Below are 144,179 nucleotides of genomic sequence, written 5' to 3'. Positions count from 1 at the left end.
AATAATTTTACAAACACTCAAATAATGTAACTTTAAATTGGAGGTTGAAGTTGAGTTAAACTTAATTAAAGTAATTTTTAAAAAAATGATCTTTTTTAGGAAAGGGCGTAATGGTCTTTTACTTTATAAAATAAATAATACGAGTACTTTCAAACTTAATTATAAAACAATGGGTTTTAATATATGTGTTATGAAAAATCAAGTAATGATGGATGATCATTGTGCACTAGAAAAATATATGCCAAAAGGGCAATTTGGTATTTTTCATGGTTGTTACCATAAGTGATAATTTGGTGATTCTATTCACCTTGCAATTTGAAAGTTTTTTTTATATCTTAAAGAGAAACACTAATGCTCATACATGTTATGTGAGTGTGGATAATCATTTCACCAAAGTATATTGTTGTAAACAACATACGCATTTTGATGTTCAACCTTTTAAGACATGATAAAAGGCCTAGAAATGGTTATTAAACTGCATAACTTGTCAACAAATTAATGGTTAAAAAAAATACTTCAATTACATCCATTTTTATATTCCCAAAGCAAAATCAATTTTTACCAATGAACTTTTACACATTTTTTTTTATCAAATATAACATTCTTATTCTTTTACAATAAAAAATTAAAGAAATGAACAATATTTTATCATTTTCACCAAAGTAAATTTCTATTTTTGTCATTTCCACCAAAGTACATTGCCATAAACTAAACATATTTTATTTTTTTCGATTATATGTTTGATTTACATCAGGTAATTTAAGAGTAAGACCATTTATAAAATATACATGATGATTTATGACCAATATGATATATTTTTCTTTCAATAGCATTTTATACATTTGAGTAATGGTGAATGCTTACTACCATGGAGAATGATGCACAAGAGAGACCCCTAGGCTCACATATGCCATAATCACCAATCGGGTTGCCTTCATCCATGCATATTACAGGAATCGTTTGATTATGGATGTTTTGAAGTGTTTTATTATTTTTGATTGTTTTGCCCCTGTGATGGTGGTTGCATTCATAGTTTTCTGATTGAAACATGATTGAAACTTACCTATTTAATTTGGAAGGTATATCAAATATAATAAATCTCTTATTTATTTATATTAATCACATTAACAGCTTATATAAAATTTAGGCTGATATATAGCATTTCCAAATTTCAAAATTTACACATGAGAAAACTACAATAAAGTCCTTACATATTGATCTTATAATCGATTTAGTCTCTATACTTTTTTTATCTAACTAAGTCTCAAAAACTGGTAATCGTATACAATTTAACTATTTTACCTGGTCAACAGGTCATCCAACTTTCAAAAATTACATTTTTGGTCCATATTTCAAAATTTATTACAAATTTGGTCCAAAATTTACACATTTGGCCGGTAATTTATTATTTTTTTTTTACAAATTTGATCCAAAATATACCTTTTTGGCCCAAAATTTAGAATTTTGTTATCAGTTCATCCTAACTTTAGTTTTTTTACAAATTTTTTCATCAAAAAAAAATCGAACGTTTTTTCTTTATAAAATCATATTTATACAAAAAAAACATATTTTCACATAAAAAAAATCTTATACATACTATATAAAAACTTTTTTATTTTTTTATATACAAAATACCAATTTATAAAATTAGGTATTTTGTAAGTACATAAATATATGTAATTATGCTTTTATGATATATATATATATATATATATATATATATATATATATATATATATATATATATATATATATATATATATATATATATATATATATATATATAATAAGTATTTTACAAAAAATAAAGTATACAAACACCTATTTTGATAGTAAACATATACATTTCTTTGGTAAAAATATATTTATGTGACTCAAATAAGTGTATTCTTTTGTGTGTGTATATATATATATATATATATATATATATATATATATATATATATATATATATATATATATATATGTATGTATATTATAAATACCTATTTCATAATAAATAAACTTGTATTGTATATATTTTTTTTTATAAAAATGGATTTATATATATATTTATGTACTTAATAAATACCTAATTTTATAAATAGGTATTTTGTATATAAAAATTAAAAAAAAGGTTTTATATTGTAAATATGAGATTTTTTATTTGAAAATATGTTTTTTTTTTTTTATAAAAATATGATTTTATAAAGAAAAAACATTTGAATATATATATATATATATATATATATATATATATATATATATATATATATATATATATATATTATAAACACCAATTTTATAATAAATGTATTTGTATTGTATACATTTTTTTATAAAAACGGATTATATATATATATATATATATATATATATATATATATATATATATATATATATATATATATATATATGTACTTAATAAATGCCTAATTTAATAAATAGGTATTTAGTATATAAAAAAATTAAAAAAAGATTTTATATAGTGAATATAATATTTTTTATGTGAAAATATGTTTTTTTTGTATAAATATGATTTTATGAAGAAAAAATATTCAAATTTTTTTTTTGAAGAAATTTTTTTTTTTTGTAGAAAAAGCTAAAGTTAAGAGTAATTCATAACAAAATTCTAAAATTTGGGCCAAAAGGGTAGATTTTGTAGGTGTAGCAAAATTGTACCATGTAAAACCAGCCAACATGTTACTAACTGAACCATGAAACTTGGTAACCAATATATTTGGTAGCCAACATGTTTCTTTGGTAGTGTTGTACCAATTTATCATGGTTGGTACGGTAATGGTACAAAAATTGAAATACTATGGTAATACCGTACCAACCAATTCATTATATATATATATATATATATATATATATATATATATATATATATATATATATATCAACTGTTAATTGTATTTGTTGTTTACAGTTTTAATAATATTATATTAGTCATTTGGTCGTATTAGTGAATAGTTATTTGTAAGGTCGAACCTTATAATATGATGATGTATGAGACTGATCACTCAGCGTCAGCGTCAGCGTATTAATTACTCAGTGTATAGTTTCATATTCAGAATTTTGTAACAGATTTGGTACTTATCTAGTTTCCATAGTTTTCGTCTATTAGTTAGTTGGTATATCCCTCATTTGTAGGGATTGCCTAGATTAGTTCTATATAGTCTTCTGTACAAGTTTGTAACACAACATCTTTCACAAACCCTAATAGCCGCTTTGTGCATTCGATAATCTCTTTGTGAGATTATCATTCTTAGTGAAAGTTTATCTTTGTGAATCCTCGTTGTTCTTGTTTATAGTCATTGTTTGATAATTTCTTTGATCTTAGGAACTATCAATTGGTATCAGAGCAATGTTCTCTTATCAAACGAATGGCTTCATCATCTTCTTCTTTATATTCATCAAATCATTCTTCTGCTAAAATTCCTCCATTTGATGAAACCAATTTTGCTATGCGGAAAATCAAAGCTCTCTATGCATTGGAATCTGTAGATGAAGACATGTTGGACATCGTCAATGATGGTCCATATGTTCCGATGTATCAGCCGTTGAAAAAAGTGCTCCTGAGGGTGACATGAAGAAGACACCTAGGGAGAAATGGACAACATATGATAAAAGAAAGAATGGTCTAGATGTACATGCTCGGGCTGCAATCAGCTTTGCTTTGCCATATAATGTCTTTCGGCTGGTTCAGAACTACATCTCAGCAAAACAAATGACGGACACGCTGACTGTGTCTTTTGAAGGCACTGAGGAAGTCAAGGTCACTCAGATAAATGATCTAAACAGAAGGTATGAACATTTCTTTGCAAAGAAAGGTGAAACTCTGAATCAAACCTTCAACAGGTTTAATACTCTTGTTAATGATCTGCGGAGACTAGATCAGTTGAAGCATCAAACTATTCTAGTGCATAAGTTTTTGGATTCTCTGGGTGCAGGTTGGGAGAATCATGTGGATGTGCTGAAAAATAGTGAGAAGATCAGCACAATGGATTTACAAAGTCTCTATGGAAACCTTCGATACTATGAGGAATCCAAGCTCCAGAGAAAGGAGCTGATGAAGGATGCTCAACGTGAGTCATCAGTGGCATTATTTTCAAACAAAAAGCAAGTGTTAGAGTCAGACACTGAAAACTATTCAGACACTGATTCTTCTAAAAGTGAGACTGATGATATGGAAAAGGTAGTTGCTAGTGCTGCTTTCATTGTGAAGACTTTTGATAAATCAGGCCGTAATTTCTCAAAGTTTCAGAAGAGGATGGATGGGAAATCTTCTAAAAGGTTAGATGCCATCAAGAAACATGTTATCGAAAAGAAAGTCAAAGCTCAGTGCTCTAACTGTGGTAGCACTAATCATTTTGCAAAAGAATGCAAGCAAAGAAGAACCCAAAGCTCGGAGGAATATTGGAAGCAGAAGTACAATAAGTTGGTTGAGAAGCTGAAAGCAGAGAACTTGGAACATAAAGTTCTTGTCGCTGAAGAAGAAAAATGGAAGACTGATGAGGAGTCATCAGATGATGAAGTTAAATGTCTGATGGCTAAGATAGAAGATACTGATGAATGTGAAGTCAGCAACAATTCGTTTGATGCTGATATGTCTGATGTAGTTGAAAACTCCAGGAAGCACAACACTGATTCCCCTTCAATGTATCAGGTTCAAAATTTTGTTTCCTATTCAATGAATAAAAAAATCAAAATGTTTGAGTATTTGGGTGTTCTTAATTCTAAGAAGAATCAAATCATAAGAGATATGCAGAATCAAATTGATCTTCTTAAAACTGAACTATCCTTGAAAAATAACATTATTGACACTACTCAGGAAAATCTAAGAGTTACTAGTTTATCAAATTCCTCGCTATCTGCTGAAATTGATAAAGTTAAAGACCTCTTGAACAAAGAACAAACTATGCTAAAACTTTGGGCTAAATCTCACAAAAATGCTAATTATGCATTTCTACTCAAATACATCATTCATGTGAGAAAATCCTTGGGGGAAATTTTGCTGAAGCTGAAAAAGTTTTTAAATCTTAAGAAAAAGAATCTGAATTTTATTCCATGAATGAATTGAAAGATAGTTTCAAAAACAAATTTATCAGCAACACTTTTGTTAATCAGAGTCTCATTGATGAATACTGTGTTACTGATTTTAATGGTGTTACTGAGTGTAATATTGAAATTACCGGAATTGATCCTACTTCTTACCCTGCACATCTTGAGAGACCAACTCCTCTCACTGAAAATATTATCGCATTTCCTACCTCAAACGGAGTGTTTCATGCTGTTCATGAACAACTTAAACATTATCCTGATTGTAGTGTGTCAGTGCATAAGTCTAAATCTGATACTGATGTCAGCTCCTTATCCATCACTGATCATAGTTCTTCTGACACTGAATTCAGTTGTAATTCAATGTCAAACAAAAGGTCTCAAAGTTCACGTGGTGAATCTTTCAAATCCAAATGTGTTAAATCTAGAAATCTGCTCACCAAGAAAAACTTTGGTACTAGAGTTTGTTACAGATGTGGTGACACCTCTCACAAGATCAGTGAATGCAAGTTTGATAAAACATCATTAAGAGCTGAAAACATCAAAGTTAGAAATGAAAGATGGACTCTTAAATCAAATTCTTTGAACTGTCTTCCTAAATAGTGCTATAATATATTGTCAAATAACTTTGTGAATGACCCATCTTACAATGGGTCAGTGTGTTCTAACTAGTTTCTCAGCACTGCAGGGACAAGAGCATCTTTGGTACTTAGACAACGGTTTTGTCAAGACATATGACAGGATCCAAGTCTCTCCTGGAAGACTATGTCAAGAAAACTGGTTCTGCAGTAACATACTGAGATAATGGAAAGGGGTTTACTAAAGGATATGGGAACATCAAGTGCAATAATGTGGTGTTTCAGAATGTTTCATATGTAAAGGGTCTCAAACACAATCTTACCTCAATCAGCCAATTGTGTGATGCTGATTATGAAGTTCATTTTACAAAGAAGGAAGGAAGAGTCATCAACACTGACAAGAACATTGTACTCTCAGTAAGTAGAAAAGATGATATATATGTTCTTAACATGTTCTCAAGTGACAAGGCACTGATGCAATGTTTCTTTACCAAATCTCAAACCAATCTCAGCTGGATTTGGCACAAAAGGTTCTCACACTTGAACTTTAAGAATCTATCTAAAATATCCAATCAAGATCTAGTTAGAGGTCTCCCAAAATTCAGCTTTGTCAAAGACAAGATGTGCTCAGCGTGTGAACAAGGAAAGCAAACCAAGTCATCATTCAAACCCAAGTCATGTTCAAGCATATATGTTCCTCATTATTTACTACATATGGACTTGTTTGGACCTATTCCTGTTCGTTCCCAAGGAGGAAATAAGTATACACTGGTGGTTGTGGATGAGTTTACCCGATTTACGTGGGTGGCTTTCTTGAAGAAGAAAGGTCAAGCTGCACAGGAAATTATCTCACTGATTCGACAAAACAAGATGCTGACTGGTCTCAAAGTTAAGCAGCTAAGGAGTGATCATGGCACTGAGTTCCGGAATTCGACTCTTGAAGACTTTTGTGATTTTAAAGGTATTAGGCAGAACTTTTCAGCTCCTCGCACACCTCAACAAAATGGAGTTGCTGAACGAAGAAATCGAACATTGATTGAGGCAGGAAGGACCTTAATGATTCATGCTGGTCTTCCTATGTCGCTTTGGGCTGAAGCTGTTAATACAGCATGTTATACTCAAAATCGCTCTCTAATTCACAAGGTTCACTAGAAGACACCATATGAGATGCTGAAAGGTCGAAAGCCGGATATATCCTTCTTTCACGTGTTTGGATGCATTTGTTATATTCTTAATCACCGTGACCCTAGATCAAAATTTGATCCTAAGGCTGACAAAGGTATTTTTGTTGGATATTCATCTATTTCAAAGGCTTTTCGTGTTTTTCATGTGAACAGGCAATGCATTGAGGAATCCATTCATGTAAAGTTTGATGAAGAATCCTACACTGATGAAAAAGTAGCTCATTCCCCTTCTATTTTTCAAGAGCTTCTCTCCTGTCCATCTGAGGAAGTCTCACATACTGAAGAAGAAGCTATCATTCCTGATCCCATCGTTCCAGACCCAAGTCCTGTCAATCAAGGCACTGCAGTCAGCACGACAACTTTTTTGTCAGATGCTGATGAAACCCTTGAATTTGAAGACTCTCCTGTAACTGATGTTCCTTTCATTGATAACTCTTTAGCGTCAAACTCATTTGAATCAGCTCCAGAACATCGAGATCACCCTGTTGATCAAATTATTGGAAAACTTCATGATGGTGTCCAAACCAGATCTCGCATATCTAATAATTTTTTCATCTACGTTAACTTTGTTTCAATGATCTTACCTGACAAGATACACTCAACACTTCAACACGCTGACTAGATTAAAGCCATGCAAGACGAGCTGAATGAGTTCAAAAGGCGCAAGGTTTGGACTCTTGTTCCCAAACCATCAGGAAAGACCATCACAGGAACACGCTGGGTCTATCGAAACAAGATTGATAAAGATGGTGTTATTACTCGCAACAAAGCAAGACTTGTTGCTCAGGGGTTCACTCAAATTGAATCTATTGATTACGGGGAGACTTTTACTCTAGTTGCCCACATTGAAGCAATCAGACTGTTCCTTGCATATACTTCATACATGAACTTCATTATCTACCAGATGGATGTCAAAACAGCATTTCTTCATGGTGTGTTAGAAGAAGAAGTATTTCTCAAACAGCCCCCAGGCTTTGAAGACAAAGAGCACCCTGACTATGTGTACAGACTGGATAAAGCTGTATATGGAGTGAAGCAAGCTCCCAGGGCCTGGTATGAGACACTGACATCATATCTTCTTGAAAATGGCTACAGAAGAGGAGCAATTGATAATACACTCTTCATACAAAACAAAGGCTCAGACATGATTCTTGTTCAAATCTATATCGATGATATCATCTTTGGCTCTCCAAATGAGAAGCTGAGCAAGGAATTTGCTGAGATCATGTCTCAGAGGTTCGAGATGAGCATGATGGGGAAGATAACCTTCTTTTTAGGTCTTGAGGTTCAGCAACAAAAATCAGGTATCTCAATTTGTCAAAGTAAATATATTGCTGACATGCTTGTTAAGTACTCTCTCAGCGACTGCAAACCGATCTCTACTCTGGTGTCCAAGACTGATAAGCTACACGTTGATCCCACCGGCACTGATGTTAATCACTCTCTTTATCGAGGAATGATTGGATCTCTTCTCTACCTCACTGCAAGTTGCCCTGATATCATGTTTGGAACCATTCTATGTGCTAGATTTCAAGCTAATCCCAAGGAGTCTCATCTCATTGTAGTTAAACGATTTTTTCAATACTTAAAGGGCACTCAAAACATGGCATTGTGGTACCCTCATGACTCAGCACTTGAACTTTTTGGATATACTGATTCTGACTATGCAACATGCAACTTAGACAAGAAGAGCACGTCAGGTGGATGTCATTTCCTTGGAAATCGACTAATCAGCTGGTCTAGCAAGAAGCAAACCTCAGTAGCTATCTCCACTGCAGAAGCTGATTATGTTGCAGCTGGGAGATGTTGTGCTCAGCTCTTATGGATTCAAAATCAGCTTTTAGACTATGGGCTTAAATTCACAAAGACTCCTATATACTGTGATAACACCAGTGCCATTCAGATCACACAGAATCTTGTTCAGCAATCAAAGACAAACCATATCGAGATCAGGCATCACTTCATCAGAGACAATGTTGAGAAGGGCAAGGTTGTTCTAGAACATGTCAAGACTTCAAATCAACTAGCTGATATTTTCTCCAAGGCCCTGGATACCCAACTACTGCTCACATTATTGGAGAACTTGGAATGATCACTTTGGATTAATGTTTTACTAATGTTTGCTATTGTCTTATAAACTGATGTATTTTTTTTTTACTGATGATGTTTTCCATCCTGAGTACCTTGTATGATCTCTTATATCTATCTCTTCTACAAATCTTCTAAACTAAAGTTGAATGACTCACTGTATTAAACCATACACTGATAACATCTTGAAACTCTTTGCCGATGGTTAGACAAAACACCAAGATCTATCACACGCAACTATCCCTTCTTACCAATCTCACACTGATTCTGTGATTCAGTGTGACAAAACACATGCTGATGAGAGTCTAACAGTCTTTGCCGATAGTTAGACCAAAACACCAAGGTCTATCACACGCAACAATCCTCTCTTCACCTTTTTCTCACTCAGTGTCTAATGATTCAGTAAGTAGTACCACTCACTGATAAAGACTCAACACTCTGTACCGATGGTTAGATAATTAAACCAGTATCTAGCACACACACCAACTACCTTGCTAACCCTAAACAAGAAAGTTGTACCTTGAATTGATGACAGATTATCTTTCAGCATGTAACTTTTAGTGTAACTAATCTCAGTGCTTACGCAAACACTGATTGTCGTTTCCTCTGCATTACAACGACTTATTTTCAACGGCTATTTTTTCGGATTTGACAGTTTGTTAAGATACACAATTATTTTCGAAAAAGATAATCATTACCTTTAAAAAAAACCGTTTAATCCCATATTTAAACCTCATTCCCCACCACTCTCCCAAACTTTCCTCCCACAATTCAATTTTCCTTCTCTTTTCTTCAAAACCCTAGAATCCAAACTCTCTTCAATGGCGGCATCACTGTTTACTTTCTCCTCCACCTCAAGAAGAGTCATCCCAGCTCCAAACTCTCCTCCTCTTCCCATATACATCAAAGCCACAAATGTCATCTTCAACCCTGATATACCAGATGTTCATCGCGGTCTTTGAATTGATGATTTTGTCAATTTTATAGTATCTTGCAGAATTCAATATGCTATCAGTGAGGTTCCATCAGAGTTCTTTCCCGAACAAGTATGTGAGTTCTACTGCACCGCGATAGTCAATAATGAAAACAACATCATTTCCAGCACTATTGGGCGTGGCCATCGCTCAGTTTTCATCAACACTGATCTCATCCGTACTGCGCTCAGGTTACCAATTTTTGAACCATTCTCTGAGCTTCCAACTATTGATCGTTGTCGACGCCTCTTTGACCAACTTGGCTATGATCACTCCAAGGCTGGTGCTCCACCAGCTCTCATTCTACGTCAATGTATGACTCCTGGATGGAAGTTCTTCATCGGGGCACTTTGTAAGTGTGTAGGTCACAAATCTCGCAGTGGTGATCAACTGAGTGCTTTTGAGAAACAAGTGGTATGTTCACTTCTCCTTAACAAACGTTTTGATTATGAGGCTTTCTTCTTCGATCATCTTGTCCAACTTCTTCGAGCCAATGTAAGAGTTGATCATGTTCCGTTTCCACGCTGGATTGTTCTTGTCCTGGATAAATTTCATGCTGAAGTCTATTTCTCACACGCTGGAAACCCCATCCAATGCCCACGCATGTCAGTACAAATGTATCAGGATGACCCACTGGCCAATAACATCGGCATCTCTGATCGGATGCGAGAATGGATCGTGGATCAGTATACGGTTCCTTCACTAAACGCTGACACTGACGAAGGAGCTGATGATAACAACGAAATTCATGCTGAAATACAAGACGGTGGTTATATCTCCCCTAAACTTTCTCATCATACTATTTCTGTCACTGAAAGGGTTCACTCAGCTCAAGGGGAGCAACAATCTCAGGGGGAGCAACCATCTTAGGGGGAGCAACCTTCTCAGGGGGAGCATCATCGATCATAATAAATTCCAAGTACTCAGCTCATTCAAATTCCGGCCTTAGCGTTTAATGAGCTTCTTACACTGACTTGAGATATGAGTCAGCATCTTCTATGTATTGAGGCTGATGTCAACCAACTGAAGGGAGTTATTCTGTCAACTCCTTCCCCTGGCCCAAATGACGATGATGGTCAAAAACGGGGAGAAACTGATTTTGTTGATAGAACCGAGCCACCACAGCTTGAGCACGAGTCTGATAGACCAGCAGAAACTGAAAAGCCTACTGAAGAATGTTTACATGATGATGAAGATGAACATGACGATGAGTGTCAGATGCTGGACAGGAACTTCATAGATCCCACTGTGCCAGTTCAAGGTGAAAACTCAGATGTAGTTAGTGAGGATCTTGTTCCTTGATCTCGAAAGCGAAAGGCAGTAGATACTGAATCATCTGATTCACATGTTGATACTTCTCCTCCTAGCAAGAAACATAAGTCCATTGTTAGCATATCAAATATGGCAGCTGAATGGAATATGACCCCTGATCAAGTTAAGCAAATCCTTGATGAAGCCAATAAAGCTCAGCTTCTAAAGAATATTGCTCAAGCTGATGAATATCTCATTCAGCATAAACTTCAGGCAATGGGATCCTTTGAAGCTCAAATGCAAAGGTTTCTAGAATATCAGTCCAAAACTAAATCTTCACAACCTCCTTCCAGTAGCAGTAAGTCAAGGACTGATAGTGTTCGTGCCAGGATCGATCGCAAAAGGTTTCAAGATGTTTTCAAATGAAGAATAAGCAATGACAAGATCATCAAAGTTAAAACCTCAAAACCTCTTGACAAGAAAATCCTTACTTTGCTGATCACTCGTCAAGGTCCTCAACATCCGTACACTGAAGTTATAAAGAGAGATGAGATGATTAGATATGGATACTCTGAAGGGATGGAATTGCTCGAGTTGGCATCCAAGCAAACTTCAGCTCTTTCTTCAGAACTGACCTGTGCTCTTCACTTACTTATCAAGAAAGTTCAGCGTCTTGATCTTGTTCCTACAAAGCGTCCTCAGCAGCAAGGCCCAAGTTCCTCAGTTCCAAGAATTAGAATAACTAGATTTCAAGTTGATGGTGAAGATGTATTGGTTCTAAATTTTGGTGCTGAAGGAATAAACAACTCTCTTCCTATTGGTGTTGAGCCGGTTCAACATAAGTTCATATCTGTTCCTGAACATGGAATGTTTTATCTGGATAAGAACAGGAAAATGTGTTTTCATCGTACTACAGAAATTCCAAGGGCTCCAACAGAACATCTTGTTGGTTTAAGACAAATGTGCATGAGTCATCAAGATGTCTCTGGAGAGTTTCATATACTGATTGCTATGGAGTTACTGAATAGAAGACAGGAGCTGCTAGATAGTCCTTACTGGCCAGTGAAAGTAGAAGCTGAAGCTGAGTGTGAAGAATTTTAGTCTAGCTGGTTTTGAACATCATCGTATTGGGGGATATTGTAAGGTCGAACCTTATAATATGATGATGTTTGAGACTGATCACTCAGCGTCAGCATATGACTCAGTGTCAGCGTCAGCGTATTAATCACTCAGTGTATAGTTTCATATTTAGAATTTTGTAACAGATTTGGTACTTATCTAGTTTCCATAGTTTTCGTCTATTAGTTAGTTGGTATATCCATGATTTGTAGGGATTGCCTAGATTAGTTCTATATAGTCTTTTGTACAAGTTTGTAACAGGGCATCTTTCACAAACCCTAATAGTCGCTTTGTGCATTCGATAATCTCTTTGTGAGATTATCATTCTTAGTGAAAGTTTATCTTTGTGAATCCTCATTGTTCTTGTTTATAGTTATTGTTTGATAATTTGTTTGATATTAGGAACTATCATTATTACCACGTTAAAGCATAATATTAAAATGTTATTTTAGCATTACAGTAGAATTCTTTTGCAAAACTAAAAGAACTACATAACTAATTTCTATATTACACATCAAAATCCCGATGTCTTTGCTTATTTTTAAATATTACAATGGAAAATTAAAAGAAGTTGGTATATACCATTACCAATTTGTACCACCCAAACTTGTTGGTAGCCAAATAAATTAGTACCAAGTATACTTGGTACGGTACCAGTAACAATTATTTTGTAGCAATAATAATTGGTACGATATACAGTTTAAAGAAAAATGAATTGGTACCATACCAATTCCACCTTTAATATTTTGGACCAAATTTGTAAATATATATATATATATATATATATATATATATATATATATATATATATAAGATCCTGGCCAAAAGTGTAAAATTTGGACCAAATTTGTAATATTTGAAATTTGTGTCAAAAATGTAAATTTTGAAAGTTGGATGACCTGTTGAACGGGTAAAAGGGTTAAACTGAATACAATTACCGGTTTTATGGACTTAATTTAGTCAAAAAAGTATAGGGACTAAATCAATTATGAAGCCAATATGTAAGAACTTTATTGCGATATTCCCTCTAAACATATACTCACACAAATATTGCAAACGTATCCAATTCTTTCTTCCACTCTTAAAGTATTTTAGGATTTTTTTCAATCTCTTTTGATTTGCCTATCATCTTCAAAGACAACATCCCTTCAAATAAAATAGGTAACGTTACAATCATCTACCTTTTTATGTTGTGTTGAAATAAAGAATAATCAACAAAAATTGATGGTGTTTTACCTTCAGTCGTGCTGTTGTGATATCCCAATACTCCTTTGCTTCACTCGAAATATGTTATCAACAATCAACATCATCTTATAATCCATGTAATTTTGTCTTCAATCAAGATTGCTTCGGTGGATGTGTTTTCTTCTTTTGTTTCATCGAAAGATATGTACATGATTATTTCAGGGAGAAATATAGACAGAGAAAAGGTGGCTGATGGTGACGCAAATTTGTATATTGTCGAAAATTATACAACTTGAATGTTGTTACTAGTTGCAACACCCCCGAACCAGACAACGGAAACGTACGGGGTCAAGTGACTTCATCTTGTACTATCATCATAGTGTTTATAAATGAATCAAAGACAATATCATCGTCATACATTAAATATAACAATCAAAGTGTTGTTTCACAAACTACATCCCAAATGTTAAATGTATGATGAAAACAAAAATACTAAAAAAGTCCACATTTCCTTGACGACCAACCTGATTAACGATTCCCTGAGAATAAAAGTTATTTGGAAAATGTAAGCAAATATAATGTTGGTGAGTTCATAAGCTTGTTTGTATGAAAAGTTTTGTATCATTTTGTAAACACCAGAAATCCGATATTTCCGTAAAAATGGTTTGAAAGTTTTGTTTCAAATATTGTATTAAAGCATGCGTGTTCTTACTTGGTAGTGTAAAAAGAGTGTTTCCCATAAAATCCGATATTTTCTGTATAATGTAAAATGTAATGTATAGAGTATGTTCCCAAGAAAATTCGATATTTTCTTTTTGTAAAAGTGATGTGGTCTTAAAACCCTAAGACCCGAGTAATGTAGTAAATGTATAGTTTGTATAATGTATCAAGAGTATAGTATGTGTAAACTATTGTGTTTATTAATCTCTATGTGAGTCATTACAACCATACTTGATAAGACTAATATGTCTGCCATGACGTTCTTCAGGCGTCAGATAAGGTAAGACATTTGTCACCCTAGACTGGCCCTGTCTAGTTGTAGCGAACAGCTCAAGTGTGGGTGTCAACCTCGTATAGATCTATACACAAATTCTCGCTCTCCTTCCAGGAGACTTTGGTTATAACTATAGGACTTATGGTGTACACTAGGAAGGTACGAGTGAAGGAGTGTCTCACAAGAGCCTTAACTAAATTTATGCGAATGGTGTATCACATTATCTAACGCTTTAAATAATGTTTCGAGTGTGTATTTTGGATAAAATGCATCAGTGATAAAAATATATTTGTTTTTATCAAAATGTCAATTATTTATTGGTATCGACCTGATTAACATAGTATGTGTTGTAAAGGCCCAATTAGGAAGTAAATGGTCATATAAGGCCTAATTAGGAATAAATTACCAAACATGGCCCAATTGGTGTAAGTTCGGTTTAGAAGAGAAGAATGAAGGTGTTTTTGCCCTAGCTTGCTCCTTTAGGAAGCGCTTTCAAATTTAGGGAGTTCTAGGAAGCTTGAACACGAAATGGAGTGTTTATGAGTGAAAACCTCAGCATAAAATGGAGAGTAATAATTTGTGTATGATGACAACTTACCAATCTTTATGATTTTTGAAGTAGAAGCCTTGAACTCACTCAAACACCACACACTTTTTGGAGAAAATGGAAAAGAGTTCTTTGTGTTTTAGAGAGAAATGTAAGTTAAATATGAGATGAAATGAGGATGGTGGTAGGTCTTCAACCGAGTTTAATGAGCTAAGAGAGAGGAATGGCTAAGTGGTTAATACATGGTGGGTTAGATTCCTAATCCTAGAAGTTTGGTGGTTAACTTGCATGGATTACCACCATGCAAAAATGAGGTGTCATGTAGTTAAATCATTTCAGTTTTTTTTTTATCAAAACCGAGAATAGTGAGAGGGAAAAGAGGAAATTAGATATTGGGCTTGAATTTGTATAACAACCTAGTAAACCTTAGCCCAATAAGAAAATTTTAGGCCCGTTGGGCCCATATAAGAGCTTACGGCCTAAAATGGTAAAAGAAATGGGTTTTCGGCCCATAGAAACAAAGTGAGTGGTTTTCGTCCCAATAAGGTCCATGAAGAGTCTTATAGACCAAAATACTATTGTAACACTCCTAATCCATCAGACCAATAAAAGGAAAGGAGAACCTGAAACCAGTGAGCCAACTCGTCGAGTCCGAGGAATAACTCGATGAGTCGGAGCAAGTTCCGTGTCGCAGATTAAGTGGCCGACTCGGCGAGTCAGGGGAACTGACTCAGCGAGTCAAGTCTTCATTGGGAAACCCTAATTTCGGGACTTGGTACCCTATTTAAGCATTATATTCTCCTCTTTAGAGTCTCAATTACAGCCTCCATAGTCCAAGACCGAAACCCTAGCCACCCAACTTCATTTCTTGAGTTTTGTGAAGATCAAGGTGTTGGGTTTTGAGCAATCTAACACTTCCTAAGTGTGCATGCAACCCTAATAAACCTTGGATCTATGTTTGTCTAAATACATGCAAAATAATAATTTTCCAAGGTTTATAACCTATCTAACATGGCATGGGGAACATTTCAACATAAAAGAGTTAGAAGAGATTACATACCTTTTGGTGAGTTTGGTTCTAAGGAGTTTGAGGGCCAAGCACCAATAGTGTGAATGCCTCAAATGGAATCACAAACACCACAAACTCTTAGAAAACTTTGAGAGAGTATACACCTTGTATAAAATCGGCCACACACATGCACACACACACTAGTTCACTAGTTTTCTCTTTTAGGCTCCATTTCATGCTCCATAAGCATGCTTATATAGTGTGCATGGTTAGGGTGAAACCCTAATAACCCATGTCTTTTCCTTTTCCAAGGATCCATGGGTTAAAAGCTCCATGGATCATCCATGGACTTCCACATAAGCCTAGCCCATTAACAAATGAGTATTAGCCCACACTATATAAAACAAATAGCCCATAATTTAATTAGTATTCCTTTTAATCTCTAAATTAATTCATAATTAATTTAAGACTAAAACTAATTAAATAACGTAACTTCATATTAATATACTATAACTCATAATATATTAATAAACATATGTGTATAACTCTCATAAAATTATCCATAATAGTTTGGATGAGATGCAACCCAAATGGACCATGCCGGTCGGGTCAAGTATATACCAAATAAGTTATGGACTTAGACACCTTATCCAACAGACTCCCACTTGGATAAGTCTAATAACTATATTTGCCTATAACTTCAGGAACCAACCAACAATCGTAGCTCTCGAAAACTCCCTCGAACAATGAAGACTCTGTCGAACTATGAAGCGCCATTTTAGATAAGTGATCACATAATCCTCTGTTCTCATAATATCAGCCGGACAAACACATGGAACTATGTCTTGCTTATTGTCTAGTAGTTGTTTCTCGATTTTCCGATTTGTTTGATGAAGAACTTCACTAAACACATCGGTTTAGTTCTGACCAGGCCTGGTACATGGGTCAACACAAAATCATCGAGGGGCCCAGATATCGCTTCTATTTCTAGAAGGAACAGATAAACTTCGACTGATATGCTTGTTCTACTACTTATTGAATTGTACACAAAGGCACGTTTTATAACATCAAGTTACTGATGTGTTTACGTGCAATCAATGCACAACCAACTCATAGGTAACAACTCATATCTCTAGGTTTAAAGATTTATATGATGTTATCGTCTCACGATCACTCGAGATAAATTCCATGAAGTGATACAAGTGAGCGTGAGTTTATACTGATACTCATAACTTATGAGTACTCATGAATGTTGCAGCAACCATTGCCATGTCTAAACACCTTTAAGGCATCTACAAACCCAATTCATGACAATCTTGATTCATACCTACTTCCGACGTATGATCGATTGTGGAGGTTTGAATAAATTAATTATTCTGGAAGTCAAAACATGCAAAACTGAAACAATAGTAAATAATTGACAATGATAGTAATACTTTACTCATAAATAAATCACAAATTTTATTCATCATCAAACGTCGATTACATTTTACAAGTTTCAGGAAAACTATCTAATCTGTAAAACTAATATCGTCCCTCAGCCCGATGTGTCTCGCATGCTGAAAATGCTTAACCCTCGTCAGTCCCTTCGTAAGGGGATCTACAGGATTCTCATCCGACGATATCCTCCTTGTCACAAGGAGTCCTTCTTCAATCTTGTGTCTTATGAAGTGATATTTTCTGTCAATGTGTCGGGATCTGCCATGATCTCTTGGTTCCTTGGCTAAGGTAACCGCACTATTGTTGTCACAGAAAATCTCTATAGGTTCCTTAATAGCTGGTACAACTCCAAGGTCTCCGATGAAGTTCTTTAGCCATATCGCCTCCTTCGCTGCTTCACTCGCTGCTATATACTCTGATTCACAAGTCGAATCAGCCACTGTCTCCTGCTTGGAACTCTTCCAAGAAATTGCCCCTCCATTTAAGGTAAAGATCCAGCCCGACTGAGAGCTGAAATTATCCCTATCAGTCTGAAAACCAGCATCACTATACCCTAATATTCTCAAGTCATCACTGCCACCAAGGGTAAGGATCCAATCCTTAGTCCTCCGCAAGTACTTGAGAATGCTCTTTACCGCGGTCCAATGAGCCTTGCCAGGGTTCCCCTGATACCTGCTGACCATGCTCAAAGAAAATGCCACATCAGGACGGGTACAAGTCATAGCATAGATGATCGAGCCAACTACGGAAGCATATGGTAATTGGCTCATCTCAGCTATCTCTGCCTCTGTACTCGGACTCTGAGTCTTACTCAGTTTGGTATTGCTTTGGATCGGTAAATCTCCTTTCTTGGAATTCTCCATGTTGAACCTTTTCAACACCTTATCCAAGTAGATACTCTGACTAAGTCTAATTAGTCTTCTACTCCTTTCTGTTAATATCCTTATCCCTAGGATATAGGTAGCCTCCCCTAGGTCCTTCATAGCAAAGCACTTCCCAAGCCAGGACTTAACCTCCTGCAAGGTTGGGATGTCATTTCCTATGAGTAGTATGTCATCCACATACAGTACCAAGAAGCTAACTATACTCCCACTAGCTCTGACATACACGCAAGACTCATCTTCGCTTCTCAAGAAGCCAAACTCTTTTACCTTCTCATCAAAACAAAGATTCCAGCTACGAGATGCTTGTTTTAATCCATAAATGGATTTCTCAAGCTTGCATACTCTATTAGGGTACTCTGCATTGACAAAACCCTCTGGATGATTCATGTACACATCGTCAGCCAACTTTCCATTAAGGAAAGCGGTTTTGACATCCATTTGCCATATTTCATAATCATGAAATGCTGCAATGGCTAACATAACCCTAATAGACTTAATCTTTGCTACCGGCGAAAAGGTTTCATCATAATCAACACCTTGAGTTTGAGTAAAACCCTTCGCAACCAGTCCAGCCTTATAAGTATGCACTTTTCCTTCCATGTTTGTCTTCTTTTTGAAGATCCATTTGCACCCGACTATTTTACGGCCTGGTACATTGTCAACCATGTTCCAAACTTGATTGTCATACATGGACTGTATCTCGCTGTCCATAGCCTCCTTCCATTTAGCAGACTCCGTGCCTGCCATGGCTTCCTTAACACTGCTAGGTTCATCCAAATTTACTAGTGTACTATCACTAATAAACGTATCACCTTCCGTAGTAATATGAAAACCATAATAAAACGAAGGTGTGTTCCTAACCCGTGTGGAACGCCTCGGAGGTACAGACTCGTCAGCTGGATCAACAGGAGTTTCCTCCTCAGGTTGATTGCTAGTGTCTGAGGTTCCTTCACCAAATGATTCTTGAATTTCTTCAAGATCAATCTGCCTCCCACTGTCTCCTTGGCTTATAAATTCTTTCTCGCGAAAGATCCCTCTTCGTGCTACAAAGACCACATTCTCACTGGGTCTGTAGAAGAGGTAACCGAAGGATTTCTGTGGGTAGCCGATGAAAATACACCTTTCACTTCGGGGTTCAAGCTTATCATGAGTTTCGCGCCTCACGAAGACTTCGCAACCCCAAATTTTGATGTGGTCCAAATTGGGAACCTTCCCAGTCCACATCTCATGAGGTGTTTCGGTAACCTTCTTTGTAGGGACTAGATTAAGGATATGGGCGGCAGTCTCTAAGGCATACCCCCAAAAAGAGATTGGTAACGAAACTCGACTCATCATAGAGCGAACCATGTCCAAAAAGGTTCGATTACGCCTCTCAGCTACACCATTCAGCTGTGGTGTCCTGGGAGGAGTCAATTGTGAGACAATCCCACACTCCTTAAGGTAGTCAAGGAACTCGGTACTAAGATACTCACCACCTCGATCGGATCGAAGCATCTTAATGTTCCTGCCCAATTGATTTTCTACTTCCTGCTTGAATTCCTTAAACCTTTCAAAGGTTTCGGACTTATTTTTGATTAAGTAGACATACCCATATCTACTAAAATCATCAATAAAAGTCACATAATACCGATTAGCATCCCTTGTGGCGGTTTTGAATGGCCCACATACATAAGTATGTATTAGGTCCAACAAACCTTCACCCCTCTCACGAGTTCTAGTGAAGGGTGATTTTGTCATTTTTCCAAGTAGACAAGATTCACAACTATCATCTGATTTGAGGTCAAATGATTCCAAGACTCCACTCTTTTGGAGTTAGCCTATGCGTTTCTTGTTTACATGTCCAAGACGACAATGCCACAATGATGCTTTATCTAGGCTAGTAGAAGAATCAATATACAACACATTATTTCCTAAGTTGTCCACAATCGACACAGTTTCATACATACCATCACAAGGTAATGCTTTAAAATAAAACACATTATTAAAGAAAGCATTAATACCACCACATTCATTATCAAACGAAAAGGTAAAACCTTGTTTGTACAAAGCATGAAAAGAAATAATATTCCTCGCCATTTCAGACGAGTACACACATTTATTCAAATCTAATTTTAACCCATTATTAAGCAACAAAGTATAAACTCCAATCTTGGAAATAGGTGAAGCCTTCCTATTCCCCATGATTAAGTTTATCTTCCCGTGCTCCACATCCTCACTTCTTCTTAGGCCCTGCAAATCAGAACATATGTGAATACCACATCCTGTATCAAGCACCCAAGAGTTAGAATATGTTGAGTAATTAGACAATATAGTGTAAATACCTGCATAGGTGGGTTTCACTTTCCCATCCTTTAGAGCCTGCAAGTACTTAGGGCAGTTTTGCTTCCAGTGTGCCTTTTCATGGCAATAAAAGCATTCAGCATCCTTGGGAATGGCAGAAGGAGTGACAGAACCGTTCTTAGTCTTTGATGAGGAGCCTTCAAGAGACTTTCCCTTGGTACCCTTCGAAGGGTGCTTCCTCTTTTTCCCTTTGCCTTGCCCAATAGCTAAAACAGGGGTAGAAGTTGGAGTAGGAGTAGTAGAGGTAACAACCGCTTTACCCTTAAGACCGGTTTCAGCGGTCTTCAAGAGTCCTTGAAGCTTGCTGAGGGTAACTTCCTCCTTGTTCATATGATATGTCATTCGAAAATGATCATAACAAGAAGGCAAGGAGTGCAAAATGATGTCAATTGCCAACTCCTCGGGGATGTTAACATTCAGCTTCAGTAAACGGTCCACATACCTTTGCATCTTTTTCATGTGGCCCGTGACGGATTCACCATCCTTCATGCAGGTAGTTATTATGGAGGAGATTATTTCATACTGCTCCTGACGAGCACTCTGATGGTACCTTTCCATCAGGTCTTGGTGCATCTCAAAAGGGTAGAAATCTTCATACGACTTTTGGAGCTCGACTGTCATCGTGGCCATCATGATACATGCCACCTTAGTAGCATCTCTCTCATGAGTCCTGAATTCAGCGATCTCCTCAGGAGTAGCAGTAGACTCATCAAGTTCTTTTAACTCCTTATCGAGGACATATTCCTTGTCCTCGTAACGAGTAACCATCCTGATGTTCCTAATCCAATCCATGAAGTTGGAACCATCAAAGATGACCCTCCCACAAAGATTCATGAGAGAGAAAGAACCAGTTGGGTTAGAGCCTGAAGCATTAGTGTTGGAAGACATCTGAAAGAAGAAAGTAATTTTAGATTAGATATTTAGGATCCTTAATAAGACACCCAAATGTAATATTAAGGCTAGGATCCAATCACAATATATTACACTTAGAAGAGGGATGCCGTAATCTAAGTAATAATATATTTGAAAGGTAGGTGAATGACGATTCACCAATTTCCACCATGAAAACGAGATGATTTATTAGGTTTAATTGGATTTGAAATTCCTAGATTCTTTTGAGATTCATTGAACTTTTCAATGGCATGTTTCAATCTCGATTGTGCCCTTCAAGTTTTGTGACTGGGATGCCGAGGATCACAAAACAAGGTGTGAATAACCATGCTAATTCACTTGGTACTCTTAATATTATCACCTAATCAATGTACCGGTTAACCACACACGCTCCATTGATCTATGACAAACATTAAGTCACCCTTCGTGATCCTTACTAGTCCTAGTTAGTGTGCCGGTTAACCACACACGCTCCACCAACGACTTGGTAAGGTACAAAGTGTGAATTCCATGGACTAGCACCATGTTCACATTTTCCTAAAATAACTAAGATTTGGGAATTAAAAGAGTTTAGTTATTTTATAATATTCATTATACTTTTAATGAGGATTTAAAGTCATTGTTCTACCCGTTCGGCTAACGACCCTCCACCGATCAAGCAAGCGGTGGGTGAGAGTGTACACCCATTAAGTCGCCATTTTATAGGCAACAACCTTATACCCACCTTATAGACCGGCTTCGTGAATGAGGCCTACTAACGGTAAAACGACTTATTCTTATACATATATATAATAATTAACCATTAATGTTATAAATAGTATAAGGGTTGAATTTTAACTATTAAAACTCTAAGGTTTGGAATTAAAGTTTATTAAAGTGTGTGAAACTTTACAAATTCCAAAACTTGATGGCAAGTTTTGTAACTTTGCAAAACTCTTCATTTCATAACTTATGAATTAAAGGTTCATAAAAATGAAGACTCTTCATTTTCATGTAACTTATGTGTTTTAAGTGTGTGTTAAATGAAAGTGACCTTTGGTAATCCATAACTTGAGGACAAATTATGGACTCCATTAAAACACATAAATGATAAAGAATTAATCCTAAACAATTCAGCAAATAATTCCTATCATTTTCTAAATTCATAAGAACATGAACATGATCATCAAAAATTCAAGAATTATATGAACACATAAAATCATGGAATTTTGATATATGCTATTGCAAATGGATTAGAACAACCATTACACCAACTAAAATAAGTTTTATAACACCAAAACAGTTTAGGGTAATGTTTCTAGTCCATTTCCAGCAGCAAAAGTCGAGAATCTGCACTCTTTCGATCCTACTCGTCGAGTGCATGAACTTACTCGCCGAGTAGGTTGAAGTTTGCCTTGGACTCGTCGATTCCCCCCAATGGACTCGGCGAGTCGACCATGCTGACAGCAACGATTTTGACTTTTTTTTCACTATTTTGCATCAAGTATCAAACAAGCAAGCCTAGGCTCTGATACCACTGTTGGGTTTTGTGCAATCTAACACTTCCTAAGTGTGCATGCAACCCTAATAAACCTTGGATCTATGTTTGTCTAAATAGATGCAAAATAATAATTTTCCAAGGTTTATAACCTATCTAACATGGCATGGGGAACATTTCAACATAAAAGAGTTAGAAGAGATTACATACCTTTTGGTGAGTTTGGTTCTAAGGAGTTTGAGGGCCAAGCACCAATAGTGTGAATGCCTCAAATGGAATCACAAAAACCACAAACTCTTGGAAAACTTTGAGAGAGTATACACCTTGTATAAAATCGGCCACACACATGCACACACACACTAGTTCACTAGTTTTCTCTTTTAGGCTCCATTTCATGCTCCATAAGCATGCTTATATAGTGTGCATGGTTAGGGTGAAACCCTAATAACCCATGTCTTTTCCTTTTCCAAGGATCCATGGGTTAAAAGCTCCATGGATCATCCATGGACTTCCACATAAGTCTAGCCCATTAACAAATGAGTATTAGCCCACACTATATAAAACAAATAGCCCATAATTTAATTAGTATTCCTTTTAATCTCTAAATTAATTCATAATTAATTTAAGACTAAAACTAATTAAATAACATAACTTCATATTAATATATTATAACTCATAATATATTAATAAACATATGTGTATAACTCTCATAAAATTATCCATAATAGTTTGGATGAGATGCAACCCAAATGGACCATGCCGGTCGGGTCAAGTATATACCAAATAAGTTATGGACTTAGACACCTTATCCAACATAATAGAGAAAACACAGATCCAAGATATCTAGGGTTGCATGTACACCATAGGAGTGTTAGAATGCTCAAAACCCCTCAATAGAAAATCATCACCTGTTATCAAGATTGGTGTTTATAACTTAGTTCTTAGTAGTGGGTTATGTTTAGATTTGAATAATTGTTGCTACTCATCAGAGATGACATGAAACGTCATTTCATTTCATGCTTTATATAGACAAGGTTTTAGAGATTCTTTTGACAACGAGAATGGATCTATTTATGCTTATAAAGATGGTGTATTTTATTTTGAAGCTTTAACTTGAGATGGTGTGTATGAAACTATGATGGTTGTAGACAATTTAGGTAATAGTGTTCTTCAAATTGATTTGTCTAATGGTTTAGACAAATCATGTTTGTGACATTATCGTCTTAGATGCGTCAACAAGAAACGCATTGCCCATCACCAAAAGGAAGGAGTGTTGGAATCATTCAACTTAAGGTCGGATGATATATGTGAGTCTTGTTTACTTGGAAAGATGACTAAATCACCTTTAATTGGTTCTTGTGAAAGAGGTGAAGGATTGTTGGATCTTATACACACATATGTGTGTGTGGGCCCTTTATCCACCACAAGGGATGCAAATCGATTCTATATGACTTTTACTAATGATTATAGTAGATATGGTTATATCTACTTGATAAAGCATAAGTCAAAAACCTTTGAAAAATTTAAAGAGTTCAAATAAGAAGTTGAGAATCAATTGGGCAGGAAGATAAACATGCTTAGGCCCGACAGAGGCAGTGAGTATCTTAGTATCGAGTTTCATGAATACCTCAAGGAATGTGGAATAGTTTCACAATTAACACATCCTAGGACACCACAACTTAATGGTGTGGCTGAGAGGCATAATGGAACCTTGTTGGATATGGTTCGTTCCATGATGAGTTGAGCTTCACTTCCAATCTCTTTCTGGGGGTATGCCTTAGAAATTTCCGCCCACATTCTTAATCTTGTCCCAATAAAGAAGGTTGCCAAAACACCCGACGAGATGTGGATAGGGAAGGTTCCCTCGTTAGCACATATCAAGGTTTGGGGTTGTGAAGATTTTGTTAGACAAGAGACTCATGACAAGCTCGAACCTCGAAGTGAGAGATGTATTTTCATCGGCTACCCACAAAATTTCTTTGGATATTTGTTCTACATGCCTAGTGATAACGTGGTCTTCATAGCGTGAAGGGGAGTCTTTCATGAGAGATAACTTGTATGCTAAGAGGACAAGGGTAGTACTATTAATTCTGAAGAAATTCATAAGTGAAATGATGAAGAAACATCTAATACTAGCGCTCAACCCGAGGAAGAAATTCCAGTTAAACCAATTGATGATTCGTTACCTCTTAGGCGTTCCAATAGAGTTAGAATGCCAATTGAGTTTTATGGGTTCCATATTACTATAGATGGTTATACGTTTATCATTGATAGTACACTGGTAAACTTGGATGACCCTTCTAACAACAAGGAAGCTATGGCGGGCCCTAAATTTGCCAATTAGAAAGAGGCAATGGATAGCCAGATCAAGTCCATGTATGAGAACCAAGTTTGGAATTTGGTTGACAATGTGTTAGGTCGTAAGACAGTTGGGTGCAAATAGATCTTCAAGAAGAAGACCGACATTGATGGAAAGGTACACACTTTCAAAGATCGACTGGTTACGAAGGGCTTTACTCAAACCCTAGGGGTTGACTATGATGAGACCTTCTCACCAGTAGCTAATATTAAATCTATTAGGGTAATGCTAGCCATAGCTACGTTTCATGAATATGAAATTTGGCAGATGGATGTCAAAACCACTTTCCTTAATGGGAAGTAGGCTGAGGATGTTCACATGAGTCAGCTAGAGGGTTTTGTGGATGCAAAGTATCCCAATAGAGTGTGTAAGCTTGAGAAATCAATCTATGGATTAAAGCAAGCTTCTTGCAGATGGAATATTTGCTTTGACAAGAAGGTCAAAGAGTTTGGCTTCTAAAGAAGTGAAGATGATTCTTGTATATATGTCAAAGTTAGTGGGAGTATAGTCACCTATCTAGTATTGTATGTTGATGAGATACTTCTTATAGGAAATGAAATTTTAACTTTGCAAGAGATTAAGTCTTGGCTTGGAAAGTGTTTCGATATGAAGGATCTGGGAGAGGCTGACTATGTTCTGGGGATAAGGATTTTGAGAGACTTGAGTAAAAGCGTAATTGGACTTATTCAAAGTACTTACATGGAGAAGGTGCTAAAGTGTTTTAGTATGGAGAATTCCAAGAAATGAGAGTTGCCTATCCAGAGTAATACAAAACTGAATAAGACTCAGAGTCTAAGTACTATCGCAGGTATATCATAAATGAGTCGAGTTTCAAATGCTTCTGCCAATGAATCGATCATGTATGATATGAAATGTACTCGCCTTGATGTGGCTTTTGCTTTGAGCATGGTTAGTCGATTTCAGAGAAATCCGGGTAGAGCTCATTAGATATTGGTTAAGAACATTGTTAAGTATCTACGAAGAACTAAGGACTGGGTCCTTGTGCTTGGTAGCAGTGATAACTTGAGAGTTACTGGGTATAGTGACACCAGCTTTCAGATAGATAGAGACACGTTTTGTTCTCAATCTAGTTGGGCATTTACCCTTAATGGAGGAGCGGTAACTTGGAAAAGTTCCAAGCAGGAAATGGTGGCTGATTCTACCTGTGAATCATAGTACATTATATCAAGCGAAGCATCAAAGGAGGCTATATGGTTGAAGAACTTCATTAGAGGCCTTGGCGTTGTGCCAGCCATAAAGGAGTCAATGAAGATTTTATGTGATAATGAAGGAGCGGTTTCCTTGACAAAGGAACCAACAGATCATGGTAGATGACGTACAGTAGAATAAGGACACCTCATCATGAAGAGAGTATCATTAGAAGAGAATCCTGCAGATCCCCTCACCAAGGGTCTGATTATGGTTAAGCACGTTCAGCATGCAAGGAGCATTGGTTTGAAGGATGATACTAGTTTTAGCGTTTAAATAGATATTTAGAAACTTGTAAAAAAGTAAATGTAATTGACATTTGATGATTAAGTAATGGATAATTATTTATGAGTATTGTTTACTATCTTTAGTCAATTGTTTATTATTGTTTTTCATTTTTGATGTTTTACTTCTGGAATAATTGGATTATTCAAACATCCACAGTCGGTCATACTTTTGGAAGTAAGTAGTGAATTAAGACTGTCATGGACCAGACTATAGATTGTCTAAGGTTAGACATTGAAATAGTATGTTGCATTGTTCATGAGTACTTTTGAAATGGAAAATTTAAGTATGGGATTAACCCATGCTCAAATAATTACTTCATGGAATTCATCATGAGTAATTTTGAGACGATAATATCTTATAATCTTTAAACAAAGATATATGAGTTGTTGTTTACGAGTTGGTTGTGCATTGATTATACATAAACACATCAGTAACTTGATGTTATAAAACGTATTGTTGTGCATAATTTGATGAGTAAATAGTGCAAGCATATGAGCCAAATTTATATGTTCCTTTTGCCCTAATGGGAAAAGCGATATGTTAGGCCCCTCAATAATTTGGTGTTGACTTATAGTGTTGGGTGCGGTCATGACTAAATTGATGTGTTCGACTAGTAGTTCTTTGTCATTACAAATCAGAAATCGGGAAACAAGTTGTTGGACAATGAGAATGATTATGTTCCATATCATTTTTCCATATAATATCTTGCAGAATAGAGGATTATATGATCACTTATCTTAGGACATATAACTAACTAGGTCAGAGTTTGACAATGGCTTTGAGAGCTAAAATTTGCTAATTAGTTTTTGAAGTTATACCGGAAATTATAGTTGTTAAACTTATCCAAGTGGGAGACTGTTGGATTAGGTGTTTCAACCCATAATTATAATTGGTATATACTTGAATTGACGGTAACACAGTCCTTTTGGGTTGCCCTCATACTAGCAATTGCACATGATGACTTTTGGAGAAAGATGTTGAATTTATTGTTTGAATAATAAGTTGAGATAATTGATTTATTAATGTATTATAAAAATAATATATTAATTAGAAACCATGGTATTTAATTAATAGTTAATCATAAATTAATTAAAATTAATTGGATTAATTGTATTAATTAGAAGTATTGGGGTTGTTTGACAATTTATTGATAATTGAGGAATTAGGCTCTTGGACCTCCCTAGAAGGGTTGGACGAAAAATTCTAGGAAGGCCCTAGAATTTTCGTTCAAAGGCCTTGGATGGGAAGTTCATGGGTTGCTTATTCCTTAAGCTAAGGAATTAAGGTTTCCTCCCTAAAACCCTAGCTTTGGCTCTAAGCTATCTCAACTATATAAAGGGTTGTACCCCTTCATGATTTTGGCCACTCTTAACGCTAGAAGAATAGCCGATTTTCTCAGGACTTGTCCTCATCTCTCCTCTCTCATCCTCTTGCTTAGTTTGGTTGTGAACCATTGGAGGTGTTACACTTGTGACACTTGCTCTCAAGCTTTAAGAACTCTTGGATTCACATTGTTATTACTACATAACAATTAAAGGTATGTTTACAATCTTTTGTTATAGATTTCAAAAAAATTATTTTCCTTTTGATGTTCAATACTTGTATGTTCAATTAGAGAATAAATAGATCCAAGAATATTAGAGTTGCATGTACACATAAGGATTGTTTGTTATGCTCAAAACCCATCAAGTGCTTCTTATTTATTGTTTCCACTTAGTTATTTAGTTTCATTTGATTAACAGAGCATTAAAACTAGCTTAAATTAATTTACACACAAAACCCCATCTTTACTTTAATAGTTATTAATTTAATTAACATTTGAACCATTTGATCTAAACCATCACGTTCCCTGTGTTTGACACCCTTTCTTACTATAAATATATTACTTCATGACTAGGTACACTGCATATTTGTGTTTAAGACTACTTGAGATTAGACCGGATTTTATAAATAAAAAACTAGTGCAAATAAAAAACATCAAAGTTTTTGGTGCCGTTGTCAGAGAACGGTTGCGTTTAGTTTAGATTTTTTTATCCGTAGAGTAAATTTTGCTTATAGTTCAGTTTTTAGTTTTTAATTTTTAGTTTTTATGGATACAATTGATGCTATTATTAAGCATGAGTTTCAGGAACTTGATGATCTATTCGATCCATAAAAGGTTTGGAGGAGCTGGAGAGGTTACTAACAGAAGACTCAGACGAAGAACAAGAACAATTTGACTTCCAAGAACCACGTTGTGGTGTGATCAATACAACAATGTGGAGCCCTGTTATTCCGGTTTGTGTTTGGAAGCATGGAGTGATAATTCCAACTTTGGAGAAAATTCTGATGTGCGATCAATTTCTAATGAGTGTCCAACCAGTTCCAATCCTTGTCAACATTCTTGGATTTTATGGATTCAAGCTCGAAAGGTATATTTTCGAAACAAAACGTCAAATATTATGAATCGGTCCAAAAGGAGTATTAAGTGAAACGGATGGATTAACATCGATTTTATTAGAAGTTTATTAAGTTGAGTGTCCAGCTCAAGACTCACACAAAAAGAAGCGTTTATCGATAGGAAACTCGACTTTTAAATTAGTTTGCATTTTATTTTCGTTTTAATTTTTATTTTTAATTTTCAGTTTTAGTTTTATTTTTGAATAAAAGTGCTTTTGATGATTCTTATTTTTGTTGTAAGTAATTTTCAACTAAGAAATTGATGATGGACAAAAATGCAAGTGTGGGGTAGAGTATTACGAGAAGAAAGCAAGAGGCATGACACACAAATAAGTGTAGGGGTATATATTTGACATGGAGCAAAGTAAGGAGTCTATTGAGATTTTAATGCTACATATGGGAAGAAGCTGATACGAGAGACCGGTCGAGAAATTAGCTACTTCCATATTGGTCGATTTTTTTACGATGAAGAACTAAGAGTTTTCACAAAGACGTGACATGAGCCTAGCTATCTCAATATGTGACTTTTTATTACAACGCGACTACTTTCCTGAAATTTAAAGACAACGACGCGCCAATTATCACTGCGCACTGTGACGAAGGCTTTGTTGTGAGTTCCAGATTTTACAGGGATCACGCCACGACCAATAACTTGCCACAATGTGGCAACTCCCCAGTCAGATTTTCGAGCTATAAAGTTTAGTTGTTCGCCTCATATTTATTTTCCAAAAGTCCACAAGTTTCAGCAGGGAGTGTGTTCATTTTCTCCCTCTTTTATTTTAATTATATACCTTAATTATTTTTATACAATGAGGACATTGTATAATTTAAGTGTGGGGTATGGAATTGAAAAAGGAAAAGACATGGGTTATTAGGGTTTCACCCTAACCATGCAGCGGGGAAAGCGCGAGATATTCCGGAGTTCCTTCCGATGCAGGGGTGAGGCCCTAGTTAGTCCGGACTCCGGTCCGATGCAGCAGGCAAGTCCCTAGTTATTCTGGACTTCAGTATGATGCAGTGGACAGTGCCCTAGTTAGTCCGGACTTCGGTCCGATGCTGTAACATCCAAAAAAAAAACCACAGTCTGAAAATTTCGTTCAATTTAATAATAAAAACCATAGTCGATAAACCTCATATAAAAATCATAAGCATTGTATCTCAAAATATTATAACAACTGCCAAGTATATCAGAGTATAAATATCCCAGGCTGAACAAATGGTGTGTGCACTGCAATCTTCCCGAGCTCCTCATTTGAAAACTAAGTACCTGAAACCAAAACTGAAACAGTAAGCACGAAGCTTAGTGAGCTCCCCTAAAATACCACATACCATACAATATCATATAAGAACATATTGGGCCTTGCCCACTGCATCAGACCGAAGTCCGGAAACTGCAACGGACCGAAGTCCGGAACTGACTGGGACCTTGTCCCCTGCATCAAACCGAAGTCCGGAACTAACTGCATCGTACCAAAGTCCGGAACTGACTGGGACCTTGTCCCCTGCATCAGATCGAATTCCGGAAGTAACTGCATCGGACCAAAGTCCGGAAACTAACTGAGCATAGCATAGCATAACATAAACATATCAACTAGCATGAACACATAAACTGCACACTGCATCGATTCGTAGCCCGGAACACATAACAAATAAACACTATCTGAGCCACGAAGGCATCAAACATTCTAACTACTACATCGGACCGAGGTCCGGAAACTACTACTAATTAAACGGGCCGGCATTGTGGCCTTAGACCCATTCCTACTGGAAGGAAACTCACCTCACACTGCTGAAGTCCTGCAGTCTCAATCCCACCCTGCTGATGTCCCGCAGACTCGACCCCAGCTGCTAGATGATAGATTCCCGATATACGCACACACACAGCCACACCGTGGTGGCCAGCGGTGGCTCGTGACGGTAGCCACCAGTTACGAGTGCTAGCGGAGGATGTTCCAAAGACAGCCTTCCGAACTCGTTACGGACACTACGAGTTCGTGGTGATGCCATTCGGATTGACCAATGCGCCAGCAGTCTTCATGGATCTTATGAATAGAGTATGCCGACCGTATTTGGATCAGTTCATCATCGTTTTCATTGACGACATCCTGATCTACTCCCAAAGTAAGAAAGAGCATGGCGATTACCTGCGACAAGTTCTAGAGACATTACGAAAAGAGAAGCTTTATGCGAAGTTCTCGAAATGTGAATTTTGGATCCGGAGAGTCGAATTCTTAGGACACGTGGTAAGAAAAGAGGGAATCCACGTGGACCCATCCAAAATTAAAGCCATTGAGAACTGGTCAGCACCTAAGACGCCTACAGAAATTCGCCAATTTCTAGGTCTCGCTGGCTACTACCGCAGATTCATTCAGAACTTCTCTCGAATAGCGAAACCTCTTACGACCCTAACCCAGAAAGGCGTGGCCTTTGACTGGGAAGAGAAACAAGAAAGAGCGTTCCAAACGCTCAAACGAGCCTTGTGCACCGCACCAATACTATCCCTTCCCGAAGGAATAGAAGACTTCGTAGTCTATTGCGATGCATCGAATCAAGGGCTCGAATGTGTCCTAATGCAATGAGGTAAGGTCATCGCCTACGCCTCGAGGCAGTTGAAGACACACGAGGTTAACTACACGACCCACGATCTTGAACTAGGAGCAGTGGTGTTTGCTCTGAAGATCTAGAGACATTACTTGTATGGAACGAAGAGCACTATCTTTACCGACCACAAGAGTTTACAACACATTTTCGATCAAAAGGAGCTCAACATGAGACAACGACGGTGGGTCGAGCTACTCAGTGATTACGAATGTGATATTCATTATCATCCGGGTAAAGCCAACGTAGTAGCAGACGCCCTAAGTCGGAAGGAATATTCTGGTCGAAAAATCAAGTCATTGTCAATAACCATCCATTCACACTTGTCTAATCAAATTCAGAAGGCCCAACTTGAAGCCATGAAACCTGAAAATGTGACGAGTGAATCCCTCAGAGGAATGGACAAGAATTTAGAAGGCAAGGGTGACGGAGCCTTATATTTCATGGATCGGATCTGGACACCGAAACACGGTGGTTTCCGAGACTTGGTCATGACCGAGGCGCACAACACTCGGTATTCCATCCACCCAGGTTCAGATAAGATGTATCTGGATCTTAAAAAGCTCTACTGGTGGCCTAATATGAAAGCAGAGATTGCTACCTTCGTGAGTAAATGCCTTACTTGCGCAAAGGTTAAGGTCGTGTACCAGAAGCCCTCTGGTTTATTGCAACAATCAGAGATCCCAGAATGGAAGTGGGAGCGGATCACTATGGATTTCATAACCAAGTTGCCCAAGACAACGGGTGGACTTGATACCATATGGGTCATCGTCGATAGATTGACCAAGTCTGCACACTTCCTACCTATCAAAGAAACCGACAAGATGGAGAAACTTACGAGAACATACATTAGGGAAATCGTACGGCTACATGTTGTACCTATGTCCATTATCTCCGATAGAGATAGTAGGTTTACCTCAAGATTTTGGCAATCACTACAACCTTCCCTAGGAACAAGGCTAGACATGAGCACTGCCTACCATCCTCAGACCGACGAACAGAGTGAGAGGACCATCCAAACACTGGAAGATATGTTGCAAGCCTGCGTGATTGACTTTGGGAAGGCATGGGATACTCATTTACCCCTGGTCGAGTTTTCCTATAATAACAGTTATCACACGAGCATCAAGGCGGCTCCATTTGAAGCCCTCTACGGCCGAAAGTGCAGATCCCCTTTGTGCTGGGCTGAGGTGGGTGATACCCAACTAGCAAGGGGGCAAGCTTCCGACATTACTCTTACCGGTCCGGAAATCATCCGGGAAACGACAGAGAAGATCGTTCAGATCCGTGAACGATTGAAAGCCTCTAGAGACCGACAGAAGAGCTACGCAGATAAACGAAGGAAACCTTTGGAATTTCAGGTGGGAGACCGAGTCCTTCTCAAAGTCTCACCCTGGAAGGGCTTGATACGCTTCGGCAAGCGTGGGAAGCTTAATCCGAGGTACATAGGGCCTTTCGAAATTCTTGCAAGAGTCGGCCCCGTAGCTTACAAACTCGATCTACCAGGCGCACTTCGTAACGTACATTCTACATTCCACGTATCTAACTTGAAAAAGTGTCTATCCGACGAGAGTCTCGTAATCCCACTCGACGAGATCGAGATCAACGAGAGCCTCAATTTTTGTGGAAGAACCAGTAGAAATCACGGACCGAGAGGTCAAGCAAACAAAACAAAGTCGCATACCCATCGTGAAGGTTCGCTGGAACGCTAAGCGGGGACCTGAATTCACATGGGAACGCGAAGATCAGATGCAACACAAGTACCCACGTCTATTTCCCTAATCCATGAGTGTTCTCTTACTTTGAATTTCGGGACGAAATTCCCTCTAACGGGGGGATGATGTGACAACCCGATATTTCAACTCTTTGTAATGGCCTAATAGGTCAAGTATTGTAAACATTTTTGAGTTAATAAAATTAACTTTGATAATAAAATGTCCAAAAAGTTTCTATTTAAATTCTTCTATGTTTAAATCTCATTAAACCATGATCGTACGTAAAAAGAACGCCCAAATCCGACTTCGTATATTGAAGTTATGATTTTTCCAAGTTCAGCCTAGCAACAGACAGCTAAAAACTCGAAACGGAGATCGAGCGACATTTGGCCGGAATGACCTAAACGAGAATCGAAGGTCTCGACAATGGTATTTCAACGGTAAAAAGTCTGGCAAAAACCGACGTCAGATAAAGAAGTTATGAATTTTTAAAGAGATTCCTTAATCACGTCATTTTAATAAATAAATAATAAAAATAATTTCGGAATTTGCCAACGGAATCTAAACGAAAGTTGTAGATCGTAGTCTCACCTTCGCGGGGATATAAAGAACGTCGAAAACGGAGTTCGTATGAAGGAGATATGAATTTTTGAAGTTTGATAAATAATTTATATATAATTTTTATTAAAAATTCGGTATTATCCGAAGAGGAGTCAGCCTAGGGCCGAGGTACGCACCGCGTACCCTCGTACGCCCCGCGTACTCGAGGGCACGGCCTCGGATCGTCCACGTCGCCCTATGCGAAGCTACCCGACCCGCCGTCCCATCCGACCCGCTCCATCCGAAATACGTAAGCGATGACGTACGGGTACGCGCTGCGTACGCCCGTACGCCCCGCGTTCGGAGGCGGTTCAGCACCCCTATAAAAGGGATGCGAGCCTTTCCGAAAAATTTGTTCATTTTCTCTCTTTCTCTCACGATCTTGCCTCGATTTCCGTGCCCGTTCAAACCCGAAGCTCTGGTCTTTTTGGTCAAGTCCCGAGAGTCGATTTGACTCCCGAGATTCCCGAGAATCCCGAGAAAAATCCGTTTCCCGAGACGAAACTCTGCCCGGTTTTTGATCTCGCTATCTTCAAACTTCCAAGTGAGTTCATACCCCTTTATTCAACCTTTGAAATGCTTTTAAATGTTTAAATACTTTATGGGGGGGAATACACGTTAAACACTTATAATTATTGCTTCGATCACATGTGATTGCATTAATCACATGTGATTAATAACTAGGAAACCAATGATTTTATCACTGTTCAAACTGTTTTACTTCAAAATGTTTTACAAACTCTTTTACTTATCAAATGCTTTATTGTAAACTTTGTTTTACTACCTTTAAATTTGCATGCCCATATATGTATAGCTGTATAAATAATGTTTAAAGGGCTTAGGAAAGCCACCTGTTCTATTTCCTTTTCCTCGATTTGGATGTGGTCTGGTGTAATTTCGGGTGACCATCCGAGGGTCTTTTCAATATTAGTTATATATCCTATATACATGTATTGACATAAATGTACTTCCATATTCATACTTATCAGCACATCATTAGTAAGTTACCATCGGGGTAACACAGGATCATACTACTACAATTTCTAGATCAACGAGTCAGTTCATTCAGGAGTCAATACTTATTACTAAGAGAACATATACAACGATACTAGAACAAGTAACATTATATTGCATATACACGAATACGTTAACAATTGTGATCCACTGTATGGGAGCATGTCTTAATTGACATGACCCGAGTTGTAGCCAGAGTCTCTTGGAGGGAGAGCGTGAGTTTGCGTATAGATCTATACTGGATTGACTATCCTACACCTCGCTGCTAGCTACAGTGGGACCGACAGGTCTGCGGGTGCCAAACGTCATACCTTATTTTTCGACTATACGTTGTCGATGTTACCAGTCGATAGTATGGTGCAATTTATCACACGATACCTTAATATAAACCCGATTTAAGGTAGTTAGTACAACAGTAGTTCATATAAAACAAAACTACCATACTACAATAATTTACCCATTACATTTTGGTGATAACCTCACTTAAACTTTAATGTACAAACTATATTTTGTTAAATGATAGTTACACTTGGGAAATTACACACTTTTACATCAAACGAGCATACAAAACAGTTAAGCCTTGGTAGAGGACTACTTTAACAGAAAATATAGGTTTTTCTGAGAGAATTCAAACTTTTACAAACACTTACATACATTTACAACTCATACTTGCGACAGGTTCAAACGTTTTGATAATAAACCTCGACACTAAAATACTTATGAATTCACCAGCTTAATGCTGATAAACTCTTTCAAAATAACTTGTATTCTCAGGTCATCAGTAGACAGGTACCGATGCTAGCTTTTGAGAAGATGGAGCGCATTCAAGACTCATCATACTATTTTGATTTACATTATATTTTTGGTGTCTAAAACTGTACGGAACACGCTTGTATTAAAATTTTATATTTAATGCAATGGATGATGTTGTTTGCTTATTTACATTTACTGTGTTGTGATACTTTACATGACGTCCTCCGCCCCGGAACATTTCCGCCATTCTTGGTTTTGGGGTGTGACACATATACTTAGTACTACACCCGAACTAGTGGGTACTGCTATTCTTTATGCGCCCTAACAACACAATCACGCTATCTACCAACCTAGTGAATGCTACAGCTACACCCGTAGACTTACAAAACTTTATCACTATCTATTGCTAGTGAATGCTACGGCTACTCCCGCAGACTTACAACACTCTAACACTATCTGGCTGCTAGTGAATGCTATGGCTACACCCACAGACTTACAACACTCTAACACTATATGGCTACTAGTGAATGCTACAACTACACCTCCAGACTTACAACACTCTAACACTATCTGGCTGCTAGTGAATGCTACAGCTACACCCGCAGACTTACAACACTCTAACACTATCTATACTAGATCGAACACACACTTGACCCGCACTCTGCTGAACTCATGTCCTGACTGGAATCCCCAACCGGATTCCCTAAGGCTTGCTAGCAACATTCCGAGACCGCGATCTCATCATTGGCAAGTTTTTCTGAACTTCCATCTCACATTACCCTCAAATCATACAGCCGCTTGGGCTTTCTTCCTTCCTGACAAGGATGTGAAACTAATCCCATCTTCATAACCACTCTTGCTTCAGAATCCTTGGGTCATTCTCCCCCACTTTGATTCAGCTAATGCTCTACAACACCCAAAACTGGAAGAATTCTCAATTCTTCCTACCTTCCCATGACCAATCCGCTAGAACTCACGCTTATCCTTGCTAGGGTTTCAACACCAGCTAATCCAGAAGATCAAACAACTTCTAAAAAATCCAAATAAATCTCTGGTAATAACCCGCTAGACCTAGGAAGCTCCAAATCTCAATTGGAGACCTCGGAATCTCCCACTGCATCACGGCCTCTATCTTGGCTTGATTGACTAGAATACCCTTCTGATTGACAAGGTGCCCAAGAAATTGCACCCGGTGCAAACAGAACTCACAATTGGAGAACCTTGCGAAAATTATCTCCCTCCTCAAAGTCTCTAGCACCTCCCTCAGGTGCTCCTCGTGCTGCTCCTCAATCTTGGAATAAATCAAGATGACATTGTACTCTCCCAATCCCGCAATCTGGGGAATTGGTCTATCACTATTTGCTAATGCTTCTCGTTATGCAATTGGCATATGACATCTCTTAAAAATACAATTCAGACACAAAACTGAGGGTAACTCAGGGTTACACTTACTCAAACCTCGGGAGCGAAAGGTTCCCTTGTGCAGTTTCCCGCAAGTGTTGCACCGAATCTGGTCCTGCTGCTCTTCCGAAAGCTAATCTAAAATCTTTGGTCTCCTTCTGAGATCCCTCACTATAAGCAACTGATTTGGTTCCCTCTTACTAATGTGCTCTAAGTCCATATCCCACTCTCGAGCTCTAGAAGTCATATCATTCAGGGTCTTGCACCCCGAGATACTCACAATCTCCTTTCTATCATTCTACAGTACGTTATGATAACTTACCTTCTTCATTTCCTCATCTGCTGCATACTTTGGTACCATATAAGCTCTTTCCCGAGACTTGGCAGTGATCTCTGCCACAGTCTCAGTCTTCTAGTGGATATCTAACAACTCTTGCGCCAACTACTGCGCCTCAATCGCCTAGGCACACTCTGCCCAGAATTTGGTCTGGAAGTCATCCCATGACATAGCATCAACCACGTCATCACTCTACTCACTACCAATCTCTTCCTATCAATCTCGTGCTCTATCCCTCAAGAGATAGGAAGTAAGTAAGATCCTGTCTCCTTTCGAGACAATGTCTTGTACGTAAAGCATTGGTGACACCCGCCAACCATCTACTGTTAACAATGGGGTCCCTAACCCCCATGACAATCTGAAGCCTCACAAATTGTGAGTTCTCGAAACATCAACGCACGGGTCTATCATGACTGTTATCTCAGTGCAGAATGCACTCGTCCTCTCATCACAAATCTCTATAATGCCTTCCTTGATCACACTGAGGATCACGGGAGTCTTGTCAATGATACTGCACGAAATTCTCAGATGAAATGAACTCCCTCATTTTATCATCAATCTGCCCGGCTCCAGAGTTCGAGTCTGATCCCCTGTCGACACCAGAACTACCATCTGGTCTACCACGTAGCGTCACTATACTCGGCAACATGCCATCACTAACGTCACAATACTCATCCAAAATCGAGGGATCTCAAACACTACAAGTTCCCTGGATTCATCTCAGCCTTCCTTGATTCGAGTACGGATCCTCTGCTTCTAGTAGTACGGGCCCATACTACTTTCCACATCTATCCGTACTTTCTTCAAGTACTGCCTCGTCTCCACCAAGTCACTTCTACTACTGCTGATCTTTGCTACTCTCATCCGAGGCTTTCCCTAGGGAAATCTCTGACTCCACCGACTCTCTCCCCACCATCAGCTGCATAAGAAGTTTCTGCTTTCTTCTCCTAACTAGCTCGCGAATAGTATCACATATTACTCAGACTAGATAATTCTTCGAATGAGAGAGCCTACCCTATAATTGTTGGACTCAGACAAGAACTACGAAATAGTGTTAGACCTAAGCTTCTGAAATTATTTAGTCCTTGCAATATGTAACTTATCATATTCGTTTACAAGTTAGTGAAAGACAACTAGAACTCTTAGGAGCACAAAGCAAGCAGCATTCGGGGGTTGAGTACACATACTAAAGCATATACTACCGTGACTATCATACTGACTACTTTTTACTATCATGCATCTCTCCATAAGCTGGTACACATATAACATGCACATAAGGCATCCTCCCTAGATCCTTAGCCCTAGCTAGCATGTAATTCTCATAAAGCTGATACACATATAATAGGCACATAAGGCATCCTTCCTAGATCCTTAGCCCTATTCTAGCATGTTGTTCTACTGAAACAGAAACTGATATTCATAACATAAACTTGTATGGGTAATTAGGGAGTACTTACTTGAGCTCGGTTGATTGCACGCACCACACCCCCTTTTCTCTTTTCAAAGTTCTTTTCTTTCTAAAAATTCTTTTTGCTTTTCTAAAACTCTTTTCTTTTTAAAAACTTTTTACCACTTCCTTAGTTTGAGTTTAGACACACTCGGGAGTGCGCCCGAATCCCTCAAACCAAGGCTCTGATACCAACTTGTAACATCCCAAAAAAAAACACAGTCTGAAAATTTCGTTCAATTTAATAATAAAAACCATAGTCGATAAACCTCATATAAAAATCATAAGCAATGTATCTCAAAATATTATAACAACTGCCAAGTATATCAGAGTATAAACATCCCAGGCTGAACAAATGGTGTGTGCACTGCAATCTTCCCGAGCTCCTCTTTTGAAAACTGAGTACCTGAAACCAAAACTAAAACTGTAAGCACGAAGCTTAGTGAGCTCCCCCAAACTACCACATACCATACAATAACATATAAACACATATTGGGCCTTGCCCACTGCATCAGACCGAAGTCTGGAAACTGCATTGGACCGAAGTCCGGAACTAACTGGGACCTTGTCCCCTGCATCAGACCGAAGTCCGGAACTAACTCCATCGGACCAAAGTCCGGAACTGACTGGGACCTTATCCCCTGCATCGGACCGAAGTCCGGAAGTAACTGCATCGGACCGAAGTCCGGAAGTAACTGCATCGGACTGAAGTCCGGAAACTAATTGAGCATAGCATAGCATAGCATAAACATATCAACTAGCATGAACACATAAACTGCATACTGCATCGATTCGTAGCCCGGAACACATAAGACATAAACACTGTCTGAGCCACGAAGGCATCAAACATTCTAACTACTACATCGGACCGAGGTCCGGAAACTACTACTAATTAAACGGGTTGGCATTGTGGCCTTAGACCCGTTCCTACTGGAAGGAAACTCACCTCACACTGCTGAAGTCCCGCAGGCTCAATCCCACCCTACTGAGGTCCCGCGGACTCGACCCCAGCTGCTTGATGATAGATTCCCGATATACGCACACACACATAGCCACACCATGGTGGCCAACGGTGGCTCATGACGGTAGCCACCACCTCACGGTGGTGGTGACTATGAACTTCAGCCACTATGACAGCAAGGTACTCCAAATATCGATCCAAATGCACCCAAAATCCCACAGCCACCCGAGATGGTGGCTAACCTTGGCGAGATGGCAGCAGAAGGTGGTGTTGTTGGGTTTTCTTCATTTTTTCCAGACTGTTCCTGGTCGCTGGCAGCCTCGACTTTGTTTTCCACAGCTCCACTCTGATCTCGGTGGTCTTCCTGATCGCTCACGTACTGCAGAAGCACCCACGAACCATGCTTCCCGATCTCGGCATGCCTTCTTCGTCTTCACCGACGACTGAACATGGTGGCAACTCCGATAATCCTTCAGTGGTGGCAAAGAGGTGACAAATGAGTAGATTGAGGGATGAGGTTTGCGGCTGGAGCTTCGCTTGGCGGCTAGAGAATATGTTGCACATTAGGGTTAGGTTGCCATCATGTGAATGAGAGGAAAAATGGGATACGGGGTTAAACCCGTGTCTCATTTCAAACTTGCATCCATATTTCCACAATCAACCCCTCCTCACAAAATCTTCCTCAACTTTAATCCCATATTTACCCTTTAGTCCTAGATTTCATAATTACTTACCAAACGCACCCTGAATTCTGAAATTATGACTTTTAACTCCTCGAAACTAATGCCTCGCTCAATTATTATTCATTTTAGGGCTTCTATACATTTATTTATTTATTTTATGAATCGGGTGTTACAGATGTAGCGGGCAAGGCCCAGTATTTTCTTTATGTATTATTATATGTTATATGGTAGTTTGGGGGAGCTCACTAAGTTGCGTGCTTACAGTTTCAGTTTTGGTTTCAGGGACTTCAGCTAGTAAAGGGAAGGGCTCGAGCTGATGGCATCGCATACACTACCGTTGATCAGCCTGGGAGTTTACTTTGATTTTATTATGATACTGTTATTCGTTATCAGATATTATGAGCTTTGAGATACTTGTTTTACGGTTTTATTTTATGGAAATGAGATTTATGTTTGATAAATGATTTTGAAAACGAAATTTTTGGCTTGTATTTTTGGGATGTATCAAGTTGGTATCAGAGCCTTGGTATGAGGGATTCGGACACACCATCGGGTCTCTCTGAACTCAAACTGAGGAAGTGGTGTAAACCTTTTAAAATAAAATAGTTTTAGAAAAAGCAAAAAGAATTTTTTGAAAGGAAAGAGTCGTAAAAAGAGAAAAGGGTGTAGTGCACGCAATCAGCCGAGCTCAAGTAAGTACTCCCAAATTACCCATACAAGTTTATGCTATGTTATGATTATCAGCTTTATCATGCAAGATTAGGACTAAGGATCTAGGAAGGATGCCTTATGTGCCTATTATATGTAATTTAGCTCTATGAGAATTGCATTTTAGTACAAAATTGTTAGTATGATAGCCATAATAGTGTATGCTTGATTATGTGTACTCGATGCTCGAATGTTGCTTGCTTTGTGCTTTTAGGAGTCTTATTTATCTTTCACTAACTAGTAAATGAATATGTTACATTACATATTGTGAGGATTTAATAATTTCAGAAGGTTAGGTCAAGCTCTACTGCGCAACTCTTGTTTGAGACCAACCGTTGTAGGGTAGGATCTCCCAATTGAAGAACTATCTAGTCTTAGTGATATGTAATAGTATTCACGAGCTAGTTAGGGGGAGGTAGCCAGGACTTCTTATGAAGGTGATAACGGAGAGTGGGTTGGAGGTTACCCTAGGGCAAGCCTAGGATGAGAGTAGTGATGGGAGAAATTGTAGTGGTGAAAGAGACTTGGTAGAGTCGAGGAAATTCTCGAGGAAAGTACGGATAGATGTGGAAGTTAGTATGGGCCTGTACTACTGAAAGAAGAGGATATGTACTCGATTCGAGAAGGGCTAAGATGAAACCAGGGAACTTGTGGTGAGTGTGCGATTCCTCAGTAGTGATGAGTATTTTGATGATAGTTATGTTATGACGCATGCAATATGGTGACTCTACGGGGTAGGTCAGTGGGCAGTTCAGGTGTCAGCGAGGAGTTAGGCTCGGGGAGTAGATGAGAGAGTTAGTATCAGCAGAGATTACACACAGTATCCAAGATCAGACTCCTGTGATCTTTGGTTCGGTCAAGGAGGGTATATTGGAGATTTTAGATGAGAGGCTGGGGGCCTTTCGCGCTGAGATGGCAGTCATGTTAAGGCTTCCTCTAGGACCCAATGTTTATGGATCTTCAGGATCCCTTGGGAGGGAGGGTCCTGTTATTAGCTCTTGTCATCAGGGATCGGAGGTGGGTTACGCACCTTGTCTCCAGGTGATTTCACTTCAGGATTAGATTTCTGTAGAGGTTTCGTAGGCCATACATGAGGAGTTACCTGACATTGTTGAGCGTGTTACTGGCAGGGTAACCGCTGGGTTTCTGGGGCAGACGACGACTGTACAAGTAGTTGATGGGGTAGCCAAGGCAACCCAGGAGCAAGAGTTTGGTTTGGAGGTGCAATTAGGAAAAAGGAAGCTGACGCCAACATCAGGACCATTGAAGGAAGGTGGAGGTTCGGACTCAGTTGACTTGAGTGTTGGAAGTCATGGAAATCTTGAGGTTTGTTGCAAGTGTGGGGGAACCCATGGGTTTGCTTGGCACAAGTTTAGGTGTTTCAAATGTGGAGAAATATGGCATGTACATCGAGATTGCAAGAAGGACCATAATGTTTTCATTGTCACCGGCCAGGTCATTTCAAGTCCCATTTTCCTACTTTGGAGAGGGAGAGAGTTCAAGTTCCAACGCCATGGTTCCGCAGGAAGTCTAGATTGAGTCGCAATAGACCGCTGATATGTAACTCAATTTAGCTTCAATTTATGATTTTATTGTTATGGTACTGCATCAATGTTAGTAAGTGTATTTCATAATATTATGTTTCTTGCTTATGATTAAGTTATATGCCATCTGCATACCTTGGATGTTCGAGTAGTAGTTCGAAGATGTTTCCTTTTTTAGCAGGTTCTCCGGATGCAGTCATTGTAGGAAGTGTAAGAAGGGCTCGGGAGGTATTTTGTAAGTCTTTTAGAGTGGTTTAGTTTTGTAGCTCTAGCAATAGTAAGTATTGGTTGTCAGCAGATCGACCATTATATGGAGAAAAGGATTGAGAATACTTTTCAAGTTATAAGCTGCAAGGAGCTAGTGGAATCAATGTGGGGGAGAACCACCCGAGTGGTCATAAGTAGAAGTAAGTGCGAGACTGGATTGGGTTTGCATCACTGTTGAGGAGGAAAGCAGCTCAAGTGGCTGTCTGGATGGAGGAGCATGTGAGCGGGGAGTTGGAGAAAACTTCCCGAAGTTGAGTTCGTGTATGCTCGAGTAGCTGATGACTGATTAGGAAACCAGGCTAGAGATTTTTCTGTCAAAACGGGAGATGGTCGAGTGGTCGTCTTGATTGAGGATTGGATGAGCTAGGAGTTCATAAAATGTTCTAACAATTGGTTTATGCTTTTCCTTGGATTTGGGAAGCCGGTTTTGGGAACCAGGATAGAGCCTCGGTTAAGACTCAAGTGCAGTTGAGTGTTAGGTCGAGTGTGTGTTCGACACAGTGTTAGAGTGTTTTAAGTCTGCGGGTGTAGCCGTAGCATTCACTTGCATCCAGATAGTGTTAGAGTTGTAAGTCTGTGGGTGTAGTCGTAGCATTCACTAACAGCCAGACAGTGTTAGAGTGTTGTAAGTTTGCGGGTGTACTCGTAGCATTCACCAAGTTGTCTGATAACATTAAAGGGTTGTAACATGCGATGGTTGGCATGTATTTCACTAGTTTGGTAGGTAGTGTGGGAGTGATGGCATATCACGAGGAGAATAGTAGTACCCACCAGTTCGGGTGCAGCAGTGAGGGTGTGGTAAATCCACAGATTGGTTACAAATTACTCCAGATGAATTAGACTTGTTTGATCCAGTGATGAGACCGTGGGATCACCACTACAATTATGAGATCAAGGAAGCACTTGGCCATTTAAGCTCTTTTAAGATATAAGGATACCATTGGTCGTGTAGCAGTCACTTTTAGCATGTGAATTTGTTGATGTTAGGACTCGACGTATGGACTCAATCCGTAGATCACTAGGTTATTAGAGCCTCGGTGGCAAGAAAAATTGTGGCAATTGTTGATAAAAAGGACTACGCTTGGAATTCGTGTAGGGCGACTGTGAGATTACTCTTGACTCAACAATCGGACGGGGCATCCATATTCTGATAGTTTGTTTTATTTACTTCTTTTTATAGTTTATTTTAGCACATTTCATTCGCATTTTAGTTAATTTCCATGCATATTTTCCCTTTTGTTATTTTTATGACCATTTCGGGTACTTTCTAGTTTCTTAAGCATTATCGAAGATTTTATTGGAGACTAGCGGAGCAGGACTCTTGGGAGGCAATTGGACTTGAAGAGCAATGGGGATTTCGTGCTTGATGGCTGTGGAGGTGATTCATGGAGTAGGCTTGTCAATTGCTTGAAGGTGTGGAAGTGTTGATCTTTAAATTTGAAAAGGAACGAGAGAATTCTTGAGTGTGCAAGATCGATATTTAGGAGTTTGAGAAAGTTTTGAGTGATGTGGAGAGACAAATTCGGCTCAAATTGAAGAAATATTAAAGAAAATGGGCTAGAAGTTGATTGTACTTGAACGGGGCCAATGGATTAGCTGTGGGGCCCAAGACTTGAAGAAGCCCAAAAACCCATTAGAACCCGTGGCCCGTGTAAGATTCCCCACGGCCCGCGTGGATTCCTGACAAGGCCAAATTCAGGATTTTGTCTAGAGCTCTATATTGGGAAGGTTGGTGTGCCTCTTTAGCCTTATCTTGGAGGTCCGATTTTGATACTTTCACTCTGGAGTTTGGAGTACTTTTGAAGGCCAAGAACACTTGAATAATATCTTCTTTTCACCTCTTGATTATTGTGAAATGTGTGGTACAATCTCAACTAACTTTGTTTCTTTGAGTTTAGTCATGCTTGGATAAACTAATCTTGGTTGACTTTTTGTTGAATCCTTTGAACCTTTGTTGGATGTTGAAGAATCCATGAACTTGTTCTTAAATCTTTATGGAAATGTTTTGTGTTTTATCATATTATCAGTACTAGTATGTTTTTATTCATGAGTTTAAATGTGTTTGTGGTGATTAGTTGGCTAATTTCTTGATTAAGTAAATGATCCTCAAATTAGCAAGCAACAAATGATTTGTGTGTTGTTTTTGCTTCACATAATCATAAAAGTATTTCCTCCAACATGGTAGTGAAAGCAATTGACTTCTATTGGATTTGGTGACTTTTTGGTTCTTAATGCTAGTTGACTTTCACTAATTACATGCTATTTGGAATTAGTGACTTTGACTAAGGAAATTGTTATGAGCTTCTCTAGCCATTTCAACAATTAAGAAAAGTCTAGGTAATCTCAAGCTCCTTGGATTATTATAGCCAAATTAAAGATTTAAATCAAAGTATTGCACCATTGGATTCTAATGATATGTTCATCAAAAGTCAAAGTGAGGAAACTTTAAGTCAACCATCTCTCCCTTATTGATTTTACATCAAACCCTTATTTTTGTTGAAATTGTCTATTTAAATCATAGTTAATTCTAGTTTATTTCAAGTATTTCAAAACACCACCCCCCCCCCCCCCCATTTTATTTTTATTGTTATTTTACAAGTATTTTTACAAAGACATTTTTCATTGAGTAACAAATTGAACCAATCTCCATGGATTCGACCCCTTTACCACTATACACTATTTTAGTGTGTAATATTTAGGGTTATTATTTTTGTTGGCCTCGATAACCACCATATTCCAAATAGACTAGAACCAGGGAGGCCCTGATGGCCCTTGGGGAAGCAGCTACGTAGCAATGTGTCGTTCAGGTAGTTCAGCGTTTCAGGCAGTTAATGATTCAGATAGTTCAGTGTTTCAGGTAGTTTAGTGTTTCGGGCAGTTCAGTGTTTCAGATAGTTCATTGTTTCAGGCAGTTTAGTGTTTGAGGTAATTTGGTGTTTTAGATAGTCAGTGTTTCAGGCAGTTCAGTGTTTCAGGAAATTCTGTGTTGCGGATAGTTTCGGAGTATTGGACAGTATTGGTGTCTTAGGATTTCTAGTGCAAGTGAAGCAACCGAATGATTTGAAAGTGACTTTTAGTTCGTAGTGGGATTAAATAATCTCAGAGTAGGTGATTTGAACCTATTGTGTAGCTCTTGCATGAGCCTAACCATTGGAGGAACGAACCTTTTACTCGAAGGATTAGCTGATCCACACTCTAGGTTAGGTGTTCGGCACTAAGATATAGTAGCAAGAAGCATTCAGCAGGTAGCATTGAAGTGACCAACACTGGGAGTGGCAGGGAATGTAGACACAACGGAAGGTATATCCTTCACAAAGGAAGAAATGGTTGTAGTTTTATGTGGGAATTTCTCTTGGGAACGCCAGTGATCACGCATGGTAGAAGGAATGAAACCCTTAGGATGTCAAGCATAAGTACTCGGGGAGTACCGAATGGATTTTCGGTTGGGTAAGAGTTATATCTTAAGGTTGTTGGTGAGTAGAGTGCTCATGAGGTTCTAATTTCAAGGACTAGTTTAGCTGAATGATCGATCGGAAGGTCAATGGAAGTGATTCTGCAAGGATCGGACCCCGTACGATATGGATTCACTGAACAAAGATGTGGTGAGCAGATTGCAGGACAGTTGGGCATAGCGGACTTCAAGGACGAATTCTAGTATAAGTGGAGGAGATTTGTAACATCCCTAATCCAGCAGACCAAGAAAAGGAAAGCATAACCCGAAACCAATGAGCCAACACGTGGAGTCCAAGTAAGAACTCTATGAGTCGGAGTGAGTTCTGTGTCGTGGATTAAGTGGACGACTCGGCGAGTCGGAGGAACTGACTCAACGAATAAGGTATGGCTTGGGAAACCCTAATTTCGGGACTTAGTACAGCATCCATAGTCCAAGACCGAAACCCTAGCCACCGAACTTCATTTCTTGAGTTTTGTGAAGATTAAGGTCCATTAGAGTGCATCTTGAAGGTTTGAGAGATAGGAGCAAGGAAGGAAGGATAGATCAAACTTCTACATCGGTTTTGCAGCTGGTAGAAGGTAACAAGTCTATACCTTAAGCATTCATTAGGTAGATCCCCTTCTTAGCTTAGATTTTTGTGATTTGGGCCATTTCCATTCCCAATCTGAACATTGAGACTTTGAGGATGAAAAGGACTTCAGATCTTGGCATTTCGGAGCTTTAGGAGCTCTAAGTGGGTAGCTTTACCTAAGTATGGCTTCATTTCATGATTTAGACATCCATTTCTAGCCTAGTTTGATATTTTAGTCTCATATCTCAATGCATACACGTAAATTTGGAAACTTTACGTGTTATGCAAGCTCTAGAAGTCCATATCTATGTTTTGGATGCTTTGAAATCGTTTAAGATCAACTATTTGGTGATGACATGCAAAGGACTCGACGAGTCGCTCGCCAGACTTGAAGAGTCGGGTCACGAACCTAAACTTCCCATGTTAGTGAGTTGACAGTTGAATTGGTGAGAGGAAGGATATGACTCAATGAGTTAAACAAGAATCAGACTAGGAAGCGAAAGAACTCAAAGAGTCCAAGGAGGGACTCGACGAGTAAAGTCGAAATCTCCTGATGATAATTTCAGGCACAACTCGATGAGTCAGTAAGAGAACTCGACGAGTTGACTGAGAGGACCACGAGTTGAGTTGACTGAGATTGACCTAGACTGGACCTTGACAAGGGCGTTGACTTTGATTAAGGGTACAATGTGTTGGGTTTTGAGCAATCTAACACTTCCTAAGTGTGCATGCAACCCTAATAAACCTTGGATCTATGTTTGTCTAAATACATGCAAAATAATAATTTTTCCAAGGTTTATAACCTATCTAACATGGCATGGGGAACATTTCAACATAAAGAGTTAAAAGATATTACATACCTTTTTGATGAGTTTGGTTCTTGAGGAGTTTGAGGGCCAAGCACCAATAGTGTGAATTCCTCAAATGGAATCACAAAACACCACAAACTCTTGGAAAACTTTGAGAGAGAATACACACTTGTATTTTCGGCCACACACAAGCACACACACACTAGTTCACTAGTTACCCTTAGGCTCCATTTCATGCTCCATAAGCATGCTTATATAGTGTGCATGGTTAGGGTGAAACCCTAATAACCCATGACCTTTCCTTTCCAAGGATCCATGGGTTAAAAGCTCCATGGATCATCCATGGGCTTCCATATAAGCCTAGCCCATTAACAAATGAGTATTAGCCCACACTATATAAAATATAATAGCCCACAATTAATTAGTCTTCCTTTTAATCTCTAAATTAATTCATAATTAATTTAAGACTAAGACTAATTAAATAACATGACTTCATATTAATATATTATAACTTATAATATATTAATAATCGTATGTGTATAACTCTCATAAAATTATCGATAAATAGTTTGGATGAGATGCAACCCAAATGGACCATGCCGGGTCGGGTCAAGTATATACCAAATAAGTTATGGACTTAGACACCTTATCCAACAGACTCCCACTTGGATAAGTCTAATAACTATATTTGCGTATGTTACTTCAGGAACCAACCAGCAATCGTAGCTCTCGAAAACTCCGTTGAACTATGAAGACTCTGTTGAACTATGAAGCGCCATTTTAGATAAGTGATCATATAATCCTCTGTTCTCATCATATCAGCCGAACAAATACATGGAACAACGTCGTACTTATTGTCCAACAGTTTGTTTCCCGATTTCCTATTTGTTTGACAAAGAACTTAATCGAACACATCAATTTAGTTCTGACCGGCCGGTACATAGGTCACAACAAAATCATCGAGGGGCCCAAATATCGCTTCTATTTCTAGAAGGAACAGATAAACTTCGACTCATATACTTGTTCTACTACTTGTTGAATTGTACACAAAGGCACGTTTTATAACATCAAGTTACTGATGCGTTTACGTGCAATCAATGCACAACCAACTCATAGGTAACAACTCATATCTCTAGGTTTGAAGATTTATATGATATTACCGTCTCACGATCACCCGAGATAAATTCCATGAAGTGATACAAGTGAGCGTGGGTTTATTCCAATACTCATAACTTATGAGCACTCATGAATGTTGTAGCAACCATTGCTATGACTAAACCCATTTATCCATCTACAAACCCGATTCATGACAGTCTTGATTCATACCTACTTCCAACATATGAACGACTGTCGAGTGTTTAAATAACTTAGTCATTCGAAAAGAATAACCTAGCTATTTTGGAAGTCAAAACATGCAAAGTGAAACACCATAATAATCGAATCCAATATGGTCTCAGAACACTTTTGAATCTAAATAAAACCACTTTTTATTTATCACCATATTGATTACACATTATTCAATGTTTCAAATAATCAACTTAAGACTTGAATTAAAACAACAGTCGTCCCATGCTCCTAGCATGTACACTTTGTTTTCTAAACAATAGTTATGCCATACTCCAAGTATGAACACTATGTTTGTCTATGATCCTTACATTGTGATGAGGATCAATTGAATATGATTCCAATGATACTCATTTCACAATCCCAAATCCTTATTGTAAATGTGAGAATCCCCGATTCCTATCATTTACCAAAAAAAATCTGTTAGATTTTAAACTTTTATGCAATGTTCCTCTCGTAATGATTATTCACAAAGTCACCAAAACCTTGTCACCAGTCATTACAGAGTATTCCAAAGAAGGTCAACTTCTATGGAATGGAAGTCTCATATTCAAAGTACATTGCCTTGAACATCCTTCTTGCATTAAGGTTTTCTAATCTTACATAGATTGAATAACTTCCACCTATGGAGACATTTCCATAGTCCCATTTTGACTATCACTTCCGAGTAAGAGTTACTTCTTTTCAGAACATGTCAATGCGGTCCTTTCCGACAACTTACATTATACTTCCAACTTTCCCTGAGCAACCAATATTTGGAGAACCTCATATTTGTCCTCGACAATTGCTTAATCACTTTAGTCATATCTAGTTCTAGACTTTTCCCTTCTAAATGCCTTAAGCATTTGGAAAATTTAGAAAAGATGAATATTATAGCACATGAAATTAATCCTATATCCGAAGCATATGGGACACGATTCATAATGTCTCACATAAAGACATGATACTAGACCAGTCTTTTGCTACAATATTTTTTATTTTCCATGTTTTTAAGATTTAACTATGAAGAGGGATGCCGTAGTCATAATTGAATTTTGAGAACGCAATATATATAGAATTTCTTCAAGTTGAACCATTCCAACATAAAATTCATATATATGTCCTTGACTAAAGATGATTAAAATCTCAATCTAAGCTTTAGAATTGAAATGAAGTATAATTTCCTCTCCCTTAATTATAGCAAAACAACTTTTCAACCCCTGCAACTTCACGAATTGAAACTTTTGTTTTTGTATAATTAACATTGTTGACTTGCAATACTAAACGTAATAATCATGCTCCCACTAACATGATGATTATCAGCATAATACTTATGCTCCCACTAGCTTTTACATGTATTCAGAAATCGGTTGGACTTCTAAAATTTAGATTCATACACCCTTCCGTAGATAGCTCACCTGTGTGTCTAAGCAATTTCAAGAACTATGAAAAGGGATGCCGTAATCATAGTCTCAATTGCTTAGGCATTTTCCATTTCTCGCAAGTCCATGTCAGTGTGCCAGTTAACCACACACGCTCCACTAACGACTTTTGAAAATGCAAATAACACAATTGCTATCTACTTAAAATCTACTTAGTGAAAGCGTTTCCTCACCATTATTTTCATGAATCGGAGAGAAACCTTATGACACTTAAATTTTATAGTGTATGAGCTCCTATCCATGTGAATTTGTCAAAACCATAATCACAAGATAAGGTTAGTGACAAATTCAGCCTTACATGGATTAAACTTGTTCAATCTTAGTTTCTTGTCACCTTGGTAACACAAGGCCCACCAATGCTTCCAAGTTGAACTCTAATAACTCACATGCAAATTCAACTTATTTGAAGTAGGTACAGAAATAAGAATTATGTCAACACGATAGGTTTCAAACCTTATGTCGTGTGCTAGTGATAAATTACAAGTTTTACTCTTGATTAAATCTTGAAACTCTTTCAGGATCTTTAAGGCTCCCAATGTCCTCTTGACATATAAGTTTCCCCAGTCAAGAACCATTCCTTGAAAAAACAAATATTCAAGGGATAGTGCGGATTCTTATCAAGACTAACACTTTACACAATTGGTCTTAGTTGGTATGTGTCTCATCCAAGACATCACAACTTACCAATCTCAAATGTACAAGAGTAGAAAACATTTTACTCTTACATTTGACTAGTGTTAATAAATCTTCATGTATGTCACTCAAGGTTACAATCATGGAGTATGACTCTAAGAATTGTTTTGGAATGAAGTATGACTCATCTTCTTGATCTTAACCAATCCAACAATTCATGACCTCTCTTCTTAGCCATAACAATGCACTAAGACGTCCTTAGAGTATGAATTTGTGATATGGTTTCATAATCATTAATATGATCATAAAATACGATACTAAAGTACTCTCCCATCCTTTCAGATTTGAGAAACTTCTATCTTTCTGCCTAATTTGATTCTTCTCATTTTTTTTGTCATACATTATAACCTTTCCAATGTTATAGAATTATACTTAACCTTATAAGTATAATCATATTTACTAATCTTTAGTAAATCATGACAAATCAATCTTTGTGGTGGACCTTGACCAGCGCACACCCAGTGTACCTAATTCCTTTGTCCTTCAATTGACTCACATATACATGTGATCAAAGAATTAGTCTTAATTTTCAAAGATGAAAATTTTCATTCATCATACAATACAACTTGTATGATTCCAAGTTTTTGTCCAATTGAAACTTGGGTGATGAAAAACTTTCTTCATTTGGTAAATTCAGACACTCCCACAAATGAAAGAATCAAATCCACTTTCCAATATTGCTATTACGGGAATCATGTAAGCAACAATTTTCCACAGATGCCATTGTAAGGATATTTTTTTAAAATAAATAAAATTAAAACCCTTTTTTTTTCTCTTTTATTTTAAAACTTTGCGGAAAAACTTATCCTTACAATCCACATGAAAACCTTGTTGTTATCTATTCCTAAGCAATATATTATAACTCTTAAGCAACAACTCAAAATTCTGATTATCGAACCATGTGATCAAAAGCCACCTTCGCAATCAGAATCAACATATACATACTTTAAGCTTCCTATCTTTTCTTTGATTCTTAAAAACATCAACATGTGACCCATTCACATTATGTAATAAGAATCTCCAAATAGGAACTTAATAGAGTTAGTCAGTGGACTTTAACTGAAATAGAGTCAAACTTTTTGACTTGATCAATCTTATGATCTTTCAGGTAAATATGGCAGCTTCGCAACCAATGCCCCTTCCTTTGGCAACAAAACACATGGACCCTTTGGTAATGGCACATGAGACTATCTCAGACTTAGCCTTTCTCTTTACCATTTGGTCAAACGAGTTGACTATAGTCGATCCCTTTCCATTGGGAAGAGAAATCTTTTTCTAGATATCCAATGCTACCATTGTCAATGTCCATTTAAGGTTTGGGAAGTTGATCTTTTATTAAAATTTGCTTTACTAGTGTTCCAAATCATTGCTGATTCCGCACCACAAAGCAAATAGATAAGATCATTAAGGGTCATGTCATAGTCTGTCTCATAGTAGTCCCAAAGAGACTCACTGTGTTACTAATAAAGTGATTGAACATCCAACTTTCACGAGACTTTGACACCCAACTCTCCCGGTTTGTCAATATGTGACTTTATCTCCAAGATGTGAGCACACATAGACTATGCTTGCCAATAGGGATTGAGTGACTTTAAACTTTTCAAGAACTTGTGGGTGAGGGAGAATAATTGGAGCAGGCGGAGGAAGTGAAGCATGATGTTGAGGGACACCATCTTCAAGAGATTTGGGAAGATCATAGTTGTCTGAACCAGACATCTATAATGGGAGAAAATCAAGTTAGTTGATTCAAAGTCCTTAATATAACACCCAATATGAAATATTAAGGCTAGGACCCAACACAATATTTTATAATTTGGAAGAGTGATGCCGTAATCCAAGCTATAAAATATTTGAAGGTAGGCGAATGACGATTCACCAATTTCCACCATCAAAAACGAAATAATTTATTTAGGTTTTAATTGGATTTGAAATTCCTAGATCTTTTGAGATTCATTGAACTTTTCAATGGCATGTTTCAATCTCGAGTGTGCCCTCTCAAATTTTGTGACTGGGATGCCGAGGATCACAAAACAAGGTGTGAATAACCATACCAATTCACTTGGTACCCTTAATATTATCACCTAATCAATGTGTCGGTTAACCACACACGCTCCATTGATCTATGAAAAACATTAAGTCACCCTTCGTGATCCTTACTAGTCCAAGTTAGTGTGCCGGTTAACCACACACGCTCCACCAACGACTTGGTAAGGTACAAAGTGTGAATTCCATGGGCTAGCACCAAATTCACATTTTTCCTAAAGTAACTAAGATTGGGAATTAAATAAAAAAATATTTAGTTACTTTATAATATTCATTATACTTTTTATGAGAATTTAAAGTCATTGTCCTACCCATTCGGCTAACGACCCTCCACCAGTCAAGCAAGCGGTAGGTGAAAGTGGACACCCATTAAGTCGCCATTTTATAGGCAACAACCTTATACCCACCTTATAGACCGACTTCGTGAATGAGGCCTACTAATGGTAAAACGACTTGTTCTTATACACACACACACACACACACACATATATATATATATATATATATATATATATATATATATATATATATAATTAACCATTAATGTTATAAATAGTATAAGGGTTGAATTTTAACTTTTAAAATTCTAAGTGTTGGAATTAAAGTTTATTAAAGTGTGTGAAACTTTTCCAAATTCCAAAACTTGAGGGAAAATTTTGAAACTATTCAAAACTAATTAATTCCATGATTTATGTGTTTAAAGTAGTTTTAATCCAAAAACTCTTCAAGTTCCATAACTTGAGGACAAGTTATGGAAGACTCTAAACTAATAAAAGAATTACTTTTCCTTATTTTATAACTTATGGAATTAATTAAGGTTACACTTTATTTATATATTTATTAATGAAGTGACTCTTGAACCTCCATAACTTAAGGACAAGACTCTTCATCTTTTGTAACCATCCAAGACTTTTCATTTCATAACTTATGAATTAAAGGTTCATAAAAATGAAGACTCTTCATTTTCATGTAACTTATGTGTTTTAAGTGTGTGTTAAATAAAAGTGACCTTTGGATATCCATAACTTGAGGACAAATTATGGACTCCATTAAAACACATAAATGATCAAGAATTAATTCTAAACAATTCAGAAATAATTCCTATCATCTTCTAAATTCATAAGAACATGAACATGATCATCAAAATTTCAAGAATTATATGAACACATGAAATCATGGAATTTTGATTATAACTTTGAAATTGGTCCACCATCATCATTTCCACATCAAAAACAGGTTTTATGAGTCCAAAACAGTTTAAGGTAATGATTCTAGACCAATTCCAGCACCAAAACTCGAAGATATGCTGTCTGGGGGTCCAACTCGTCGAGTGCATGAACCAACTCGCCGAGTTGGATGAGTTTTATCTTGGACTCATCGACTCCCTTCATGGACTCGGCGAGTCAGCTGTGCAGACAGCATAAAATCTTCGATTTTCAGCAATTTTCATCAAGTATTCAAACAAGCAAGCCTAGGCTCTGATACCGCTGTTGGGTTTTGAGCAATCTAACACTTCCTAAGTGTGCATGCAACCCTAATAAACCTTGGATCTATGTTTGTCTAAATACATGCAAAATAATAATTTTTCCAAGGTTTATAACCTATCTAACATGGCATGGGGAACATTTCAACATAAAGAGTTAGAAGAGATTACATACCTTTTTGATGAGTTTGGTTCTTGAGGAGTTTGAGGCCCAAGCACCAATAGTGTGAATTCCTCAAATGGAATCACAAAACACCACAAACTCTTGGAAAACTTTGAGAGAGAATACACACTTGTATTTTCGGCCACACACAAGCACACACACACTAGTTCACTAGTTACCCTTAGGCTCCATTTCATGCTCCATAAGCATGCTTATATAGTGTGCATGGTTAGGGTGAAACCCTAATAACCCATGACCTTTCCTTTCCAAGGATCCATGGGTTAAAAGCTCCATGGATCATCCATGGGCTTCCATATAAGCCTAGCCCATTAACAAATGAGTATTAGCCCACACTATATAAAATATAATAGCCCACAATTAATTAGTCTTCCTTTTAATCTCTAAATTAATTCATAATTAATTTAAGACTAAGACTAATTAAATAACATGACTTCATATTAATATATTATAACTTATAATATATTAATAATCATATGTGTATAACTCTCATAAAATTATCCATAAATAGTTTGGATGAGATGCAACCCAAATGGACCATGCCAGGTCGGGTCAAGTATATACCAAATAAGTTATGGACTTAGACACCTTATCCAACAAAATGGTCATTTATCCTAAGAAGGACTTTCGGATATTGACTATGTATTATTGTGTTTTGATAGTCGGAGGGTCACCGAGGCAGTTACCGGATATTCCTCGCCGCGAGATTTTACAGTCAGCTTTACAAGTTGAGTTTCCTTCCAGTAGGAGCAGGTCTACGGACACAATGCCGGTCCATTTTGATGATAGTATTTTCGGACTCTGGTCCGATGTTGGGGTAGTCCCGAGAAGTACTTTGTATGCTTGATGTCTTTGTGACTCATGCATGTACATGTGATTAGGTTTTATGTTACAATCATGTTTATGCTATGTTCACTTTATTCTGGAATTCGGTCTGATGCAGCGGGCAAGGCCCTAGTTATTCCGGACTTCGGTGCGATGCAGGGGGCGAGGCCCTAGTTAGTCTGGACTTTGATCCGATGCAGCGTGCAAGGCCCTAGATATTCCGGACTTTGGTCTGATGCAGGGGGTGAGGCCCTAGTTACTCCGGACTTTGGTCCGATGCAACGTGAAAGGCCCTAATTATTCTGGACTTCAGTCCGATGTAGTGGGCGGGGTCCTAGTTAGTGCAGACTTCGGTCTGATGCAGTGGACAAGGCCTAGTATTTTCTTTATGTATTATTGTATGTTATGTGATAGTTTCGGGGAGCTCCGTAAACTTCGTGATTACAGTTTCAGGGACTTCAGCTAGTAAAGGGAAGGGCTCGAGCTGATGGCAATGCATTCACCACCGTTGATCATCCTAGGAGTTTACTCTGATCTTATTACGAGACTGTTATTCGTTATCAGATATTATGAGCTTTGAAATACTTGTTTTACGATTTTATTTATGGAAATGAGATTTATGTTTGATAAATAATTTTGAAAACGAAATTTTTGGCTTGTATTTTTGGGATGTTTCAACTATTATTTAATGAATATGGCTCCAAGTAGGGTCCAAATGTGGATTAGTGGGCGAAAAGAATCAAGGGGATGGGTTACTGGCCCATTAGGCCTAATAAGAGAATCCTGGTCCAATAAAAGGTTTGAACCGAGAAGTTTGGGGTACAAGCCGAAGGTTGAGTGAGTGCACCATATTGAATTAGGTTTAGAGCCTTCACGAGGAAGTTTCGACGTGAACTGTCCTTTTTAAATGAACCACTTGCCTTATATCAAAATTAGGGTTACAAGATACACTAAGAGTTTCTTCACATGAACATAATTTCCTAGCCAAAAAATGCTAGTTGTGACATCACCCCCCCCCCCTCCCGTTAGAGAGAATTTTGTCCCAAAAACCTTTTTAAAACTATTCATAGGAACTAGAGAACAGGTGTGACAACCTGTAAATTATTCCGTCGCTGTAACCCGTTCCCGTTAATAAAACCGTTTATATTTCCGATTTTTCCGTTAACTTTTGAGTTAAGTTAATTAAATTGAGACCTTCGTTATAATCTCGTGAGTGTCCAAAACCATTAGAAACAAGTGAAAACATCCCAAATGTTTATTTGGAAATTTATAGTTTTGACCACGTCGGGTTACGACAACTTAATCGGGTACGACCAAAAGCCCCGTTTAATGTCAGTATCGGGTAGAATTCCACCGAGCCTCAAAATCAAAACAGATTTAAACGTGAAAGAACTTCATTTGAAGCTTTTTCACACTCTCTCTCTCTACTCTCTCTCTCTCTCTACAAACTCAATCTTTGATCCAAAAATCACCCTTTCAAGCTCCAATTTGGTATGTAATCCATCAAGGATTATAGTATAACACATTTTGCTTTCAAGTTCGTGTTTAAAACATGAAATAGGACCAAGAACTTGTGTTTATGGCCCAGAAATAGCCCCAAGCCGCAAACACAATAAATGGGGTTTTGGAGCCCTAAAACCCTTCCAAACCACTTTTGGAGCTTAGATATGACTTAGGGGCTTACAATAATGGACTTAGAACACCAAAACCGTAACATTTGAGGGGTAAACATGAGTTTACGGCCCAAGAACATCCTTGTACCGTAAACACCCTTTCTTAGGCTGTGAACACCTTTTAAGGTGTTAAAATGCCCCTCAAACACCTCCTAAGCCTTGGAATAATGTCTAGAATCATTCACCATTGTGTTAGGGACCTTAAACAGGCAAGAAACCATCCCCTAGGGAGATTACGGCCGTAAACCCCCCAAGGAATGGTTCCTGGGCCGTAAACTCCTTTGTGGTAGCCAAATGGTGCCCTAACTTTTTTCCAGGGCGTGTACTTTGGACTAGAAACACTTGTGCTTGACTTAGGAACACCAAAACACAATAAGAATAAGTACATGAGAGTTTATAGCCGTAAACTCCTACTTTACTGCCGTAAACTCCTACTTCAGGGAGCCAGTTATTTCTTGAACAACTGTAATGTAATGTTTTGTGTTTACTATGCTTGCTATGTACATTGGTTGTGATACTTTACATGATGTCCTCCACCCCAGAATATTTCTGCCATCGGTTTCGGGGTGTGACAGATTGGTATCAGAGCCCTTGTTTATAGTGAACTAAGTATACCGAACCTTACATGGTATAAGACTATAAACACTAAGGGGCCTAAGTGCTCTAAACTGAAATTATACTCTAAAATATAAGTCTTTTTCAAATGTATACAAGAATACCTAACCGTCGGCAACAGTAACTACGAGTAGAACAAAACATAAGCAAATGGGTGTTGTACGCTGCGGTTAAAACTGGGCAGTTATGTAGTCGTGTCTAGGGTCAATATAGCCTGATCAACTATATTCATTCGAGACACGGCCAACATATGCTTGGGAGTGATTGTGGTATGCAGCATGCCTAAAACTTACCTGATATCCAAACAATGAGTCATCGTCGCAATGAAACATAAAACAATATGGGAGTATTTTAGCCGAAGCCGATTACGTTGTAGTAATTCATTCTGAGTGTTACTACTCATTCTTTCCTTAGTGATAGTTTACCTGCTTTGATAGCTCTTTCCTGTTTTATCGCTTAATAGGACTCTATATCTGTCATAATGAGATATCTCTTGTTCCATATCTCTTGATTCAATTCAGAGGACTTATGATCCTCTCCTTCCTGACTATTTTAGATCAAGATGCCTCCAAGGAAAACAACCATCTCAAAGAATAACAATCCTCCTCCGCCACCACCTCCCCATCTATTTGATCTCGTCATGTTTCAAGCAGTTGTTAATGTTGTTGTGGCTGCTACCATATCACAAATGAACCTCGGTTGTTCAGGTGGGCCAGGACGTGGTACTCAGCCTCAAAACCAGGAAAGTATTCAGGCCGGAAGGAGTGTTCCTACAAAGACTTTATGAACGCGAAACCCACACCCTTCAATGTCACTGGAGGTGTCATTACCTTAACCCGATGGTTCGAGAAAATCGAATCTATTTTTGAAATCTATGCCTGCTCTGAAATTGATAAGGTAAAGTTCACCGCCTGCACGTTCACCGATAAAGCCCTGACTTGGTGGAATGGCCGAGTCAAGTCCTTAACCCTACCTGTAGCTAATGTTATGGGTTGGGGGATCATGAAGGAGCTTATTCTTGCGGAATACTACCCTCAGGGTGAAATGCAGAAGCTGGAGCATGAACTCTGGAACCTAAAGATGAAGGGTTCAGATATCGCCACTTACACTTCGAGATTTGACGACTTGGCGCTTCTTTGTCCGGGAATGGTTACCCCGGAAAGCAAAAAGATTGAGCGGTTCATCTGGGGGTTGACCCAGCCAACCAAGGGTAATGTATTAGCTGAGAAGCCAGACACATACGACAGTGCCAAATGCCTAGCGCAAACTCTAATTGACCACAGTGATGATATTGAGGAAGCAGCCACCACTCTTGAACCGACAGAGAGGAGTGGTGAAAAAAGAAAATTTTGGAAGAAGAAGAAGAGTCAGTCTTCGTAGGAGTCCTCGAAGAAACAACAAACTGTGGCAGTCCACGCTGCTACTACCCCTGCTGCTGTTTAGGTCATTGGTTCCTCAGCTCAAGCACCTACCACTGGATATGTTGGTACCCTCCCGTGGTGCAACAAGTGCAGTTACCACCATCGTATCCCCGGTCCCTGTCGTGAAAAGTTTTGTAAAAACTGTGGCCAGGAGGGTCACCTCGCGCGAAACTGCAGAACACCAACCCAATCAACCAATCAACCAATCAAGCTTCTGGAGCGGGTATCAGTCAGGCCTAGCCATGGGACGAGATGAGACAGTTGTCGATCCCAACGTTGCCACAGGTATATTTCTTCTCGACAACTCTTATGCTTGCAATCCTTTTCAATTCTAGTACTGAAAGAAAATTTGTTAGCTATTCATTCAAACATCTTCTTAAACATAGTCCTCAACTAGTAACCGAAACCTTTACCATCGAGACGGCTAACGGTAAGAAAGAGAACGCTAACGGTATATTCATAGGATGCACCCTTACCCTGAATGATCATTCTTTTCCCATTGACCTAATGCCAGTTTCCATAAAGAGCTTTGATGTTATCATTGGCATGGATTGGTTGAGTCCCAATCATGTTCATATCCTTTTGTTACAAAAAAGCCATCCGTCCAAATCTCCCCTCTGACCAGACTCTTAGGATCTACGACGATAAACTGAGTTCCAATCTTCGCATCATTTCGTGCATCAAAGATCAAAAGTTTTTGCGAAAGGAGTGTCATGCTTTCCTAGTTCATGTAATCAACGAGAAACAGGAAGTTAAAGACCTTGAGAGCATCCCCGAAGTCAGCAACTTTCCTGATATCTTTCCTGAAGAGCTCCCGAGAATTCCTCCCGAACATAAAGTCGAGTTTCGCATCGACCTAATTCCTGGAGCTAATCCTGTAGCCAAGTCTCCGTATCGCTTAGCTTCAGCATAAATACAGGAATTATCCAGTCAGCTCAATCATCTGCTCGACAAAGGGTTCATCAGACCCAGTTCCTCACCATGGGGAGCCCTAGTTTTATTTCTGAAGAAGAAAGATGGATCAACTTCAGGGAGCCAGTTATTTCTTGAAGATAGACCTTAGATCAGGGTACCATCAGCTTCGAGTTCACAAGAATGATGTTTCCAAGACAACAGTCAGGACTCGATATGGACACTACGAGTTTGTAGTGATACCCTTCAGTCTAACCAATGCACCGGCACTGTTCATGGACCTGACGAACCAAGCGCATCATCCTTTTCTGGACAAGTTCGTCATTGTATTCATTGACGACATACTTGTCTATTCCCGAGGCGAAGAAGATCACAAACAACACTTGAGGATTAGTGTTGGAAACTCTTAGAACGGAGAAGCTATACGCGGGATTCTCCAAATGCGAATTCTGGATTTGGAAGGCAGCTTTCCTTGGTCACATGGTAAGTGAGGAGGGTATACACGTAGACCCGTCAAAAATCAAGGCGATAGAGAATTGGTCGGCACCGAAGACACCCACAGAAATCCGTCAATTCTTGGGACTCGCTGGCTACTATCGCAGATTCATCCAAAAAATTTCTAGAATCTCCAAACCCCTAAACACTCTGATGCAGAAAGACCAATGTGGTAGCAGATGTCCTTAGCCAAAAGGAGAAATCAAGTTGCAAAGTGAAGACATTCTCAATAACCATCCAGTCCAATTTATCTATCCTGTCTTCCATGTCTCTATTCTTAAGAAGTGCCTATCCGATGAAACCCTAGTAATCCCTTTGATGAGACTGGGATCAACGAAATTCTGGACTTCATGGAAGAACCAATCGAAATCATAGATCGAGAGATTAAACGTACGAAACAAAGTCGCATCCCGATAGTGAAGGTTCGCTGGAATGCCAAGCGGGGACCTGAGTTCACTTGGGAGCGCAAAGACTCGATGAAACAGAAATATCCACATCTCTTTCAAAACCCATGATTGTGTCTTAATTCTAAATTTCGGTTTTTCTCTAACGGGGGAATAATGTGACAACCCGTAAATTATTTCGTCGTTGTAACCCGTCCCATTAATAACACCGTTTATATTTCCAATTTTTCCGTTAACTTTTGAGTTAAGTTAATTAGATTGAGACCTTCATTATAATCTCGTGAGTGTCCAAAACCATTAGAAACAAGTGAAAACATCCCAAATGTTTATTTGGAAATTTATAGTTTTGACCACGTCGGGTTACGACAACTTAATCGGGTACGACCAAAAGCCCCGTTTAACGTCAGTATCAGGTAGAATTCCACCGAGCCTCAAACTCAAACCATATTTAAAGGTGAAAGAACTTCATTTGAAGCTTTTTCACACACTCTCTCTACTCTCTCTCTCTCTACCAACTCAATCTTTGATCCAAAAATCACCCTTTCAAGCTCCAATTTGGTATGTAATCCATCCTAGCTCATAGTATAACACATTTAGCTTTCAAATTCGTGTTTAAATCATGAAATAGGACCAAGAACTTGTGTTTACGGCCCAGGAATATCCACAAGATGCAAACACACATAAATGGGATTTTGGAGCCCCGAAACCCTTCCAAACCACTTTTGGAGCTTAGATATGACTTAAGGGCTTACTATACTGGACTTAGAACACCAAAACCTTAAAATTTGAGGGGTAAACATGCGTTTACAGCCCAAGAACATGCTTGGACCGTAAACACCCTTTCTTAGGTCGTGAACACCTTTTAAGGTGTTAAAATGCCCCTTAAACACCTCCTAAGCCTTGGAATAGTGTCTAGAATCATTCACCATTGTGTTATGGACCTTAAACATGAAAGAAACCATCCCCAAGGGAGATTACAGTCGTAAACCCACCAAGTAATGGTTCCTGGGCCATAAACTCCTTTGTGGTGGCCAAATGGTGCCCTAACTTCCTTCCATGGCTTGTACTTTGGACTAGAAACACTTGTGCTTGACCTAGGACCACCAAAACACAATAAGAATAAGTACATGAGAGTTTATGGCTTTAAACTCCTAGTTTACTGCCGTAAACTCCTTAAATGGTCCCTATTGATGATTTGATCCCTTCCATAGCCTTAGAACTAAACCTACCCTTCCATAGCCTTAGAACTAAACCTAGCATCACCCCACAAGAGTTTTAAGACCATTAGGCATCCAAGAAGACCCTCACCATGAGTTTACGGCCGTAAACTCATGGGGATATGGTCTTAGGGTTGATAACTCCCTTTGGGGTTTACACTTGAAGAGCAAACTCCATATTTAGGCCATACACACCCTTAGATGCTACCCGGGTCACTCCTAACACTTGAAATGAAGTGTTTTCGCGCCTCAGAGTGTACTGTCTTATCCAATTAGTAGTTCAAAGTCTAATTAGATACAATTATGTATCTCTTCATATTACATAGGAACCTCGCATGTCTTCAAGCCCCGAACTGACATTTAGCATCCTAGCCGACACCTTTCTTGACCGGTGAGTTCATACCCCTACACTTTTTCCGTGTTTTTTCAATGTTTTCAAGGGGGAAATACAAGCAAAAGTACAAGGAAATCTTGTACTCAAACTTATTATTTCATTTGAAATGTTTTCATATTCCTTATGCTTTTAGCACTGAAACCATATTGACCAACCGTTTAACTTGCAGAGTTAGCTTTCAGATTAATTGTAGATCTCATTATCAAATGTTATAATTTATGTTATATTTTATAATTTACGAAGGATTCATGCTATAATAAATTAGGATTATTACTATTAAACCACGTCTTGGATAGCACCGAAACTTCGAAATTACAGCTAGTGCATGCCTTTGGATGGCACCAAATCTTCGAAAATACAACTAGTGTACGTCTTTGAGTGTCACCAGAGCTTCGAAAATAATTCGAAAGTACGCCTTTGAATGTCACCAGAACTTCGAAAATACATCTAATGTACGTCTTTGAGTGTCATCAGAGTTTCAGAAATACATCTAAAACACGCCTTTGGATGTCACCAGAACTTCAAAAATATAGCTGGTGTACATCTCTGAGTGTCTCCAAAGATTCGAAATTTTGTCCAATAATATATTCTTCTGAGCGAAATTAGAGTTTCGAAAATAAAATTCCCGTTAAGTATAGTAGACATTCGACATTCGTATATAGGATATCCAAGCTTTCAGAACACTTATCTTAATACTACAAGTATGGTAGATACTAGTACATTGCATTCCGAACTAATAACCAACCACCAACTTTTAAGGAAAATAAGGGTTTTTCCTGGGATAACAAACTGTTTCTAACTAGATTGTGTAACAAACGGATAATCAAACTTACATATAAGAAAATATGGGATTTTCTTGGATAACAAACTGTTCCTAACTAGATTGTGTAACAAACAGATAACCAAAAACTTATAAGAAAATATGGGATTTTCTTGGAGAACAACTGTTTCAGAAAACTAAAGGAAACTTGTTCATTTCCATACAACAAACCGCTTATGAACTCACCAGCTCTATGTTGATTTTCAAACTGTTTGTATTCTCAGGTTCACATTAGACAGGTACCCCACGATCTTTTGGAGAAGACGAAGAGTATAGAAGTCTTGTTTGTATTTTGTTCAAACTAATGTATAGATAAAACATGTATTACTTTACTTTCAAAAAAATGTAAATATTCCTATGTAATGTAGTGTTTTGTGTTTACTATGCTTGCTGTGTACATTGGTTGTGATACTTTACATGACGTCCTCCACCCCGGAACGTTTCCGCCATCGGTTTCGAGGTGTGACAACAGGTGAGGGTACTTTTGCATCATTTGATCTTCCCGTTCCCATGTGAATTCCAGTCCTCACTATGCACTCCATCGAACCTTCACAATCGGAATGTGACTTTTTTTTGTATGCTTCACTTCCCTATCCATGATTTCAACCGGTTCTTCGTTGAACCGGAGATTTCCGTTCACCTCGATCTCATCTAAGGGAACAATGAGGGTTTCATCTGATAAACACGTTTCAGATTGGACACGTGTAATATGGGATGTACGTTGCTAAGTTCTGAGGGTAACTATAGCTTACAAGCTACCGGACCAATCCAGGTGGGATCTCGAATGGTCCGATGTATCGTGGATTTAGTTTTCCCTGCTTCCCAAACCGTATCGTCCCTTTCTAGGGAGAGACTTTTAATAGCACCGAATCTCCTACTTGAAACTCCAGAGACTTTCGCCTTTTACCAACATAGCTCTTTTTTCGGTCTCGCGATACTTTTAGTCATGCCCGGATTTAAACTATTTTCTCCGTTGTTTCCCGAATGATCTCAGGCCCTGTAAGTGTGTTGTTCGGTACCTGTCCCTTTACCAAATGGGTTTCTCCTACCTCAGCCCAACAGAGGGGTGATCCACATTTCCGACTATACAAGGCCTCGAAGGGATCGACTTTAATGCTTGTATGGTAGTTGTTGTTGTATGAAAATTCGATTAGCGACAAGTGTGTAACACCTGATTCCTGGTATGCCTATTATTCAAGTTTTTTTTGTTTTTCTTTGGGACTCGATGAGTTGAAGGCCCAACCTGTCGAGTAGAGTCGCGACCCGTGGACAGTTTAAGTAACCTACTCGATGAGTCGGGGGACTGAATCGGCAAGTAGGTGTTGGTTGAGTGAAACCCTAAATCTGAGGGTTTACACCCTATTTAAACACATTATCTCAGCGTCCATCGCCCTTATCACTCCCAAAAAGTTGTGTATCGTAACCCTAGCCATTTTTTTGGTGTTATATGGCCATTTTGGTTCATTTGGTGGTTTTTGAAGCTTGAAGAAGAAGAAAGATGCTTGAGAGTTCGAGTTGGGGATTAGAGATTCAAAGATCTAGTTCCATTTTCAGCATAATCAAGGTAAAATGCCACTGTCTTAGTCTTCTATGTGTTGATTCATCTTTAGACTTGGGTTTTGGACAAATTTAAGGCTTTCCAAGCCATATTCGGATTTGTGGAGTGTTATATGGGGTCTTGACTTCAGATCTGAGTCATTGGAAGGGTCTCATGGCATAAAGGTGCTAACTTTGTGGCCATGAGAGCCCCATTCATCTTGTAGAGCACCTTTTCTCGATTTTTTAGCCAAAGCCCGCATGCATGTGCACCAAGTTTGGAGCTTTACGTATGAAACAAACATTAGGGTCCAGATCTATGGTTTTGAGGTGTTAAGGCTCATCTAAATCGACTGTATAGTGTTGGTCAAGGATGGACTCGCCGAGTTGTTCTTGGGACTTTGCGAGTCGCGGTGTAATGACCACCAAATCCTTTCTGTGGATGGACCAGTTGTTAGGGAGGAAAGTCCTGTAGATGTGTAGACACGAAAAAGGACTTGGGAGTCATAGGACTCGGCGAGTGTATGAACAAACTCGGCGAGTCCAAGGCAATCTCCCAATCTTTGAAGATAGACTCGACGAGTTGTTCATACAACTCGGAAAGTCTTAAACTGGACACATTCTTATGAGGGAGATGAACTGGCCGACCTCAAGGAAGAACTCGACAAGTCGGATGAAGATGGTCCCGATGGTTTGAATGAAAGAGAACTCGTCAAGTTCTTTCTAGAATCGAAGATTGGAGTCAGGGTTGGATCGGGTTAATGGAGTATGGACTTAAAGAGTTGGTAGACCAACTAGGCGAGTCAGGTCAACTAGGTGTTGACTTTGATCAATGTTGACTCTGCCTGGTTTTGGTATTGACCCTGGTTAGGGTTGTATGTTCTGTTTGATGACTTGAGGGTTGTAGTGTACGGATTGAGGAGTCGAGGAGAGCCGACCTTCACGCTGAGGACAATTCAGACACTACACGACATCAAGGTGAGTTACCTTCCAGTAGGAGTGGGTCTAACTAGTCCCCGATTCGATCGTTAGGTAGATGATTCTATAGTGATGACTCTAAAGGATATTCAGGTTGATGACAGCCTAAAATACATCGAGCGGCCTATGGCAATCATTGACAGAAAGTCAAGGGATCTGAGAAACAAGAGGTTGGAGCTGGTAAAGGTGTAGTGGTAGCACTGCAAGGGCTTGGAATGGACCTTGGAGCCAGAGGACGAGATGAAGGAGCATTACCTCGAGATTTTTCAGGATCTAGCAGCAGACTTCCAGGATGAAGTCTAAGATAAGTGGGGGAGATTTGTAACACTTGATTCCTGGTATGCCTATTATTCAAGTATTTTGTGTTTTTCTTTGGGACTCGAGGAGTTGGAGGCCGAACTCGACGAGTAGAGTTGTGACCCGCGTACAATTTAAGAAACCTACTGGATGAGTTGGGGGACTGACTCAGCGAGTAGCTACTAGTTAAGTGAAACCCTAAATCTGAGGGTTTGCACCCTATTTAAACACCTTATCTCAACCTCCATCGCCCTTATCACTCCCAGAAAGCTGTGTATCATAACCATATCCGTTTTTGGGTGTTCTAAGGCCATTTTGGTTCATTTCGTGGTTTGTGAAGCTTGAAAAGAAGAAAGAAGCTTGAGGTTTCGAGTTGGGCTTAAAGATTCAGAGATCTAGTTCCATTTTTAGCACAATCAAGGTAAATGCCCATGTCTTGGTCTTCTATGTGTTTATTCATCCTTAGACTTTGGTTTTGGACACATTTAGGGATTTCCAAGACATATTCAGAGTTGTGGAGTGTTATATGGGGTCTTGACTTCAGATCTAAGTCATTGGAAGGGTCTCATGGCATAAAGGTGCCAACTTTATGGCCATGAGAGCCTCATGCATCTTTTAGAGCACCTTTTATGGCTTTTTAAGCCAAAGCCCCCATGCATGTGCACCAAGTTTGGAGCTTTACGTATGAAACGGACATTAGGGGGATATATCTATGGTTTTGAGGTGTTAAGGCTCATCTAAATCGATTGTATAGTGTTGGTCAAGGATGGACTCGATGAGTTGTTCTTGGGACTCGACAAGTCGCAGTGTAATGACCACCAAATCCTTTCTATGGATGGGCCAGTTGTTAGGGACGAAAGTCTCGTAGATGTTTAGACGTGAAAAAGGACCTGGGAATCATAGGACTCGGCGAGTGTATGAACAGACTCGGCGAGTCCAAGGCAATCTCCCAATATTTGAAGATGGACTCCACGAGTTGTTCATACAACTCGGCGAGTCGTAGACTGGACACCTTCTTATGAGGGAGATGAACTCACCAAGTTCAAGGAAGAACTCGGCGAGTTGATTGAAGATGGTCCCGATGGTTTGAATGAAGGAGAACTTGTCAAGTTCTTTCTAGACTTGAAGATTGGAGTCAGGGTTGGATCGGGTTAATGGAGTATGGACTCAACGAGTTGGTAGAACAACTAGGCGACTCAGGTCAACTAGGTGTTGACTTTGACCAATGTTGACTCTGCCTGGTTTTGGTATTGACCCTGGTTAGGGTTGTATGTTCTGTTTGATGACTTGAGGGTTGTCATGTAGGGATTGAGGAGTCGAGGAGAGCCGACCTTCACGCTGAGGATAGTTCAGACACTACACGACATCAAGGTGAGTTACCTTCCAGTAGGAGTGGGTCTAACTAGTCCCCGATTCGATCGTTAGGACTAATGGGTAGGTCGGACACCCCATAAATGTCTGACAACAAGATTATGATACGATGTTATGTGTTAGTAGTAGGGGTGAAATAGTCCCCGTGTTCGGTTGAGATAGACCTGAGGGTAGGTCAGCATCCAAGAATAGCTTGACATGGGTAGTTCGGCACCCCAAAAGGTCTTGACATGGGTAGGTCAGCACCCCAGAATGGCTTGACATGGGTAGGTCAGCACCCCAGAATGGCTTGACATGGGTAGGACGAGCGCCACAAAATTGCCTAGTAGTATGTATGTTATGTGATTGTATGGTATGTGGTATGATGGGGGAACTCACTAAGCTTCATGCTTACAGTTTCAATTTTGGTTTCAGGTACCTCTTCGTCTAAGGGGAAGGAGTCGGCGGTGTAGCAGCGCATCACACACGCACACTTATGATTCCCCATTAGAGTTTTCTGGGGGTGTACTCTGATATTTTGTTATTCCATATGACTTGGTTTTGAGACGTGATATTATGGTTTGATGTATTGACATAATTTTGGCAACGTTTTGATGAACCATTTTATAAATCACCTACTCAATAGTGAAATATTTGGCCTCGAATGTTACAAAGTGAGTATCCCATGCCTTGCCAAAATCTATCACACACGCTTGGGGAATATTTCCAGTGCTTGAATGGTTTGCTCACTTTGGCCGTCAGTCTGGGGTGGTAGGTGGTACTCATATCAAGGTGGGTCCCCATTGCTTTTTGGAGAGACTGTCAGAATCATGAGGTGAACCTACTATCTCTGGCAGAAATGATAGATATCGGCATCCCATGAAGTCTCACCACCACCTTTATGTAGATCCGAGTTAATCTCTCCATTTTGTATGTTTCTTTTATTGGTAGGAAATGGACTGGCTTAGTCAACCGACCGACAATCACCCAAAATTCATCCAACCCATCAGCCAATTTAGGAAATTTGGTTATAAATTCCATTGTTATTCATTCCTATTTCCACTCGGTTATCACTGGTTGTTGTAATGGTCCCAAGGGCTTCTGATATTCTACCTTAACCTTTGAGGAAGTCAAGCACTTGCCCACGTAGGTAGCAATTTTTGCTTTCATGTTCGGCCACCAATAATGTTGTTTGATATCCATGTACATCTTATCCGATCCTCGATGGACAGAGTATCGTGTCTTCTGTGCTTCGTTCATGATCACGTCTTTGAATTCGCCAGATTTTGGGATCCAGATTCGACTCATGAAATAGTAAGATCCGTATTCTTTGACTTCAAGGTTCTTATCTATTCCATGCAGTACTTTATTTGTGGCATTCGTCGGTTTCAATGCCTCCAATTGAGCTTCCTTGATTTGTGAAGACAGGTGGGAGTGGATGGTCATTGCTAGTGTTTTTACTCGGTGACCCGAGTATTCTTTTCTGCTTAAGGCATTAGCCACCACGTTAGCCTTTCCTGGACGATACTTGATCTCGCATTTGTAGTTGTTTAGCAGCTCTACCCATCGTAGCTACCTCCTGTTTAGCTCTTTCTGATTCAAGATGTGTCGGAGGCTTTTGTGGTCCGTGAATATGGTGCACTTTGTACCATAAAGGTAGTGCCTCCAAATTTTTAAGGCGCAGACCACAACTTCCAGTTCGAGATCATGTGTCGTATAGTTTACCTCGTGATTCTACAATTGCCCAGACGCGTAAGCTATCACTTTTCCACGTTGCATAAGAACACAACCTAACCCTTGATTTGAAGCGTCGCAATACACTACGAAATCTTTTGTTCCCTCAGGTAAAGATAATACAAGAGCACTATAGAGGGATCGCTTCAAGGTTTGAAAAGCAGCTTCTTATTTGTTAGTCCAGTTGAAGGGTACACCTTTTGGGTTAGAGTGGTGAGGGTCTTGGCGATCTTGGAGAAATTTTGAAAGAACCTTCTATTATAATCAGCAAGGCCCAAGAATTACCTGATCTCCATTGGCGTTTTCGGGACTACCCAACCCTCAATATCTTTGATCTTGGAAGGATCTACATGTATCTTTCACAACTAGCAAATTAGGTTTAGATCTTAATCCGTGTACAAGATGATTCCTCCATGTAAACTTACAAGGACCTATCTAGTAAAAATTCAAACTACGATGCCATTTAAGTTCATACTTTCATAAATTGTGATTCAAACCCAAAACTCGATCCATTAAGCCTATCCCAATAATTTTTGGGCCATAACCCATAAATTCTTAACCCAATACCCTTATTGGACCAAGACTTCCTTATTGGGCCCTATTGGGCCGATAACTTCTTCAATTGGTTATTTTTGGCCAGAAACATTTATTACACCTTATATTGGGCCGAAAACCCTTCCTTGGGCTCTAATGGACCAAAAACTTCTTAATGAACCAAGAACTCTATTAGGCCAAGCCCAAAACTCGAAACCAATCCTTTTTAGGCCATCATTTTGGGCCAAGAACCCTCTTGGACTGGTTGAGCCTTTTTTTTAAAAAAGAAATAAGGAATTAATCTAAGGTGACACCTCACAATTATCTTGCATGTAACATGCATATTACACCTCATACATCTATGCAATTAAATTTTAACCAACAAGTAATGACCATTAACCTCTCTCTTCTCTCCTCCTTATCTAGGAGAAAACCCCCACCATCACTCTCATTCTTCACTTCAAACTTCACTCCCATTCTCCTGTCTCTCTAATCTTCAAGTGCTCTCTCACATTTCCTCCAAAAATTTCATGGTTAAGAGTGTTCATCCAAGAGTCCTCATAAAAGATCATAACATGGTAAGTTTACTTCACACTCAAGTTGTTTATTCCTTCTTATGCTAAGATCATTCCTCAAAACCACTCTAAATTTCATGATTATGCTCTTAGAACACCAAAACTACACAAATCTCATCAAGAACTCAAGCTAGGTTCAAAGTTTCATCATCTTCTTCTTCACTACATCTCAAAAAAACCCCAAGGTGAGTTCATATCCCCCTTGTTTTCGGTTTTATAATGTTTTTGGGGGAGGATACAAGTGCTTTTGTGTTAGATCTATGTATAAGTGCATGTTTATGTGTTTAACTTTTAGATCTTTACTTGAACATGAGGTTTATCACTTGGATCTTCATAAAAAACTTGAGAAAAGTATGTGCTATCACATATAATACATGTAAACTTGTAGATCTGGGATTTATACACTTAAAATAGAAAAAACAAGTGTTGTAAACAAACTTGGATAACTTAAACTCAAAAATCAGCCTTTGACAAAAAAGTTTTAGTCTAATCTTGGACTTATTGACCCCCTTAATGGTAATATTTTTCAAAACTATTTTACATGCAAATAGATCAGGTGTTACCTTTAAAATGACTACTCTCACATTTTCATACGACTTTTCTACAAATTTTGGCGAATTTTACAAATTGATTATCATATTTTAAATAATCTCAGACCAGTGTGTAAAGGTGAGAAATTTCACACTTGTTTGAGGCCATTAAAAATTATGAGAAACATTATGAACAAATTAGACAAAATTTCCAAACTTCCAAAGTTTACAGATCCAAATTTCGACTTATGATGATTTTTCAACAAATTTTCCAACAACCGAGTCAAAAAAAGTAAAAAAAATCAGAAAAATGTGTATTTTCACAAAAATCAAGTAAAAAATGATATTTTTGATAAAAATGGGTTTAAAATGTTATCTTTACCAAAAACTAGCCATAAATACATGTTTTGAACAAAAGGGGGACTAAAGTGTTATTTTTACTAAAATTCGGCCTTAATTGAAAATTGTGGCTTATTGGGCCAAGAACATCATTTTTACAAAAAGTGGGCTTTTATATCAATTTTGTAAATAATCGAGCTACAACTCACAATATAATAACAAACGGGCTAATTAGGTTGTTTTCATGTTTATTGGGCCTTAGTAACCCATTAATATGTTTCATAGGTCCTAAATACTATCTATATGTTTATTGAGCCTCATTGACCCATTAACATGTGCGACGGACCTTGGATTCTATTTGCATGTTATTTGGGCCTGTAAATACCTTACATGTGAAATGGGCCTTAGTGCTCCTTTTACATATATTTTGGGCCCATGTTATATAATCTCATTCCTATCGGGCCTTCAAATGACTTACATGTTTAGTGATGCCTTAGTGGTTCGCTTACATGGTTCATTGGGCCTCGGAATGAGTTTTATATGTGTTCTTCTTTCTTTTTCCATGTCAATTTTGATTAATGATCTAGTGAGACCTATCGGTTGACACCATTGAGTGTATGGTAGTAGTCTGTAGTTATAATCAGAGTCTCCTGGAGGGAGAGCGAGAGTTTGTGTATAGATCTATATGGGGGCGACTCCCCCACACCTAAGTTGTTTGCTACAGTTAGACTAGGCCAGTCTAGGGTGACAAAATCTTGATCAAAACCGGCATTTGAAAAATGCCATGACAGGTGAATTAGTCACTATCATGTATGGTTATAACGACTCACTTAGAGGAATTAACGTTATAAGATTTATGGGAAACCATTCTATTTTCTTTTTGGGATAAAATGAGAAACCTTTTTTTGATAAAAACGACAATCTATACGCACCGCTACTCAACCACAGGGGTTGAGATTCTAGCATTATCTATTGCAGACAACATCGGGTTGTCAGGAATCATTCTCTTTCTATTTTCGCAAACATTAACACACATACATTAATATAAGATCGGACATAAATATTTCAAACCATTTCTTTTTAGAAAATATCGGATTTTTGAAAGCACTATGAAAACTATTCTAAACAAGTACAAAAACCATTTTTATTCAAAACTGCTTATGAACTCACCAACTTTTTAGTTGACGCTTTTCAAAATGACTTGTATTCTCAGGAATTCCAGAAGTAGGTAATAAGCACGACTATGAGATCAAGTGGTGCGACTTCAAGAAATTTTACTTTCTTACTTTTGTGTAACTGATAAACAAGTTCAATATGTAAACCATGTAAGCGTTATTTCCAATTCATGATGTTTGGTTGCTATGTTTCATTCATATTCAGTTGTTATGATACTATACAATGACGTCAACCGCCTCGGACGTTTCTTCCGTCTCGGTTCGGGGGTGTGACAGTATCCCTTCTTGACTCAATACATGTCCCAAAAAATTCACACTGCGAATCCAGAACTCGCATTTGGAGAATTTTGCATATACCTTCTCTTCCCTCAATGTCTCCAGAACTTGTCGTAGGTGCTGACCATGTTCTTCCTTGTTCCGAGAGTAAACGAGTATGTCATCGATGAAAATAATTACAAAGTTGTCGAGGAACTGGTGACAAACTCGGTTCATGAGGTCCATAGATGTTGCGGGAGCATTTGTTAGTCAGAAGGGCATAACAATGAATTCATGATGACCATATTAAGTTCGAAAAGTTGTTTTAGGAATATCTTCTTCTTGGACTCACAGTTGATGATATCCGGAACTAGATCTATTTTGGAAAAGTAACTTGCTCCTTGAAGCTGGTCGAATATATCATCAATCCGAGGGAGTGGGTATCGGTTCTTGATGGTGAGTTTGTTCAACTCCTGATAGTCAATGCGCATTTTGAAGGATCGGTCCTTCTTTTGACAAACAAGACCGGAGCTCCCCACGGTGAGAAAATCGGCCTTATGAATCCCTTTTCCATAAGTTCGCTTAATTGGATTGATAAATCCTACATTTAGGCAGGAGCTAACCTATAGGGTGACATGGCAATTGGCGTGGCTCCCGGTATAAGGTTAATTCAGAATTCGACCTGCCGCTCGGGAGGTATTCCTAGAAGATCTTCTGGAAATACGTTGGGAAAGTGTCGCACTTTGGGAAAATCACTTATGTTCTTTTCCTCTTTTTTCTTATCCACAACATGAGCGAGAAAGGTGTGATTCTTCTTATGCATGCATTTTTGTGCCTTGATGCAAGAAATAAGATGAAGATTTGCACCAAGTTTATCGCCGTATATGATTAGGGTTTCGTTGGTGGGTAGGTAAAGACAAACGGCCTTCTAGTGGCACATAATATTGGCATGGTGGGGGCTTAACCAATCCATGCCTATGATCACATCAAAACTTCTAATATTTACTGGCATCAAGTTGATTTGAAATGAGTGATTATTTAGCATTAGAGTGCACCCTATGAAAATATCTTTGGTTGTTTCGGTTTTCCCATTAGCCATCTCCACCGTGAAGGCTTCGCTTAGTTTTTGGGGTTGCTGATTTAGTAATTGTTTGAAGTTATTACTCATGAAACTCAGTTCAGTCCCACTATCTAATAAAATGCATGTGTAAGTGCTATTAAGGGGAAACGTACCAGTAACTACAGTCGGGTCTTAGACCGCCTCCCCTTGCCCCATTATGAGGACCCTGCCTGATCCTTCAACACCTTGAGTGTTGGCCTTTGGGCAACTTCGCCTAAAATGATCAATTTCTCCACATCTATAGCAAGTATGATTGGCCCCGACATTGTTGTTGTTAGGATGTTTGTTTGGTTGGGGTTGAGATTTGCAGTATCGGGCGGTGTGCCCTTTGCAGTTGCAGTTGGTACACTGCATTTCTCTGCATTTTGCCATTGTGGTGGAAGTTTCATTTGTTACATTTCGGTAAGGTTCTTGTGTAAGGCTTCGTATGAATTATTGTGATTGGGGTTGGGGTTGGAGTGGATGGAACTGGTGTTGCTTGAGTGGTAGCAGCATGAACTGCCACTGTTTGCGGTTTCTTGGAAGATCCTGAAGATTGTCCTCCTTTCTTTTTATTTCCCGAATTCTTCTTGTTACTTCCTTCCATCTTGGCTTCAGTCTCAGTAGTTTTGGTACGTTTCTTGTTTCCATGATCATAGATCTTCCGAGCTAGACGTTTTTGTGGATTAGTGTCTAAGCCCGTAACTATATTTGGTATGTACTTGACCCAGTTGTGCATGGTCCTTTTGGGTTGCTTTAACCAAATCAACTTGATAGGATGATTTATGGAGAAAGAGGATTAATTATGATTTATTAATATATTATATGAATAATATATTAAAGGAGAAATCATATTGGTTAATTAATATTAGTCAATAATTAATTAAGAATTAGTTTTAAGACTAAAAGACATTAATTAAACTTAGGGGATTGGAATTGTAATTCTAAGATAGTTGCAATTAGGTTATGGATCACCTTGGAACATAGGTTGGATGAATTCTATGGGAAGCCCATAAAGAAATCATCCAAGGGTTGTTCTATAGGGAGTCTATGGGCTGCTTAGGGCCTAAGCAGTAAAATTTGGGGTTTCCTAGCTGATAACCGTAATTGCCTCACTATATAAAGATTCCTATAGCCCCAAAAACGTGTGGAACTCTTTTTGGAAGAACCCTAGGATGGTTTTGGTGCTCCTCTTCTTTCTTTTTAGTCGTCCTCTTGCTTGTGGTGTTTGTAAGCCATTAGAGGAGTCACACTTGTGACTCTAAGCTCCAAAGACAAGAAGATTCAAGCCATTCCACAAGAGGTAATCATCTAGATCTGCTCTTATGTGATAATTTCGAAATGCATATGCTATATTAGAGTTCTTGATTTTTTCATGAATTACATGTACAATAGAGAAACCTAGATCCAAGATTTAGGGTTTACATGAGCACATAGGATGTTCTTTCGTATGAAACCCATCAGTTTTGCACTATCAAAAGTTTCAGGGTTTGTTGCAATCATGTTCCCTTGAATTAGGGGAGTTAACCCCCAAATGAAACGTCCGATCTTCTTTGCTTCTGAGGTGATCATTCCTGGACACAGAAGACAGAAGTGCTAGTTCGTTGAACCTAGAGATATAAGATTCGATATCAAAGTTTTGCACTGTAAGATTCCATAATTCCTGTTCCAGCTTCTGTTTTTTCCCACGGGGACAATATTCAGCCAGCATCATCTCTTTGAGTTCCTCACATGACATGACATTTTCTACTAGCAGTTTAAGCCCTCAACATGGCCATTCCACCATGAGAGTGCTCGATCGGCAAACATATGTGCCGCAAACTTTACTCTACTCTTCTTAGGGCATTCACATATCTCGGAGACTGACTCGATCTTCTCGATCCAATGCTTTAAATTTATCACCCCACCGGTTCTGTTGAATATTCGGGGTTTTTCATTAGAGAAATATTTGTAAGTGTAGACTTTTGTAGACCCTTGCTTCATTCCATGGTAGGAGCTTCCTGTTCCTTGACCGTTTCCGCCTCCACTGTTTCCACTGTGGATGTTAGCCAATGTTGCGGTAACTACAGCCGATACTGCTGCCTGGAATGCAACAGAGTTTACCTACGACTGAGGCGATGGTGATGGTTGTGTGTTGTTGTTTTGACGCACGTACCTTTGAGGAATCTGTTGTCATGGAGCAGAAGGATGATGAGTATATGATAGTTATTTGTTCCGAATTCCTTTATTATCTAGCGGTGGCGGTGGTTTGGTTGTACTTATAAGTGAAATCATATAATATCAAGAAATAATGAAAATAGAACTCATAGCAGATAACAACATCAAAAATAAAACACACACTTGGTTAATTACTGATAAACTTCGTAGTGAAATTCATGAAAATTTGCCTTTTAAAAAGGCGTGTCGTACATAGAAAAAATGAAATCTACCAGCATAACGACTCTATGAGTAGTGTAGTCACTTAATCATAAAGTCGGTCCTACATACAATAGTACATGAAAAGAGAGAGAGAGAGAGAGAGAGAGAGAGAGAGAGAGAGAGAGACAGAGAGAGAGTCCTATCGATAGTGGCAGTGAGTAGAACAGATCCTACTCGCGGCGGGAGGCATCTGGTGGTGTTGATGATGAGGTAGATGCGCCCTGAAGTCTGGCCAGTTGGCGCTCAGTGACACGTAGTCAGGCCTCCAATGTTGCTTGTCTTTCCTGGTAGTCCCTAACCACCTCCTGAGTCAGTCTCTCTGCACGCTCCACTGCAGCCCTCATCGTAACCATTTGGCCAGAAGTCTCCTATACCTGCTCACCTATATCTCGTGTCCTCCTGACCATCACTGGTAGAGCTCGATCCGCAGGTCCGCCATGACTAAGGTCATAATAATCCCGGTTCATGCCGAATGGGGGATGCATCCCCTGTTGTCTGCTCCATAAAAAATATCTCATGTGCCCATGGGGGCGTAGGGACGTTGGGACCTATCCTATGCGGGGGGACCCTAGCTATGTATGGCAGATTGATGACTTCAGACTCCACGTCCGAGTCATCCTCATCACTCTCATCAAGCTCCTCATCATCAACATCTATCACTTGTTCTGCGGGTCTCTCTCATGGTTCCTCTTCTGGTTCCAGTTCCAGCCATCCCCCGTTCCCCTGGTTGGGGAAGTAAGGATCTCCGATGTAACGGCCGTAGATCCGGGCTAGTCAATTTAGAGATAATAGGGGTTGAAAATGACTTTTTGACAAAAGATTATTTAGAATATATAATCTTAACCAAGTTGTAGAATCTGTCTCAAGGGTTCCGTACATATAAAGAGCAGGGCCGGTCCAGACGGTGGGCAACCCGGGCGACCGTCCAGGGCCCACGTCTCTACGGGGTCCAAAATTTTTAGGCTATGTAGTGTATACATATAAAAAAATTATTACTTAAATGATTTTTAAGCCCTAAAGTTGGTTTAAATGCAAGTTAACTAAAAAAATAAACTATTTTGTTTGCTTGTTATTGCTAATTGAGCACGTCTATAATGAAGAATAAATAATATTTTTTTTTGAATCTTTATTATATTTGTCTTTGAAGGACCCTTTTTTTTCTTTTTGCCCAAGGCCCCGTATATGTTTGGACCGGTCCTAATAAAGAGCATCGAAATCCGAGTTATAAGGAAGAAGTTATGACCCGTCGAAGTTTAGCGACGGAACTGACACGACACCGCGAAGACATAAATAGTGAATTTATGGTAGAGTGGATTTTAGCCTTAATAATCTAAATGAAATTCGTAGAATATATGAAATTGAGAACGTCCATAAAAAGAAAGCCGAAATCTGACTTCGTATGAGGAAGTTATGATTTTTCGAAGTTTCGGCTTAGCGGTGTACAGCCCGAAGTTCGAGTATTAGATCGAGCGGTTTTTAGCCGGGACAACCTAAATGAGAATCGAAGATCTCGTTATTAGTAGCGTAACAATAAAAAGACAAACAAAAATGGACATCGTGTGAAGAAGTTATGAGATTTTAACGGACCAATCCTGTCCCGGCCTGTTAAAAATATAACTTTAAAAATAAAGTCAAAATTAGCCGACGGAGTCTAAATGAAAGTTGTAGAGTACGTCTCCACCTATGCGTAAATATAAAGAATGTCAAAAACGAAATTCGTATGAACGAGTTACAAATTATAATAGCATATTTACGTATTAAAATAAAGTATAAATCATATATACGTACACATATATTTACATATGTATATATCATTAGAAAGGTATCGACGATACGGTCATTATAAGACTAATGTTGAGTTCTTTTGATATTAGTTTAGTATAAATATCATTAAATCAATTTAAAATAGTATTATAGATGTGTGTTTAGTTGTTTATATAACTAAAAGGTCATTAAGTAATTATGGAGTGTAGTTTTTGAAAATTCAATTAGTATAAATAAGAGTCATTGGTTCTCATATTTGTTGCACTATTCTCTTGATTCAAGAGTCTTTCTCTCCTTATCCCGCGAGCATTTCGATCCCTCGTGATTCAACTTCTCTTTCTGTAGTTTTAGTATAATAAGGTGAGCGTTGAAGCGCTAGGCCAATCTTTCTTATAAGTAAGTTATGCTTACCATATTTTAAATATAGTTTATATTTAAAATTAGTATTGTTATTATAAATTTATAATAAATATTTGAGCTATTTTTATGACTTATATAAGTGTCATTATAATATATTTTTAACTACTCGCGGTATGGGGAATCTAGTTTAAAAGGCCGCATAGGGTTGTTGGATTTCAAAAGTGTTATACGCCAAAATGGTCCTGTCATTCGGTGTTTTATGTCTGGCCCCTGTCTGTACATAGTGGTTGGAAAGTATTGTTTAAACGTTTATATAATAATAATAATAATAATAATAATAATAATAATAATAATAATAATAAGACTAATAATTAGTCACGGTAAATATTCGACTAAAATCTAGTGGTAATAATACTAGGTTTTGTTGAAGGAAATTATTTTAAAGTAAACGAAGCATTGTCCAAGTACCGAGTCACCACTTTCTCAGGTGAGTGCATAGTTACTTTCATCTTACACATAGATATGAAGTATTTTATATAAACTACGTATTATGTGTGCATATTATCTGAATACTTGCTGTCTATGTTGGATGAACGCTTTTTTATACATGTTTTAAATGATTTGAACTGTATACGTATTTTAAATATACAAGTATGTTGGGTATGAGATGGGTAGATGAATAATGAGAGATAAAAGATGATGTGAATAAACATTGGCAGCTATAGACTTAGTTCCTAACAAATAACATCGGTAGCTATGGACTTAGTGCCTATTGGACAAACAATGGTAGCTATGGACTTAGTACATGTTAGGAATTGGTAGCTATGGACTTAGTATCTATTAGATAAACACTTGTAGCTATGGATTTAGTACCCAGCAGCTATGGAATTAGTTCTTTACGAACGAGTATTGGCAGCTATGGATTTAGTGCCAGTCCTATAACTCTAGAAGCAAAGGACTTCAAAATGAACGAATGCGGGATAGATGACTCTTAGGATAGATCCTTAAGAGTAAAGAAGATAATGGGGATGGGTAATTAAGTCGATTGTTTGATTCTTCAAACATAATAATTATATTATTGTGGGTTGAAAACCCTGTGTACTCACCAGGTTTCCCAACCTGACCCACTCAGTTTATTTATATTATACGTGTTGAGATGAAGTCACATTACACTAAGAGATTAAAGAGATGTAGATCATTAGTGTAAATAGATGTACGTTCATTTTATACTTATGTTTCTGTATTGACGATGACATCCCAAATGTTTTAAAATGAATTAAAAATACTTTTCTTCGGAAATGCTTTGATAACGTATTTATCATGTTTTACTAGGAACAAATTCCACAACATTTTTATTAAAAGAGGTACTCTGATTTTTATAAAGCATAAACAAAATCGGTCTTTTCTGGCCGTGAAAATAGGGATGTCACAATTGGTATCAGAGCATTAGTTTAAGCGAACTAGGAATAATGATTTATTTCTAGACTTAAACCTAGAATGCTAAGTGATGAATGTGAGATGAGAGTATGCTATAATTTAGACACGAGCACTAGTTTATTTTAGGAAAATGCCTAAAATGTTTTATGTGCTAAATGATTTATGTTATAGCTATAAAAATGCCTTATATGCTGTTATTTGTTCGGATCTATGGTCTGTTGCCGACCGGATCTGGAAACCTTATGTGTTCAGGATTCTAAGCGTATGATTACGATATTAGAACTAACCTGTAACATTTCAGAGTAATAAGGAGATTTATACGTCTATCATAAATAAGATCTTTCCTATCTTAAATACTCATCTCGGTACACCAAACATCTGCTTGGGTGTAAAAAAAACAAGAGGAAGATGATAACATGAGCCTCAGAATGTGATGGGTCATACATCGGTCGTTTCTCCTGCACCCGAACCTATCACGATGGCAGAAGTTCAGGAAGTGATGCGGACCATGATAGACTGGGAAAATAAAGGAAGTGAGATGGATTACGATACTGAATGATACCTATCGGAAGATATCATAAGAGAGGTATCTTGCGTTTAGAATACGTCTGATAAAATAGCAGTACGTCTATAGAAGTAGGGTACATCTGAATGTACACATTTGATTGGCAGGATGATAGAACGATTGGTGTAACTACTAAAGTTTTCCTATCATCTAGAATGTCCATCACCATCTGAGTTAAAGCAGAATTGATGATTGAAGATATGCATGGAAGAAGTCCTAGTTGAGTCTAGGGAAATTTTTATGATTATTTGCACACACTCGTATGTGTTAAATTGTTTTGTGATTTTAGGAATTGGAGACTACGAGACAATACTTGGTATGAGTATGATTCGGTGTGAAAGGTAGTAGATGCATATACTACCGGAAGCACAGGACTCACGCTTGGATCGGGGAAAGTCACAAGGTTACCAAGAAGCTAGTAATTTATTCCGTTTTGTTCATGTATGCCGTTACCATCATTTTGATAATGACTAAGAAGATGATTGTTATTCCGAACCTAGTGGTCATATCAATTTGACTCCGACTATGTTGAGTATGTTATGTGGTTCAGAGAACCAAGTTCGATGTAACATCTGACTTAAGACATAGGATTGAAGTAAAAGATTATTGAAGTGATCGGTAGAGGTATCACAACGGTTGCTTGTAGCTAGAAATGCTAACTTTTAAGATGTGGTTAGAACACAAAGGAAGATATAGTCTGTTCTGGAATTTAACTGTAAAAAACCTGAGTCCAAGCGTTGCATCATACGATGATAGGTCATTAGAACATGGCCCATCAATCTATTATGATAATTGAAGGAAGAAAATTATCTCAAGTTTGTTAAAAAAAAAAAGGAGTCTCCAATAAAGATCGAGATCGTGACATAAAGATCATGATTGGAAGTCTAACATGAGATAGAGAGCGGGTCCAAGATTGGGCACCGCCTGCAGTCAGAAAGTCTTAGAGTTAGATACTCATTCGAAGAAACATCAGAGTTACGGTAATTACTTAGGATGAAGAGATAATGTATGGATTCATCATGTGAGTCCTATTTCGTTGATGATTCTGGGACGTAATCATCCTAAGAGGGAGATAATTGTAACGACCATCGATCCGGGCTAGTCAATTTAGAGATAATAGGGGTCGAAAATGACTTTTTGACAAAAGATTATTTAGAATAAATAATCTTAACCAAGTTTTATAATATTTCTCAAGGGTTCCGTACATATAAAGAGTGCCGAAATCCGAGTTATAATGAAAAAGTTATGACTTGTCTACGTTTAGCGACGGAACCGACACGGCACCGCGAAGACGTAAATAGTGAATTTATGATAGAGTGGCTTTTAGCCTTAGTAATCTAAATAAAAGTCGTAGAATATGTTAACCTGAGAACGTCCATAAAAAGAAAGCCCAAATCTAACTTTGTATGAGGAAGTTATAATTTTTCGAAGTTTTGGCTTAGCGGTGTACAGCCCGAAGTTCGAGTATTAGATCGAGCGGTTTTTAGCCGACACAACCTAAACGAGAATCGAATATCTCATTATTAGTAGCTTAACGATAAAAAGACAGACGAAAATGGACATCAGATGATGAAGTTATGAGATTTTAACGGACCAATCCTGTCTCGGCCTGTTAAAAATATAACTTTAAAAATAAAGTCACAATTAGCCGACGGAGTCTAAACGAAAGTTATAGAGTACGTCTCCACTTACGCGTGAATATAAAGAACATCAAAAATGGAGTTCGTATGAACGAGTTACAAATTATAATAACATATTTACATATTAAAATAAAGTATAAATCATATATACGTACACATATATTTACATATGTATATATTATTAGAAATGTATCGACGATGCGGTCATTATAAGACTAATTTTGAGTTCTTTCAACATTAGTTTAGTACAAATATCATTAAATCCATTTAAAATAGTATTATAGAGGGGTGTTTAGTTGTTTATATAACTAAAAGGTCATTAAGTAATAATGGAGGGTAGTTTTTGAAAATTCAATTAGTATAAATAAGAGCCTTGGCTCTCATATTTCTTGCACCATTTTGTTGATGCAAGATTCTTTCTCTCCTTAGCCCCCGACCATTTCGGTCCATCATGATTCGACTTCTTTTTCTGTAGTTTTAGTATAGTAAGGTGAGTGCTGAAGCGTTGCACCAATTTTTCTTAGAAAGATTCAGCGACGAAGTTTTTCCCCTGCAGAGCTCGACTCCTAGCTAAAATCCCCTTGTAAGTAAGTTATGCTTACCATATTTTAAATATAGTTTATATTTAAAAATAGTATTGTTATTATAAATTTATAATAAATATTTGAGCTATTATTATGACTTATATAAGTGTCATTATAATATATTTTTAACTACTCGCGGTACGGGGAATCTGGTTTAAAGGGCCGCATAGGGTTGTTGGATTTCAGAAGTGCTATACGCCAAAATAGTCCTGCCCTCCGGTGTTTTATGTCTGGCCCCTGTCTATACATAGTGGTTGGAAAGTATTGTTTAAACGCTTATATAATAATAATAAGACTAATAATTAGTCACAGTAAATAGTAGACTAAAATCTAGTGGTAATAATACTAGGTTTTGTTGAAGGAAATTATTTTAAAGTAAACGAAGCATTGTCCAAGTACCGAGTCACCACTTTCTCAGGTGAGTGCATAGTTACTTTCATCTTACACATAGATATGAAGTATTTTATATAAACTACGTATTATGTGTGCATATTATCTGAATACTTGCTGTCTATGTTGGATGAACGCTTTTTTATACATGTTTTAAATGATTTGAACTGTATACGTATTTTAAATATACAAGTATGTTGGGTATGAGATGGGTAGATGAATAATGAGAGATAAAAGATGATGTGAATAAACATTGGCAGCTATAGACTTAGTTCCTAACAAATAACATCGGTAGCTATGGACTTAGTGCCTATTGGACAAACAGTGGTAGCTATGGACTTAGTACATGTTAGGAATTGGTAGCTATGGACTTAGTACCTATTAGATAAACACTGGTAGCTATGGATTTAGTACCCAGCAGCTATGGAATTAGTTCTTTACAAACGAGCATTGGCAGCTATGGATTTGGTGTCAGTCCTATAACTCTAGAAGCAAAGGACTTCAGAATGAACGAATGCGGGATAGATGACTCTTAGGATAGATCCTTAAGAGTAAAGAAGATAATGGCGATGGGTAATTGAGTCGATTGTTTGATTCTTTAAACATAATAATTATATTATTGGGGGTTGAAAACCCTGTGTACTCACCAGGTTTCCCAACCTGACCCACTCAGTTTATTTATATTATAGGTGTTGAGATGAAGTCACATTACACTGAGAGATTAAAGAGATGTAGATCACTAGTGTAAATAAATGTAGGTTCATTTTATACTTATGTTTCTGTATTGACGATGACATCCCAAACGTTTTAAAACAAATTAAAAATACTTTTCTTCGGAAATGCTTTGATAACGTATTTATCATGTTTTACTGGGAACAAATTCTTTAACATTTTTATTAAAAGAGGTACTCTGATTTTTATAAAGCATAAACAAAATCGGTCTTTTTTTTTCCGTGAAAATGGGCATGTCACATCCGAGAAGGTGAAATCCGGCCATAAAGTCTGCAAAAAACTAAATAAATACAAGAAAATAGATAGCAAACTAAAATACTCCTATAGTATTTTAATTGTTTGTGTTTGGTTCCTTAAAACTTTTTGGATTTAGAGTTGGTAAGTTTCTAGATTCATTTCCTACCACGATCACTCCTAAGCACATGTTGATCGTATTTTAAATAAATATAGTTGATCAGGCTATATTTATCCTTAATACGATTACATAACTGTCCGGGTTTAACCACGGTGTTCAACTCCTCTAAAAACTTTTACTGTTTCTTATCGTGACAATATTCTAATATGCACACATAGGTATGTATTTTATTTTTGTTCATAGTATTTTAGTTCCAATGTATTTATAGTTGCATATCTTGTATGATTAGATATGCTAGTTCAATACAAACATTGCTCTGATACCAATTTGTCACACCCCCGAACCAGACGGTGGAAATGTCCGGGGGTGAGTGACTTCATCTTGTAATATCATCATAGTGTATATAAATGAATCAAAGACAACATCATCATTGTACATGAAATATGTAACAACCCGAAATCCAGGTATTCTTCTATTTGGCCCTACATCTTGGTTATGTTGTCATTTTAGGGTTTTCATGATAAGCGAGTACGCTGGGCGTACAAGGTGTACGCTGTGTGTACTCGCGCACCTCATTTGGATGCGTTCACGCTCAGGTACGCTGGGCGTACCCAAGGTTACGCTTGGCGTAACTAGTCCAGACCTAAAAACTCTAATTCCTTTGGAGGGCTATAAAAGGAATGTGTGGCTGGACTTCTCAGCCATCATCCCTCAGAGAGAAACCCTAAAAAGAGTGTGCATTCGTTCTTAAGCCATTTTGTGAGTATTCTAAGCTTGGTGGTGCCATTCCAAGGTTGCAAAGGAGAAGAAGAGCTCATTGGAAAGACTAGAAGTGGTGTTCAAGTGTAGATCTGAGCTTTGCAAGGGTTAAAGCTTCATTATCAGGTAAAAAGTTCGAATCTTGTCACTTGGTTCATGTTATATGCTTCAAGTACCATTTTCTAGGGTTTTAGTCCGAAAGGTGGAGACTTTTTGTGCAAATGGCCTCCATAAGCTTAGATCCTTCATATTTCTGATCTATTGGAGTTGTAGACTCATAAAAATGACATCTTGGACGTGAATATTGCACCATGCATGAGATCTAGGTCCTTGAGTTGGAATAGATTGATGTTAAGAAGTGTTGGAGCCTTTACAACCATGCCAAGGCTTAAAGGTCTCAACTTTATGGGTTTAGACACATTAACAGAGTCGGATCTAGAAGTTGGAGTAATGGCTTAACCGATTAAGACCAGAAATGAAGGGTGTTAGAATCTGATGGTTACGCTGGGCGTAACTTCCAGTACGCGCAGCGTACTGGGTGGAGACACTGATCCATGGGTTGGCGATGTACGCCCCGCGTACATCTAGCAGTACGCCCCGCGTACTCACAGGGTTGACTTTTGTTGACTTTTAGGGTTTTGGTCAACATGATGACTTTACGTCAAGGAAGGGTAAAATGGTCTTTTACCCTCGGAGAAATGATGATAAAGGTAAAGTGTTAGTTGTGGAAGTCTTTGATTATTAAATGATATTTTTATGATTAGGCGAGGTAGGGTCGTCGTTGGGATTTGGAGATAGCGAGTACGCGAGATCTTAGACTTTCCACGAGGTGAGTTTTCTCACTATACTGTACCCGGAAGGGTTTTTATTGTGTGACCAGAAGGTCGGATATGTTATGAAATATATGCATTGTATGTGATAAGTTAATCGTTTATATGTGCCATGTATGATATGCTTGATATGGGCTGGAAGGCATTATGTTATGGGCTGGAAGGCGAATATGTTATGGGCCGGAAGGCGTTGTGATGTGGACCGTAAGGTTGATGTGGGTAGGACCGGAAGGTTTACCTAGTCAGGACGGAAGTCCCCTGAGACACATGGACCGGAAGGTCAGGGCCTGGAAAGGCGTATGCGCGTAAGTTGTATTTTGGGGAACTCACTAAGCATTTATGCTTACAGTTGTTGTGTTATGTGTTTCAGGTACTAGCGAGGACCGTGGGAAGGCGCCGGCGTGATCGTACACATTGTCGGAAAAAAAAACTATTTTATGAGCACTGGGATGTATTTTGTTATGATAACATTGTTCACGTATGAATTTGGAATATTAATCGATGGTTTTTGATGTTTACAAAATTGAAAATTTTGTTTTAAAATTTACGTTGTTACAAAATATAACAACCATCATAGTTTACATAAAAGTGTTGGTTCACAAATTACATCCCAAATGTTAAATGTATGATGAAAACAAAAATACAACAAAAGTCCACATTTCCTTGACGACCGGCCTGATTAATGAGTCCCGGAGAATACAAGTTATTTTGAAAACATCAACATATATAATGTTAGTGAGTTCATAAGCATGTTTGTATGAAAAGTTTTGTATAATTTTGTAAACACCAGAAATCCAATATTTCTGTAAAAATGGTTTGAAAGTTTTGTTTCAAATCTTGTATTAAAGCATGTGTGTTCTTGTTTGGTAGTGTAAAAAGAGTGTTTCCTAGAATATCCGATATTTTCTATATAATGTAAAGTATATGTTCCCCAGAAAATCCGATATTTTTTGTTTGTAAAAGAGATGTGGTCTTAAAACACTAAGACCTAAGTAATGTAGTAAATGTATAGTTCGTACAATGTATCAAGAGTATAGTATGTGTATTCTGTAAATTTATTGTGTTTGTTAATCTTTATGTGAGTCGTTATAACCATATTTGATATGACCAATATGCTTGTCATGACGTTCTTCAGGCATCAGTTAAGGTAAGATATTTGTCACCCTAGACTGGCCCCGTCTAACTGTAGCGAACAGCTCAGGTGTGGGGTGTCAACCACGTATAGATCTATACACAAATTGTTGTTCTCCCTCCAGGAGACTCTGGTTATAACTATAGGACTTACGGTGTACACTAGGTAGGTACAAGTGAAGGAGTGTCTCACAAGAGCCTTAACTAAATTTACGTGAATGGTGTATCACATTATCTAATGCTTTAAATAATGTTTCAAGTATGAATTTTGGATAAAATGCATCAGTGATAAAAATATATTTGTTTTTATCAAAATGTCAAATATTTATTGCTATTGACCTGATTAACATAGTATGTGTTGTAAAGGCCCAATGAGGAAGTAAATGAGCATATAAGGCCCAATTAGGAATAAATTACCAAACATTGCCCAATAAGCATGTAAATGGGTAAATAAGGCCCAATTAGGATAAAATTTCCAAACATGACCCAATAAGCATGTAAATGGGTTTATATGGCCCAATTAGAATAAAAATGTTGTAAATAGTCCATTAGTGATCAAAATGACCGTTTTAACTCAAATAGTACCAAAATGACATAAAAGGCCCACTTTTATTAAAAATTGCCATTTTAGCCAAAAAAAAAAAAAAACGAAATTTGGCAATAAAGTCCCACTTTTTGTCAAAATTTATATTCCTGGCCCATTAAAGCCGAAAATCATAACAATGGCCTATTTTTGTTAAAAATGACATTTTTTAGCCATTAAAGCCGAAAATTACAACAATTGCCCATTTTCGTTAAAAATGACATTTTTGGCCCATTAAAGCTGAAAATTACAACGATGGCCCATTTTCGTTAGAAATGACATTTTAGGCTCCATAAAATCGTGATTTATCAAATAAAGGACCATTTTATCAAAAATGACATTTTTAGCCCATGAAACCGTGAATTTCCAAATAAAGCCCATTTTAAGTAAATTGGCACTTTTGGCCTAAAATAACCGAAAGTTGACAATTTAGGCCCATTAAAACCAAAAATGACACCAAAAGCCTATCTTGTTTACCTTTATTGTCAAATATAGCCGTTTTGTGTTCTTTCTTTGGTTTCCTAGTAACTTTTACATGTTTAATCTTTCCAACATTTTATAAAGTTACATCAAGTAGTTTGTTTACAAATCTCACCAAGGCTTGGAAGGTTTTTCAATTTTTGTAAGTGTTTAACATGTTTTACATGGCATAATCACAACATATCATGAAATATACACACATGCATGCATAATACTAAGATTAACCACAAAACTAGCTGTTATTCTCCCCTAAAAGATAGTAAAACTCGAAAACAATGGGGGTATGAAGCTCACATTGGTGTTAGTTCAATTTTGAAAAGAAGAATGAATGTGTTTTCAGCCTAGCTTGCTCCTTTAGGAAGCGTTTTCGAATTTAGGGAGTTCTAGGAAGCTTGAACACGAAATGGAGTGTTTATGAGAGAAAACCTTAGCATAAAATGGAGAGTAATATATTGTGTATGATGACAACTTACCAATCTTTATGATTTTTGAAGTAGAATCCTTGAACTCACTCAAACACCACACGATTTTTGGAGAAAAAGGAAAGGAGTTATTTGTGTTTTAGAGAGAAATCGAAGTTTAAATATGAGATGAAATGAGGGTGGTGGTGGATCTTCAGCTAAGTTTAAGGAGATAAGAGAGTGGAATGGCTAATTGGTTAATGCATGGTGGGTTAGCTTCCTAATCCTAGAAGTTTGGTGGTTAACTTGCATGGATTAACAACATGCAAAAATGAGGTGTCATCTAGTTAAATCATTTCAAATTTTTTTTATCAAAACCGAGAATATTGAAAGGGGAAAGAGGAAATTAGATATTGGGTTTGGATTTGAATAGCAACCGAGTATACCTTAGCCCAATAAGAATTTTTTTGTCCCATTGGGCCCACATACGAGCTTACGACCAAAAATGATAAAAGAAATGGGTTTTCGCCCCCATAGAAACAAAGTGAGTGGTTTTCGGCCCAATAAGGCCCATGAAGAGTCTTATGGTCCAAAATACTATTGTTTAATGAATGTGGGTCCAACTAGGGCCAAAATGTAAATTCTTGGGCCAAAAGAACCAATTTGAAGGGTTACTGGCCCATTAGGCCCAATAAGAGAATCCTGATCCAATAAGAGGTTTGAACTGAGAAGTTAGGGCTACAAGCCCAAGTTTGAGTGAATGCAGCGTATTGAATTAGGTTTAGAGCTTTCACGAGGAAGTTTCGACTTGAACTATCATTTTTGAATGAACCACTTGCCTTATATCAAATTTAAGGTTACAAGATATGCTAAGAGTTATTTAAACATGAACAGAAATTCCTAGACCAAAAATGCTAGTTGTGATACTGGTATACCCAAAGGGGTAGGTAGGAGGGATAAGTGGGTCGGTGGGTTACTTTGGAAATAAAACCTTTTTTTTATTATTTTAATAATGTTAGAAAATAAATATACATTTTAATAACGCTTCTACATCAATTTCTGGTTCGAATAATGCTTCTACATCAACTTTTGGTTTAAATAAATATAAATTTTAATAACGCTTCTACATCAATTTCCGGTTCAAATAATGCTTCTACATCAACTTTTGGTTTAAAACAATATGTTGTTATAGTTTGAATTAATCATTATATCATTATAAACTTATAAATAAAACATCTATATTTATAAATAAATAAATTTTTTCTTATAATTGGTCAATCATTACCTTATGATTTATTAATCATTTTTTTTTCTTTTTTTTATCCGGGGTGTCACGGATTATAACTTAGTTTGAGAATACAATTTCCAATAATTATAGTTTAACAAGATTTGACAAAGTCACAAAACTAGTTTTATTATTTTTAATATTAAAATTAATGGATCCAAAAAATATAGAAAAAATGTTAAAAAACAAACTTTTTTTTCGAAATAACTATAAATTTACTCAATTATCTCAAATTTTAAACAAATTATCATATGAATTAAGATAACTATTCAAATATTCATTTTAAAACTTTGTAACTCTTCACAAAAATAAAATACATTGCAAATAACGTTCATAGCATTTCTTATAACCCAAGAAAGGTAGAAAGTGCAATGATATTCTCATTGCAAATTACAGAACCGGTTTCATTCCAAAAAAATAATCAAAAAACCGACATCGGTAACTTCTAGGCGTGTTTGTTTGGATGTATTGGTTCGATCCGATCTAATTAAGTAAATTCAAATTGAATTCGGTTTTTAAAATATGTATCCGAATTGTCCAAACTGAATAATAATTCGATCCGATCAGATCCAATTACAATTCGGTTGAGTCGGTTTTTAGAATTCGATTTTCAAAAACCAAGACATTTTAAAACGATATATAATTATAATAGACAAAAATTGCAAAAATGGTCCATGTGGTATGCAAATTTTTGGGGTTTTAGTCCAAACCCTGAGTTTTTTGGATTCATAGTCCTTTTGAGCTAATTTGGTTGCATATTTCGTCCCTCGGTAAACTGAAATTACTGTAATACCCTTGGGGTATTTATTTTCTATTTTTCTTTCATTTTTTTAATAAAATACTTATTTATTTATTTAAATAATTAAAAAGTATGAAGGGCTCTCTCTCTCTCTCTCAACACCAAACGCAGATCAAGAAAAAAATATGACGGTGTTCTTCAACTCCTCAGGAAACCTTCTCCTCTCACTTCCCCACAGGTTTCAATTAATCTCTTTCCCTCTCTTCATCTCATTCATCATCTCCATCATGTTCACTTGCAAACGGTAGCCCTGAAATCGAAGGTCCTACCCAAAGATTAAAAAATTGTCGATTAAAAGGGAAACACCGACCACCATCAACCTCTTTTCAAAGTGAAGAAGCTATCAGAGATCTGGTCTCTTTTAACCATTCTTAAAGGGTAAAGAAAACTGCCAGCAATAGGTAAAGCACTGGTTCCCACAGATTTATGCATAGGTGTATTAGAAGGAACAAATGATGATGATGATGATGTTTGTGAGGATGAAGACGGGTGCGTTCCCAGCCACTTACATAGTTCGAAATCTTTTAGATGCACTCCAGGTGCTCGACCTTATGTCTAGCTTAGTCTTCGGTCCAATTCCTCCGTCAATTGGCTTTCTAAACCATCATTGGTGGAGGATTCAAATGAGGTCAATATCCAAGTCATTGATCTCTCAGGCCTAACTCAGATGATGCAGTGTTGCGTAAGGAGATGAAGAATTATTGATTTGGTCTCAGTCTTGTATCCCAAGAACGTTGTTTCCGTGATCAACTTCATGGTTCAACCTTCAAAGTATCTGGGTCTAAACCTTCATCATCTGGGTTTCAAAATTCTAATCGATTCAACAAGCCTATTCTTGTTTTAATCGTGTAAATCGATGTGGGATTTGAAGTCAGGTGGTAGATTCTTTTTAATTTCTGTTATCATGCTTAGTATTGAGTTAGAATTTGAGTTGCAAGTTAGATTTTAAGTTTAAGCTATTGATTTTGATTTGAGGTTATAATTAGAGTTCAACAATAGTGGTGGATGTTGTGATTGGTTGTTGTGGGTGGTGGTAAACTGTAGTGTTTGCTGGAGGTGAACAATTATCATGTTCATAGGCGAACGGTTGTCTGAGATGGTTGAAATGAGGTTGTCGAAGGAGGTGAACGATGAAGAGGAAAGGGATTATGGGTAATGGTGGGACCATATATAGAGGTGGCAGACGGTGGTAGTGGCAGACTAAAATGGTGGCGGGCGATGGTGGTGGCCTTGGTTAAAGGGTGGTGGAAGTGGCGGACGGTGGTTAAAGTGTGGTGGTTGTGGAAGATATTCTTAATTTCATAAATATGTTCTTGAGTGTTATTGAGATTATAAAGGTGTGTTCTTGAGATTATGAAAGTGTTCTTGGGTGTTGTGTGTGTGTGTGTGTGTGTGTGTGTGTGAGAGAGAGAGAGAGAGAAAGAGAAAAAGAGAGGACCTCTATTATTTTTTTAATTGTTAAAATAAATAAATAAATATTTAATTTAAAAAAATGAAAGAAAAATGAAAAATAAATACCCCAAGGGTATTATAGTCATTTCAATTTTCGGAGAGACTAATTTCATATACAAACCACTCCAAAAGGACCATGAATCCAAAAAACTCGGGGTTTGGACTAAAACCTCAAAATTTTGCATACCATATGGACCATTTTTGCAATTTGTCATTATAATATTATCTAATTTTTTATAGAAAAAGCAAAAAAAAAATAATTTAGGTGTGATTAAAAATTTATAAACAACGAAGTTATATTATAATTTAATATTTAATAGATAAAAAGCTTTCAAGAGAAAATGAATATTATTTTTTTATAAGGTGAAATGTTTTGAACTTTTTAAAAAAAATAAATTATAAATTTAATATATATATATATATATATATATATATATATATATATATATATATATATATATATATATATATATAATAAATGATAAATTATTAATCAGTTTTTTTGGGCAATTCGGTTCTTATTCTATAAACCAAAATCAATCCGAAATCCAAAATAATAATTCGGTTTTAGTGAAAACCAAACTAAAAATCCGAATATCTTAACCAAATAGCCTAATCCAAATTGTTCAATTGGATAATTCGGTTTTATCCAAATAATGAACAACCCTAGTAACTGCATCAGACCTAGACCTGAACCCAGACTCAGACTCAGACTGGACCAGCAGTCCGGGCCTTGGTTCATATAGTCAAGCAAATTTGCTTCCAGTTTCAAACCGGTTCAGTTCAAACGTTCGTCCATATATATATATATATATATATATATATATATATATATATATATATATATATATATATATATATATATATATATATATATATATATATATATATATATATATATATATATATATAACGATCCATAATTATATACCACACCAATATCATCTTAATGAATAACTATAAATGTAGTAGATTAATGGCTTTAATTAATGTCATCTTAATGAATAACTATAAATGTAATAGATTAATGGCTTTAATTCACTTAAAAGCTTGGTTTCATGGATATTAATTGAAAAGTATTGTTTTATGTGCAGAAAACTATATTCTTTGACATTTGAAGAATTAGACTGTTCTGATATACGAGATAGAAGACATAATAAAAAACGTAAGAGTTTAAACTAGTAAATTATGGATACACGATTGTTGAATTATATTTTAAATTAATTTATAAAGAAATATAAAATTTTAAATAAAATGTATAAATATAAAGCTGCTGCAAAAGGACATGAGGCAGTAACAAAAAAAACAACTCTACGGTCTACATGCGTTGCTCTACAAAAACGTTTCATAGCCTACAAAACGTTTAAAATATTTTAATAAAACCAAACAAATATGTCTTGTTTGTTAATATTACTACTAACTGAATTATTTTTGTGATTCAACCATAAAATAGACAAAATTTCATAATTGGTCCCTGTTGTTAATTAATATCGTACTTTGAGGACATCCTAGTAAAATATCACGCGACTGGTCCTTGTGGTTTATAAATTACACGAAGGGTCCTCCTGCCGTTAAATCTTTAGCAGTTAGATTTTAATGAAAAAAAGACTATTTTGCCTTGTACTAAAATTACAATACACTACAAACCTCAAGGATCATTCATGTAATTTTCTAAATTTGAATATATATATACATATACATATATATATATATATATATATATATATATATATATATATATATATATATATATATATATATATATATATATATATATATATATTACATATAATTTATAATTTATATATAAATTTCGTATATATATAAATTATAAATATAAATTCCGTATATATATAAATTATAAATATGTATATATATTTTTTCAGCAACTTGATAGTTTATTTTTTTCTTTTTATCTTTTTGACATTTTGTTTTCTATTTTAATTTTATAATATTAGTTATTTATGGTTTTTTAATGTTTTTATTTATTTTGATTCAAGTAAATAAACTTAAATTCGATAAAACATATTCAAACCTTTTTTTCTTAATTATGAAATGAACATTAATGGTTTTTTTTTTATGTTATGGTTTTTTTTACTTTGATGGCCCATAGTTAATATCGTTGAAAACTTTATGTTTGCATTTATCATTATCATTATTTCACATAGTACTTCACCGGACCATGAAGCTAATGGCATGAATTCGACACTTCTCACTAAGGGTAAGATTGTACGGTCGAAATGTCTAGTGAGGTGTCGAAGTCTATTTTAGTATGTTTAGTGTCGAAAGTCTTGTATTTCGATATATATATATATATATATATATATATATATATATATATATATATATATATATATATATATATATATATATATGTATAAATTTTAAGGCAATGTTAGATGTTGAAGCATAATGTCTAGTCCTTACACATTTTTTGTACATCTATATCACCCTATAAATAGTCTTAGCATAGAAGTTGAGAGTAGCTTTTGGGCATTTTCGTTCTTTTCTCTCTTGTGTTCTTGTATACCCATTCAGACGAATCAACGGGCTAAATAGGACTTATTTACATCTGTGTTCTTAACGCTTTATGTTATTGATTCTTTTCTTAATACTTGATTCAACACACTACAAATGTATCATTCGCTTCACGAAACAGGGAAAGTTAGGCCCCTGATATATTATTCCATTATGGGTTATCGCCCTAGTGGGTAGGGTAACATATCGTTTGGAGCTACTTGAGGAACTCAATTAGATTCACAACACTTTTCACGCCTCCCAGTTGTAGAAGTGCTTGGTTACTGATTCCATAATGGTTCCTTTGGAGGATATACAGGCAAATGAACGCCTGGATTACATAGAGATATCGTATGCGATTCTATACAAGAAGAAGACCTAACGAAACAAGGTTGTGGGTCTAGTCACGGTGTAATGGCAGCACCAAAAGGGTTCAAAGTGGACCTGAGAACCGGAAGAGGAGATGAAGGAGCATTACCCAGAGTTATTTGTAGCAACGGACTTCAAGGATGAAGTTTGTTTAAAGTGGGGAAGAATTGTAACACTCGTCCTTCCCATACCTTCTTATTTTTGGCTTAAGTTAAATATTTTTGCAAATCTAGTCCTTATATATGGCACAACTTAGAGTTATACATGGTGCAACTCATTAATAAGGGACACGAACTTTCTCAAGTATATCGGGCGTACATATAGGTATACGGGGCATACTCATGTTGGAGGCAAACCCTAATTTTTTAGGATTGAGACCCTATTTAAACACCTTATGTCCCCTTGTGGCCTCTTCGTGCTCAACCTCCTTTCACCCCAAGCCATTATTTGAAACCCTAACCCTTATTTTTGAAAGCTTGTGACCTTTGAGTGTTTTTGTGGGCTTTTGGTACTCTTAGGAAATGAAGAAGTCCACCATTGAAGCTTGGTGAAGGTATAAATATTGTACCTTTATGTTTCCTTTTCTAAATCTAGAATTGGTCCATGTTATGTTACGCTTTTGGCCCCAAGATTGTGATTTTTGTGGTATGGGTTACTCTAACCATCATGTGTGTCATTTCTAGTCATTTTTGAGTTGATGAAACCATAAAAATGGGAGATTGGACACTCCCATTCATCTATGCATGAGATTTTGGACATTAGAGTATATATTAGACTTAGGGTTTGGATTTGTGCCTTATTAAGCCATGTAAAGGCATCAAGTTGTCAACTTTATCATATAAGACGTTCCTTAGGTTAAGATCTCTAAGTTGGATGAAAGGTCTTTAAGCATTGAGAGCTTAATAGCAAGATTTGGAAATTTGACATCTTAGGCGTACTCTCGTATTATGCTTGGCGTAACGAGTTCTGCTTATGTTCCCTTTCATTGATAATCCAGTACGTTGGGAATACATGTAATGTATGCTTGGTGTGCTCACCAAAATGCCTTTTGGGCCATTTTTAGGCCTTATGTTATTATATGTTTAGGCCAATCTTAGATGGGTCAAGAAGGGGAAGGGTAAAATGGTCGTTTCCCTTAGCATGATGGAATGGACTATGTACCATTATTTATGGGTTATTATCTTGATTAGTAATTAGAGATTGATTTTGGATATGTTCAGTGTGCGGAGTTGTGGTAGCAGTAGCCCGAGATCATGGTTTATTTATTTTTAGATTGAGGTGAGTCTCCTCACTGTACTTGTGGGTCAAAGGAACCAATACCGACCTACTGGATTATGTTGTTGGACAATATTGTTCTTCATGACACTTACTGATATGCTTCTATGTGCTTGTTGTCTTTGTAACTCTTGCTAGTATGAATGTATACTTGGTGGTAGGGTGAAATAGACCCGTACCATTTGATAGATACTGAAGGATTCAGAAGGGACTTATAGAGTCAGAAGGGACTCAGGAAGTCGGAAGGGACTCAGAGAGTCAGAAGGGACTCAGGGGTGAAATAGACTTGTTATATGTTTTTCTATGATATGTATGTTTAACGTATGATATGTGGTATTTGGAGAACTCGCTAGGCTTTGTGTTTATGGTTTAAGATTATTTTTCAGGTACTTCGGGTTTGAAGGGGAAGGGCTCTGCCTGAATGCAATGTATCCACCTTTGTCGAGCATTTTCTTTAAGATTTTGAGGTTGTACACTGATAACTATTTTTATATTGACATACTTTTGTTGATTGATATGAATATTGGATGGTTTTGGTTGACTTAAAAACAAAATTTTACTTATGATTTTTGTGATGTTAAATGGGAGGCATGATTTTATTTAGAATTGAGTTTGTTTATTCAAAAAAACTTTGGGGTGTTTGGTGCTTAGTTCGTGCCAGTAATAAATTTTTAATATAGTTATTATGTTTTTTAATATCCCACGATATATATATATATATATATATATATATATATATATATATATATATATATATATATATATATATATATATATATATATATATATAGTAAAGTGCATCCATAAGTTATCTTGATAGTAATTGAATATAGTTTTATAAATTTATTTAAAAATATAGATAATTAGTTAATAAAAGTATAATTTAATACTTTTATTAATAATTTATATTTTATTATTATCTCTATAAGAGAAATATTAGTTCTAAATCCTTTTAAATGTAAATCTATTGACACATTGCAAATCCATTTTAAACAATCACATAATCTAAATACCTAGTGGTAGAGCTTGCAATTTGATTGGAGGGGCTAAAAATATAATATGTATTAAAATTGGAGAACATGGAGGGGGCGGTAGCACATCCAAATATTTTATATTTTTAGGTAAAATATATATAAAATTTAATAGGTATTTATACTTCTAAAAAAATAGGGTGGGCCACAACGCTTCTGACCCTAAAGAAGCTCCTCCCCTGCAAATTAGACCTAACAAACATGTCGTGTCATGTTGAGTTCGTTTCATGTTAAAACAGTAAACGGGTTGAGAGAGCTTGACGCTAACCCGACTCGTTTAATTAAAGTGTCGTGTTGTGCCGACCTGTTTATTATAGTGTCGGGTTCGTTTTAAGGTTATACCTTAAAACGTGTGGTAGCATCTGAGGTTGAAACATTAAACATGTTGGAAAATTATGATTTAGGTAGGTGGAAAGGAAATGTAATAGTTAGGAGGCAGAAATGAAATGTAATTGTACATTTAGAGAGCAAAATGAAATGAATATGAGTTGGAAGGAGAAAGGGATCATGAAGAGGGATGAATGGTTGAGAGGACTGTGTAATTTGGGAAATAACAAAAAATCTGAAAATGAAATTTTTGATTAAGACGGATAAGTGTATTCCACGTTACAAAACGTGTCAAACCAAATGTTTTTTTGACGTATTGTTTTGGTTTTTGGTCTTTCGAGCTTATTTAAAAACATTCAAAAAACTTACATATAAACGGGTCATTTTTTAGTCGTATTCGGTTTGAAATTCTCAACCCTAACCTTACACGTTTAATTTTCGTATTGTATCGTGTCAACCTGTTTAATTAAACGAGTTGAAATATCTTATCCAAATCCGTTTATTTCGTGTCATTATCATGTCGTGTCAGTTTTTTGCCACCTCTACTTCAAATACCATTTTTATTTTTTTTTTCTTTTTATGACGATATAATCAATATTTTTAACAAACTAAACTTGTCTAATTCAATTGTAATTTTTGTTTATATTATATTCTAGGAGGTATAACTTTATGCATTAAATAAATTTGTGCAAATAGATATTTTTGCGTTTTGATTTTTTTGGAGTAATTTTTGTATTATAACTAAATGTAAGTTATATTTTATTATTGGTTTACAAAAGGAAAACAAAAATCAATGTAAATCATGAATTTAGATATATGTGTATTTGATTTAGTAAAGTAATGTATAATACGAGTTGATTTTATTAATTGTTCGTTAATTTATTTTATTGGGTTTCATAATACAATCTTTCAAATTAGTATTTTCAATAAATGAGAGAGTTTATAGTTGATAGAATCTTTTAGGGTCAAAATTATCTTATTAAAAAATGACAGAAAATTTATGAGGTTATTTTCAAACTAGTAATTAAACATTTATATTTTATATATGTTTTTGAGTAAATTATACAAATGGTCCCTATGGTTTAGAAAAATTTGTATTGTTGGTCCCTAACTTATTTTTTTAACTCAGAAGGTCTATATTGTTTGTTTTTGTTACGTACTTGATCAATGTCTTACCTAAAATGACTATTTTGCCATTGAAATTTTAATTTATTTAAATAAACATACCCCCAACCCCACCCCTCACTTTATTTTTCCTACCCCACTATTTTTTCCTATTTAAATAATAGTTTTTTTTATGTAAGACAGAGACCAAGCGTGTAACAAAAACAAATAGTAGGGACCAAACGCATAACAAAAACAAATAGTAGGGACCTTCCGAGTTAAACAAACAAGTTAGGGACCAAGTTAGCAAATTACCACAAACCATAGGAACCATTCATGTAATTTACTCTATTTTTTTTATATAAATACAATACAAATGAAACTCAAGTAGTAAAACTTCTTAAAAAAGTTAGATACTATCGTTTAACAAAAGTAAAACTTGATTATAATATTAATGATTATTAAAAATAGTACAAATTTTTGATAAAAATACTTTAACAATCTATAACAATACCTTTATCATTGATAATAATTGTGTTTGTAGAGATCAAAATGTGTTTTGATATGTCGAAGCGTCTCTTGTCATGTTTAGTGTCGAAGTCAATTTACTTGTATTCGTTGTATGTATTTCATAAGGGTACTTTTAGAGATCGAAGCGTTCAAGTCTTAGCCCTTATGTATATTTAGTTTAATTCTAGTGTTCCTATAAATAGAGATAGACATAAGGAGTAGAGTAACTTTTAGCACTTAGTGTACTTTACTTTTTCATTCTCTTGTATCATTTTAGAAGTATTAATCGATCCAAACAGATTCTATTTAGAACTTGTGTTCTTGATTCATTTCATACTTTGATTTGATTTTATTCACTCGATTCATATGAACTACATTTGGTAACAGAGCAAGATTCTTTCAATTGATTTCTGATTTTCTCATAGCTTCAAAAAAGTGAATCACTGTTTTAGATTCAAAAATATTCCGCACTTTTGATCTAGAAAATCTTTTATGATCAACTGTTTTGATTCAATTCTGCTTTTCGTTTGATAAATCGAGTGTTCTTCGATTGTTTTCTGAAAGATTCGTTTACTAGATTCTTCTTTCTGAAGCATTTCATCACTTTTGTCCATACGTTAATGGTGAAATTCAACATGAACACAATGACTACTTTCTCTCATCTTCTCGGTTCTTCAATGAAAATTCTAATGCGGATTCCTGAATATTACGAGTAATGGGCGGACATAATGGAAGATTTTCTCAATGGGATCAATGAAGATCTGTGGCGCTGCATAACTAGTGAAGATTATCATCCAGGGAGGCTAAAACAGATTGAAACTGATGGCGCATCTGTAGATGTTGCACTACAAGCTGAGAAACAAAAAGAAAATGACAAGAAATGTTTGCGTGAAATTCACGATGTTTTTCCACCAATGGTTTACAATTACGTCCATAGTTGCAAAACAGCAAAGGAGATTTGGAATACTTTGAAAGAAAAGTATCAGGGAAGTGTGAAGACAAGAAAAAGTTCTGTGAAGCAGTGTTTGCTTTAATTAGGTGAATTCAAATAGAAGGAAATTGAGACCATTAAATTGTACTATAAATCTATAATCATCTGAATGAGTTAATCTTCAAATACAGTCGTTATGAGATTAATCGTTCGACTCTTGAGTACAATCTTACTTTCTTGATGGGACTTCGAGAGGAGTGGAGGAACATTAGTTTGATGATCAAGACGCAAAAAAGCTTTGACAACTATTCAACGGGTGATCTTTATAATGTTCTGAAAGCCCATGAAAGTGAGATTAACGATATTGTCGAAAAAGGAAAACTGAGTTTGGACGGTCCTATTGCATTGGTTTCGAAGGTCTCTGGAAAAGAGACTGAAGTCGAATTTGCTGATGTTGATGGTTCTAATGATGAAGGTTTTCTCATGAACTCGGAAGACGAAGTTGTGGCATATTACTCCAATAACAAAGTCAATAAATTTTTCAAGAAGCCCTTCAATCCAAAGTTCAAAGGAAGTGATTTCAAGGGAAACTCATCTGGGAAGAATGTTAGAGAAGATTCGAAGGTCAGGAAGAAAGAGAGTAAGGTTACTAGAGCGAAGGTGGAGAAGAAATTGAAAGGTGACTCTGGTTTCGATTGCAACTACTATAATGGTGCAAACCATTTAGCAGTAGACTGCATGTTGAGGAAAAGAAAGGAGAATAAGGATAGAGTGACTGACGAAGACTATTATGTGGAAAGGCTAGAGGAATTGAGAGCAAGGACGAAGGGGATGTTGCTTGTAGCAAGGGGAAGTGGTGATGAGGATGGAACTTATCAAATCTGGTCATCTAGATCAGATCACGAACAAATAAGGAACCCCACACATGGAGCCATGTATGAAAGGTGTGGAGAGGGAAGTCGGGCTGAGGAGAAGGTGACCGAGAAGTTTTTTGTTTCTATTCGATTTGAAAAGTCTCCAATGACTTCGAATGTACATTCTCTTCTCGTATCCTTTGATAGTCCTTTCAGTTCATATGAGGCTATTTTATCTGACTTCGATGATACTCTATCTTATGTTAATGACATGATTATTTCTGTTAGTAGTAATGCTGAGAAATCAAAATCTTTATTGATAGAAGCACAGAAGAGATTGGCGTCCAAGGGTAGTAGATTAGTCAATATTAAAATGCATTTGAAAATTGTTACTTTTGATAGGGATAATATTAGAATGGATAACTGTATTTTGATGAAACAACGTAACATCTACTGTAATTCAACTAAAAGATTGTTTGCTAAACTGACTGATTTACATCATTCCTCTGACTTTATTAAGGAACAACATAGGAAACTATTGCCCTTTTTGGTTTTCGAAAGGGAGAAAATAGATTCGACATCCTTTGATTATGAGAAAAGGATTTCAGAATTTAACAAATTCCCAAATGATTCATATGCATATGGTATTGTTAAGACAAATGAATGTTTGGATGCTAATGATTTAGTACACATTATGAATAAGACCTTGACAAAGACTAAACAAATAAAAATCTTGAAAAGAATTGAGAATTCGACATTTGACTATCAACACAATTTTGTTGATATTGAATATGATTATGAAAACATCGGTGAAACTGAGGCGGAGGAAGTTGTTGATTGATCCCAGTTATCTATTATTAATGTCACTTCGATAAGAAAGGGTAAAGAAATTTGTGATGATTCCTTGATTAAGGTTAACAATGAACAATTCTCAACATCGAAAGTTCATGAATATGATCGTGCGATTGTTGAAGATAGTCAAATTGATAGTGATAATGACGAAGAAGATGTTCCAAGTAAAAACAACTATTCCCAGAGTTGTTGTTGATCAAGTGTATGAGGAAACAGAGAAATTCAAAAAAGTTACAAAGGAAAAAGGCCCTCTTTAACTCGAATCGAACTTGTTGTTTATCCAAATTTCAAATGCACCGATGATGTGGTGTTTCCCAATCAGGTGTTTGTCACTGCAGGAAATGGAGATAAAGTGAATCCTGAAATCAATAAAATTGTTGTTGAAGATAATAAAGTAGTTTCGAAAGAAGGGTTTTTCTCAAACGAAAGCAAGGTTGAAAATACTCTTAATAAAAACTCATCCACTTTTCAAAGGCAAAAACCAAAAAAGAACTTTGGAAGTTAAGAAAGAAAAGGAAAATAATGATAGATGAGTAAAGGAACCAAAATTTCAAAATCAAAAGAAAAAAACACAAATTTTCAATGATAAAATTCAAAAATTTTCCAAAGAATAAGGCATTTTAATTTCAAAAGCTCAAAACAAGGTTTATTGGAAAAATATCAAGTCTTTGAAGAAACAAAAAGATATTTCACCAAAATCGTCTGACTAGAAAGTGACTAAACAGGTTCAGACCTTTTCACAAAATAAGTCTTTTGTTTAGAACAAATCCGCTCGAAAACAAAATGATTTTTCAAGAAGTCCTTCAAATGTTCAAAATCCAATTCGAAACCTGAATGTTAAAAAACCAAGAAATGAGAAATTTGTTCAAAACCAACATCAAAGGAATTTTGCTCCTAATCATCAATACAAAAGGTTTTCACAAAATAAGTTTCATAGAAATGGTTTTCAACAAAATGAACAAAGGCATTTTCATTAGTTTCAAAATCAAAGACAGTTTTCAAATGGACAACAAGTTTGTAATCGAACATCTGTTGGTTATAATACGCTTTTCCAAAACCGTTATCAAATCCATGCAAAACCAACATTTCCAAAAAGGAATTTCCAAAAGTTGGATGTCAAAGGAAAGAAAAATGAACCAATTAAACCAAAATAACCTCACTTTCCCAAACCCGTTTCGAAGCAGCAAGTCAAAGATTCATTTGTAAAAGGGAAAACAGATGAAAGAATATCAATCATTGGCTCGAAGGTAAAGGAAAGCCTTATCAATTTGAAAATTTTTCAAAAGAGGAAATCAGGTATGCTTACAAAAGATACTTGAATGAGTCGTCAACAGGAAGTTCTTCGTTAAAGGAATCGAATCCTTCTATTCGAAAAAGGAAAGTTGTTCCAGAGTGTTACAACCCAAATGGACCATCCTATTATCGGGTCAAGTACATATCAATTATAGTTATGGGCTTAGACACCTAATCCAACATGAACATCAAATGATTGATAGGGAAATCCAGTTGGTTGAAGTCTGAATTTTCTATCTCATAGCTCTTGTTGAGAGAAAACTTAAGTAACACACTTGAACAAACGTTAGTACAAGTAATATTGTGGAATAAAGTTTAACTCAAAGGATCATAAATCTCAACAATAATAAGTAAGAGTTAGTTAATAAGATTGTTAGGTGTAGAAATATAAGGAAATATAAATGACAACAAGTGTTATAACAAGTATACACACAAGTCGATTCTTAACAAGAATTGCAGTCAATCCAAGTTAGTAAGTGAGATCAAACTTAGTGATGAAGTCAAGAATGACTTGCTCCGAAGAGAGATTGCGATCAGTTAAGTTCAGAAGATATATGAAGATGAGAGAGTAAGAAGAGAGTAAGATAAGATGTGCGATTCAAGATGCGTGTTTTAAATTCAATAAGAGAACTCTATTTATAGAGTCTCAAAGAATACAAGAGTCTTATCTGTCAAGGGTGGCCATGCAAGGCACACTAGATAAAAGAAAGTACTATAAGAAAACATATAAAATACTAAGACTAAGAACTGATGATGATGATTGCGGTTGCGGTACTTCACTGAGGATGAGATTGATTTCCGATCAGAGTCAGTTGCGGTTTGATCAAGTTTAAGAGGGTCACTTTACTTTTATGTTTCAAAAATTCCCCCTTAAGTGACCTCTTCAACTTCCCTTCATTTATCAAGTTGTAGAAATTTGATAAGAATCCACCAGAACTTTTGATTTCACGAAGCCAAACAATTCTCTTGGAGATTTCAAACTTTACTTTCGAAGTAGTGTGCTTAGACTTGTGCACTGTAGCTTGAGTAATCTCTAATTGTTTTCGGGTCATGCGATTCATGGCAGTCATTGGGTTGAAATATTTCATTTCATCATTTTTGCGTTTAAAAATGACTCCAAGATCTGGGAAGTTAGTTGCTCAAAGGGAACTTTCTTGAAAATATTCAGTCAACACTAGAGTTGGTTCTAGGGGAGGGAGGTTGTACTCTTGTGTGAGGGCAGGGTGGATATCTGCATCGATCCTAGCAAAGTCACAGATAGTTTCTTTTAGAAACTTACAAGCCCGTTCGTACGCAATCTTCATCTTATGATGCTTCACACACTTGTTTACAAAAACCCTAGCAATCAGAAAGATTTCCCCGGGTTCATACAAGGAAAATTTGCTTGGGTTCGGACATAGTCGTGGTTTCTTCTTATGAGAGTGTATTGAACAAAATCTAATTTCATAAACTTCTTGGGCTTGTAGATCTTCACTGATGAGATATAAAAACTCTTTGATCGATTAGATCTTTGCAACAGGTAGATAATGAAAGTAAAACAATGAAACAATACTCAAGAATGGATCTGAATGAGTCGAATGATTAGAACGTTCAATCCTCAGCAGAGCTCGATAAAGAACTTCCGCTGTAGAGGATTTTAGGGTTACAAAAGAGATCTTCTTAATTACACGTAAAACAAACGATCTATCAGTTACCAAAAAGATGCATGCAAGCATCTATTAATACACAAACCCTAATAAAACAAGATACGGATGGACAGGCCCATGCCGTATACAAAATGGGCTAAGAGGTGAGCCCAAGACGCAACATCAAATACCCAACAATCTCCCCCTTTGCGTCAATTGGGGCGAGACCTCACTCCAGCTTGCTTACCCCTGCGACACTGGCTTTCTTTACAGTCTTGAACAGGTAGGGAATGATAGAAAGAAGTGTTTGTCGGAAGTGAATGTACCAATTGATCATATCGTTGAAGTACTTTTTATCACTTTCCGAGTTCTGTTTGCACCGATTGATGATACCCAGAACATGCTCCAAGCAGGTAGTGGTGTAAAGATGTTTGTCAGCCAAAGCAAATAAGCATTTCTGACCTTCTGCCCTGGTGAGCATGACTGAGTTCTGTTTCGGATCAATCTTTCCCATCTTCATTCGGTTTATATCGCTTGCAGAACCGACTGGAGTGATGATGGGCTTCTTCCTGAGAACATTAGCAACCTCTTGATCCAGCTTAGCCACCTCCAAAATATAACAAACTAACATTCTCTTGAAATGGTCTATGATCGGACCATATTCCGCTTCATTGACAAGAAGAATGTTGTGCAAGACAATCCAATCATGAGGGTTTAAGTTGGGAAGATCAGCTAGAGAGATTGAATGCTCGGATTTGTCAGATCCCCTTAATACCTTGAATCGAACATTGACAAAGTTGCCCTCACGAACAGGTTTGAGAACCCGAACGTTGGTTATCTTCTGTGCGCTCCATGTCTGATACTGAGGTTGAGCGGTCCTCAGATAATAGTCTACAAGCTCCCTATCAACCTTCGGGTGAGGATGAGGAACTTCAGCTATATGAGCGAATGCATGGAAGATAAAGGCTTTTTGGGTCAGGGGCATGTCAAACTGGGAATCGACCGAATTGACACAGTCTAAGGAGATCATCGGTTCTAACCAAAGAGTGCAGGGGGACTCAATGGCTTCTTTGATAAGCACTCCGAGAGTCCAAGGAGGAAATAAAGTTTTTCTGCTTTCAAGGAGATCATGAGCCTCCTTTATATTCCTCTCCTTGGCTTCGGCTTCTCTGACAATGCGAGCGTTTTCATCCAGCTCCTTCTCTCTGGTCTGTTTCCTCACTAAGCTGACAATCGGTTCTTGATCATCACTTTCATCACTGTCGTCAACAATTTGTCTGGCTTTGCTTTGAGCACTCAAACCTGATGCAGGAACAGTTGTTGGTTTGGGTGCTTTCGGAGGGACAAGTGATGAAAATGGAAGTGATTGAGCTTTGGAACTCGGAGGGGGTTTTGATTGAGCTGTGGGCTTCTTTTCTCCCCCTTGTTTCGGAAGGTCCTCCTGCTCAGGAATGCCTTCAATGCGGCTAAGCAGGGCAAGAGCAGGAGCGAGCTTCTCTGCAAGAGTACGCCTCACCGAATAGTTAAGAATCGGATCATGGGCTTCGATAATGTTAGACAGAGCTCCATGGACATCTGAAACACAACTCCTGACCACAGCTTTCTCAGACCGAAGAGAATCGATCTCCTTCTTGTCTTGGGAGAGCTGATGAGTTGCTAGAGTAAGCTCGGACAATTTTCGAGCAAGCTCGTCCTTTGTAGTGGATTCGGCGGCAAGAGTGGCTTGAAAGGAAAGAAGACGATCCGCAACCGAAGATTGAAAAGATTGATTGTCTTCTTTGAGTTTCTGGCGGAAGATGGCAAATTGGTCTTTTTTCGGTTTCGAAAGAATGGACCAGCTTCTCCACAACGGTGCAAATCTTCTTGGTGTTTTTTTCTGATGCCGCCTGCAAAGACTCCATCCAAATCTGGGCATCTTGAAATAGTTTTTCGACTTTTTCGGTCGCAACAACACTAGCCTTTGTCGATTTATCAATAGCAGCAGTAGCTGAGCAGCCTGAGCTGATGGAGGCTTCGTGTGCTTTGGAGAGAGATTCCACCATTCCCTGAATGGCAGCCTCCGAAAAGTGAGATGTAGAGGAAGAGGAAGAAGCCACAAGATTGTCAATCTTCTCGTGGAGTTCCTTGATGTGCTTTTTAGTAACTGGAGCATCATCATCATCATCACTTTGAAGTTGGTAGGGGCTGTAGTAGATGGAATCAAAAACCATATCCTCCCTCCCAAAAAGGTTTCGGTTTCAGCAGATGGAGTGGGAGATAAAGGTGCGGGAAGAGGTTTCCTGAACAGAGGAAGAGTCCGTCATTGTTGAATGTGGAAGATGATGAACAATAGAGTATAAATCGTCTGAGTTTGCTCGTTTGATTTTTGATTCCTGTAAGTATGGAATGAAACAGAGGTGTTCCTTTTATACTGTGGGTAGAGGAAAGATAAAAATCATCCCCCAAATCTTCTTGATACACGAAACGGTTTCGGATGTGACAGAAGCGCGGCGGTTGGCACCCCCGATGATTACGCATGAGAGAGAAAAACTATTCCGTTTTGCACGCGTGCCCGTCAACTCACTATTGAAGCCGTTACTCTGTCGGTTAAGTCAGCATCTTATCTGTTAAATCGTTGTCATCCAAACACAAGATTATAATGGAACCGAATGAGATTTTTGGAAAATCAAAGATTTTCGTGCATAGAGTGTCAAAGATAAGGAAATAAAGCGATATTTATGTGGGAATTTGTGATGTCAATATAGACACAAAACAGTTGATCCCGGGCACGAATCACTTTCTTCAAGGTCAAGAGAAACCTTAAAGTGTCTGTATGGATTCCCGTTGAATTACGATCAATCACTTTCTAAGAAGTGTTGAAAGGCATCCTTTTATAAGGCTTAAAAGGGTGGCTTTCGCTTCAGTTTAGAATCCCGTACCTTGACATAATACCGAGACTAAATGAAGTACCTGTGAGACTGATGTGGTCTGTTGAACAAGTAGGTTGGATTATGTATATAGTGACTTATTGAAGATGGGTGATGGTGAAATCTCAAAAAATTAAAAAATTAAAACTGGATTCTAAGGGAAGAAATGTTATGGTAAATAACACTTTCATAAGAATCTCACAACGAAAAGAGATTTCATGTTTACCGTCAATTCATGTTAGGTATTGAATTTTTGGGTTTCACTAAGCACGTATTGACACAAGGCTCAGATCATAAACATAGAGATTGTGTAACCATAAACCTGAGTGGTTAATTCTGAGAGTCTCAACGGTTACGATATGAGACCGAAATATGATGGAGAAAAATATTGAGGTGGTGAAGAGAAACTATAGTACCTTTGTTGAAAATAGTGACCAAGCAGTAAACTCTTATCCCATATGAGAAAAGAGTAAGGTCGCTCAGGATTAGAATAAATGGAGCAGCCTTATTGGGAAGACAAGGTTTGTGTATACCTAGTCATTAAGGTTTTTATTCAAAATCAGTTGAGGCTTTGGACAACATGCAGCAGCATGCTTCTAGGGACGCTTAACTATTATAAAGTGTGAGAACGAAACCTGTCCCAGGGATATTTAAACAAGAATGAAAGAAAAAGAAGAAAAATATTTTCGGAGATTTTAAGTTTTTGAAAAGAGAAAAAACCAAACAAAATAAAAATAATAAAAAAATTGAACCGAACGCTCGGTTTATTTCGGTTCAAAAAAAATTTGGATTTTTGGAAAACAACTTTTTACAAAAGGATACAACCATAGACAACACCTTTTTGAGATTGAGCGAAAATATGTGCAATGGGACCGAATCTGAAATAGACTGAGCGTTCGGTTCATTTCAGTTCCCATGTGAATCGAACCCGAAATAGACCGAGCGTTCGATTCATTTCGCTTCTAACTTTTAACTTTGAGATGTTGTTTTTGGTACCGATTCTGATTCCATCATTCCTAGACCTTGAAGGATTTTATTGAAACTTGCTTCAGGTAGGGCTTTGGTGAAGATATCGGCCAGTTGATCAGTGGTTCGAACAAAGTGAATTTCGACATTTCCATCCTCCACATGATCCTTAATGAAGTGATACCTCAGTGCTATATGCTTGGTCTTAGAGTGTTACACTGGGTTATGACAGATCCTAATTGCACTTTCTGAATCGCAATATAGTGGGATCTTTTTCATGTTGAATCCATAATCTCTGAGTTGGCTTTGGATCCTAATGACTTGAGATGTGCAAGAGGCGGCTGCGATGTACTCTGCTTCAGCTGTAGAAAGGGAAACGCAGGTTTGCTTCTTTGACTGCCAGCTGACCAACTTCCCATCAAGGAATTGGCAACCCCCTGTGGTGCTTTTCTTGTCTAAACCACATCCTCCAAGGTCTGCATCAGAGAAGGCTTGAACGAAGAAGCCGGAGTTTGATGGATACCATAGACCGAGAGAGGTAGTTCGCTTCAGATACCTGAGTACATTTTTCACTGCAAGCATATGTGGTTCTCGAGGATTCACCTGAAACCTAGCACAATAACATACGGAAAACATGATATCAGGCCTGCTAGCAGTAAGATACATTAAGGACCCAATCATCTGGCGGTATAGCGTAATGTCAACTGCCGGTTTCTCCAGCGAAGGTGTGAGTTTGGTGCCGAATGCCATTGGAACTTTGACCTTTGAGTCTCCCATCATACCAAATTTGGCAAGAAGAGTTTTGGTGTATGCTTCCTGGTCGATAAAGATGCCTTCGGGTCCCTGTCTAATATTTAAACCAAGGAAAAAATTAATCGGACCCATGGAGCTCATTTCAAATTTAGTCTCCATCAGCTTTCTGAATTCAACTGTTAAGCTGGGATTCGTTGAGCCAAAGATGATATCATCGACATAGATTTGTACAATCATAAGGTGGTTACCTTCCTTCTTACGAAAGAAGGTTGGGTCAACCGAACCTTGTTTGAATTTGGACATCTTTAAAAACTTAGTTAGCGTTTCATACGAGGCCCTAGGTGCTTGTTTCAGACCGTAAACCGCGTTGTCCAGAATATAGCAGTGATTTGGGAACTTCTCATTGACAAAACCAAGAGGTTGCTCCATGTAGACTGTTTCTTCGAGTTCTCCATTCAGAAAAGCGCATTTGACGTCCATTTGGTAGACCTCAAAGTTTTTGTGCGCTGCATAGGCAAGAAATATTCGAACAGATTCCAGCCTTGCAACTGGAGCGAAAGTCTCTTCATAATCAATTCCTTCTTCCTGGAAATATCCTTTCACCACTAAACGAGCTTTGTTCCTTATTACGTTACCTTCCTTGTCCATTTTATTTCTAAAGACCCATTTGAGACCAACAACGGAGGCATCTTGAGGAGTTGGAATGAGACGCCAAACTTTATTTCTTTCGAACTCATTAAGTTCGTCTTGCATAGCTTGAACCCAATCAGAGTGATCAAGAGCAGTGTTTACTGTCTTTGGTTCAACCTTTGAGACGAAAGAATTAAACATGCAGAACTCAACTTTGGAAAATAAAGAAGTTTGTTTTGCCTTTAGTTGAGATTTGGTCAACACCTTTTCAGAGACATCACCCACAACCTGTGAAACAGGATGATCTCTAGTCCATTTGACAAGAGGAGGTTAATTTGGATCATAAGAAGGATCCAATTCAGCGTTCACCAATTCTTCCAATTCTGATTGACTATCTTCGTCATAAAACGTATTGGCATTCTCCCCCTCGAATGATGAGCATTCTGGTGCAGTAGGACTTTCGGGTGTAGTTGTGCTCTCTGACGGTTTTGAACTTTCGGTTGCTATTGTACCTTCGGGTGCTGTGAAGTGTTCGGGTGCTACAGTACCTTCAGATGCTGTGAAGCGTTCGGGTGTTGCAGTACCTTCGGGTGCTACAGTGCCTTCGGGTGCTGTGGAGCGTTTGGGTGCTACAGTACCTTCGGGTGCTGCGGAGCGTTCGGGTGCTACAGTACCTTCGGGTGCTACTGGATCAGAGTGCTCCCCCTCAACTGGTGCATTGTGCTGAGAAGTTTTATTTGGAGCTGATTCTCCATCACCCAGTCGGTTGGCAGCTTCATCGATGATTTGCTTCAAATGGTGGATTTTGTTGTCTGCTGCCTTGGCTTCAGAGAGAGTAGCTTTCTCAGGTTCATCGAATAACTCCACAAACTGCTCAAACAAATTAGCAATCAAGTCCGTAACATGACTTGTCTGAGTGAAAATTTCTCCAATTGCTTCTTCAGTAGCGTTTATCCTTTTGACGAACCTGTCATCGAAAGTCACATAATATGTCTCTTCAATCTTCCTTGAATGTTTGTTTAAGACCCGATATGCTTTTGAAGTTAGAGAGTATCCCAGAAAAATTCCTTCATCGGCTTTTACGTCGAACTTGTTACGATGTTCTTTAGAATTGAAGATAAAGCATCGTGAGCCAAACACGTGGAAGAATTTGACATTCGGTTTTCTGTTGTTGATGATCTCATAAGGGGTGAGAGTGAAACGCTTATTGAGATAGGACCTGTTTTGTGTAAAACAAGCTGCAGAAATAGCATCAGCCCAGAAATATAATGGTAAGGAAGCGAAACTCAACATGGTTCTGGTCGCCTCACACAAAGATCGGTTTCGTCTTTCAACAATTCCATTTTGTTGAGGGGTGTAGGGAGCTGAGAAGTTGTGACTGATTCCTTTATCTGCTAGAAAGTCTTCAAATTCTTTATTTTTGAACTCCAGCCCATTGTCACTTCTAATGTTCCGTACAACTTTCTTCAGCTGCACTTCAACTTGCTTGATAAACAGCTTTAGCTTGTGAGTTGCCTCAGATTTGTGCTCCAGAAAGAACACCCATGTAAAACGTGAAAAGTCATCGACAATAACAAGAATATACTTATTACCGCCTATGCTTTCAATAGAAGATGGACCACACAAGTCAATGTGAATTAACTCAAGTGGTTCAACAACCTTTGTGTTTATGATGGATGGGTGACTTTGACGACTTTGCTTCCCCATTTCACATGCAGCACACAAATGTTCTCGATCAAACTTAAGCAATGGAAGACCCCTAACATGACCTCCTGTGACGAGTTTATTAATATCCTTGAAATTAAGATAGGAGAGCCTTCGGTGCCACAGCCAGCTTTCATCAGAATGTGCTTTGGATAACAGACAGATAGCTGGGTTTCCTTTGATAGGATTGAGATTGAGAGGAAACATTTTGCCTTTGCGCTCTGATTTGAGAATTACCCTTTTTGTCTTCTTCTCTATGATTTTCGAACCCTCATCATCAAATGAAACTTTAAGACCAGTGCCTCCAACAAGCTGAGACACACTGATGAGCTTGTGCTGCAGTCCTTCAACATATGCAACCTTTCTTATTGTGAAGTCTCCATTCGTTATCATACCATACCCTTTAATCGTACCATACGAGTTGTTCCCAAACTTGACATTGCCACCATTTGAAAGAGATCGAAATTCCCTCAGCTCTTCTTTCCTTCCTGTCATGTGACGCGAGCATCCACTGTCAATATACCATTCTTCATCGAACTACTCGTCACTGATAACCTGTAAAAATTAAGCAGATTTAGGAACCCAAAGTTTCTTGGGTCCACGTGAGCCTTTCACAGGAACAGGAATAGTGAGAGAGATATCAACAAAATATGTTCTTTTTATTAACGTTGTTTCATTTTTCTTTTGAATGGTGTAAACTTTAATTTTATTGGGATATGTTGTAGTTGGTTTGATTTTCGGTTCAGGTGTTTGAACTTTGGGATTCTTTTGATCACTCTTGACCGAGGAAACCTTCGATTTTCCTTTCAAATCTGTTGAAGATTTTGGATTCTGAGTTTGAACAGAATTGGATTTAGAATCGGGTTGAGAAGAGTTAGAAAGAGAGAATTTAGCTTGAGAATTTTGCTTGACTTGATATTCTAGGTGACCTTTTTGTTGGTGGTCATGGGATAGACCGAACCTTGAGCCTTGATAACCTGTGCTCTCGAGACCGAACCTGTGCTTTCGATTGCATGAGTGCTCTGAGCCGAACCTATGCTTTCGGTTGTTTGTGTGTTCTGAGCCGAACCTATGCTTTCGGTTGTTTGTGTGTTCTGAGCCGAACCTAAGCTTTCGGTTGTGAATACCTTCTTGCAGTCTAACATCCCTTTTCTCTGACTTCCTATTATGATCAAAAAAATGATCGTTTTGAGATTGCTAGAACTGTTTTCGCTCTGAGAGATTCTTCTTGTATCTCAGATTCCTCTGTTGCTTTTGGTTTTTCACCTGTTTGGGTTGCCTGTGAATATTCGCCTTTTGTTTTGGCTTTTGAACAATAGGTTCGTTTGTTGTAGATGAGTTTTCGGTAGAAGGGATGACTTCATCTAATGGGATTTCTTTAGTGCCACTAGTGCTTGGCACGTCAAAGTTATCAGGCTTGTTCAGTGGCTCTGGAATATATCTTCCTTTTGTTTTCCAGGATGTTTACTCTGATAGACCAACTGTTTCATCAGCATTGTCGATAGGGGCAGACCAGAAGAACTCATCACAACCATCAGCATTATCTTCGTTTACAATGGATGTGAGTTCGGATGTCTGATGTTCGGTTACACCTGTGACCTTATACACCTGATTTGGAGTTGTCCTTACCTTTTGGTATACAACAGCCTTTTCTTCAAGAATCGGGGACTTTTGTTGGGACAACCGAGCAAACTCCACAGAATTTTCTGAGATAAGATTTTTGTGGTTTTCGGGTTCGCTCTTGACAAACTCAGAACAGTCAAATTCATCTTCTACAGAAATTTCACTCATATCATCATCCTCATTAAGCTCAGATGCATTTTCAACATTAATTTTATTTTCTGAGCTCAAATTGGCATTCAATGAGTCAAAATTTTGTATGGTTTCGGTCCTTAGATTCAGTTTATCATTTTCATCCAAAAGGTTTTTGAGCATGTCCTTATGGTCCTTGGACTTTATGAAAGATTCAATTTTGTCTAGGCCATACATATAAGTCGGATTTACATCCTCAGATGAAACTACACTTTCGCAATTGTATGCTTCAGCGTCGATTTCATCTTCCTGAAACTCAAGGAAGGGCAAAATCATGCGATGAATTTTCTGTCCTATTTCGCAGTTAAGATGAAGTTGAGTAATGTTAGAATAAAGACGCTTAGCAATCAAACAAAACACATTTCTTTGTTTCAAAAGTTTTAAATTATCTCTTTGCAAATAAATGTTTTCATCTTTGGATTTGATCAGCTCCGCCTCCTTCAGCTCTATCCACATCCTCCGTTCTTCACTCTTTGAAGACACCCTGCTTATTTGGCCAGTTAGGTTAGAATTGGTGACCCGTGTTTGAGTTAAACTGCTATCTAGATGAGAGATTCTTGAATTTACAATTTTTAATTCCTTTTCATATGAGTTTTGCGGGACTTTGAATGAAACAAAAATAGATTGTACCTTCTTGATTAATTCATCAAGCTCATTAAACTGCACGTTGAGAGGTTTTGCTGTGAAACACAAGTCCTCTCGCTCCTTCATGTCTCTATTCCCACTGTCTGTGTTGTATCCCCTCATTTGGGATACATCCGACACCATCAAGCACTTTCCACCGCTTCCTTCATCTTTCGCAACATAAGCCTTTCCATGAGATGGCTTCCTGACTTCATCATCCTCAGAGTCGGTTGACCAGACCTCCATGCCACCAAACTCATCATCCACTACAGAACCCTGTACAATTAAAGCATTCATTGAAGGGTTAGTGATAGTTTTCTTTCTCTTTATCTCTTCCAGCTTTTTCATTAACATAGCTTCTTCATCTTTCTCCTCATCCTTTTCTGCCATTTTCTTTAGGACACAGTCTTTGGCATAGTGGTTCTTTCCTCCACAATAGTAGCAGTTCACTCCCGAATCTCCTTCAGCTTTCGGTTCTTTCTTTGGTTCTTCTGTCTTTGGTTCTTCCCTGACCTTTTCAGAACTATAACTTCCCTGCCAATTACGGTTCTTATTGATAGGGAACCTTTTCTTGATGAACTTTTTCGGGTTTGACACCATCATTTCATAGTCTTCAGAGGTAAGGTCGTGGTCTTCTAAGTTAAGATCTTCATCTTCCATCACGCCTTTGCTTTTGGACAGAAGAGCCAATGACCCCAAGCTCGAAACCACATTTTTCTCCTGCAAGACAATCTTTTCTTGGGATTTCAAAATCCCTACCAGCTTTGCTAATGAGTAAGATTTGAATTGCTCATGTGCTTTAACAGTGGATACAACTTCTCTCCACTCAGATCTAAGACCGTTTAAAAACGTAACCTTTTGTTCAATCAACTTCCTTTCAATATCGTGTTTAATCATCTTACTAAGAAGATGATTGAAGCGATCAAACGTTTGAGTGACAGTTTCTTCAGGATTCTGCTTAAATTCACCAAATTAAGACAAAAGTAAGGTTTGAATTGAATGCTCGAGATCTTCGTCTGTGGAATATAGCTCTCGCAGCCTATCCCATATTTCTTTAGAAGTGCTGCACGAACTCACCAGCCTAAAAGTGTCAGATTGAAGAGCGAATCTGATTAGTCTCAAAACTTTAATATTGCACTGAAATTTATCCTTTTCGTCTTGAGCAACATCTTTTACGTCTTTCAACAAATCATTATACTCTTTCTGAGTTTTACTGATTCTTGACGTTGCTGAATGAGGACACGATTGCTTCCCAAATAAGATATCCATTGTCTTCAGATCCAATGATATAATCTTCAAAGTGATGTGCCCAGACTTCGTAATCATGGGTGTAAAGGATAGGAATCTTTGTTGTTGACCCAATACTATTTGAGATGTTGATAGGATTTGATTGAGAATCGTCCATGCTTGATCGTTTAACCTATTTGAAAGATCAGACTTGTAATATATAATATTAGGGAAAAACGAATAACTAATGAGATACGTCAATTATGGAGTGACGGCTCAATAAATATTAGTTAATGCGGAATAAACCCTAATAGCTTCTTTCACAGAAGAGATGTGTATGAATGACACAGCCTCCTGCTCTGATACCAATTGATGAGATATAAAAACTCTTTGATCGATTAGATCTTTGCAACAGGTAGATAATGAAAGTAAAACAATGAAACAATACTCAAGAATGGATCTGAATGAGTCGAATGATTAGAACGTTCAATCCTCAGCAGAGCTCGATAAAGAACTTCCGTTGTAGAGGAGTTTAGGGTTACAAAAGAGATCTTCTTAATTACACGTAAAACAAACGATCTATCAGTTACCAAAAAGATGCATGCAAGCATCTATAAATACACAAACCCTAATAAAACAAGATACGGATGGACAGGCCCATTACGTATACAAAATGGGCTAAGAGGTGAGCCCAAGACGCAACATCAAATACCCAACATTCACTACGGATGGTTTGTTGTTTGACCAGATCTTTTCAATTTCAAATCCATGTTTGGCATGAAATTTGTTAAGTCTTTCAAATTCCAATGGCAGCCTCTGATCATCGGGGATGATACGGTCAAAAGGTTCGAAGACTGTGAAGTATTTTGTGTTGGGAGAAATGGGAATGTCCCAATAACCATCAGGAGGGGGTTCTGGGAAGGTGAGATATGGTTTGTAATCGTCATCTTGTAATCTTCGAATAGGGTTGATCAATGAGGGATTCAACCATTGTGATGTCAAATCCGTGTTCCCTCCAAATCAACTCAGCAAACTTAGTTGATTCCCAGTTGGATTTGTTTTGTTGGGTTGCGGGAGAGTCGAAGGAGTTTTCAGATGACATATAGAAGGCTAAAGTTTGGAGCTGTGGGGGAGTCACCGGATGTGAGGAAAGGGAGGTTGAACAACTTGAGCTTTTTCTTGTTGGTGGTGACTAATGAGGAAACGACATAGGAGTCTTCTGTTTGGGAGATAGTTGAGGAGTGCAAACTTTGTCATGGATTATGGATTCCTGATGGTCGGGATTGACTCGGATGGGAGATTTTAAGTGTTGATGAGGATGTGAGTGTTGGTGAGAAATGTGGTCTGAATCATGGTCTTTACTTCCCCCTCTTGAGGAAGGAGCACCTGGTGCTTCCTCAATCCATTTCTTAAGACCATCTATTCTTGCACAGACATCATTGAATTGGGTTTTGAGTGCATCAACAAGCTATTGATTGTTGGGGATTACAGTGTTGAATAGCAGTTTGTGGATCTCCTTGGTTAACTTCAGAATCTCTTGGCAATGAGCATTGGAAGGCAAGGATCGTCGGAGGCTGTTGATTGTTGACTGAAGAACAGAAATAGCGGACTCATAAGCATTGTGATATTCCTCAACAAGCTTCTTTGAATGAAAATTTTGGCCTGTGATGGCTGAAAGGAGTTCATTCTTGATGGTGGATACCTCAGTGATAAGTTTCTCCGCAGTGGTAATGAATTGTTCATGATTAGCCATTCTGTTTGTATCCAGGGCTCGGATACCCATTTCGACCATGAGAGATATTCTCTTAACAGCTAGTCTTTCTCTAGCTTCAAGACATTTAATACATTCTAATCAATGTGTGCGGATCGAGAGCGTCTTGCGGTGGACTGGACTTCATAGCGGCGAGAATTTGATCAACTTTTGCTTGTAAGCTCAAAAATTCTTTATTAGATACATCCATTTTCTTCTTCTTCTTCTTCTTCTTCTTCTGTTTGGGTTTGGAGGTAGAATGTTGGGATCCACTTGATTCTTCTTTGTTGAAGATCATCATCACTTCATCTGAAGTCTCACGTTGGTTGATCATGTGGAGGTTAATGTCATCAAATCCAAACATTAGTGCGGAACTGACCTCGATTGCGGCTCCGCCATCTTGAGAATCTTGAATAACCTGTATTAGAGGAGGCTTGGATGGAATTGCAGTATCTTGAATGGACTGAGTGTTGCGGATGATCTCAGCCATTTCGGTCATCGAGTTCTGGACTATGAGAATGGTGGCTACGGTGTTGGCATTGTTGATCGCGCCTGCCCAGTCCTTTGCCACCATTTGAATTTCCTGCTCCTTTTGTTGAATCTGTGTAGTTTGATGATCTTTTCTTGCTTGTTTTTCCCTACGAAAAGCTTCAAACTTTTTGATACCAAAATCACTCATGGGAAAATCGCGAGCAAAGGTATCATCATAGTCATAACCGTCAAGTCCTTGATAACGCACTGAGGTGTCCCTCGGGTTCACAGATCCTTGCACATTTGTGCTCACTGTGCCTAGACCACCAGTAGGAGATGTAATCAGAGCACGATTTTCTAAGCTTCCTCTATCTCCTTGACCCGTGGTCAAGTTTGGCCTCGGCTCAGTTCTAGAATTGGCTGAAGAATTGCCCTGCGGTTGGGAAGGTGTATCAAGTGTTTGGATTACAAGGTCTAGAATGGAGAGCAACTCCTGTTCCTCAAAGAAATGAAGTCTAGAAGCCCTGGAGACCTTAGGGCGAGAAGAACCAATTAAATCCTCTTGGGATTTAGCTCGGGGTGAGTCTCCACGTTATGAAGAAACGTACACACTTGTTGTGCCCGAGTGGCTAGAAAAGGTAGTAGCAAATGGGTTTACGGGAACCCCAAGGACTACTGGAGCCTGTTGAGAGACTTCGATATCGGTCTGGTCATGCATTTGGCTAGAGGTGGGTTTTAGTTTTCTTTTATTGAGAACAAGGATTGGTACCGAGTCATTATCAGACTCACCAGGAGGAGATTGGTTGGAAACGGATTCATCATCTGAAGACACAACATGTCTAAGTTTTCGTTTATTTTATGGCTCTACTTTCTTGAGTGTTTCACTCTTGTTGGGTGTATCAGTTTTCTTGGCCTTGCTCCGGTGGACTTTCTTGGATGAAACCAGAAACTTAAGTCTTTTAGCTAAAGGAATATTTGATTGAGTGGTAGAAGATGGAGCTGCGGCATGCTCTTGATTGATGAGTGTTGTTGAGGTTAATATATCTTGACTGGGTAGAGGCGGGGTAGAAAGGTATGGGTCAATACCTTCTGTAGCCTCTATATGATCTGTGACTTCTTTGGTCTCAAGTCCAACAGTAGTCAAGATGTGAATGGGTAAGCATTTAACTGGTGCAAAGATAGATTGATCTTTAGAGGGTGCGTACCTTTTAAGATCATGAGTAACAAAGTAGTTGACGTCGTTTCCCATGCTGAGCTTGGCATCGTGATGGAGGTCTGAAATGCAGAGAGACCAAAAACTTGCAAACGTGAGCTCTGTTGGGTTTTCTTTTGGATTCTCCTTAAGGATGTATTGGAGAAAATCATCCCATAGAATTTGACCGTAGTTGACGTTGTGACTAGTGAATATGCTCTATACTAACTCCAGTAGTTTGAGGACCATGTTGCCGATGCCTCTGGTTCTTCTTGATAGACTGCGGATCACGAAATGGCAAACAAACTGCCAGACCACAGGGAGCTAATTTTTCTTAAACTCGCTGATACCCTTAAGCTTTTTCTGGTATCCCATCTGGTAAAGAGTAGAGATGATTTCTATCACACTTTGTGGAAAGAATTTTGTAGAGGGATGCACCAACAAGTTAATTGCAATGAAAAAAATTCTCTTTGGTCAAGATGAGCAAGGAATAATCCACCAAGTTTGGATGGATTTCATGAAGATTTTTGAGGGGTCGGTACACCAGAAAAGCACATTTGAACAATGTTGAAATTGGAACCACATCTGTGAATGAGTTGAATGGTCCAGACAGTGGATGATTGGAGATGAACTTGATCATAAGACAGATGGAGTCATTGTAAGCATAACGATCATCACAGTCAGCCCTAAAATTGCTAGATGCAATTGAAGGCTACTGGTTTCTTGTTGCAAAATTAGAACTAGCAGGTTGAACTGATGCAAAAGCCTTTGATTGCTTTCTTGAAATGCCTGATTTCACCATTTTTTTGAAAAGAAAAGGATTTGAAGAACTTGCAGAAATCATTGCCAGACTTTTGAAATCTAGGTTCGGGTTGGTAGTATCTAAGACCTCGAGGATTTATATCCAATTGTCTGCCAACAAAAACGTGGGAATCAAAATACAAAAAATGTGCGAACTGTAACATCAAATAATCATTTGATGGAAAAGTAGATGGATCCTGGGCAAGGATCACTTCATTTGACATCAAGAGATATGTCAAACTGTTTTTGTGTTATCCCGTGATATATAATCGAATACTTATATAGGAGTGTAACACCCAAAAACCTGGTACGTCTTGAAACCCTCAAGATTTTTTTTAGCATAATTAGTCCCTCGGGTACGCTAAGCGTACCTATGAGTACGCTTAGCGTACTCTGCATGATTGGTCGCGGAGGAGCCTCACGTACACTGGGCATACGTGAGGGTACGCCGGGCGTATGCGTCAGAGAGTCAAAACCCTAATTGTCGGGCATGAGACCTATTTAAGCAACCTTAAGCCCCTTAGACTTAGCCCTAGAGAACCTCCACTGCCTTAGAATGCCCTTATACTCCAGGGAAATTGTGTGAGACCATTTTAAGATTAGAGAAGTGCTTTGTGACTCTTTTAGTGTCCATTCCAAGAAGAAGAAGAAGTGGTTTTACAAACTTGGGATGAGTTAGTGCTTCAAGATCCTGCCTAATAGTCTTCTTGCTAAGCTTCTAGAGGTATAAAGTTTGCAATTTTCCATCCTAATCTCTAGATCTAGTTAGGGATTCTTTTTTGGTCCCTTTTTGGATGGTTTTGGATCTCCTTTGTGAGTTAAGCAACTCTAGGAGAAGGAATAGACGAATTTGAGGACCTTTGGCCCTTTAGTACCATAAAAATCGAAGCTTGATGAGGGCTTTGGCCTCATGCATGAGTTAAAGACCTTGTAAAGGTCTTAATGGAGAAGTTGGGTGTGTATGAGTCATGCAAAGGCATAAATTTGCCAACTTTATGCCTTAGGACATCTTTACAGACTTAGATATGGCTATTGGACGTAAACGACTTGAGTATTAAGCACTTAATGGGGAAAGTGATTAAGTTGAGGCTACGTTGGGCGTAACACAGTGTACGCGGGGTATAGTCCCATGTCCCAGAACGTTGCGCATACCAGGATGGTATGCCGAGCGTACGCAATGCAGATGGGTTGAACCTGTTTTGGGCCCTTAGGCTAATTGGGCCTCATTTGATTATTGGGTCTGGTGTAAGCTGAGAATTAGGAATCATGTAATTGTTGCGGGACATGGATTCAGTGTTGGACCTTTATTGGGCCAAGAAGCCCACTAAGGACTTTGGACTTGGGCTTTGGGCCCATTAGCAATGGATGGACATTTGGGCCTTATGGAGGGGTTTAGGGAGCTGGGTTCCCTCGATTAACCCAAAGTGCTAACACTGATTAATATTATCATTCAGCTTAGGAGGTTTCGGATTGTCAAAAGGGCAGCTATTGTATTCAGCAGACAGAGGTGAGCCTTCTTACCATACCTATGGGTCTAAGGCACCAAGGCCGACTCATTATGTGAGGATGATATATGTGTTAGTCTTTCTGCGACTTGATATGATATGTGATTGTGTGCTTTGCATGAAGACCCCGGGGGGAGCCCGTGGCATTGGATGTAAGACCATGTGGAGTAGCCCATGGCATTCCTAGGTAAAGACCATGTAGGATAGCCCATGACATTAGATGTTAGACCATGTGGGGGATTCCATGGTAGTCCTAGGTAAAGACCATGTGGGGTAGCCCATGGCACTAATACAGGTTTTATGTATGCATGGTATATGTGATATATGTGTGTAGCTTTAATTAGCTAACATGATATGTGCATGTGTGGTGTGTGTTATGCTCTGGGGAACTCACTAAGCATTTCATTTATAGGTTGTTGATATGTTTCGGGTACATCTGAGCCCAAGGGCAAGGACAAGGCGTCCATCTCTCTCTTTCAATGATAGGAATTGGGGACACTCTGATGATTTAAATAAGTTGTAATGAATCATTGTTTTGAAAACAATTGTGTTGGGATTTCATGGTATATATAATTATGTTTTATTAATTAAAAGTGAAAAAAATGCTTTAAAATTTGGGTCGTTACAAGGAGTATCGAAGGGCATCTTTTGAATCAGGCTTCGAAGGTTGGCTTAATTTTGTTCATGATTACAACTTAACATAAGTGTGAATCCATTGAGCAAAATTACTTGTATGACCAGTGTAGTCCGGGACAAGTAAAATATAGAATGTATTTCAAAGTGACACATGATCAATGAGATATTCAGATAGAAATCATATTCCAAGAAAAATAAAGTGTTGGATCTTGTTGGGTAAAAATATCTTGGGTGAAGACCATTTTATCAAGACCACTCATAACGAAGGAATACGATTTTGAATGTCGAAGTAAGGTAAAGAAAGAAATGTTTCATGAAAAATATGAACAAAGTGCACCGCTAATTACTTTTATGGTTGGAAATTTTAGGTTTCACCAACATCACGGACACACGAATCTGGATTATGAACACAAAATCGTGCAATTTCTACATTTTGGTCGGTTTTGACTACAAATGTTGAAGATGTGTAGGTAATGTTTGTGAATTGTGAAGAAATATTTTGATGAAAAAGATTGTTCAAGAAGCATATTGTACCTCTACAAATGATAAGGACCAAGCAGAAATTACTTTACTCATGATGAGAAGAGAAAGGTAGGGCGTCGACTAATGCGAATATAGCCTAATTGGGAAGGAACCATAGTAGTGAGTGATCCATTAAGGCTTCGACACACATTAAGTCTTTCAGAATTAGGTCTACATACAACAACATGATTCTAGGGATGCCTAATGAGTGCAAAGTACAAAAATTATACTTGTCCCTTCAAGTAATGAAGCAATGACCACCATACAATGTTGATTTCAATTTGTTCTGAAAAACCACAAAACACACAAAAAAATATTTTTGGATTTTTTTTTGAAAATTAAAAAAAATAATAATAAAATATTTTTAGAATTTTTGTTTTGGAAATTTAAAGACAAAATAATTTTTTTTGGAGTTTTTATCATTTAAAAAAAAATCTTTTTGGTCTTTCTTATTTAGAAAAACAAAACAAAATGAAAAATAATCAATATAGAGACAAAAATCATCGATATATAAAAGCAACTCAGATAACAAAGGATATGCATAATCATTCGGTAATATGTCAAAATCGAAGCATGTCAAACGCTGAATAACAACTAGTAACTTTTGATTCATTCAGCGAAGTGTCGACTCCTCGTTATTTCATGGTGAAGACTCATTTGGAACAGCAATTACATCAATCATGCCCAGTCTAGACAAGATCCTAAGGAAATAATTTCCATCCAAAGGCTTGGTAAAGATATCAACAAGTTGATCTGTAGTTTTCACAAAGTGAACTTCTATGTTCCTATCCTTGACATGATCTTTGATAAAGTGATATTGAAGTGCAATATGTTTGGTCTTCGAATGTTGCACCGGATTATGAAAAATTCGAATGGCACTCTCTGAATCACAATACAAACGTATCTTCTTTATGTTGATTTTGTAGTCACGAAGCTGAATTTGAATCTAAATGATATGAGAAGTGCAAGCTGTAGCAGCAACATATTCTTCTTATGGTGTGGAAATCGAAACACAAGTTTTTTTCTTAAATTTCCAGCTTAGAAGCTTCCCATGTAATTAACACCCATCATTAGTGCTTTTTCTGTCGAGTTGGCATCCACCCAGGTTTGCATCGAAAAATTCTTGAACGAAGAAACCATTCTTCGAAGGCTACCACAAACCCAACGAAATTCCATGTTTAAGATAGCGAAAAATATTCTTTATAGCAGTGAGATGAGGTTCCTTTGGATTTGACTAATACCCAACACAATTGCAAACAACAAACATTATATCAGGTCGACTAGCTGTTTAGTATAGTATCGAACCGATCATGCTACTGTACAATGTGAAATCGACAGCAAGCTTTTCCAACAAAGGGCCAAGACGTATGGCAACAACCATAGGTACTCATAATTTTGAACTATTTCATCATTCCAAACTTTTCAAACGGATTGCAAGAATACTTCTCTTGATTGATAAAGATTCCTTCTTTACTTTGACGAATATTTAACCTGGGAAAATTGTTGATTTTCCCCATCATGCTCATTTCAAATTGACTCTTCATCATATTTTCAAACTCACTCGACAATTCAGGGTCGGTAGAACCAAAAATAATGTCATCGACATAAATTTGAACAATCATGAGATGATTCCTAACTTTCTTCATAATCAATACCTTCTTGTTGGGAACACCCTTTAACAACCAGCCGAGCTTTGTTTCTAACCTCTTTTCCTTCTTTGTCCATTTTATTTTTAATGATCAATTTTAAACCAATTACTGACACATCATTTGGTTTTGGAACAAGATTCCAAACTTTGTTTCGCTCGAATTCAGCTAATTCTGATTACATTGAAACAATCCAATTAGAATCATCTAATGCAACGTTAACTATTTTCGGTTCTATTTTGAAAATGAAAACATTGAACATACAAAATTCATGATGAGCATTAAATACCTCATTTTTAGCATGGAGTTGAGCCCTCGCTAGAACACCAGCATGAGGATCCCCAAGAACTTGTTCTTTTGAATAATCTCTTGTCTACTTGTCCAATGGTGGGTAGGCTAGATCAAAATCCAAAGGTACATCTTTGAACATATCATTCATTCAGTTCTAAAACTTTACCTACATTAGACAAATTATCAGTTATATCTTGAATAACTTCAGTTTGTATGTTCGAATCATTTGGCATAATTCCATTTTGCTCCTCTCGATAGTAGGATTGGACTGATGATGCTCCCCCTCAACAATTGAATTCGAAATATGCTTCGATATTAGTACTCGATTGTCCATGTTCCCTTTCCACTTGATCACCTTGTGACATATGATAACTATCGACATGGCATGGAGTATTAGAGGTTGAAGACAAATCATCATTTTCTTAAGTTAATGCCAAACATTAGTATGTTTTGATGCTTTAGGAATCCGATTATCCTCAACATTAATTCCTGCATCTATGGCCTTGTCAGGAACACCATAAATTAGGTCATAATCAAAATCGAAATAATTTGAAATCGATGTCTCATCAGAATTTTCGTTTAGAATAGGCTTTTGTTTGAAAGTCTTTTCTACACGTTTAACAAAATACTCATCGAAAGTTAGATTGAAAGTTTCTTCAATCTTCCTTGTTCGTTTATTCAACACCTTATATGCAACAGAAATATGTGATATTCCAAGAATATCCCTTGTCATCTTTTTACTGAAAATTCAAAAGGTGATCCTTAAGATTCATAATAAAGCACCTGCAACCAAAAACATGGAACAATTTCGCATTTCTTTTTCTATTGTTAATGATTTCATAAGGGTGACGTTAAAACTATGATGAATGAGAGATTGATTTTGTGTAAAACATGTTGTCGAAATGGCTTCAGCCCACAGATATTGGGGTAAATTTGCATATGTGAGCATCGTTGTTGTTGCTTCGCATAGTGACCTATTTTGCCTTTCGAGAACACCATTTTGTTGTGGTGTGTAAGGAGATGAAAAACTATGAGCTATTCCAAGATCAGTCAGAATTTTATCAAGAACTTGATTCTTGAATTCTTTTCCATTGTCACTTTTAATTTTCCTCACTTTCTTGCGCAAACTGAGTTTGATATGCTTAATGAACTCAATCATTACTTGAGCAGTTTCAAACTTCGGTCGAAGAAAGTACACCTAAGTGAACCTTGAAAAGTCATCAACAGTGACCAATATGTACCTCTTTTTGTTGAGAGTCTCAGTAGTCAAAGGGTCATAAAGGTCAATGTGAAGTAATTCAAGAGGTTCAATGATCTTCGAATTGATGATTATCGGATGACCTTGATGATGTTGATTCCCTTGTTTGCAAGCTGCACATAACAAATCATTATCAAACTTTAACACGGGTAAGCCTCGAACAAGATCATTTAACACTAATTTGTTTAAAATTTTGAAATTGAAGTGATAAAGGCTACGATGCCATAGCCAACTTATATCAGACGACACCTTTGAGAGCAAGCATAATGAGGGAACACCAACAATTGGCTTGATATCAAGAGTGGACATATCTCCTTTTAGTTTTTAATTGAGCAACACTTCTTTGGTTTCTTTATTTGAAATGACACTTCCTTCTTTATCAAAGACTACTTGATTACCGGTGAGCAAACCAAGTTGTGAGACACTTATCAAGTTGTGCTATAGACCTTCGACATGTGCCACCCGATTAACCATGTACTTTCCATTTATTACTTTGCCATATCCTTTGACTTTGCATTTATTGTTATTCTCAAACTTCACAACACCAGCATTTTCCAGACTTCAATAATCTCTCAAAAATTCTTTTCGACCTGTCATGTGACGAGAGCAACCACTATCAGTGTACTAATGTTCATCGTATTGCTCGTCACTCAACACCTACAATCAATTAAAGAATTTAGGTCCCCAAGGCCTTTTGGTTCCTTGGTTATTAGAACTGAATGCATGATGAAATGAAGATCCTAAAACCCAATTAAAAACTTTAGATTTCAGACCGTTAATTAAGTCGACTTCCACACACTTAGGTATTGAAATGAAATCATTCAATGGTTTAGAGTCGATACTAACTTTCCCTTTACCATCGACATTTCATTGTGACTCAATTTTCACTTTAGGAACAACTTTCTACTTTTGAACCGAATGATTCGATTCTTTTGAAGAAGAACTACCAGTATGAGGCTCATTTATGTATCTTTCATAAGCAAACCAAATTTCCTCTTGAGATAACTTCCTAGATTGATAGGCCTTTCCTTTGCCTTCGAGCAAATGATTAATATTCTTCACATTAGATTTCTCTTTGCAAACGAAGCTTTGACTAGTTGCTTCGAAATAGGGTGGGAAAAATGAGGTTGTGTTGGTTTGTATGGTTCATTTCTCTGCCCATGGATTTTCAGCGTATCAAAGTGTCCATTTGTAAATGTCTGTTTTGCATGTGGTTGGTAACAATTCCAAAAAAGTTTAGTATAACTAACATTTGTTCAACTAAAAACTTGTTGTTCATGTCAAAACCTTCTTTGATTTTGAACTTGAGAAAAAACTCTTTGTTTATTGTGAAGAAAACCATTGTTTTGAAAATTGTTTGGTGAAAACCTTGCATTTTGTTGATAAGGAACAAAATTCTTTTTTTGTTGGTTTTTAACAAAATTCTCATTGCTTTGTTTTGGAACAAATGGTTTTTGACTTGATTTTTTATCTTTGGAATGTCTGTTTGATAAATCATGTCATTTTTAGTGGGTTTGTTCTGAACAAAAGACTTATTTTGGGACGAAGTCTTAACTTGTTCAGTCGTTTTCTATTTAGATGATTTTGTTAACAAAGCTTTTTGTTTCTTACAAGACTCAACATTTTGGAAATAAACCTTTTCCCTTGCTTTAGTCATTGAAATTCCTTCTTCTTTTTAAATCTTTTGAATTTCTTCATAAGACATTTTAGATTTTGTGGATTGAGTTTCAGAAACTGATTCATTTAAAAGTTTTTCATCATTTACATTTTCTTTCTAAACCTCCCAAACTCTTTTTGGTTTTTGCGTTTAAAAGTGGATCAGTTTTTGTTCCGATTGTTTTCGACAGTGGTTTGAGTTGAGAAAAATCCTTCTTTCAAACTAGATTCAAAAACTATTGAAAACTCGAGAAAATCAGACAACAACTATATGAATCCTGCTCTGATACCAAATGTAGTTCTTATAAATCGAATCTATGAAATGAAATCAGAGTATGAATTGATTCTAGAACTCAAGAGTAAATATAATCTGGATGCCTCAATTAAAACTTCTAAAGGTTAAAAGAGTGTGTGTATAGTAAGAACACAAAATACCCAAAAGTTACTCTATCTTTAAAACCTATTCCCATTTATAGGAACTCAGAAGTTAACAAAAAAATATATAAGGGCTAAAACTATAAAGCATCGACATACAAATGTGCCCTTATGAAATACATACAATGAATGCTGAAATATAGACTTCAACATTAAGACAGATTCAAAACACTTTGACACCTCACAATACAATTCGACCTCAATATACGGGAAGCTTGTTAGCTGGCAATCATAGAAACAAACTTATTTTTCAATTTCAACAGCAGAAGCAAAATATGTTGCTGTTGCACCTTGCACTTTTCAAGTCATATGGATACAAAGTCAACTTCATGATTATGCAATCAACATGAAAAAAATTCTCTTGTATTGCGATTCATAAAGTTCAATACGCATCTACCATAATCCAGTGCAACATTCGAAGACGAAGCATATAGCACTTTAATATCATTTTATCAAGGATCATGTCGAGGATAGAAATATAGAGGTTCACTTTGTGAAGATGACGAATCAACTCGCTAACATATTTACAAAGCCTTTGGATGAGAAATCATTTCTGTCACACCCCAAAACCTGAACGGCGGAAACATTCCGAGGCGGAGGACGTCATGTATAGTATCATAACAATGCAAAGTAGTAAATAAGCAACAACATCATCCATTGCATTAATAGTATAATTTAATACAAGTTTGTTATTTATATAGTAATAAGACACCAAAAATGAATAATCAAAATAAAAGACGAGACTTGACTGTGCTCCGTCTTCTCAAAACCTGCCATTAGTACCTATCTACTGATGACCTGAGAATACAAGTTATTTTGAAAGCGTAGATCAGCATTTAACTTGGTGAGTTCATAAGTATTTAGTGTCAATGTTTGTATAAGTTTGATGAAAATGTTTGTAAATGTTCAATGTAAATGTTTGTATATGTTTGAAAACTCCTAGAAAATCCTATATTTTCTACTAGTATAAAAAGTAGTCTTCTACCAAGACCCAACTGTTTTGTATGTTTGTTTCTCTATAAAAGCGAATGCTTTTCCCAAATATGACTATCATTACCAAAATGTAGTTTGATATTACCCTTTATGTGAGAAGATCACAATTTGAATATAATGGGAAAACATATGTGTACTGCAGTATTATTTGTATTAACTACTGAAGTAATGACTACCTTAAAACCAATGGTTTAATTAAGGCAAAATGTGATAAGATTGTTACCATACTAAACTAACTATAACACGACGATGAAAGATGTCGGAAGAAATGACATTTGGCACCCGTAGACTTGCAAATCCCACTATAGCGAACAACAAGGGTGTAGGATAGTCAATCCGATATAGATCTATATGCAAACTCATGCTCTCCCTCAAGGAGAATCTGGTTACAAAACGTGACACAACAAAATGGTCGTTGTGTCATCAAGTAGTATCTCACATTATGTTATTTCTAAATCTTGTTATAGTATATTTGTTATAGTAATAATTTTCTATGTATAGTATTCTCTGTATAGTATCCTTTGTATAGTATTCTCTGTTATAGTATACTCTGTCTAGTATTCTCTATTATAGTATTCTCTATTATAGTATTCTCTGTTATAGTATTCTCTGTCTAGTATTCTCTATCATAGTATTTGTATATGATAGTATTCTCCTAAACTTTACCTATTACAGTTTACTAGTAATTTCTTTAGTTTGAATGAATGAAGGTATACCTTTTCTACCCAAAGGTACTGAACTGACTAATAGTAATTTTATATCTACCTATGTATACATAATATATATATCTAATATTTATATGACCTTCGGACAAATAACCGATACCCTAAGCCCACATCCAAACAAGGAAAAGGAAATAAAACAAGTTACCAGTCCTAAGTCCTTTAAACACTATATGTATAACTCTACATATATAGACATGCTTTTGACAGTATATAAGTTTTAAAAGAGGTTTTGTAATACATTTTAAAGAGTTTAACAATAAATATTAATGACTTGATGTCAGTTTATAAAACGATTTAAAAGCAGTTGGATTGATAATACAGTTTTAAAGTATAAGAAATCATTTGTTTGAAACACAGTTTGAAGTATATGAAATCCTTTGTTTGAAACATAGTTATAAATCACATGTGATTAATTATATAACTAAGAAGTTTCCTACTCATATTTCCACCCCCCCCCCCCCCCATAAAAGCATTTAAAATCATTTAAAAGATAAGTTAAGGGGTATGAACTCACCTGTAGTGAGTGATACGGAAGTATGTTTGGAAAAAGGATGTAGAGTGTTAGGTGAAACCTTGAACACAAAAAGATCCTTATAAACATATAATGACATGTTTGTGTACTTGATTAGTGTATAAACAACTAATTATAAGGGATAACATCCTAATAGACTAGGAAACTCTTAGATTGAAGGGATACAATCACATATGATTGCACACATAGGGTGTATGGGCACCCTAAAGAGTTTACGTTCCAAATGGCATGACCAAGTGAATTTGCGGTCCAATGGGTTCATGGTCCAAAGTGTTTACGGTCCTATGGTTTACCGTCAAATTGCCTTACGGTCATGGAGTTCACGGTCTAAGGAGATTTGACCACAAACTTATCAAAGCTTTCACAAATGATGGATTTCAAGGGCTTCATTCAAAGGCATCGGATTCTAGGGACAATGCTTAGCCTTAGGAAAGGTTTAAGGTCTCTAATACACCTTTCATTACGGTTTACGGTCTAAGGAGATACACTTAGACCGTAAACACCTTGTTCTTGGATAAAATGATGTTTTCAAGGCCTAAATCAAATATCCTAACTAGATAACAAGTATAGAAGGATGATACTTACGATTTGAAGGCAAAGAAAGGTGTTTTCGGTCCAAAACACAACCGTGTTCTTGAGAAACTTTGATGATCTAGATAAAAGATGAAATCCTTGGATGAATCAAGAGTGAAACATGGATTTAGGAAGGATCTAACACACAAGGAACGAATCACTTACTTGTTTGAAGATTTGGAAGCAAAAATCTTATGATACTTGAGAGAGTTTTCGATATTTTGGACTTGTAAAGGAGAGAAATGATAAAAATGATCATGATTACACATATAGGGGGAGTTTACGGTCATGATGATCGTAAGCTCTAAGTTTCCTGACCGTGAACTCCTTTTGAGGAGGTTTACGGTTTGCTAGATGGTTTGGAACTTAAACTGACACTTGCAAATGCTGATTCTTTTGATGCACTAGTCTCAGATTACTCAGAATAGACCCTAAGCACTGCTAAAAGATAGCAACACGAGTCTAAATTGGATAGATTTGAACGTTTATACAAGCTAGAAATTTCTGGTTGTCACATCATCCCCCGTTAGAGAGAATTTCGTCCCGGAATTAGAGTTTAAGCTACTAAGTTATTACAAATTACTAAGTAAAAAAGATGAGGATATTTCAGTTTCATTTGATCCTTGCGCTCCCAAGTGAATTTAGGTCCTCGCTTGGCATTCCAACGAACCTTCACTATCGGGATACGGCTTTGCTTCGTTTGCTTGACCTCTCGGTCCATGATATCTACTGGTTCCTCCACGAAGTTGAGGCTCTCGTTGATCTCGATCTCGTCGAGTGGGATTACAAGATTCTCGTCGGATTGACACTTTTTCAAGTTCGAGATGTGGAAAGTAGAATGTACGTTACTAAGTTCGCGAGGTAGATTGGGTTTGTAAGCAACAGGGCCGATTCTAGCGAGAATCTCGAAAGGCCCCACATATCTTGGATTTAGCTTTCCATGCTTTCCAAAGTGTATCAAGCCCTTCCAGGGTGACAATTTCAATAGAACGTGGTCTCCCACCTGGAATTCCAAAGGTTTCCTCCTTTTTTTAGCGTAGCTTTTCTATCGGTCTCTAGAGGCTTTCAATCGTTCACGAATCTGAATGATCTTCTCTGTCGTTTCCCAAATGATCTCCGGACCTATGAGAGTGCTGTCAGGAACTTGACCTTTAGCTAACTGTGTGTCACCCATCTCAACCCAGAACAGAGGGGATCTGCACTTCCGGTCATAAAGGGCTTCAAATGGAGCAACCTTTATGCTCGTGTGATAACTGTTGTTGTAGGAAAATTCAACAAGGGGTAAGTGAGTATCCCATGCCTTCCCAAGGTCGATCACATAGACTCGCAACATATCTTCCAAAGTTTGGATAGTTCTCTGACTTTGTCCGTCAGTTTGTGGATGGTAGGCTATACTAATGTCCAGCCTCGTTCCAATGGAACTTTGTAGCGACTGCTAGAACCCTGAAGTGAATCTATTATCTCTATCGGAGATAATAGATATAGGAACACCATGTAGTCGTACGATCTCCCGTATGCATGTTCTTGTGAGTTTCTCCATCTTGTCATTCTCTTTGATTGGTAGGAAATGTGCGGATTTGGTTAATCTATCGACGATGACCCAAATGGTATCAAGTCCACCCGTTGTCTTGGGCAACTTGGTTATGAAGTCCATAGTAATCTGTTCCCATTTCCACTCCGGTATCTTTTTTGTTGAAGTAATCTTGAGGGTTTTTGGTATTCGACCTTAACCTTTACACAAGTAAGACATTTACTCACGAAGGTAGCAATATCTGCTTTCTTGTTAGGCCACCAATATAGTTTCTTAAGATCCATATACATCTTATCTGAACCTGGGTGGATGGAATATCTCGTGTTGTGTGCTTCAGTCATGACCAAGTATCGGAAACCACCGTATTTCGGTGTCCAGATACGATCCATGAGATATAAGGCTCTACTACCCTTAATTTCTAAGTTCTTATCCATCCCTCTTGGGGATTCACTTGCCATAATTTTAGGTTTCAAGGCTTCTAGTTGAGCCTCTTTAATTTGTGTGGAAAAGTGAGAATGGATAGTCATAGTCAAAGATTTGACTCTCCCACCAGAGTATTCTTTCCGACTCAAGGCGTCAGTTACTACATTGGCGTGGCCAAGGTGATAACGAATTTCACATTCGTAGTCATTGAGTAGCTCGACTACCCTCGTTGTCTCATGTTGAGCTCATTCTGATTGAATATGTGTTAAAGGATCTTGTGGTCTGTGAAGATAGTACTCTTTGTACCATATAGGTAGTGTCTCTAGATCCTCAGAGCAAATACAACTGCTCCTAACTCAAGATCGTGTGTCGTATAGTTGACTTCGTGTGTCTTAAGCTGATGGGAGGCATAAGCAATGACCTTTCCTCTGTGCATAAGAACACAACCAAGCCCTTGGTTGGATGCATCGCAACACACAACGAAATCTTCTATCCCTTCTGGGAGGGATAATATCGGTGCAGTGTTTGGAACACCTTCTCTTGTTTCTCTTCCCAGTCAAAGGCCACACCTTTCTGGGTCAATGAAGTAAGCGGTTTTGCGATGCTATAGAATTTCTGTATGAACCTGCGATAGTAGCCAGCGAGACCTAGAAATTGATGAATTTATGTAGGTGTCTTCGGTGCTGACCAGTTCTCAATGGCCTTGATTTTGGAAGGGTCTACATGAATTCCCTTTTTGCTAACAACGTGGCCTAAGAATTCGACTCTGCGGATCCAAAATTCGCACTTAGAGAACTTCGCATAGAGCTTCTCTAATCGTAATGTTTCGAAGACTCTTTGTAGGTGTTGACTATGCTCCTCCTTACTTTGAGAGTAGATAAGTATGTTATCAATGAAGACAATGACGAACTGACCCAAGTAAGGACGGCACACCCTATTCATTAGATCCATGAATACAACTGGTGCGTTGGTTAATCCGAACAACATCACTACAAACTCGCAGTGTCCATAACGAGTTCGGAAGGCTGTCTTGGGGACATCCACTTCTAACACTCGTAACTTGTGATATTCGAATATGAGATCTATCTTTGAGAAGTATTTTGCTCCTTGAAGTTGATCTAATAATTCGTCAATGTGGGGTAAAGGATAACGATTCTTGATGGTAAGTTTGTTCAGCTCTCTGTAGTCGATGCACATATGAAACGATCTGTCCTTCTTCTTCACAAACAAGACCGGTGCTCCCCATGGTGAGACACTTGGCCTAATGAATCCCTTCCTAAGAAGTTCGTTAAGCTGAACAAAAAGTTCCTACATCTCTGCTGGTGCCAGACAATAAAGAGATTTGGCTACTGGGGTAGCCCCTAGCACTAAGTCGATTCTGAACTCGATTTCGTGTTGCGGTGGTAATCCCGGTAGTTCTTCTAGAAAGATGTTGAGAAAGTCGCGTACTTTTGGAATGTTCTGAATGTCTTTCACTTCTTGACTCGTATCGACAATGTGTGCAAGGAATGTATGATATTCCTTTCGTAAGCACTTTCGAGCTTGAATACACGAAATGATATGAAGGTTCGTACTTGATTTGTTGCCGTAGATAACTAGAGTTTTGTTGTTAGGGAGGTTTAGACGAATTTCTTTTTCAAAGCACATGATGTCGGCGCGAAGAATACTTAACCAATCCATGTCGATTATGACGTCGAAACTTTTAATTAAGACCAACATGAGGTCGATTTGGAAAGAATGACCATCTAGAGTTAAAGTACAAGCTATGTATATGCAATTAGTGCTTTCCGTTTTCCCGTTTCCCATTTCTACAGTCAATGATTCCTCTAGTGCACGTGGTTTTTCTTTAAGTAAGGGAGCAAATTTATAGTTCACGAAACTCCTCTCTGCTCCACTATCGAATAGTATGCAAGCATAAGAATTATCGAGGAGAAACGTACCAGTAACCATCGTAGGATTAGCTACGGATTCCTCATGGTCTATCACCAGAACTCTTCCCACTCCGCCAACATTTCCTGCCTTCGGGTAGTCTCTCTTGAAATGACCACCCTCGCCACAACCGTAGCAAGCCTGGTCCACAATAATGTCGGCAACTTGGTTAATTGGACTCGCCGGAGACTTGCAGAATCGGGCGGTGTGCCCTTTCCTGTTGCAGTTAGCACACTGCATTTCCCCGCATGCACTATTATCATTTAAAGTGAATTTATTGCACTTGGGAAAATTGCCAGTATACTACTTCCTCGGTGCAGTAGCAGCAGGTGCAATCGCGACATGAACATCCACAACTTGCTGCTTCTTTGCAGAGTTCTGTGTCGGTTTTCCCTTCTTGTTATCCCATAACTTTCGCTTGTTGTTAGTATCTTTGGAGGGTTCTGAGATAGCCAGGGTTGATGTCGTTGCCGGGGTAGTGACTCCGTGATCTATGAGTTGTTGTGCCAATTGCTTGGAACTATCGAAAGTAGTGGGGTTTGAAGCTAAGACATTCCCCTGAAATGGAGGCACCAGCCCCCAAATGTACCTCTCAATCTTCTTTCCCTCAGTGGGAACCATATTGGGACATAGCGCCACCAGATCGCTGAATCTGGTAGTGTAAGCCACTATGTTGGAGCCCTTCATGGTCAGGACCTAGAGTTCTTGTTCCAGTTTTTGAACCTTGCCCCATGGGCACTATTCTTCAATCATCAGTCCTTTAAGAGCTTCCCAGCCCATAGCACTAGCCACTACTAGAGTTAGTGACTTGACATGGCTATTCCACCACGTCAGGGCTCTATCGCTGAAGGTGCATGCAACAAATTTGACTTTGCTTCCTTCAATATAGGAACAAATCTCAAAGATCGATTCTGTCTTCTCGAACCATTACGACAGAGAAATGATTCCACCGATTCCGTTGAAGATTCGGGGCGTATAGTTGGTGAAGTCTTTATAAGAGCAATCTCGCAAGCGTACGATGATGTCACCTTGTGTGGAATGAATGACTATTCCACCTCTGCTAGTCCCCTGATTGTTGTGGTATTGTGCCATGGTTGTCGCAATAGCCGCAGCTACCACAGGATTAAGAGCTGCTGTGTCGAATTGTGGAGGAGGTGGTGGAGGTGTTTGAGTTGTAGTTATCGGAGGATCACGCCTTGTTGACTTACGAGGAGGCATCTTTCAACTATAAGCTTAGAAGATGAGCAAAAAGATAAAATCCAACAGTGAAATTAATGAATGAGTCCCATGAACTAAATCTCCATAGTTCAACAACTAGATAAGAGTGCATGTTTGAAATAGAGACACAATAGTAGAGTAGGGAAAACACAAGAATAAAGATTTTCCAACAGATTAGATAACTGTCAATATTACTAGTATTGTTGATGTAATGAGTTCGGGAAAAATGACCTAACAGTGGGTCTTACATCAAACCATAAGGGAAAAATGTTGACAGTTTAGAAGTCTAGTTAAAGTACTTGGAAGGTAAGAATATTTTACAGAACAGTGCTACTTAGAGCATGATAAGAATGTTATTCCTTAAACCAAAAGAAAAGATGAGTCAGACATCTTCTACTGGCGACGGGTACTCCTCGGGCAAACCCTCAGATCTGCCAGTTGACGAACTATGTCTTGAAGATATCGCTCATGAGCTCTCTGACGCACTCGAAGTTCTAAGACTTCAGCTCGGGATGCAGCTAGCTCCTAGTACAGAATCTCATTGACTCTCCTAGTCCTTTCCATATCTTATTCAAGAAGGATAATACAGACCGTGTTAACACCCGAATTGGCGTCAATCTTCATGACTCGGTCGATAGCTGCTCGACCTTGCTCACCATTCCGAAAAATCCTACGAACCATGATGGGAAGGACTCGGTCAGCTGAGCCTCCCTCGCTTAGATTGTAAAATCTTCGGTCCCCATTGTAGGGTAAAGGTTGACCCTGTTCATCACTCCAACGATTCAAGTTTGTCGCCCACAAGGGTGTGGGATCTTGAAATGATGGTCTGGGGTTGAGATTTGGGGCTTGAACTCCTTGAGGTAGGTTGTTGACTTCAGGTTCAGAGTCAGAACCATCAGAAAACCTTCAGCGTGGTGATCATCCAAAGGGATTGGATGATCATCTCTTGGATCTTCTTCAAGCCATCCAACATTGCCTTCGTTTGGGAAGTACAGATCGCCAAGAGGATGGAATCCAACCATGATATCTATGCGAGAAAAGGGGTATAAGAATCTAATATAAATAGACGTACTACTTAAGATAATTATAAGATGATCCTTACTAGTTACTTCAATACTTGCATAGTGCATACCAGTTATATGAAATCAAAACAAGATAGACCTTTGAATAAGTAATTCTAACTCCAAATCCACAACCAAACAAGGAACAGGAAGTAAAGCAAAGATCACAGATTTTAAGTCTATGACACCTTAATCTAGGGGTGAGCAAATACCGAACCGCAAACCAAAAAAACCCAAAAAACTGAAAAAACTGCATAAACTGAAACCGAAAAACCGAAACCGAAATGAAAACCGATGGTGCGGTTTTTCGTTTTGCAAAAACCGAAAATACTCGGTGCGGTGCGGTTTCCAGTCTCGCAAAAACCGCAAAATACCGAACTGTATCGCATATATATATATATATATATATATATATATATATATATATATATATATATATATATTAGGTGTTGATATTTGTAAGAACCAATAACTTATGACGATTAAAATTTCTATAAACGTAAATATCTATCTTATCTATCGGAGGATGATTGTATATTTTTAAGCATACATTCAGTGGTATTTACAATAACAAATAATGTTTATGACATTTTTTAAAATTCAAATATGAAGAGTATTCATGATACAGTATCATTTTTATGAATACATTAATTAATATTATCGTATGTACTTGTGAAACAAATATTATACTAAATTCGTATTATATTGAAGCATTAGAAACATGTTGGATGACTGGTTAAGTAATTTGATTTCAAACCAAGATGTGGTGGTATCGTTTTATCTCCAATTAATGATTAGCACTCCTCATCTGAGTCAAGGTAACTCGCTGAGTTACTTAAGTTTGAGTAAAAAGGCAAAACGAAAAAAAATTAACAAAAAACCGCAAAAACCACAAGAAGAAACCGCAAAAACCGAACCACATAAAATCAAATGGTGCGGTTTCTAAATTTCAAAAAAACGAAGTTGCGGTTTTCGGTTCGGTTTTGGCCAAAAACCGCACCGAACCGCACCATGCTCACCCCTACCTTAATCACATATAACCTTAGCGTATCCACTTAGCAACTATTGACCTACTAGTAAATACCTTTTGAGTTCTCAAATAAGTAATTATAGTAACACAAAATACTCCTATAGTATTTTAAGTTTATGTTTTGTTCTAATGTTCTCATTGTAGCAGTGTTGGTAAGTTTTTAGACTTGTTGCCAGATCACAACCATTCTCGAGCATATGCTAATCACTCCTCGGACCAACATAGTTGATCAGGCTATGTCATTCCCATAACTGACCATTCATCCCCAAGTCTACCTATGATGTTCAACAATCGTAATACTTTTGTTTTGTCCTAGTGACACTGATTTTAGTATGAATACAGGTATGTATACTTAGTTAAATATTTTATTATTTAAAAGTATAAACTCTTGATCAGAGTATTTTAATCCCGTTGTGTTTATAGTTTGTATATCTTTTATGTATTGATATACTCGATTCACTATAAACAATGCTCTGAAACCAATCTGTCACACCCTAAAACCTGAATTGCGGAAACGTTCCGGGGCGGAGGACGTCATGTATAGTATCATAACAATGCAAAGTAGTAAATAAGCAACAACATCATCCATTGCATTAATAGTATAATTTCATACAAGTGTGTTATTTATATAGTAATAAGACACAAAAATGAATAATCAAAATAAAAGACGAGACTTGATTGTGCTCCGTCTTCTCAAAACCTGCCATCGGTACCTGTCTACTGATGACCTGAGAATACAAGTTATTTTGAAAGCGTAGATCAGCATTTAAGCTGGTGAGTTCATAAGTATTTAGTGTCAATGTTTTTATAAGTTTGATGAAAATGTTTTTAAATGTTCAATGTAAATGTTTGTATATGTTTGAAAACTCCTAGAAAATCCTATATTTTCTACTTGTATAAAAAGTAGTCTTCTACCAAGACCCGACTATTTTGTATGTTTGTTTCTCTGTAAAAGTGAATGCTTTTCCCAAATATGACTATCATTACCAAAATATAGTTTGATATTACCCTTTATGTGAGAAGATCACAATTTGAATATAATGGGAAAACATATGTGTATTGCAGTATTATTTGTATTAACTACTGAAGTAATAACTACCTTAAAACCAATGGTTTAATTAAGGCAAAATGTAATAAGATTGTTACCATACTAAACTAACTATAACACGACGATGAAAGATGTCGGAAGAAATGGCATTTGGCACCCGTAGACTTGCAAATCCCACTATAGCGAACAACAAGGGTGTAGGATAGTCAATCCGGTATAGATCTATATGCAAACTCATGCTCTCCCTCAAGGAGATTCTGGTTACAAAACGTGACACAACAAAATGGTCGTTGTGTCATGAAGTAGTATCTCACATTATGTTATTTCTAAATCTTGTTATAGTATACTTATTATAGTAATAGTATTCTATGTATAGTATTCTCTGTATACTATCCTTTGTATAGTATTCTCTGTTATAGTATTCACTGTCTAGTATTCTCTATTATAGTATTCTATGTTATAGTATTCTTTGTTATAGTATTCTCTGTCTAGTATTCTCTGTTAGAGTATTTTTATATGATAGCATTCTCCTAAACTATACCTATTATAGTTTACTAGTATTTTTTATAGTTCGAATGAATGAAGGTATACCTTTGCTACCCAAAGGTACTGAACTGAATGATAGTACTTTTATATCTACATATATATACATAATATATATTTAATATTTATATGAACTTCTGAAAAATAACCAATGCCCTAAGTCCACATCCAAACAAGGAAAAGGAAATAAAGCAATTTAGCAGTACTAAGTCCTTTAAACACTATATATATAACTATACATGTATATACATGCTTTTGACATTATATAAGTTTTAAATGAGGTTTTGTAATACATTTTAAAGTGTTTAACAATAAATATTAAAGACTTGATGTTAGTTTATAAAACGATTTAAAAGCAGTTTGATTGATAACACAGTTTTAATGTATAAGAAATCATTTGTTTGAAACATAGTTTGAAGTATATGAAATCCTTTGTTTGAAACATAGTTATAATTCACATGTGATTGATTATATAACTAAGATGTTTTCTACTTGAATTCCCCCCCCCCCCCCCCCCATAAAAACATTTAAAATCATTTAAAAGATAAGTTAAGGGGTATGAACTCACCTGTAGTGAGTGATACGGAAGTATGTTTGGAAAAATGATGTAGAGTGTCAGGTGAAACGTTGAACACACAAAGATCCTAATAAACATATAATGACATGTTTGTGTACTTGATTAGTGTATAAACAACTACTTATAAGGGATAACACCTTAATAGACTAGGAAACTCTTAGATTGAAGGGATACAATCACATATGATTGAACACTTAGGGTGTATGGGCACCCTAAAGAGTTTACAGTCCAAATGGCATGACCAAGTGAATTTGCGGTCCAATGGGTTCATGGTCCAAAGTGTTTACGATCCTATGGTTTACGGTCCAATGATCTTACGGTCATGGACTTCACGTTCTAAGGAGATTCGATTACAAACTCATCAAATCTTTCACAAATGATGGATTTCAAGGGCTTCATTCAAAGGCATCGGATTCTAGGGACCATGCTTAGCGTTAGGAAAGGTTTTAAGGTTTCTAATGCACCTTTCATTAGGGTTTACAGTCTAAGGAGATACACTTAGACTGTAAACACCTTGTTCTTGGATAAAATGATGTTTTCAAGGCCTAAATCATATATCCTAACTAGATAACAAGTATAGAAGGATGATACTTACAATTTGAAGGAAAAAAAAGGTGTTTTCGGTCCAAAACACAACCATGTTCTTGAGAAACTTTAATGATCTAGATAAAAGATGAAATCCTTGGATGAATCAAGAGTGAAACATGGATTTAGGAAAGATCTAACATACAAGGAATCACTTACTTATTTGAAGATTTGGAAGCAAAAATCTTATGATACTTGAGAGAGTTTTCGAGATTTTTGACTTGTAAAGGAGAGAAATGATCAAAATGATCATGAATTATACATATAGGGGGAGTTTACGGTCACCATGACCGTAAGCTCTAAGTTTCCTGACCGTAAACTCCTTTTGAGGAGGTTTACGGTTTGCTAGATGGTTTGGAACTTAAACTGACACTTCCAAATGCTGATTCCTTTACTGCTCACTATTCAACATTCGACCCCCTTCACTTTCGAAATATATCTGAATAATTCAGATCCTACTGCGTTGTCTGTGAAGCCTTGTTGTTTTGAAGTATTATGATTGGATGCCGATACTCTTCTTTTCGCACGGCTGATAACATTTTATTGTTTTTCTAAATCAAAAATACCAAAAAGATTTTATTTCTTTTGTCTTTCATTTTCAGAAACAACAAAATTCCAAAAATATTTTTACTTTGGTCTTTCAATTTCAAAATCAAAAATTCCAAAAAGATATTTTTATTTTTTGTCATTCAAATTCAAAAATAAAAATCCAAAAATATTTTTCTTTTGTTGTTTTATGTGTTTAACGATTTTCTGTGTAGTTCTCAATCGACACATTATGGTGGTTCTTGCTTCGTGACTGGGGGACAGGTATCATTTCGAATCTTTGCACTAGTTAGGCATCCCTAAAGCATGTTGTTGTATGTCGACCTAAGTCTCATAGACTCAATGTGTTTCGAAGCGTTAATGGATCACTCACTACGAGGGCTCCTTCCCAATCAGGCTATATTCACATTCGTCAACGAGCTACCTTTCTTTTATCATTTTGATTTATGAGATTTCTGCTATGTCCATATCATTTGCAGAGGTACATTATGTTTCCTAATCAATCTTTTTTATCAAATTATTTCTTCAAGATTCACACACTTCACTTGCATATCCTCGACACCTCTGGTTAATACCAAGCAAAATGTAGATACCACACAAGTCTGTGTTCATGATCCTGAGTTATGAGTTTGTGATGATGGTGAAACCCAACATTCCTTCGATATTCAAAATTGTATTCTTTTTGTTAAGAGTGATCTTGATGAAATGTTCTTTACCAAAGACATTTTTGCCCAACATGACCCAACACTTATTTTTTTGGAATATGATTTCTGTATGAATATCAGTTTGTCTCTTTGTAGCACCTGGTTCCTGGTATGTAAATCTTATTTGAGTGTTTTCCATTTTTAGCCTTGGACTCGGCGAGTCATAGGCCTGACTCGCCGAGTAGAGTCGGGACCCGGGACACGTTATAAGTTGGCGACTCGGCGAGTCCATATCCTGGACTTGGCGAGTAACCGCTGTTGGATGAAACCCTAAGTTTCAAGGGATTGCACCCTATTTAAACTCTCATTCTGCCCCAATCTCACCCCCATTCACCCTCAGAGCTCTATACCTTGTTCAAGAGTTGTTTCCTTGTGAGTTTGAAGCATTTGGGTGATCTCTTGAAGTTTTGGAGTGGGAAAAAGAGTAGATCAAGAGGAAGAAGAGGAGGTCAAGCATCTTTGAGCTTTCTCAGTGTGTTCCCTAAGGTATGACTCGATTTTCCCCTTGCTTTCATGCTTATAGTCCCTTATAGCTCCATTGAAGTCTTTCTTGATCCATTTCCAAGCTTGTGTATGTGTGAGGGTTCGTAATAAGTCGAGTAACCTCTAGATCTAGGCATGGTTGAGCTCCAGGATCTTAGATCTACTGCCTGTATGGACCCATGTTGCATGAAAACCTTAGATCTTCTCTTTTGGTGCATTTTTGAACCCTAAAAACCTCATAGATGGATATTTACACGTAAAGTTGGAAAGTTTACGTGTTATTCATGCTCTAGGAGCCCAGATCTACGAATGGCATGGACTGGATTCGAGCAAAATCGCGTTTATGGCTCTTGCATGAAGCAGACTCGGCGAGTCGCTCATCTGACTCGGCGAGTCTGGTCGCGAGTCTCCGAGATTGTCCCTTTTTAGCTGTGTCGAGTTGTGTGGTGAGTCCGGGGTGGACTTGGTGAGTTGGAAGCCAAAACTCACCCATAATGGAACTCGGCGAGTCGATGCCCAGACTCGGCGAGTTCAAGGCAATCTCCTTAGATCAAGAATAGACTCGGCGAGTTGTTCATACAACTCGGCGAGTGACAGTATAAATTTTTCATCGAATGAAGATGAACTCGGAGAGTTATTCATACAACTCGGGGAGTAGGATGAAGGACTTGAACATCAGTTTGGAAGGAGAACCTGTCGAGTGAACGCCTAACTCGACGAGTAGAATCAGAATTCAGGTCAGTCGTTTGGACATGGACTCGGTGAGTTGGCGAGCCAACTCGGTGAGTCGGGTCAACTGAAAGTTGACACTGACTTTGACTTAGGGCATGATCAGGGGTAGAATGGTCTTTTTACCCAAAGGATAGTTAGCAGTATTTGACTAAGTGTTTGGTGGAAATTTCAGCCGGAGGATCTCCGGAGCAGCAGCAGCAGATAGACTATTCCCACACAGATCAGCAGCTACTACGAGGTGAGTTACCTTCCAGTAGCGGTGGGTCTAAGGCCACAATGTCGGCCCACCAGTAGGAGATATGTGATTAGATGATTGTCTTTGTGATATTCATCTAGGGTTGCTACTACCTATGTTATGTTATGTGTTAGTGACAGTAGGGGGAGATAGTCCCCCAGGATACCAGTCGATAGGGCCGAAGGGGCGGTCATGCCTAGCCATGCTATATAGACTATGTGATATATGTGTTATGTGGTAGTAGTAGGGGTGAAATAGTCCCTAGTACCCGGTCGAGAGGACCGAAGGGGAGGCCAGCACCCATATATGTTAGGCAGTATCCGGTCGAGAGGACCGAAAGGGAGGCCAGCACCCAGATATGCTAGGCAGTATCCGGTCGAGAGGACCGAAGGGGTAGGTCGGGCACCTAGATATGCCTGACAACTTATGTATGATATGTGATTATATGGTATGTGGTACAATGGGGGAACTCGCTAAGCTTTGTGCTTACAGTTTACAGTTTTGGTTTCAGGTACCTCTTCGTCGAAGGGGAAGGAGTTGGCACGGTAGCGGCACATCATGCACACATGCTGGTTTCCGCATCTATTAGATTTCTCTGGGATTTATACTCTGCTATTTTGATTGGTTGTATGATTTGGCTTATATACATGATTTACGATGTGATATGGTTGATCAAACAATGTTTTTAATTATTAACGTTTTCTAAAGTAATATTTTAAAACGAAATTTTTGGACATCAAAATTGGGACGTTACAAGTTGGTATCAGAG

Source organism: Lactuca saligna, chromosome 3 (assembly GCF_052625555.1).
Source record: "Lactuca saligna cultivar CGN05327 chromosome 3, ASM5262555v1, whole genome shotgun sequence".
Lineage (NCBI taxonomy): Eukaryota > Viridiplantae > Streptophyta > Magnoliopsida > Asterales > Asteraceae > Lactuca > Lactuca saligna.
This window is presented reverse-complemented; position numbering follows the sequence as displayed.